Genomic DNA, 121,896 nt, shown 5'->3' with positions numbered 1-121,896 from the left:
TCTACCCACTGGGTCACGTACGTTATTTAATTTAAAATAATTATCATAAGTAACCTTAATACGTATTTAAAACGGATATTTGGGTACTTTACACATGAAAGCACTTACGAATACGCGAAAAAAGGGGACGAAACTCAATTTTCTTATCAATAACGGGGGAGAATGAAAATTGCCACGATATAAGAAATTTCGGGGAAATGACGTCATTTTTCATCTGACCTACACATCATACCACATAATGACTGTGATATTTCACCAAAAAATAATACATCTATTTATTAGTTGAACTCTATAAAACGGGTTAATAACGCTCTATATTTTACGTTTGTATTTAGAAATAAGGCAAGTGGATATCCACTTTTATTTTCGTTCCGCGCGGCTTCACCCGCGTAAATTAGATATTTCACAGACAAATTATTCCACAAAAATAGCCTATGATCCTTCACGTGGTCTACTTCTTATCTGTGCCAAATAACATAAAAATTGCTCCAGTAGTTCGTGGGATAAGCTCTTTTAAATGATTTCCCCCGTTTTTTTTCACATTTTCCTTTATTTCTTCGCTCCTATTAGTCTTAGCGTGATAAAATATTATAGCCTATAGCCTTCCTCGATGATGGGCTATCTAACGCTGGAAGAATTTTTCAAATCGGACCAGTAGTTCCTGAGATTAGCGCGTTCAAACAAATAAACAAACACTTCCGCTTTATAATATTATAGTATAGAAGAACAAGCGTAAAATAGAAGCAGATTTGATACTTTTAGAGTCGATATGTCGCAGCCAACTGGTTAAAATAGCCGTTCAATCAAACAGCTAGCCCTTTGACTGAACAACGCCATTCAATCACACGTCTAGCTTTTTAATTGAATATTTCAGTCACTCAAAACCTTCAACACTTGATTCAAAAGCAGCCGTTTGATTAAATTAGTTTAGCGCTCACCACCCCGGCGCTAGGTGCGTTTTGTTTACAATATGGCGCCTACTAGCCGGTATTTTGTGATTGTATTAAGATATTTTTCGTAAATATACGTTATTAAAGTGACAGAAATTATGGGGGCACATACGAGTGAATAAAAATTTAAATAAATATTCCAGGAGAAGTTACGGGATTATGAAATTCATCACCAAGGTATTTATTACAATTTTTGTGTTCAAAATGAGTTAGAATACAATTTATTCTACTTGTTATCATTACGTTTGTGTAATAATAACACTAAAGTAATGGTCACCTTAGTTAATTTACCTTTACCAGTGTCCAGTTAGCTAAGCGTCTTCCAGCTGTAGTATTGAACGTTGCAGTCAACAAGTCGGCTAAACGACGTATAGCCGTGTGATTGAATGACGTTATTTAGTCAAAGGGCTAGCTGTTTGATTGAACGGCTATATTAATCAGTGGACTGTGACAGATATACGAGTTAGAGACATACACGCACCATATATTATTATTATCACTTAGTTTTGTTACGACATGTATTTTCTAATTTGGGAATATTTTTTTTAGCTATTGCATAGCTCTTATCGTGCGCTTTGAGAGCGCTCCGAATAAAAAAAATCCGTAACGAAAAACACCTAACATTCGTCTAAAGACTTCGGCTCGGTGTGACTCGGAGTTTGCTGCGACGTTTGCAGACTTCGGAACAGTGTTTATGTGCTTGTGACTAGACGTATGCGAATTATGATTGCCTGAGTTGATAAAAAATGCTATGCCTTGCTTTACCGCGGCAGTCCCTGAGTGCCACATCGTATTTTTTAAATATTGTATATTCTGCTTCGAAAAAAGGTCAGGGGATAAAGCAATGCATTTTTCTATCAACCATTTAAAATAATAATTGGAATAGGCACCGCGGGCACTATAACTGAAATATCTCGGTCGGTCGGAAGATTACGCTTTACGGCTGGAAAAACAACGTGTGCCGGGTAGTAGTAAGTTAACATTTAATGTTTTCCTAGCTAATTAAATTTTGACCCGAGCGTATATAAGTCACAGCGAGTAGTAAAATACAGCCGTCAGTGCGCACTAACTTTGACAAATGTCACAAATATTTCAATATGGCGGCAGCTACCCTCGAAATTTTTACACGCAACTTATATTTGTGGTATAATTTTCTAATAATTTCACGTTTCCAAGCGTGCATGTATTTTTGATGTAGCAGAAATTAATAATATGGTTTATGTATATTTCATACAAAACGGAACGTTTATGTATGAAAATGTTTTGTTCTGTGAATTATACATTGGAGTTTTTTCTGGGTTTTTTCTGGCTATTAAAATTCGTTTTCTGATTTTATTTTTATTGTTAGGTAAGGCTTTTTTATGTCGTGATATATAATTTGTTATTATTATTTATTTTATTTTACATAAAAAATATCAACATAGGAACAAACAAAACATAAACAATGAGTAAACAATAAATAATCCCATGGGAACCTTATCTAATTCCGTAATAAGATAACAATTCAAGATCCGTTTTACAAGACTAGCAATTGACGTGGCCGCGTTATATGTCATTATTTAGGTCATACAGAGTAGGATGTATGTAGAGATAGCATATTTAAAGAAAATATTATACAACTACCCTCATAAGAAGAGAACTAAATGTTTAGAGCACAAATATTTTGCGGATAACGTTCATTTTGTTTTCATAAAAAGAAGCCTTTCTTAAAGAGTAGATAAAATACATAGTACGTAGTACATATAATACTTAGCTAAGTGACTCTTGTAGATAAGAAAGAAAGAAGAAAGAAATAAACTTTATTTGGTAAACATTACAAACAATTTAAACTAAAGAATTAAAACATTTCATCACCTTTACCAAATAGGTAAATACAAGGATAAAAACAAGAGTCACTTAGCAAAGTATTAAATATTACTAAATGCCTGAAAGAACTGTGGTAATGCAATATGTACTTATCGGTATTATACAATATACATCATGAAAAAATAAGCCATAAAACGTTAGTTTTATATTATGTAGGTTTTCACTCGCGCATAAATACGCTTATAGTAATTTTCTCCTAATGAAAACCACCCAAATATTTTTCGAGATTAAAACGTAACGGTCACAGTATTGTATTTTGGATGTAAGTTGACATAATAATATTAACTTTAAAATGATAACACAATAAAATATCACGGATAATACTAAAACGATAGATAGTTGTACGTAAATGAAACTTCAATGAATACGCCAGAAATAAAATTAATCTCTCTGAAGTGGTTACTCTGTGTACAAAAGCCTCTAATATAATATTAATGGTTCCGTTATCCTCTTTTTATTGATATGGGTCACCGTAAAGAGAGTGTCAAAGATTAATCCCATAAGTTTAATATTATATGACAATAATGATCGATTCTCCTATTATGTTTTTAGTTGGCACCAAATGTAATATTTAACGGGTAACAATCTTTAAGTAACATCATGTACGTTAACGTTAAACTGGCCCCCTTGAAGTGGGCCATTTAACCACTCTTTTTGCTTCATGGCACCATGTCCATGTTTTTTATTAATATGAGCTTATTATTATTATACTTACCTCAGAATTGGTTTATAGCACGTAAGCCTTTTTTTCTATTTACTTTTCTAAACTCAAAAATATGTTTACTATTTACATCTTTCAAAATTGGTACAGCATTTAAGCGAGATGGTAACAATCAGACACACTTTCCCACTTATAATATTGAAAGTAAAGATAAAATCTTTCGCATATTTGGCATATCTTTTTGTCCCTAATAAATATGAATACGATATCAACTGCACCTGTGACTCATTGTATGGCGTCGGCTTTCTATTGTCTTGCCACAGTCTTCAATATGTGGTAATTGACAGAACAATGTGGTATGTAACATCATTTGCAATTATTCTACCTCTTATAAGACCTTAACGCTAACAACATAAAGACGAGAGTCATAAATCGAAATAACTGTGAAGTCCGAACGAACTGTGAATAACGCCAATTAAAGATGGCTCAGCACTGTATTCGAAATTTAAAATGTTATTCAGAGCGGTTAGCTGAGTTCATTTTGACAGGTTGTCTTTTTTAATTTGCAAACGCGGACTTATGGCTATTTGTGTAATGCGATGTCACTCTATTATTAGTTACTAGATGACGCCCGCAACTCCCTTGCCTCAAAATTCGTTACTATGCAGTAACCGTACATTTTTCCAATATGAAAGTATCCTATATCCTTTCCCAGGAGTCAAAGTATCTCCATACCCAGAAAAATTTGTTTAGCCGTTTGGGCGTGAAGAGGTAACAGACTGAGAGACAGACAGACACAATTTCGATAATATTTGAATGGATGTTACGGATTCTTGACGTTTTTTGCAGTATTTATAAGAGAACTCCTGCCACTTACAATATTAATTTTTCCCTGAATCTTAGTCATCGCGATCGGATCGATTAAGTAATTTCTTTTGTTATAAAATTTAAAGTACATCGGTCCCTAGAACATTAGCTAGTTATGGTGCACGCGAACTTCAATCGTTTTGTTACAAGGTCTCGAGAAATGCTTAAAGTAATAATTGAAAACTGTATTACACAATAATTCCCGTTATTTTAAAAAAGTTAGACGTGAGAGAGCCATGCTTTGGCACGAATGGACCAGCTCGACCGGAGAAATACCACGCGCTCACAGAAAACCGGCGTGAAAAAGCGCTTGTGAGTGAGTTTACCGGAGGCCCAATCCCCTACCCTCTCCTATTTCCTTCCCTACCCTCCCCTAATCCCTTCCCTACCCTCCCCTATTACCTACCCTATTCCTTCTTAAAAGGCCGGCAACGCACCTGCAGCTCTTCTGATGCTGCGAGTGTCCATGGGCGACGGAAGTTGCTTTCCATCAGGTGACCCGTTTGCTCGTTTGCCCCCTTATTTCATTTAAAAAAAATGCGAACAAATGTTCGTACAAACAGATAAATATCTGTTTGTATACTTTCGTAATGATATTTTAAATGGCAACATGTCAATCTATCGCGATCGGTCGTTCTCTTACTCCGTCACCCATTTCTGGATAACATTTGGTATTTGGTATAGAGATATTTTGAATCAGGAATGTTTAATAATGTTGATATGGTTTATTCGGAAAATAAGTGTGGTTTCTGCGTTATTTCGGTGTAAGCTGATGGCAACATATCTATATAATCTATATAATATATATAAAAATGGATTTTCAATTGTGTTAGTAACGCTAAAACTCGAAAACGGCTGAACGGATTGGGCCAATTTTAGTCTTAAAATATTCGTACAAGTCCAGGGAAGGTTTTAAAGTGACACGAAGTTCACCGAGACAGCTAGTCGCTAATAAATAAATCCTACAAGGAGGTTTTATTAAAAAAACAAAATAACACTGATTAAATTCTGACTGCAATTTTTATATTATACTAGATGACGTTTGCAACTCCGTTGCGCTAAAGTTAGTTAATCGCGCGGGAACCGTACATTTTTCCGGGATAAAAAGTATCCTATGTCCTTTGGCGGGACTCAAAGTAAGTACCATACCAAATTTCAGCAAAATCGGTTCAGCAGTTTGGACGTGAAGAGGTAACAGACAGACAGACACAATTTCGCATTTATAATATTAGTATAGAAGTATGGATTTAGCGTTAACTCACAAATAACTAATGATTCCATAGAAAAAATAAAATTATTAAAAAAAAAGCCATTGTCGTTTTTGCTAACACAATAACTTTTAATATGACACGGACCCGACGTCCATCGACGTTTGACTCCCGCGACCCTGCCCGACGAAGTGACTTGTGATTTCATAATGAAAATAATTATTTCATCTGCTCTCCCTTTCCATTTTTAAATGCTAGAGGGAGAAATAATTTTCTTGCTTGATATTATAGTGAGTTCCGAACTTTAGCCCAGTATACTGGCCAGTGTTTGTGACGTCTTGAATCCGATACTGTATTACGTATTAGTATAATCCACGGGTGAGACATGTGTGACACCTCAACAAAATAGTATGCATCAATGCACTAGCGTATACTTTGGAATACGAGTACATTTAACTGCTCTGCTTATCTGACGATTCCCGCGTCAAGAGCATTTATCCAAGTTATTAATATGATAAATGCAAATATCTTTCTGTTGTTTTAGCCGTTTTAGCCGCTGAACCGATTTCGATATAATGAGTAATGACACAGGTAGCTTAAGGATGAAGCCAAACGAGCGTAATTTGTGAGTTGTGAGTCGCAGAATTTCGGCTGGCAGAAATTCTGCTGCATTCAGTTTCATACAAAAGTCCTGTTTGATTCACATGAGCGTAATTTTGTGAGTCATGTTTTGTATGAAAAGACCAAAATTTTGCTACTCAGAACTCACCCTTCTTCTCCAAGGCTTCACCCTAACTGCTGAAATAAACGCTTTGCTACTCAAATAACATATCTTCAACTCATTAAAATAAGTCGTACGGGTTCATCAATAATGAACGTTTTATATAAATAAAACCTGACAAACAATTCTTGTTCGGAATATAATATTATTTGATATTATTATAATCGATATCATATAGGCTTCCATCATTTCATTTGAACGAATTGCCACCGGAAATTGTCTTTTCATATTAAGAATTTCTGTTCTGTTCAAAAGTATCGTATGATACCGAGAATACGATATTAATATAATGCCTGAAATAATATACTATATTAATATATACCATTTTTCGTTCCTCTTGTATTTAAACATATTGTGAAGGAAAATATCTTCACATAAATTATAAAAAGTTGTTTGCAAAATGGTTCAAAACTGATATCAAAATGATAGTAATATTCTTCTATTATACTGTTAAATAAGATTAAGCCCGGCCGCACATTGTCCGAAATTTCTGATCAGAAACAGTTGAACGTCCGCGCTGTCTCTTACATTTTGTACTGAGCCGAGTGAGCTCGAACTCGCCGGAAGGATATTTCGGATAGTGTGCGGGGTGGCGGTCCGGCGAAATTCAACTGTTTCTGATCAGAATTCGGACAATGTGCGGCCGGGCTTTGCGTTACTAAATAATGATTTTTACGGTAAAATCTACCATTTTAAATGCCAATAACCACAAAAATATAAACTTAACCATAACAGAAGCATTGAAGACTTGCACATTATTAAATTTGTATTCTTCTTATAGACATATCTCACTCTATACGTGCGAGAGCCATGCTTCGGCACGAATGGGCCGGCTCGACCGGAGAAATACCACGTTCTCACAGAAAACCGGCGTGAAACAGCGCTTGCGCTGTGTTTCGCCGAGTGAGTGAGTTTACCGGAGGCCCAATCCCCTACCCTATTCCCTCCCTTCCTTACACTCCCCTATTCCCTTCCCTTCCCTTCCCATCCCTATCCTCCCGTATTACACTATTCCCTCCTAAAAGGCCGGCAACGCACCTGCAGCTCTTCTGATGCTGCGTGTGTCCATAGGCGACGGAAGTTGCTTTCCATCAGGTGACCCGTTTGCTCGTTTGCCCCCTAATTTCATAAAAAAAATACATCTAAAAAAATACTTATTACTTATAAATAAACGAACATAATATTATAACGTCCTCCTTTTAGAATTCAGTAAAAAAGGATTTCTTACCTCAATAACCATTTTTTTCACGAACGAAACCGCGAGCACAAGTCAGGTATAACAATATACTTTACTCAGTTTTGTAGTTTATAGTTTTAAGCCCTTCCCAATGGTTCACCCTTGTCCATTTTCCATTATTAAAACTTTTCTTAATTATGACAATAAAAGGCGAGGTCTAAAGAGGGCGACTCCATTATTCGCCTGGCTTTAGAAAAGGCGCCCATTCACGGCACGTTGAGTTTTTTTTTTTTTACTTTTTTGTCATTTATGTGAGCAATAGAAATTGCAATTGAGGAAGATTATGGCATCAAATCATACTACTATTATAAAGACGAAAGTTTGTGAGTGTCAGATTGTTACTTATTTAAGCTTAATCGACTGGATCGGTTTTGATAGAATCTGGCATGGAGTTAGCTGACATCCTAGATTAACAACAAAGCTTACATTTTACTTCGGAAAAATGTCTGAAACCTATGGGAACATCAATGAATTCAATTCAAGAAAAATTATAAAAATTAGCATAAAAAGTATCCTATGTCCTTTCCCGGGACTCAAGGTATCTCCATACCCAGCAAAATCTGTTCAGCGGTTTGGGCGTAAGGGTACAGTCAGACAAACAGACAGATAGACACTCTTTCCCATTTATACTATTAGTATGGATTACTTTTCTAATAACCTCATCAAACACAGTGACACAACCATAGAGTTCGGTACCAAATTTTACAAAATTGATCATCAGGTTACTGAAATATTTTAAGTATATATTTCCTACAATATTTTAATTTTTTTTAATGAAATAAGGGGGCAAACGAGCAAACGGGTCACCTGATGGAAAGCAACTTCCGTCGCTCATGGACACTCGCAGCATCAGAAGAGCTGCAAGTGCGTTGCCGGCCTTTTAAGAGGGAACCGGGTAATAGGGGAGGGTAAGGATGGGAAGGGAAGGGAATAGGGGAGGGTAGGGAAGGGAATAGGGTAGGAGATTGGGCCTCCGGTAAACTCACTCACTCGGCGAAACACAGCGCTAGCGCTGATTCACGTCGGTTTTCTGTGAGCCCGTGGTATTCCTCCGGTCGAGCCGGCCCATTCGTGCCGAAGCATGGCTCTCCCACTTATAAAAAATTCCTACAATATTCAGTTAATTATGATGAAAATAAACCTCTTGAATGGCAATCTCTATTCTATCATAGTAGGAGCTGAAAACAGTAAGGTATTATGGAAGTTAAGGTCCCCATTATAGTCGGAGGAAGATTTTAAAACGGCCATTATATTTTTCTATTAATACATCTCGAAAGTCAGGAGAAAATAGTTTTCTGTGCTGCGATAGCTGAGTGGTTAGTTGGTTTGTGTGGAGTTCGATATAGTATGTAATATTTTAAAGTTCTAAATTAAGATTACGTTTTAATCATTATAATTCTAGATGATACCTGCAACTTTGTGGCGCACCAATTGTTACAACTTTCCTTAAAAATAATTCAAAAACCCGGGACTCAAAATATCTACATTATAAATTCCGACGGCTTAGCGGTTTAATTGTGAGAAGGTAACAGACAGACCGCCGTACTCAGAGACATTTACTTACGATTAACCTTGAATTTAATGAAGAGTTTGACAGATAATGTATGGGGCTTATGGCAAAATTTTGAATTAATTACAATTAAGTAAATAATGTTCCACTCTGAGTGCGGCAGAGATACACTTTCACAATTATAATAATAGGCATGGATTTAATTATTGCTCAATCAATTTACATTTTATTCTGGCTAGATATGAGACGATATATTATGGCGTAAATAAAATAAAAAATAAACATAATAATATGATACCTAATATTAAGTTTATGCCAGAAAATATAAGAATATCTCCTCAACCAAATAGGGGAAAATTCGAAATTTTTACTCCGGTAAAAAATATTATCTCCACTTTGGGAATACGTTAGGACTCGTTTAGAATTACTCGAAATGCAAACTTTGTGAAATCTCGACATTTCAAATTGTATTTTAAATTGAAATGAACGCAGGTTTAAATTAACTATTTTTATGGACTGCTAAAAGGGATTGCTAGAGTAAAATTGCATATGGAGCTTAGAAAGGATTTTCAATTTGGAAAAGTATATACCAAATGTTACTTTTTTTTTATGAAATAAGGGGGCAAACGAGCAAACAGGTCACCTGATGGAAAGCAACTTCCGTCGCCCATGGACACTCGCAGCATCAGAAGAGCTGCAGGTGAGTTGCCGGCCTTTTAAGAGGGAATATGGTAATAGGGGAGGGTAGGGAAGGGAAGGGAATAGGGGAGGGTAGGAAAGGGAATAGGGCAGGGGATTAGGGCTATCATGACCAAGTACCAACGTATGTAAGCTCTTACTTCTGTAAAAATAAGGAATAATAATAATCGTCTTATTTTTTTTAACAGTATATTTATTTATTCTACTGTAGAAAGAAACCTTTTCTATCATGACCATAATGTTAAAGCCCTAAATGTTGTAAAAATAACAAAATATAATAATAATTGTCATATTCTTTTTTATTTTTTAGACGTGGGAGAGCCATGCTTCGGCACGAATGGGCCGGCTCGACCGGAGAAATACCACGTTCTCACAGAAAACCGGCGTGAAACAGCGTTTGCGCTGTGTTTCGCTGAGTGAGTGAGTTTCCCTTACCTACCCTCCCCTATTCCCTTCCCTTCCCATCCCTACCCTCCCCTATTACTGTATTCCCTCTTAAAAGGCCGGCAACGCACCTGCAGCTCTTCTGATGCTGCGAGTGTCCATGGGCGACGGAAGTTGATTTCCATCAGGTGACCCGTTTGCTCGTTTGCCCCCTTATTTCATAAAAAAAAATTGTACAGTTATTTTTATTCAACCGTAGAAAGAAACCTTTTATGTCGCAGAAAACAACCTTTTCTATCAAGTTCACGGTGTATTAGCCCTTACTTTTGTAAAAATAACGAATAATAATTGTCATAACATGTCTCGTATGTAATTTAGAGATACATTTACTTTGTATTAAGAGGGTACAAAAGAAATGGAGGCTGGAGGAATCTTATTATTCTTAATTTTCCGCTATCATCATAATGTTAATGATCTCGTTATGTAAATGTTTATTATGTGAGTGTATTTGTTGGATGTCGCCTGTTACTTCGTACGGAACCACGGTAATTGTACATTTTCTTAGCTATATAATATTGGTCTACTGCACTTCTATGCCAAAAATGAATACTCTTCTTTCTCTTTTTTTAGGGTTCCGTACCCAAAGGGTAAAAACGGGGACCCTATTACTGAGACTTCGATGTCTGTCCGTCTGTCTCTAGGGTGTATCTCAAAAAGAACTATAGCTAGACTTCTGAAATTTTTACAGATTGTGTATATTGTATCTGTTGTCGCTATAACAACAAATACTAGAATCAAAATAAAATTTATATTTAAGGGGGGCTCCCCAATACATCAAGTGTGATTTTTTAGGCTTTTTTTGCTCGATATCAGAAATAGCAACAGGTAGGGACATGAAATTTTCAAAAAGGCCTTAACTATATTATATGTACTTTAATAAAATATAATAATATTAAAATAAAATAAAAATTTAAGGGGTAAGGCTCCCATACAAAAACACAATATTTGGCCTAATTTTGCTATATAATGGTACGGAATCCTTCGTGCGCGAGTCTGACTCCGATTTTTAATACATTATATTTAATCTAGTGTAGTAGATAATATTATGTAAGCAGGGTAATTATGATTTTCCTAAATAAAGGAAGAAGGGTTCTATCGTGGGAGAGCCATGCTTCGGCACGAATGGGCTGGCTCGACCGGAGAAATACCACGTTCTCACAGAAAACCGGCGTGAAACAGCGCTTGCGCTGTGTTTCGCCGAGTGAGTGAGTTTACCGGAGGCCCAATCCCCTACCCTATTCCCTTTCCTACCCTCCCCTATTCCCTTCCCTTCCTATCCCTACCCTCCCCTATTACCCTATTCCCTCTTCAAAGGCAGGCAACGCACCTGCAGCTCTTCTGATGCTGCGAGTGTTCATGGGCGACGGAAGTGGCTTTCCATCAGGTGACCCGTTTGCTCGTTTGCCCCCTTATTTCATAAAAAAAAAACCTTTGTAGCACTATATTGTGTCTATGTATTATCAGAAAAGTTGATTTATAGGCAGACGGCGAGCCTAAGTAGTTTGATCGAGTTATGTCAAATCCAGCCGATAGATCACGACTTACATTTATATAATCCGTAACCAAACCAAATGACGTAAATCTTTGCTATGCCTATGAAACTGCCTATGAATAAATTTCTTCGATGTTAGCCTATATAGGCAGTTTCTTAGCACTCCTAAGTGGGGACAAATTCCAAACAAAAATTCCCCTTATTATTTACAATTATAAAACAGTTTTTCATTCATTTACCAAAGTAACATATTCTAACCGTTTTCGTTTCGGATTGTAATTCTTTATAAAAAGGTCATATATTATGACATTATCTGAGGCTGGTCACCATATGACGTGAAATATGGTCCCTTGGGTGCGGACCGAGATATGGAACACTGTTATATGCCAGTAGCTTGTGATTGTTACTGGCGTGTCGTCATAGACGCATAAATATTTTAGCGGAGTAAGAAATTATATAATACTAGATTGTACCCGCGGCTTCGCTCGCGTTAAGAAGTATTATTATTATAATTAGTTAATATCAAAGCCTCAGCCCGATCGGTTTAAAATCGACAAAGTTTAATACAAAACTCTCATCCCCTATTTTATCCCCTTGTGGGTAGAATTAGTGAAAATTCTTTCTTAGCGGATGCCTACGTCATAATATCTACCTGCATGCCAAATTTCAGCTCGATCCGTCCACTGGTTTGAGCTGTGCGTTGATAGGTCACTATATCAGTCAGTCAGTCAGTCACCTTTGAGTTTTCTGTATTAGATTTTTACATGCCAGCGTTAAATTATGGAATACAAGAATGACGCCTTTTGTCTGGGATAAAATATGTATCCTAATATTATGTTCTTTCCCGGGACACAAATTATCTCCATACCCAGCAAAATTGGTTCAGCGGTTTGGGTATGAAGAAGTAACAGACAGACAAACAGACTGACAGACACACTTTCGCATTTATAATATTAGTATGGATTTTACTAGCAAGTTACTGGCATGTCGTAAGTAACGCAGGAAAATTTCGCGTTTGAGAATGTTATATTGATGCCAAAGTACTAAAATAGATGAATTATAATATTATGTTATAATTATTAATCACCTTTATCATGTTTGTCATATAGGTATATTTTTAATATTTTTGAGATTCATTGGAAAAATGATCGTCTAAAATACGAAAGATGAATGATTTTTTTTAAAATATGAATGAATATCAATTTCAATAAAATTTGCACAATAAATTTTTTAAATAATAAAAAAGAGCATGGAAAAAAAAATATTTCGGTAGCTATATTATTTAACAAAGATGAGAAAAAGCAGTTATTTTAACCAATTTTGGTGAAGGTGGCTGGTTTAATAAAACAGTTCAATACGGCATTTTTAGGCATTTAGGCATTTTTAAAATTGCGATTGACATCCGATTCCGACAGCAGACTAAAGAACAGAGTTTCGAAAGACGAGCATTGCTCGTCGTTTGGGAGCGCGATATGGCACGCGAAGTACATACACATGCGGTATCTATCATGATCTATGTCTGTGAGTGGAAAAATGTAAGCCCGTTATAATAGTAGAGATATCAGAAAAAGGTATTGACTTCTTATCTATATTTAACAAAAATAGCCCTATTTGCTATTTCTCTAGAGGCTGTGAAATTGTGAGATTCTTTAATTAATTTTAGCGATTCTTCATCAATCATTGTTCTAAATAAATTAAATTTCGAAGTATCAATGAACAAAATGATAATGAAAATTGATTTCCAGTACTATAATGGCTCTACAATATTTAGGGACAAACATATTTTTAGATGTTTATTTATAGGTTAGGAATTAATTTAATCCTTAAATTAATTATTATAATCCTTTTTTTATTTCTACAGTGTGCAACAAATGTAATACTACTTTAGGGTGTGTATGGGTATGGAGTGCACTGTGAATGTAGTAGCTATAATTGGTATGGAATGACATTACATTTGTGTATTAACTCACAATTTTTTTGTTGGGTTCAGTCTTGTTTTTTTTTTTTTTTTTTATTAAATAAGGGGGCAAACGAGTCTAAAGAATATGTAATTTTTTGTGGCATATAAAATATGCTTTACAGCGTCCTCATGAGGGTGGGTGTTATGACTTTGTTTTGTTACAACCTGTATAGTCTAAAACCTAAATTTATTTTACGTGGTAGAGCCATGCTTCGGCACGAATGGGCCGGCTCGACCGGAGAAATACCACGGGCTCACATGAATACCGGCTTGAAACAGCGCTTGCGCTGTGTTTCGCCGAGTGAGTGAGTTTACCGGAGGCCCAATTTCCTACCCTTCCCTTCCTTACCTCCCCTAGCCTGTAATCCTATTCCCTCTTAAAAGGCCGGCAACGCACCTGCAGCTCTTCTGATGTTGCGTGTGTCCATGGGCGACGGAAGTTGCTTTCCATCAGGTCACCCGTGTGCTCGTTTGCCCCCTTATTTCATAAAAAAAGAACAAAATCAGTCCACCCATTTTGGATGCTACGATGCTACGGACATACACTCAGACAGATAAACAAATAAATAAATAAAATTTTATTTCAATAGATAACAATTTATTATAGACAGACAGACACGTCAAACTTATAACACCGAGGGGTGTCGGGGGCTAAAAATAAAAATTAAGCATGTAAATTTCACGTAGGTGTAATCTCAGAGAATGTCAGAGAGCTAAGAGATATTATTATTACATAAACACGTTGTGTAATTACTAATTAGACAGCAACGAGATCGCTTTAATATGAGAGTAATAAGACTCCTGTGTCAATGAACCTACTCGTAATAAAAGCTAAGGGCTTTATAAATAAGCCAGTTACGGGTGACCTTAGTTCCCAAACTTATTTTGTCTACCGCCCACTTTGAGAAAAAAATTGTTTGGCGCCCTCTTTGTGTGAAACAAAGGGGGCGCCAAACAATTTTTTTCTTCCTTCCTTTCCTTCTTTGCCTTTTAAATTGAAGCCTCTACACAACGCCCCTATTTTTCTTCTGGGTCCCACACCACCCCCCTTTAGGCCTTCAGCGCCCACAAGGGGACGCCATCGCTCACTTTGGGAAAGGCTGCATTAGACCTATATTATCATCATCGATCGTCATCATCATTTTAGTCATTAAGATTCTCAACGTATTTTCTTCTCCTTCTTTCTTGTCTTCATTGTCTTCTTATCTTCTTTTTCTTATTCTTTTTCTTCCTAATCTTCTTGTTCTTTATTGTATTTACTGTGGCCTTTAGGTGAGATAGGTGAGGGTAGGGAAGGGAAGGGAATAAAGGAGGGTAGGAAAGGGAATAGGGTAGGGGATTGGGCCTCCGGTAAACTCACTCACTCGGCGAAACACAGTTTTCTGTGAGAACGTAGTATTTCTCCGGTCGAGCTGGGCCATTCGTGCCAAAGCATGGCTCTCCCACGTATAAAATGTTCTAGTTTTTTTTCTTCTCATCAGACAGAGAGCGGTCACGCGGTCAAGCGTTTTGCGTTCTATGTGTTGTATTACGCTATATAGAGATACCCACACAGGGGGCGTTCAAAATCAAAATCAAAATCAAAATATTTTTTATTCAGAGTATTTTTTTTACAAAAATATTTCTGAACGTCGATACTAAGGTGCCTACCACCGGTTCGGGAACTAACCCGGCGAGAAGAACCGGCGTAAGAAACTCGCACGGGGCCATCTTTTACTAAAAAGATGGAAAATTACAATTTGAACATATATAGTGCACCAAGGCTTAAATGAATATGTCAATGGGCGCTGCTGGTAAAGAAGAACTGTCAAAAATGACGTTTTTGTATGAAAACAGCGCTAGTTCTGGCCGCGTCAAAATTCCTATTGTGTGACTGACCGCTCGAACGCAGAATGAGAACGTACAACGCCTGAATGCGTGACCGCTCTCTGTCTGACAGGTCCCTAAGCTATAGTTCATCATCAGCCTGCTCAGTGCTGAATAATTTAGGTTTATCTGCATAAAGTTTTTGAATTGAGGGCTGTTTTTAAAGGGGTACGAAGATTTTTGTATGGAGCCTGGCCGACCTACAGTCCGCTAAATGTGTTTTTTCGCGTTCACGAATATTTTTCTCAAAAATGGATGGCTAACATCAATACAAACAAAAAAAATCTTGGGTAAAACCGCGTAAGGTGTCACATTTCGAAGATTTGAGTTGCCAAAGTTGCAATATCTTAAATAGGTAAAACTTTAGCAGCTATCTTCGAAATGTGACTCTTTACGTGGCTTTGTCTAAGATTATTTTTTGTTTGTATTGATGTTAGCTATCCATTTTTGAGAAAAATATTCGTGAACGCGAAAAAACACATTTAGCGGACTGTAGGTCGGCCAGGCTCCATACAAAAATCTTCGTACCCCTTTAAAAACAGCCGTTAGCTATCCATTTTTGAAAAAAATATTTGTGAATGCGAAAAAACACATTTCGAATCGCAAGCGAAAAATCTTCATACCCCTTTCTTAATTTAACCTATGCGAAAAAGGAGGATAGTTTGCCTGCTGAATGTTCCATCGTAGTATCAAACTACAAACAATCAATTCTTATTCCACTATTTTATTGCAATACTAATGTCCGGTTTACAATACTCCAGTCCAGCGCAGATTTTTTAAAATGAAATAAAGGTGGCAAACGAGCAAATGTGTCACCGACACGGACAACTTCCGTCGCCCATGGACACTCGCAGCATCAGAAGAGCTGCAGGTGCGTTGCCGGCCTTTTAAGAAAGAATAGGGTAAAAGGGGAGTGTAGGGAATGGAAAAGGGTAGGGGATTGTGCCTCCGGTAGACTCACTCACTCGGCGAAACACAGCGCAAGCGCTGTTTCACGCCTTTTTTCTGTGAGCCCGTGGAATTTCACCGGTCGAGCCGGCCCAACAAATTGTAACAAATTACAAACAAGTAACAAATTGGATACACTGACAGATTTTAGTGACAAAATAGCGGATTGCCTTTGTCTAACTGTCACTTTGTCTAGTCTTCCATAGAAAGAAACCGCTTCTATGGTGAGTTGGTTACCATGCTAAGCCTGCAGCGCAGGATTGGATTACTGGATGGGAACAATGTAAACCCACTATAAGGCTGGCCACAAACCCACGTTTTCCGTATTCGACTTCCGAATTAGTTTTCCGTTTTCGTAATTCCGTGAGATTAGCGCAAACGTTCGTTTTATCACGCGTGAACGCGCCGGTTTGCATGCGAAACGTACGTGCGAAATTAGTTCCGTACCAGGGAGAAAAACATACGTGTGCGGCAGTTATAGTATTTTCTACTGATCGAATTCGGAATTTCAAATACGGAAAACAAATTCGGAAAACGAGTTCGGAAATCGCATACGGAAAACGTATATGTATGCGGCCCGCCTAATGCAGCAATATTCTTTATACAGTACGTTTCCTATCAAGCTAAAATATAAGCAGATTGCAGGTGTTGTCATAAAACGTCAAACAAAACACTTCGGTTGACGTGTATAGTTCTTGCAATCTACGAGCGCGCGTAGCCTTTATTTGTAGTTGGAAATACGAATAGACATTTTCGTTAGTGTGCGTACCTAACGGAGCAGTCAGTAGCGAGCGAGCCATGTACCCGTGTATAGATATGGTCACCAACACAACTAAGGGCGCCGCGCGCTCATAGATTGCAAGAACTATACGAGAAAACTATTTTACTATCTGATACGACTGAATCTAACAAGGAACTAGTATTTTTAATTAAAATAACGTAATTGGGGTAGAGATTTCTACGTTTCAATAGAATCATAACGTCTAAGTAGAGTCCGATTATAGTTTTTAATGCACACTATTCTTTATATAACCTCTTTTTACCACTTTTTATCAAAACTTAAAACGTGTTGAAACCTTTTTAAGGACTTATTTCTTTACAAACGTACCGCCCTTAAGGACGATCCATCCCTCCGTCAGTGTTCGCATTGGCGCGACCGAGAACGCGCGTGTGCCTAGTGACTATAGGACTGTTACTCGCGGACCATTGCGGAGAAAGTGAGTAAGATGATGTTCCTATTTTTTAATATAATTATTATTTATTTAAGACTGCAACTTTTTATTTAAAAAAAGACAAGGAAAGTTTTTAAGATGTCAATGGCTACTAGTTTAATAATAATATTACATTAATATAATATTAAATAATAGTAGGAGAAAAAGTGTGTCAAGATTCTTAGTTTAGAAATAAATAAGAACGATTGGAAAGTGAGTTTTGTTTAGGCTAAAACTTTTTAGTACAAAAAAAAACAAAAAAGTTTTATGCAAATCACGTTTTATTTTAAAATTAAATTATTCTGTGAAAAAAGAGATAAGAAAAGTTTTTAAGATGTCGTTAGGAATATGAGGTACCCGATTTGATGTTAATTTATTCATAAATAATATTAAGTGCATTGTATAATAAACTTTTTATCGATTAGGAAAGCTTGACGTTACGGTTTTCGTTACCAGCACTTTAATTTTGTCTTAAAGACAATATTTTAATCTATATTTAATTGATTATTATGAAAAAGCCAATAAAATACTCTTTGGTTTTAATTGCTTTAGGATAATAATATAAATTAAGATTTAACATTCCGCAAAAGTAAAGAATTTGCATTTGAAAAAAAAAAACATCAATAGTACTCCCAATAAAAATCTTTATTATCAAAAGTTACACTTCACGAGACATAAAAGATAATAAAAAGAAAAGTTTTCAGATAAACGTCTTTGTTAGGTTTTACAAATAATTATAAAGTTTTATTTGTATGCCATTAAAAGTTTTTGCACGTTCGGCTTAAAGCAAACTTTCGGAACTTATTCTAATTACCAGATTTTTTATTGCCAGCATAAAAAAATAATGAAGGCTGCCATAACGGAACGAAAAATCGTTTATAATTTTATGTAATAAAATTTTTACGCTATATTTAAACAGTATTATTTCCTTTCTTTAATACTTATACTTATTTAAATTTTTACTAAAGAAATATAAAAGGCGCAATGAAAAACGCGAGTGATTAAATAAACTTTTATCAGATAATCTCAGAAACATTGAAAACGTTCAAACTTGAGACCTTGTCTTTATTTTTAAAAAAGCTTATCAAATGTGCCATGGCAAGATTTCGATAAATTTGTTAATGTTGATGATATTAATACACTGATATTGTGTAATATATTGCAGCTTAACTCATTTTTTTTTTTTTTAGTTTATTTGAGTCAACAAACAATAACCAAAGTACATATTTCCAAAAACACATACAGAAAAACTCATGAAACAATTTAATTAATAGATTCCATCAAAGCTATTTTTAGCTATAAAATGTATTACAATACGAACTCTAAAATGTTTATTTCGAAATATCAAAGCAGCATGTGTTACACAGTTCCAAGAAGACGTATTTTCAATTCATCAAAGTATTTGCATATTCTCGGAACCAATTTGCACACAGTTTTTTGCAGAAGCTCGCTTTGTATTCTTTTGCACCAAACGCCAAATCTCAAAAGCTTTATTTAAAAAATAAATTATAATTTATATCAGCCAGCGCGCCAGTCCTTAACATAGCCTGGCGACCCGAAAGAATTTCCGTCTCTTAGCAGTCAAAGTACTGGTACTTATGTCTATTGTGGTTTTGATATCAAAAATACATTTTTATACCATAAAATGAGTGGAACCTACGACCTAAAAGTTAGGCTTTAAGCCACTGGACCATAGAGGCATTAATTATTTGTAGAGTTCTCTATTAGAGCAGCATATATCTTAAAACTCAGCTTGCTTTGTCGTCAAAAACAACATTTTCAGTTGTCGCAACGCAGGAACCGAACTCACGACGACAGGAAAGCTCTAAACCAATATACCAAAGTATACTATCAGAGCCTCTACAGTTAACGTGGTCTACTCTACGTCTGTGACAAGTTTTATCACAATCGGCATAGTAGTTTTGGAGCCTACTCGTATTTGATGCAAGCAAACTCTTCCTCCTTGTAATTTGTTAATATTAGTTATCAGTTTCACATTTATAATAATAGTTATTATTATAAATGTGAAAATGTGTTTGTACGTCCTGTCTGTTGCCTTTTCACACCCAAACCGCTTAACAGATTTTACTGAAATTTCGTATGGAGGTACCTTGAGTCCTGGGAAAGGACATAGGATACTTTTTATCCCGGAAAAAGTACGGTCCCCGCGCAATGAATAAATTTTGGCGTCATCTAGATAATGTAGTGTATATTTCTATTATATTGTATAATAATAATATAATAGCTCCCACACCGGTTTCGGTGAGAGTGGCCGGTTTCATTGAAACCAGGCCAGCTACGCAGGAGTAATTTTATAGTGCCCAAGTGTGTGCGCAGTACACAAGAGCACTCTCTATTCCTTTACTCTCATAACCCAGTGGGACGGAAGACCGACACGACCGGCGAGAGATCAGGCGCAGGAACGACTTTTTACATGCCCATCCGACGCATGGATCATCTTACTTGTCAGACAATCAGGTGATTGGCCTGCATTGTCCTAACCAAACTTGGAAATAACATGTTTCCAACGCGGGAATCGAACCCACAACCTCCGAGTCAAGAGCCGCGCTCTGTACCACTAGACCACGGAGGCGATATTGTATAATAGGCATGATACCTTTTTTTTTCTTATCGGTAATTGAAAGAAACTTAAAAAATAGAAACATCGTTGAAAGAATGACTCTGATAGCTTAAAAATTCACCAAGATATGACAATTCAAATATCTCATAAAAAAGACCTGCCCGAAACGCTCCATACAAAGTGCTACGAAAGTATGACGGCAGTCTTTCGTAGTTTGTACGCATCGGGATACAACTTTGTTCGACAAATATATTAAATATTGCGTTTATGAATGTGGTTTCATAACAAAAGTTGCTTATAATTGCATAAGTAATCGAATTGTATACAAATATTAAGAAATTTAATTAAAAAAAAATCGACTTGAATATCCAACTTTGAAGGCGCATAACAAAAAAAATACAAATGCTATCAAGCTGAAATTTTGGGAACAATTATTTTTTACCGTGATTTCTTTATTTTATTAACCAAATTCGCTAATCTTTGACCTTGTCATCATCCCTATTATATGTACAGCAATACTAAGAGATGAATAATGATAATGATGATTATAAATAGGTATTATTAAATAGATTTGAACCCGCACCCTCAGCCATTAATCTGAGGGAGATATATCGCTACGCCTACAGCGAAACCTGATAACGTTTTTGTACCGCTAAGGCAGTGCTATCTACTAGTCTCAGCTTCCCTTACCACAAGATTGTTATTCCTTGAATATACCTTACGTAAAACTATATTAGTAGAATATTGTTTAGAAATTTCGAATATTAGCAATAGATTTATCCGGTGTTCCGTTCCGTAGGTACGTTGTACTTTTTCAGGATAAAAATTACCCTTAATTTAGAGCTCAAACAATCAAGTTTTAAAATACGTTCAGTGAAGGGAAAAAGGGCCTAGACAAGCGGCGAGTGATTATCGTAAACGCCAACGCCAACGCCACAAAATGTATGGAATTTGACATTAGTATTCGCTAGCGAAGCGATGACTTATGTCACAACATTTTGTTAGCGTTTTGTTAGCGTTTACGATAATCGCTTGCCACTTGTCGACTAGGGTAGTTCCATCAGTGCCAGGAGTTATAATAATAATATACTCAGTTATAAAACAGTTTTAGCTTACAAAAACAAATTTTCATTATGTTATTTTCTATAACGGCCACTGCACATTAGAGACACGACAGTTTTTAGGCAAACTATCGCATGATAAAAAATACTAGACGCGCACATTTGATACATAACGTCTCATATGCTAAGTACTCACATACGGTTTTGCTCGATAGTTTTACTCCAAATCGAGCAATAACCACCGTGTGGACCGCAAAACTGACAGCTCGAAGGCTCGCTTCGAGCCGGCTCGATGGAATTAAATATGTCAAATATGTCAGTTCCTTCGATACGGAGTAAAGCTATCGAGCAAAACCGTATGTGAGTACTTAGCAATAGACAAAGTTGTCTAATGCGTACAAGAACTGCACGGCGACAAGTCTGACTAACGACTGTCGGCTTCCCTTTGAAGTGTATGCGAGCGCGCACGTCAACGACAAAACTGTCTAGTGGTGTACCTAGTCTGACGTATGCGTTGCGTCGTCGTAGACAAAACAGTTTCGTTTTGGTATGCGCCACGTGGTAGACACAACTGTTTCTCTTTAATCGTAAAGCTGACTTGTCAATGTGAAACAAGATTGTCTAAAAACTGTCGTGTCTCTAATGTGCGGTGGCCCTAAAAGAAACACATGTTGGGAGTAAAGATTTTCTAGACTAAACAAGATATTCTAGACTAAATACACACTTGTTACTTGCTAATTTCAAGTGTCATACCTAATATTGTAGGTACACAGAAGTTGAGAGATATAAAGTAATATAATAGACGCTTTTCTAAATAGAAAACTTATTTTTAAAACGTAATAAACAATTATATTACTAATTAATAAGAACAGTTGTATTGTGGATTGATTTATTCATTTTTTTCAATGAAGCATTAAGCAAATATTTAGGAATTTTGTAGTCGAACAATTTTTTTCATTCATGTAATGAAAAAAATTGTTCGACGTGCACTTGTTCGTTGCGCTGAAAATCGTTTAAACTTTTTTACGGGATGAAAACTATATACCCTATGCCCTTACATTTTCCGGGTTACAACTATGCCCTTTCCCTACCAAAAATAAAATTGGTTAAGCGATTTCAGCGTCAAGGTAACAACAGAAAGACAGACAAAATAAACAGTTTCGTATTTATAAAATTAGTAAATTTTATATAAAGTAAAATATATTTTTTTTATTATGAAATAAGGGGGCAAACGAGCAAACGGGTCACCTGATGGAAAGCAACTTCCATCGCCCATGGACACTCGCAGCATCAGAAGAGCTGCAGGTGCGCTGCCGGCCTTTTAAGAGGGAATAGGGTAATAGGGGAGGGTAGGGATGGGAAGGGAAGGGAATAGGGGAGGGTAGGGAAGGGAATAGTGTAGGGGATTGGGCCTCCGGTAAACTCACTCACCCGGTGAAACACAGCGCAAGCGCTGTTTCACGCCGGTTTTCTGTGAGAACGTGGTATTCTGCGGTCGAGCCAGCCCATTCGTGCCGAAGCATGGCTCTCCCACGTATAATTAGATATAAAAAAATAAACCTCTTATAAATCGAGTGCCACACGTATTTTTTGATACCTATATATTAATTAAGCTACCTACAATTAGCTTAATTGTTAGGTATTTTCAATCGCGTCTACAAAACGCTATGTCGCTTGTCAGTCCCTATAGTATTATTAACGACCAAGTCTATATTTAATAAAAATCTAATAGCTCTCTGCCAGTCATAATTAATGATGTCTATTTAGAAGGCCACAATATAAATAGCCTTATTTATTCGCTTTTGACATAATAGAGTGCTGAATTTTTAATAGATTTATGTTGTTATTTTTTAAGGAGGCTAAAATAGGGCTAAGTTCTGTTTTTGTTTTCCATTTTAGGGTTTCGTACCCAAGGTTAAAACGGGACCCTAATACTAAGACTCCGATGTCTGTCCGTCCTTCTGTCTATCTGTCTTCAGGCTGTATATCAGGAACCGCTATTATAGGCTTCTGAAATTTTTACAGATTGTGCATTTCCGTACTCAGATACACGTTCTCACAGAAAACCGGCATGAAACAGCGCAAGCGCTGTTGAATGAGTGAGTTTACCGGAGGCCCAATCCCCTACCCTATTCCCTTCCTTACCCTCCCCTGTTCCCTTCCCTTCCCATCCCTACCCTCCCCTATTATCCTATTCCCTCTTAAAAGGCCGGCAACGCACCTGCAGCACTTCTGATTCTGCGAGTGTCCATGGGCGACGGAAGTTGCTTTCCATCAGGTGACCCGTTTGCTAGTTTGCCCCCTTATTTCATAAAAAAAAATATCTGTTGCCGATATAACAACAATTACTAAAAACAAAATAAAATAAATATTTAAGAGGAGCTCCCATGTAATTGTTTGGCCTTTTTGCTCGTAATCAATTAAAGTAGTAGGTAGGCACTTAAAAATCTCAAAAACAAAACTTTTTGTTTACTGTCTAATGCCGCTATCCCCAAGCCCGCCGGGACTTTTTTTGTGGCCCGCGTTATATTAAACAATTTTGAAATTCACGCCCACCGGCAAAATAACGAAAAGTCAACGTGATAGTCGTTAAATTTTTTCCATTTTAATATTGTTAATTTTGAAGAATGTTATTGAAGTGAACACTTCTTTAGCGGCGTTGAGCACTTTTGTGGGATGGGTAAAAACTGTGAAACTCGCGTCAGATTCTCGTGCTGATCGAAAACCTGTAAGACGGTTGGAGAGTAGTGTTGTAACATCGAAATCGATTAATCGAACAATCGATTGTTTTTTTTCGATTGTCGATATTTTTAATCGATTGTAAGGGTTTCGATTAATTAAAAAAAAACGATTTTTTAAAAATCGATTTTCATAAAAAATGGGTTAAAAATTTAATCGATTGTAAGGGATTTCGATGAATTAAAAAATCGATTTTCATAAAAATGGGTTAAAAAATTTGTAAGGGTTTCGATTAATTAAAACAAATCGATTGAAAAATGGGTTAAAAATTTAATCGATTGTAAGGGTTTCGATTAATTAAAAAAATCGATTTTCTTAAAAAATGAGTTAAAAAAAAAATTATTAACAATCAAGTTTTCACTTCTGCCGGCACTCCCGGAGTGCAACCCGTCTTTTTTTTAAGCCTAAAAAATTTTTATTGCGGCCCGCGACACCAAGACCAAAACATGTTTGTGGCCCGCATGAAAAAAAGATTGGGGACCAATTTATTACACTTCTTTCAGCTTCAAGTCCATCCAAAAAAAATCCCCCGTTTTCAAACTACTTAAGACATTTCCAATTTAAAATTTTATATAATCCGAAGTTTCATTACCAAGGACATAAACTTACGGACGAAATCCCACATCGGCTAATGGAGACAATTTCAATAAAAACTAACGTAGCGCAGTCCGCGAAATATGAAAATGGCGTTTAAAGCGGCTCCTATATTGGAGTTGAGAGTTGTAATGAGCTGGATATTGAGAGCTTGGATTGGATTCTTTCATCATCATCATCATCATCACCATTATCATCACCATCATAATAATATCATCAGTATCATCATCATACAACGATTTCAATAATAAGTTGAGATGTCTATACAGGGTGTAACAAAACTAAGTGATAATACTTAAGGGTGTCTATGGATTATATAGAGTTTGCGGTGAAAGTAGCAGCGCTGAAACAGTAACTTCTTTTTCCACCTTTATATGGAAAAATTCATAACGCGGGAAAGCTTGCTTATATAAATAGCAAAAAAAATTGCTAGTCCAGCGCTCTAATCATATAAGGGACACATACAGACGCTGAGGGTGAAGCCAAACGAGCGTTATTTGTGAGTAGTGAGTCGCAGAATTTCGGTCGCGTAAATATCTTTTCATACAAATCATGATTCATAAAATTACGCTCGTGTGAATCAAACAGGACTATTGTATGAAACTAAGTGCAGCAGAATTTCTGCCAGCCGAAATTCTGCGACTCACAACTCACAAATTACGCTCGTTTGGCTTCACCCTAAAGTAACCACTAAGTTGTGTAACACGTATTTTCCGTACCATGACAAACCATGAGTGGAGTTAAAAACTCCCGTTTCGTTATTAGGATTATAGTTACATTTTAAGGTATTATTTTACGGAATATTTCAAATATTGGATTTTTAAGCGACCGAGTGAATGTGCCTTTTGGCCGTTACACCGCGATCACAAGCAATACTAAGTATATTATAACGATTTATTTAAATAGCGACACGGTCCTCGCTGTCATTTTAATTAGAATGGGATAAGACGACGTGCACGCCTAGTTATAAACTAGGCGTGCACGTCGTCTTATCCCATTGTATGTATATTATTATGTGTATTTAATAAAGAAATTGAAAGAAAGAAATAATCTACTAACTTGATTGTTATCTCGCGGTGTAGCCGCCAAAACGCGCGGTTCGGCATCCAGTCTCAAGCGTATGCCAATCTTTAAAAAAATTACAAGATTTTTACAATTTAAACACGTCCCTTTAAAAATAAACTGACATCTGCAAGAATTTCAAAGTGCCTGATATAAAGCAATTAATTAACCCTAAATTAATATTAATGAGAGTTAACCCTCAGCTGTCGAGGTCATTGCTCCGAGCTTTTTGACTAATAAACTAAAAAACTAATAACGCTAATTAAAAACGGTTATTTATCATGTGATAAATTAAGTGTTGTTAATTATTAAAGTACGATGTGTATTATCATAATGACTTTGTTTTCACGCGTGTTACGATAAATGGGACTAGATTTTAAATCCTCTTTATGTAAGCTACCTAAAATGTTTTAATGAATTAACAAAATATCTATAATAATGGTATGTGCCTGAAAGACTTATGTTAGGGCCTTATCACACTGGCGATTAGCGAGCGATTTGAAAGCGACGCGATTGCGCTGCGCAGTCGCGTCACTTTCAAATCGCTCGCTAATCGCCAGACAGAGTGTGATAAGGCACTTATGGGTACCAGACAACGGAAATATATAATTTTAGACTTTTATTATATTATAATGATACACATTACACATATATATTACACAAGCATGACCTAGGAACATAGGAAACTTCTTGTTCCGTCGCGTCGGCGGGATTGGAACCCGCTACCCTTGGCTTCAGCGCTGACCACAGGCTCAACCACTGAGTCACAGAGGTCGTCTACGATAGTCCGCACTTAAATAACTATTTTATTTAAGTGCGGATTTTATATTAGGTATATTTATTTCCTCTGGCTATCCAGGTGTAATGTTACCTCTTCAGGCCTAAACCACTGAACCGATTTTGCTGAAATTTGTTATGGAGATACTTTGAGTCCCGGGAAAGGACATAGGATACTCTTTGTCCCGGAAAATGTACGGTTCCCGCGCGATAAACGAGTTTTGGCGCAACCTAGTTGCGAGCATCATCTAGTTTAATAACTAATATGTATATTATAGTAATTAATATGTTTACGTGTATAAATGTTTGCAATGGTCAAAGCCATAATTGTTTTAAATTTGATGTCATTCCACAAAACTGCTACTCCAGCACATTTAAACTAAGCATTCGTCTCAACAATAAATATCTCTGAGAACTCCTACGGGAGGAATAATTTACTTAATTTTAATAAACAGTTCTCTTTTGAGCGCTAAATTATTTGAATTTGTAAACTATTTAATTATCTTTTTGATATTTCGCATATTCTGGTGTAACATTTATATAGTGTTTGTATGTTTTTAAACTTTTTTAATTTATTAACGTCATTTGTTTGTTAGGTATTATTTTTATTTTTGACCGAATATCATGCCAGCTGCCATTCAATTTCGGCAGAAGAATCTTTCTGGCCACGTTTCTTGCCTTGATTTGTCATGTATAATATTATATTATTATGTTCTAATTCTAACCGATACTAATGAAATACTAAAAAAAAACTTTTAGATTTAAATTTGAAATATAGACAAAGTATGTTGGTACACGTGACATTGTCTGGAAAACAAAGCATATTTTAAGTCAATTAACTTCATAAATCAAAACAAAACGAAAGCCATGGAACAAAGATCATTTGTCTAAATTACCAGAATATAATATTAGAAACAAAGGCAGCCACTAATAAGTTTTTCGACGGACATATTAATTTCGTTGTCGTATTTTATTTTACAAAAAAATCAGCCATTAGTCAATATGTCGACCTTACTCATTGGACTAAAACTAGGCTGACAAGTAATCTAGCATAAATCAAATAAATAAATGCTAAGGCAAACATAAATCAGAGTTTCCCAAACTTTTACAGATCAAGGCCCCGCGGTTTCACGCAAATGTCAAATGTCGCCATATCCAAAAGTTATGCACAATTTTAGCGGCTTATCCGTATTCAACTTCAACCTTTAGATTTTTGCCATCTATATTTTATTCAGATGTTATATCTTTACATACTCCTTCTCTCATGTTTACCTACGTAGATTCTATGTTAATTTTATAATAAGAACGATTTGTAAACAAACAAACAAATAAACTTCGAAACTACTAGTTCACTTTTGATTAAGTTTGGCTTGGATGTAAACAGGAAAACAGGGACCAAAACATCATCTTGTCAAAACTCCAACTCAATATTTAACTCAATTATTGAATGTTAGTGCCTTATCACACTGGCGATTAGCGAGCGATTTAAAAGCGACGTGACTGCGCAGCGCACACACACACACAGCGTCGTCGCGGCGTGGCGTGGACGCCATTTTGTACACTCGTCTACACAGATTGTTATTATAATATATAGTAGACTCGTCTAGGAAGTGACGTCAGAATCCATTTTGCTGCTGAGTGTCCAAAACGCCGAAGGCAAGCTGCGTGCACGCCGCGCAATCGCGGCGTCATCGCGGCGTGTGCGCTGCGCAGTCGCGTCGCTTTCAAATCGCTCGCTAATCGCCAGTATGATAAGGCCCTTACTGGCATCGATTTAAAATCGAATTGTCTCGATATCCTAAACTGATTTAAGTATTTCTTCCACAAAATTTACGTTCTTTCGAGAAAGCGCCTGACGTTAGTTTGATTTGAAACTATCAAAATCTTAATATTTTAATCACACTTACTTTATTGTTTCTAAAAACTAAGAGTGGGTTGCATCAGAGGCGTGGTTAAAGTTAAAGTTATGGTTATAGTTAAGGCTAACTTTAACTTTAACCTTAACTTTGACCACAGAATTTGACAGTTGACAGCTGGTCCGACAAGGCTTGAAAAGAAACGTGGGCGGGAGCGCTGCTGGTAAAGGAGAACTGTCAAAATTTGCGTTTTTGTATGATGACAGCGTTAGTTACTTTTTTCGCCACGTGCATCTAAAGCCTTGTCGAGCTCAAGGTTATGGTTAAATATGGCGTCCATTTTTTACTTTAACCAAAGATTTGACATTTTGCATTGTAGTTATTGTTAAAGTTAAAGTTACAGTTATAGTTAAAGTTATTTGGTGCAACCCAACCTAAGTATTTACCAGAATTGAGTGACACTAAATAAAAAGTTAAGCTTTGAAACTACTCGAACAAAATGCACATTCATTTTGTAAATATACTTTATTTTATATACTTACCAGCAATTTCCAAGCTTTTATGCTAAGACCTAAAGACCTCAGCGTCATTCGCGGCAGTTTGGAAGCCACTGTCCCGAGTAATTTGATATTTTAATTGTTCGCTTTCAGTGGAACGGCGCTAATTAAATCTAAGACGTTCTTATTATGAAATATTATACACGAAACTTTCTTTTCAATATTAAAGGTATTCCAATATTCAATAGAAATTAGAATATTAAATTGTATACTCAACAAGATGACACCCGCAACACCGTTGCACCAAAATTCGTTTATCGCGGGGAACCGTACATTTTTCCGAGATGAAAAGTATCCTATGTCCTTTCCCGGGACTCAAAGTACTATCAGAGAAGTTGATTCCTAGGCAGATGGCGGACGTAAGTAATTTGGTCGCATTACGTCAAACCCATCCGATCGATCACAGCTAATATTGAATTGACATAAGCCGACCAAATGACATTGGTCCGTCAACTGCCTAGGAATCAATTTCCTCGATGGTATCTTCATGCCTTTCAGTAAAATCGGTTCAGCGATTTGGGCGTGAACAGGTAACAGTCAAGCAGACAGACAGACAGACTTTCGCATTTTTATAATACTCGTATTAGTATGGATAATACTTGCACACTTTTTTGTAAAATATTTTGGTGTTTGGTTTATAATAATCTGCAAGGTTTTTTGACGTGGGAGAGCCATGCTTCGGCACGAATGGGCCGACTCGACCGGAGAGATACCACGTCCACACAGAAAACCGGCGTGAAACAGCGCTTCCGCTGTGTTTCGCGAGTAAGTGAGTTTACCGGAGGCCCAATCCCCTACCCTTTTCCTTTCCCTACCCTCCCCTATTTCCTCCCATACCCTCCCCTATTCCCTTCCCTACCCTCCCCTATTACCCCTTAGAAGGCCGGAAACGCACCTGCAGCTCTTCTGATGCTGCGAGTGTCCATGAGCGACGGAAGTTGCTTTCCATCAGGTGACCCGTTTGCTCGTTTGCCCCCTTATTTCATAAAAAAAATAAAAAAAATAAGGATGTGTCAAAGATATTATGTACAAACGTTGCCATATTGTAAAGTGTCATTGAGCGTTTATTATCATAGACATAATATAATGCTATATATTATGTCTATGTTTATTATAGTATCATTGAGCATCAGTTGTTTGACAATGACGCCATCTTGTCGATGTCATCCATAATAATTTGCATTCGACCAAAATGAAAACTTCCTCCATTGCCATTGATAGCATTTCTTTCACAATCGGAGGCTTGAGTTTATAATTTTGAGTATGACAATCATAATAATATTCTGATTGATGTCAAATACCTGGCTTGGCTATCGTAATAGGCTACTCGTAGCGCATAGGCTATAGTGTTTCGTGGTCATTGCTACATGATTTGTATGAAAGTTACGTTTCCATACCATCGTATTTCGATGGTATTTTTGATCCTAATAAACGAGGACATAAAACAATTTAACTTTTCGTTGGTTTAGCTTGGGTCGCATTTTATGTCTTCATAAAGGTGACTTTCCGATCCGCAGCAAGCGACCGCGACCGAAAGAAATTCAAACAAAATGCATATTTATAACATATAGGTACATATAGGTACTTATGTGGTAGAGTCATGCTTCGGCACGAATGGGCCGGCTCGACCGGAGAAATACCACGGGCTCACAGAAAACCGGCGTGAAACAGCGTTTGCGCTGTGTTTCGCCCAGTGAGTTAGTTTACCGGAGGCCTAATTCCCTACCCTTCCCTATTCCCTTCCTTACCTCCTCTACCCTGTAATCCTATTACCCTGTAACCCTCTTTAAAGGCCGGCAACGCACGTGCAGCTGTTCTGATGTTGCGTGTGTCCATGGGCGACGGAAGTTGTTTTCTATCAGGTGAGCCGTTTGCTCGTTTGCCCCCTTATTTCATAAAAAAATATATATAGGCTACACGTTTCATTTTTCACTACAAAGTACATCATAAAGATCGCGGCAAAGATTGGAAAGCCACCATAGAACAAGTTCACTTTTCGTCGGGTTAGCTTGGGTCGCATTTTATGCCTTCAGGTGTTCATTGACATAACGGCTTCCATGTGGTTTGTGATTTACACATTAATCTCTCACGACCAATTAAATATTTCACACACCATTTATTTTGTTAGGGTCATAATTGTTACTACATAGGGTAACAATTATTATAATCCGTCCCATACCGTATTTTTGGGTTCACTAAATACATAAGATGTTTCCGGATATAATACAATCTATGTGGAATTGTATGAATAATACTAATAGGTCTTCAAGACCTATGAGATTGCCGTATTGCAGTACAGACCTTTTCAAACAAAGGTAAAGACCTAATATTATTATCCTTAAAATTGTGCATCGATATTATTATTTTTAGCAATACCCCGCGAAATAATAATATCATCCTCCAAATAAAATTGTTAATAACAAAGTCGGAAGCATGAAGGTTCAGTTTCTCCTTTCCAGGAACGAAAGTAGTTGCTCTTATAGGTCACTCCCTTTACTCTCATAACTCAGTGGGACGGACGACCGACACGACTGGTGAGAGATCAGGCGTAAGACCAACTTTTTATATGCCCATCCGACTTCTTTTCTGTTCACAAAAAGGTGATCAGCCTGCATTGTCCGAAATGATATTGGAAAAAAACATGTTTCCGAAGTGAATCAAACCCACAATCTGCGAGTCAAGGGCCGATCTAAACCACTGGACTGAGCCGTTTTCTTCCTAGTAAAGGTTAGGTCCTTCCCACCCAAAAAGTTTGAAAACCTGCAATTTTTGTCCCTTTAAGAAGTGACCTTTTTGACGGACCCCAAAGAAAAATAATTAAATATTTTTTTGTCTTTGAATAAATTGTCTCCATGCTGGAATCTGATGACATTTCTAAAAACAATTTATGTATAGTTCGTAGCCCTAGGGGTCAGCGGAATAAACTTTGAGGATGCCTGGCCTTAACGATTAATATTATACAAAAATTCAGTACATGAACGATACGGACAGTCAAAATGAAATTCCCAAATACAATCAGCGCTGGGGATGTCCATAATTTTGCCTTGCAAATTAAACCAAATTCAAGATGGAAATCTTGATCGCCTAACGGATTTTAATTCTATGATATTTGAATGAAGTTTGTTTTTTATGTTTGTTGAGTTTTTTTAGCCCAGGTTTATTAGTCAAGAAGTTGAAATGTCAAAATTAGAAATGGTTATGAGAATACGTAGGGGAATACCCTTCTCTTGCTTCTTTTTCTGCTCGATGGGTGTTTACTGTTTAACCATGGTTTAACATTTAAATTGCTTTATTTATATCAATTATTTTAATTCAAACTACAAAACTTAGAATAAAAATACAAGTACTTACCAAGGTTTTAAAGATTAAAAAAATTATCGGTCGGTTCCTTTCACGCGACGACTAATCTGACACGACATGCGAGAAACCGATTATAGTGATGTACAAGTCTGTTTGACTGTATTATTATTAATAGTTAAACTAGACATTGCTCCGATATTTGTTAAAACGCTGGAACCGTAAGTTCAAGATATCTTAGGGCCTGTTTCACCACTTCCTGATAAGTGCCGGATAGATCCACCACTTAACTTGACAGATAGAGTAGAATCTTTAGAATCTGTACTTTACTGTATCTATATGTCATAATATCTATCTGTTAAATAAGTCGTGGATAGCCCATCCGGCACTTTATCAGAAAGTGGTGAAACAGGCCCTGAATATAACTAGATGCTCAGTGACTTTGTAAATTTGTATTACTTAACTTTTCTGAACTTCCACAAATATTTCAAGACTATAAATTTGACAAATCAGTTCAGTCGTTCTTGAGTTATAGCTAAACTAACAAATTTTAATTAATTTTTAATAAAAGAGGGTGTAACAAAACTAAGTGATAATACTTTAGGGTGTGTACGTGTTCCTTGTAGAGAGTTCAGTGTGAAAGTAGCAGCGCTGAAAGACCAATTTTTTCACTTTTGTATTGGCAAGAGCCCCAGTGTCGCAAGTTACCCCATACAAAAGTGAAAAAAAAAAATTTGGCCTTTCAGTGCTGCTACTTTCACAGTGAGCTCTCTGCAAGGAATACGTACACACTCTAAGGCATTACTCTTTCTTTTGTTACATTCTGTATAGAAATATGCAGTTGGTACATCAATTTAAGCGTGAAGTTTCTTACTTCTCGAAAAACTACTAAATTATTTGGATTTTGATAAAATTTGTGATAGTAGCTTTGGACTTAAATTACTTAGGGCCTGTTTCACCACTTTCTGATAAGGCTATCCACCAATTAACTTGACAGATCAAGTATGGAGAACCTGTCAAAAAAGTCTTGAATAGGCACTTTATCAGAAAGTGGTGAAACAGGTCCTTAAACTAAATAAGCCGAAAAGGACAAAGCTATAACAGTTCCTCTGGCATACTTTCCTGGGTGGACTTTACGTAGGTGAACCCACAAGCATAATATGCTAGTACAAAACAATATAACGTAGACGTCTACAAACATCCATTACGGCCACAGCGAGCAAAATTTATATTTTTCATACAAAAATATATTCCTGATAAACCTGCGCTTTTGTACCGTGTAATTTCCAGAACAGACTTTTATTAGGTTAGGTAAACTAAATAGGTTTGAACAAACTTAAAATTTTCCACAAATATTGCGGTATTGAAAATTGAGGTTAATTTGAGGGTTATAAATATACTTTTCTGCATAGACAGTTTATAAATAACTTGTTAATTATAAACAAACTCTGTTAAAATGTAGGGTATAAGGCTCGATTTTTCGTACATCCGAACGATCCGAAGTTGTATATGTGAATAAAAGCGCGACCGCGCCGCTGTTACATACATTAGACGTGGGAGAGCCATGCTTCGGCACGAATGGGCCGGCTCGATCGCAGAAATACCACGTTCTCACAGAAAACCGGCGTGAACTCACTCGGCGAAACACGGCGCTTGCGCTCTGTTTCGCCGAGTGAGTGAGTTTACCGGAGGCCCAATCCCCTACCATAGTAAAAGGACGGGAAGTAAGTTATCTTCATATATTATTTTGTTGTGTGCCGTACGTGGCGACACATTGATACCATGGCGCACAAATACAAGCCGCGCGCGGTGCCTTTGTATATGAAGATATCTTACTTCCCCTTCTTTTACTATGCCCCTTCCCTATTCCCTTCCTTACTCTCCCCTATTCCCTTCCCTTTCCATCCCTACCCTCCCCTATTACCCTATTCCCTCTCAAAAGGCCGGCAACGCACCTGCAGCTCTTCTGATACTGCGAGTGTCCATGGGAAACGGAAGTTGCTTTCCATCAGGCGACCCCTTTGCTCGTTTGCCCCCTTACATGTAATTCCTGCAGCCTAGCAAAAATAACAACTTTATTGCGCTGAAATTATCGCACGGGTAACTTTCCTGGAATAAAAGCTGTCCTATGCGCTCCCGAGAATTAAGCGTCCAGACGGGTTAAGCGTAAAGACAGGCAAACATACAAACACAGTTTTGTGTTTATAATAGTTTAAATACGGATGAGATTCTTTATTCCATCTCATGGTTTAGACTAGCCAAGAAATCCGCTTTGAAATCTTTTGCAGACGACTCCAACCCCTCCTTCACTAAGGTTAGTAAATGGTGGATAGGTCATCCAGCCCGATTTCTAATTGTTGCTTGGACATCGAATAATCGATAATTCGATTGTACATTTTCAAATCGTACCTGAAAGTTCGTTAAAAAGCGAATTCGTCCGTGATTAAATAACCGCACTCGATTGAGTTTCGGCAAATTGCAGTGTAAAAACTCGATGCACAATCGGTTCATTAGGTGTTCCGATGTACTCGCCCGAATCGGTTATAATTGAGGAATCGATTTAACGAGTGGGCCTTTCCGATCGAATTATCGATAAATATTTTGCGGTTGTCACGCAACTATTTGAACGGTATATTGACTTTAATATTTACTAGCTATTCGACCGAGCTTTGCTCGGTATTCGATAAAACACGAATAAAATGACATTTTCTAAAAATGATTCCTAGCTAGATCGATTTATCGCCCCCTATATACTAAATTTCATGAAAATCGTTGGAGCCGATTCCGAGATTCCAATTATATATATATATTTACAAGAATTGCTCGTTTAAAGATATAAGATTTAGATGTTTATTTAATCAATATTTATAGAGATGCCATGAAAAATCAATAATCGGCCAAGTGCGAGTCGGACTCGCGCACGAAGGGTTCCGTATCGTTATAGAGCAAAAATAAACGAAAAATTGAGTTTTTTGTATAGGAGCCCCCCTAAATTTTTATTTTATTTTAATATTATTATTAATTAGTGAAGTAGACACATAATTAGGGCTTTTGTGAAAATATCAACCGCCTATACCTGTTTCCATTATTGATAACGAGCAAAAAAGGCCAAAAAATCGTGTTTATTGTATGGTAGCTCCCCTTAAATTTAAATTTTATTTTGTTTTTAGTATTTGTTGTCATAGCGGCTACAGATATACACAATCTATGAACATTTCAGAAGTCTAGCTATAGCGGTTCTTGAGATACAGCCTGGAGACAGACGGACAGACATCGAAGTCTTAGTAATAGGGTTTTTTTTACTCTTTGGGTACGGAACCCTAAAAATAACAATGTTGGCGTTGCGTTCGTTGACGCATTCAATTATTGAATGCGCCAAACCGAAAGTTGAATGAAAGAAGATGACGAAAATTTAAGACGAAAGCGTAGTGTGGATATAGCTAATGTTATCTAAGTATACTTATAGTTATTAGTTTTATTTTAGCTAAATACATGTGGTCAAAATTAGATGACATTAGCTATGTAACACGTGGGAGAGCCATGCTTCGGCACGAATGGGCGGGTCGACCGAAGAAATATGACGTTCTCACAGAAAACCGGCGTGAAACAGCGCTTGCGCTGTTTCGCCGAGTGAGTGAGTTTACCGGAGGCCCAATCCCCTACCCTATTCCCTTCCCTACCCTCCTCTATTACCCTATTCCCTCTTAAAAGGCCGGCAACGCACCTGCAGCTCTTCTGATGCTGCGAGTGTCCATGAGCGACGGAAGTTGCTTTACATCAGGTGACCCGTTTGCTCGTTTGCCACCTTATTTCATAAAAAAAAGAATTTTGAGAGACCGTTGTTTTGCATATCTCGTCCGCAGCCTAGTGCATAGTGGGAAGGCCGTTGGTTCCCACTCGAGAGGGTGCAGGTTCGATCCCGGATGGAGGCATCTATCATTAATTGTTATGAGACATTCTCAGATCTCAAGTAAAGTGAAGGAAAACATCATGATTCATGAGGGAACCAGCATATAGTTTGTCCCAGACGTATTGACCTGTTCAAGTGTTCATTCCTCTGGAATAGGCCAGCTATGTTGCGAGAACGCCGTATGTGCTTGGGTAACCATACAGACATCATTAAAATGATCCTTTTAAATCTGTTTATACGCTGGAAATGTGTTAAATTATTTCGTCAAATCAACAATTTTATGGATTTAGCAAAAATTGCTGTTCAAGCGAGTATACAGTGTGTAACAAAAATAAGTGATAATACTTTAGGGTGTGTACGTGTTCGTTGTAGAGAGTTCACTGTGAAAGTAGCAGCGCTGAAAGACCAAAAAATTTTTTCACTTTTGTATGGGGAAACTCGTGACGCTCGGGCCATTGCCCATACAAAAGTGAAAAAAAAAATTTCGTCTTTCAGAGCTGCTACTTTAACAGTGAACTTTCTACAAGGAACACGTACACACCCTAAAGTATTATCACTTATTTTTGTTACACTCTGTCTATAGTATGTGGTATTTGGTCTGATTATGTTATAAATTATAATAGTTATTTATATAGCACGGAAATGGTCCTCCACACAAACCAATCACGCCACGATATCGATGAACTCATATTATAGTGTTCAGCGCTGGGAAGTAAATTAATACTTCAAAGTAATTAAATCGACAGTGCTAAGTGCCCTATGACGGCAAATGAAAATTGAAATTCATCAAAACTGGCCCCTTAGACAAAGTATCTTTCGTTAAAAACGATGACGAAATTCGTTATCAAAATGTAGGCGGTTTGACATAAGTCATCGCTAAATGACATTTTTTTTATGAAATAAGGGGGCAAACGGGTCACCTGATGGAAAGCAACTTCCGTCGCCCATGGACACTCGCAGCATCAGAATAGCTGCAGGTTCATTGCCGGCCTTTTAAGAGGGAATAGGGTAATAGGGGAGGGTAGGGATGAGAAGGGAAGGGGAGGGTAGGGAAGGGAATAGGGTAGGGGATTGGGCCTCCGGTTAACTCACTCACTCGGCGAAACACAGCGCAAGCGCTGTTTCACGACTGTTGTCTGTGAGAACGTGGTATTTCTCCGGTCAAGCCGGCCCATTCGTGCCGAAGCATGGCTCTCCCACGTCAAAACATTTCGCTTGCGAAGACTAATGTCAAATTCCATACATTTTGATAACGAATTTCGTCATCGGTTTTAACGAAAGGGACTTTGTCTGAGGGGCCAGTTTACGGAATGTGTTGTATGTAAGTGGAATGTGTTGTAATTTTTCAATCAGCGTCTTCAATTTGCCCATACACATGTTAAAAAAGTTACTTTAGCAGTGCTGCTACTTTCACAGTGAACTCTATACAATGGTCCCATACGCACCCTAAAGTATTACCACTCAGTTTTGTTACACTCTGTATAGAGGCTTAACCCTTCTTGACCAGTATAAATGAGTCATTAAAATTATGGAGTTCATTTTATTGCGTGCTAAGAACGTTTTTGTACGTTCCGATGGCAATGCCTTGGTTCACGCGGCTTTATTTGTTATAATAATTTAGATTTTAGAGAAATACCCGCAAAACGGTCATAATATTTAATACTGCGACACAAAGGTATGGTCAAACGTTTTAAATTAAAACACTGACAGTACTTTTAATCAGGGATCGGAAACCGGTTTATGTTTCAAACCGGTTTGGGTTCAATGACCGAAACCGATTGGATTCCGGTTTTAGGTTTAGGTTACCGGTTAAAACCGTTTCAATCGAATGAAACCGGTTCTCTGTAAAACCGGTTTGGTAGAACGAAATTAACCGGTTAATTAGAAAGGTAAGTGTCATATTATAATCTATTTTGTTATTCGCATCGTAATTTTTGTCCACGCTCTGTGTCTAAGCTTTGTCTACATAATTATCTTTACTAGAGATCGCCCTATGGTCGAAATTCGACCTACGTTTCAACGACATTAGGAGTAGTCCTACTTATATTTTGTAAAAAATATTAACTTTATCATTTTTTTTCAACTCTTGTCTCTGGGACTTAGCTGATCTCAGACTGGCCGTGTAAGCATTGTCTAATAGTATCTTAGATTCAATATAAAAATTATAATCAATTTTCAATTTGTCAAGTTGTTTTATTTGTTAAAAAAATGTATGATAAGAGCATAATTTCAAAATAATATTAGCTCGATGCATTCCTTCACCATATAAACTATAACTGTGCATTTTTCAACATTTTTCGTAAAAAGGGTTACAAAGTTTTTCGTTCGCGTATTAATATTATGATATTATTATTATCTTTAGGGTGTATATCTTTACCTGTAAGTACCTTAAAAAAAGTAAAACTCAACCCTTATAAGATCAGTTTATCACGGTACTTAATGGTGCCTGATCTAAATAAATAAATAAATAATTAAATGAGTCGTTCCCGATTCGTCCTACGTGATTACGCCGCATTTAGAACAAGCCGGGAATTTTTTAAATTTGGGTCAATTCAGACCGCAACGCGACGCATAGATGCATTTCTTAATTTGTATTGATTTGACAGATTTAAATTGCGTGAGGCGTCATGCAAATCTGTCAATTGACAAATAGAATCCTAGATTTGTTTTTGTTGTGTTGACTCCTAATCAATAATGTGTGTTGTTGTGTTCTTCAATTTCACGCAATAATAACTAATGTGTATCGGAGGTAAGTGATCATTTTTAGGGTTCCATACCCAAAGGGTAAAAACGGGAGTCGGGACCCTATTACTGAGACTTCGATGTCTGTCCGTCTGTCTGTCCATCTGTCTGTCCGTCTGTCTGACTGTCTCCAGGCTGTCACTCAATAACCGCTATAGCTAGACTTCTGAAATTTTCACAGATTGTGTATTTCTATTGCCGCTATAGCAACAAATACTAAAAACAAAAAAATAATTATATTTAAGGAGGGTACCCCATACAACAAACGTTTTTTTTTTTTTTTGCCTTTTTTGCTCGTAATCAATAATGGTAACAGCTAGTAACTTGAAATTTACATAAATGCCTTAATTATATTATGTGTACTTCAATAATTAATAATAATATTTAAATAAAATAAAAAATTAAGTGGGTCTCTCATATAAAAAAAATTGGCATATTTTTCTTCTTTAACGGTACGGAACCCTACGTGCGCGAGTCCGACTCGCACTTGGCCGATTATTTCTATAAAATAAATTCACAGGTTTTATTATAAAACATCTTAGGTGTACCTTATAATTGTGAACTTATAGTTCATAATACAGTTTGAAAATATTAGAATTGCCAGTAGGTAACTCAATATTACAATTATTGAAGTATGAGTAATACTCTTCATACATTATTTTTTCTTATTTTCAATAATATTACAATTTTTTTACAAAAATAATCCTATGTTACATTAAGTAATTGCTGTGGTTACAATTTATATCAAAATATATTATTTTACATTTTTTATATAATAAATCAAATATTAAAATTTAAAAATGCCTGAAATCAGTGTAGTTACATTCGTTAAAACTATTTATAAAATTATAACCTTATGTAATGTTTTACGAGACTTTAACAGTTATTAACGTTAGTTTAAATACTTTAATTATCTCAGGTCATTCGTCCCATTGGGACCAAAATTTTTGGGGACTAATAGCCCAACTACTCGTTATTAAATGGCAGCAATGATCCGACTGGGGCATAAATTTAAGGAAATTATTTGGAATACAAACAATTATTTCTAACAATAATTACATCATCTATTATGGAGTCTTGCAAACGCATTCTTAAATTGTTGAGTACGACGACCTCTCGACGCTGACACTTGTTGGTGGAATAGCTAAACCAACTTTTGTCAGATTATATAAATATGGTTAAATATGGACTACACCCTTCCACTAAACATTTGGACTTTTTTGTGTTTTCGTCAAATGCAAACATCGAATATATTTTGTTTTCCTTTTTTCTTCCCATAATTATTGATAATTTACAAAAAGAAGAAGACTTGCAGCGAAGGACGAACGAAGTAATAGTAAACAAACCCCGCGCATGCGAGAAACGAGATAGAGAAGAAAGGTGCGCTTGCGACGAGATGAGAGATAGCGCGGAGCGGCAACAGCGCGGCGATGCAGAGGTGCGAGCCGCACGCCGCTCAAACCGGTTTATTTCGGTTTGTGAGAGCTTAAAAATTTTGTTCTATCAATTTACCGGTTTTATGGAGGAACGAAATTATATCGGTTTATCGAACGAAATTAACAGGTTTTGCAAAACCGGTTCCGATCCCTGCTTTTAATTGCTGAGCTACAGTGCTTTATTTACAGGTTAAAGCAGGGGTTCTCAAAGTGTGCGCCGCAGCGCCCTGGTGGCGTGGAAAGCCAAGAGGGATGCCGTGAGTCAATCCTCCATCATTATCCGAAACCACAAATATTATTTAAAAAAAATGTATAGCGCGTAGATGATTAAATATTTGTTCATTATTATTTAGCTGCTTACACTAACTTTGATTACTAAAGGTATTTATTTATGTATCTTTTTCTAATAGTTTGGTAGAGTAGGGCACCGTGACAAAATGTAGTGACATGTTAGTGCGCCGCAGGCTGAAAAAGATTGGGAACCCCTGGGTTAAAGGAAGAAAAAAAAGGTCTACCTGAATCTCATGGCTTTTGATGGGAGATTTTCACTTATAATACCACAAGAGCTTCAAAATTATCGGGTATTTCCCGATAGGTTCGTTGCAAACAAATGAAGGATTATTTTTCCGTCCCAAATGTCGGCCAATAGAATTAGAATTTGTTTTTTATATATAGCAACTACCAGAGAAAATTTTCAAAAAATTATCAGTATAATACCATGTAGGTTGTACCACGTGACGTCGAATGGTGCAATTCTATTGGTCGATATTTGGGTCGGAAAAATAATCAAAAATATTTTTAATTATAGGATATTTTTTACATTTGCAATGTATCACACACAGAATCAGCCGCTATAAGAAAAAAAAAGTATCAAAACGATTTGCTCCAATCTCCCCAGTATTGGTACCGTCAATTTCCTTTTTCCATTTTTTGCCATCAGATTCTGGTAGACCTAATAGTACCAATACTACTTTTAGATCTCACATTTTTAAATAACAGAAACCGTTATAGGTATCCAATAAAGCAAAGAAATGGATTTTAATACTTGTTCAATGTTCATACTGTAATTATTATTTTGTTCCAATATATACATATCGATTTTGCATAGAACTTGGCACTCATTTAGATATCCATTCTTGTTGCGGCGAAGCCCACAGCCAAATATAATTTTTGGATTGAACTTGGCTCTCCTTTTTTACATTTATGTTTTTGGTGGGATATAAAAGACACTTGTGGCGTCTTGTGATAATGTGTTAATTCGTCACACACGTGCCGAACAAATTAGATGTTTAATATATAGAAACGCACCAAATGTTGCGCACAACTGCCATGATTTATACCACTTTGCCTTTCGTGACTTACGTACTAATCCGACTTCAAATTGATGTTTGTTTGGGGCGGGCTTTTTGTCATAACTTTCAAGTAATTGTTTTAAAACTTACGTATTCACTTTTTAAGTGGGTCGTAGTAGTCAGTTCAAAACTTTACTTTTCAAACTATGTAATTAAGCAATAAGCATGTTTGTATAGCTAGCTAAGCTGTTGCTAGCTATTTGATTCCAATTATATATATAAAATTTTTCTTCATACATTATCGCTCCACCCTAATATATATATATATATATATATATATATATATATATATATATATATATATATATATATATATATATATATATATATATATATATATATATATACATATATATATATATATATATATATATATATATATATATGTCTGGTCAACGTTTCGAAAACGTATGTAAAAATGTATATCAAGGTTTGGATGAAAACTGTTCCATTAATGGCCATCATAAAGTTCAAACTACGAATCAAAAAGAATCAAAAAATATAACGAATCTCCTTCATTTTGGAAGTCGGTTGAAATGTAGTACACTAGACTACACAGTAGAGCATTAATACAAGATATGAATGCAACGAGTAAATACGATAGGTAAGAGTTACTTTGTCGTACACAACTTTGCGCCGACCAACTTTAACAAAATTAGCGTTCTAGTATAGAGTGCAGAATGTGAAAGATCCGGCATGGGGAAAATGTAGATACAACGCAATACTCACTAGATTTTTCCCGTAAATTCGTTCGATCTGAACCTTCCATTTCAAATATTAAAAACTATTTCCTGAGACCTTTTCGCCCGAGACACTAGAGTATTTCGGTCACAAAAAAATAATCAAATGCATGGTTCGTATATATGTATAAAATTATATAAGTACGGTTTATAAATTGTAATATTATGGCTATGGGCTACTGGAACAAAAAAATCGTTTCTGGTCGGATTTTACGTATTTTTTGACTACATTATGAATACTGAAAGCCATTTATCAGTAAAAAATGCGAAAATCACATGACTTTAAAGTATTTTCTCTATAATTAATTAAAAAAAAATAAGACTATTGTTAAGAACACCTAGACGTGACCAAAATTTTTTCGCAAGTTCACCTTTGATATTTTTGGCCATATCTGAGCATTACCCACATCTATAGTTTCAGTTAGAGTGCATACAATAGCCGCCGGAGTGGCCAAAGTTGGTTCATTTGTATTCAAATTCATATTTTTGGAGAAAGTTTAAAAAATTTACCTAATTTAAACATTTTAGACCCAAATAAAACTTTATTTTACTTGAGTAAAATAGTTTAGAAACGCATTTATAAAAGTAGTGATATTTGTTTTTTTTCAGTTATTTATTATCCAAAATTGTGACATAGACGGCCGAGTGTGAATTTTGTCACTTCTCCCCTTCAGGACGTTGTATTTTTTGTTTTGTCAGAAAGTCACACAACACACTCAATCGATTGGACAAAGATAAAGACTTCGGTAAAGACAAAATCAAATCAAAAATATTTTTATTCGGAGTAATTTTTTTACAAAAATTTTACCAAACGTCGATGCATTTGTATGCATTGTTATACACACACTACAATATTGAGGTGCCGCATTCGGGAATCTGTGTTTTCTATAGAGCGCGGTATCTAGTCGAGCGCGCGCGCGAGACCAATCGTTTATCTAAGGGTAGAACTAAACATTTTAAACTGTCCACCTTTACTCTATTATACTGCGTAATTACGAATTGATGGTAAACATAATCAAAATTCCATGTTTTTAATTGCCAAAGCGGGCTGTAACGTTAGGGTGCAGTTTGACGACCTCTACAACAGTGGAATTTATGAGTACAACTATGGGCTAGAGTCACCACATTATACGAAAAACGGGAGACATGAGCAGGACAGCAGACAGCTTTGCAACAGGCGTTTGATAGCACAATATCTGCTGTCTCATGCCTGTTGATTCCATCCTGCGGTCTTTAAGTACCATCAGAGAAATCCATACTAATATTATAAATGCAAATGTGCATGTCTATCTGTCTATCTGTACCTTTTCACGCCCAAACCGCTGAACCGATTTAGCTGAAATTTGATATGGAGATACTTTGAGTCCCGGGAAAGGACATACGATACTTTTAAATCCCCGAAAAATGTGCGGCTCACGCGCGATAAACTAATTTGGCGCAACGGAGTTGCGGGCGTCATCTAGTTAATTAATAGATATAATATTATTTAGACCTTTATTTTTTATGAAATAAGGGGGCAAACGAGCAAACGGGTCACCTGATGGAAAGCAACTGTGTACGTGGGAGAGCCATGCTTCGGCACGAATGGGCCGGCTCGACCGGAGAAATACCACGTCCTCACAGAAAACCGGCGTGAAGCAGCGCTTGCGCTGTGTTTCGCCGAGTGAGTGAGTTTACCGGAGCCCCAATCCCCTACCCTATTCCCTTCCCTTCCCTACCCTCTCATATTTCCCTATTCCCTATTAAAAGGCCGGCAACGCACCTGCAGCTCTTCTGATGCTGCGAGTGTCTATGGGCGACGGAAGTTGCTTTCCATCAGGTGACCCGTTTGCTCGTTTGCCCCCTTATATCATACAAAAAAAAAAAAAAACTTCCGTCGGCCATGGACACTCACAGCATCAGAAGAGCTGCAGGTGCGTTGCCGGCCTTTTAGAGGGAATAGGGTAATAGGGGAGGGTAGGGATGGGGAGGGAAGGGAATAAGGGAGGGTAGGAAAGGGAATAAGGTAGGGGATTGGGCGGAGGCCCAATCCCCTACCTTATTCCCTTTCCTTTCCTTAAGTGAGTTTACCGGAGGGTAAACTCACTCACTCGGCGAAACACAGCGCAAGTGCTGTTTGACGCCAGTTTTCTGTGAGAACGTGGTATTTCTCCGGTCGAGCCGGCCCATTCCTGCCGAAGCATGGCTCTCCCACGTATTGAAAATTATATTGACCTTCGTCAATATAATTTTCAAGTTAAACCTGTAAAGTATTTAAGGTGTATTGTATATTTAAAGCAGTGTTTTTCAACCTGAAGGTCAACCCTGGGGTCCTACCAGGGTAGTCGCATCATAAAAAAGGTTGAAAAACACTGATTTAAAGTGATGTAGCATTAAAAAGGAACAGTCATAAGTGTCCGGCAGCGAAAGACGAGATTCCTAAAGTTATCCGGAAGAAATAAAATTAAAAATCGAGGCTTATACTTTAACGAAAGTTAGGTAGATCATCACCACTTCATCTACTATTTTCTTCTGATTAATTTCGTTGCGGGTCCCAAGACAGCTTTAGCATGTCCCTCGGGCTCCCTGAGATCATATCAAGGGGTTTTCGTGGTTGGATACCGCTGTCGATCCTGGCGACACAGGAGATACAGTGGTGGGAAAGAGTGGTGGGCCAAAGCCCGTTTAAAAAAAATATCACCACTTCATACCTCCTTAAGGTGGGGATTAATCTCAATCCAAAACGATAACTTTGCACACAACCAAAGACCAAGCGTATACGCATCGCAATAAGATTCATTTTAGCTTAGCATAAAACTGTAGTCACTCGAGCGGATCTTCTCTATTTTTCATGTTTTTTTTTAAATATATTTGGAAATAAACATTAAGAAACAAAATTGTTCGGTTAAAGAATTTTTAATATAGATTTACTAACAATTTATTCAAATAAAATGTATAATTATCCTAGTTAATACTTATATTTCGATGAAATAGATTTTTATCGGAGGTGAGTTTGTAAATTAATTACAGCCAAAGTATTAAGTTTTATTAAAATGTTTATGGTTTAAGGTATTTTAAATATCGTGCTTTATACCTCATATTTTTTAAAACTTCGTTATTATATTATTGGAACTAGGTAAACCGGAAGTTGAAAATGATAATTTGATTATTTATATTATAACCTTTTAAGATACGAGTAAGATGAATAATAATAATTTGGCTACATAAACCAGTTCCAGTTAACTTTGGTCCCACATAAACAAGAAACATAGTCACTCTACAGGCGACATATTTATATGTCCGGTGATAATTAAGGGAATTACGGCCCGGGGGCGGCGAAATAAATATTTATTCTGTTTACGAGCCCCAGCTTTTTACATTAACTGAACTTTAGTGCATAGAGTTTGGTGTTCTAACTCTAGTTTAGAGTTGTGAAACACCGGTGCAACAACACAACGGGGTGAAAAATTCCACTGTTAGAGCTTAAACTTTATTATCATACAAAAGTAACGTGTTACCTGTTGTAATATACAGAGTGTAACAAAACAATGTTATAAATTACTAGCTGTCCCGGCAAACGTTTCTTTCCATATAAAGTATTTCGCCCGTATTATTTTATTGAAGTGACTAAATAAGTATGTCACCATGGCAACGTCCATCGCTATCCCGTCGCACAAACAATAGTCGCCGTCAGTCTCGAGTTGTAATAATTTACTATTATTTATTCAACAAATGCACTTATCAATATAAAAAGTACCCAGTAGCCGATTCTCAGACCCACTGAATATGCATATAAAATTTAGTTAAAATCAGTAAAGCCATTTCGGAGGAGTACGCGGCCTAACATTGTGACACGAGAATTATATATAATATAAGATAATACATTAGGATGTGTAAGTGACGAAGAGTTCACTGTGAAAGTGGCAACGCTGATAGAGCACATTTTTGTGATTTGTATGGGCAAGCGCCTTATCGTTATGGATTTGCCCGTACAAATAGGGTTTACACGTGGGAGAGCCATGCTTCGGCACGAATTGGCCGGCTCGACCGGAGAAATACCACGTTCTCACAGAAAACCGACGTGAAACAGCGCTTGCGCTGTGTTTCGTCGAGTGAGTGAGTTTACCGGAGGCCCAATCTCCTACCCTATTCCCTTCCCTACCCTCTCCCTTCCCTTCCCATCCTTACCCTCCCTAATTACCCTATTCCCTCTTAAAAGGCCGGCAACGCACCTGCAGCTCTTCTAATGCTGCGAGTGTCCATGGGCGACGGAAGTTGCTTTCCATCAGGTCACCCGTTTGTTCGTTTTTTATTTCATAAAAAAAGAACAATAGTTAAAAAACTTTTCAGCTTTAATTTCAAAAGTACAAACTTGTGTTGGAAGACGTAATACTACCAAAGGGAAGAATTTTTTTTTAATTATTTAATTAAATAACCTGTATATAACCATAAAGTTAATATACCTAGCGGAATAGAGCAACAATCTCGAGCTGTCAAAATTGGTTTCATCTGTGTGTAAAAATATGTGTACGTATACACTTACACAAGCATGATTGAACATGATTTCTATGAGATTAAATTGTCAACGTGCGGCACGTGCCGACTGGACGTCAAAAAAAGAGTACTGCTGCTATCACACGTCTCTTTTTACCACGCAGTGTTACTGATAGTGACATCTCTCTTGCTCAGGCCTTTGTTTCTCTATTCAGCTAGGTATATTAACTTTATGTTTATAACCCGCTTGGGCTGTATGTATGTAACGGAATTTTTAAACATGATTTTCACCTATCTCCAGTAGTATAATTAATTCGAAACTTTGCATACGTATTAAAAACTTAATGACAACGCAATAATTCGTTAATTTTTTTGAAAAAAATATATCTATTATTGTTTTTGAGTGAAGAAGTGGCAAATATACATAACATAATATAATGAGTAATTTAACTTCTGCAGTGTCTTTAAGCCCAAAAGCCGCTGCTAATCATTATTTTTAACTACCATCAACTTATGAATCCCCATCTACTTCTCTCAAAAACATTTTTCCATCCCACGCTGACGGAAAATTATTTAAAATAATAATAGTATTAAAGATAAAACCGACTTTAAAAGTGTACGTAATTGAGAATGAAAATGCCCTATCTCAAAAACTACTTAACCGATTTTGATGAAACTTGCAGCATTCCCTAAGATGAACAATACCTAGTACAACAAAAAAAGAATTACTTAAATCTGACTTGTAGTTCCGGAGATATGCGAACACAAACATAAAAACATTCATACATACATACACTTTTGAAATTTAGCACATTTGTTCAGACACTGAAATAGACTAACATATACAAAAACTAGGCAGTTCGAAATATTACATACATACGCGTCGAATTGAAAACCTCCTTTTTTTGAAGTCAGTTAAAAATAGAAATAGAAGGATATTTCTTGGGAATAAGCATGAATTCCATTATAATGCGAGTAGTGAGTATCTAAGCGACTTAAATGATACAATTACTTCTAATTGGGCGACAGGATGTAACGGGGATGCCTTCATCTTATTAATTAACTCAAATTAATAGATTCGGTTCGAGTGATTAATTCATTAAGTCGTGTTCAAAGCAGTTTAAGTGTAGGTAAGGTAAGGAATATACAGCGTGTTACAAAACAAATTGATATTAGTTTAGGGAGTGTACAATCCCTTATACAGGATACCTATAACAAAACTGAGTGATAATACTTTAGGGTATGTGTGTTCCTTGTAGAGAGTTCACTATGAAAGTGGTAGCGCTGAAAGACCTTTTTTTTTCACTTTTGTATGGACAACGCCCCGGCGCCGGCGCAGCGTCACGAGTTTCCCCATAAAAAATTGGTATTTCAGCACTGCTACTTTCACAGTGAACTCTTTATAAGGAATACGTACACACGCTAAAGTATTGTCACTTAGTTTTGTTATACTTTGTATAACAGAGTTCAGTTAAAGTTGTAGCACCGAAAGAGTATTTTTTAAACTTTTGTATAATTATGCAAAATAACGATGGGACGCTTGCCCATATTATGAACCTCACAAAAATTGCTCTGCCAGCGCAGCAGCTACTTTCACAGTGAACTCTATATTTAAGGGACACATACACAGTACACACCCTACGTATTTTCGGTTTGTTTTCTGATGACGAGACATTTAACAATTATCAAGATCATTTTGTAAAAATCGGAGTTTCCCAATTAGTTTTTTCATCTTTCGACTATACATAAGCAAAATATCAAGCCTAAAATTCCATTAATTGATGCTACCACACCTAATCCACGAATTTCCTATATCAAACATTCATGTAACAAAATTATGTATACGAAATCACAATTTTCCGTCTATTTTTTGCTTTTCCAAGCCGTAACGGTGGAAAAGGCTAATTGTATGGGACTCCAGAGCTGCATGAAAATGTCATTGTTGCTAAAGCCTTTTAACTTGTCGCTAAATTGGGTTAAAAAAACCTTGACTGTCTAGATTTTAACACTATGTGACTGGAAGCGAAAATATGTTTTGTGTTTCAAAAAGTGACAGTTCGATTTCGGACGAGGCAAAAAAAAAAATATCGTTCTGTGGGCCAGTGGTTTAGAGCGTGGGTCGGAGGTCGTGGGTTCGATTCTGCTGTACCAGTCGTGACTGGCGTCGGATTTAATCACAATTCACAGTTCGTTCAGTAGTTATGCGTAAAGAAGTGACAAAACACTCAGATCAGATAACCCGTTTGCTCGTTTGCCCCCTTACTTGATATAAAAATACTTCCGCTTCTACGCGATTAAAATATTATTATCCGTGTACTAGCCCACAAAAAATACATATTGAGTTATGAATGCAATTATGTTCATTAGATGATTTAGAACAAGACTGCATTCAAAATTTAACAACAAAAAAAATTGTGGGTTAGGACACTATTAATGCTAAAGAGTCCGGGTGCCATTGCAATTATCATACAAACGTAATACCAAGATCATTTCCGATACGAGAATATTTACCATATTATTTGAGTTATTATTCAGCATAAGATAGTAATTACCTAATACCTAGGTTCCTGTACAAATATTCATTGCAAAATGTTTACATACCAAAAATATGAACGATAACAATATCTACATACTAAATTGTAATCGTTTAAAATATTTTTTTGTATGTCAATATTTTGCAATGAATCTTTGTACAGGAACCTAGGTAATTACTATCATTAGCTGAATAATAACTCAAATATGGTAAAATTAAATATTCTCGCATGGGAAATGATCTTGGTATTACGTTTGTATGAGAATTACGATGGCATCCGGACTCTTAACAGCGACCAATTCAAGTTAATGTGTCATATTATACTCGATCTATTAAATGTCTTATCGATTATACTTTTACAGAAATAATGACAGGCTATGTTAGATAATTGGGTTGTTATGTTATAAAGTATTCTATTGATGATGATCCCCAATGATATATTTTATTTCCAAGCTATCGCAACAACACTATGTAATTAATCAATAATTTAAAAGGTATTACCGTTCTAAAACTATTTTATTCTATATCTTTGATCCATTAATGAAATTGGTCAAGTTCAAGGCGACGCCTTAATAATTTGGCTGTAGCGATATCGATTTTTCTCAGCAATGACTAAAGCTAAGAAATTAAAGTTTGTTGTCAGTATTCATCATATCTTTGTCTTTGAATTAGCCTAGCACGATTGGTCAACTTTTATAACACAGAATAATTAATTAAAAATACCTCTGTAAAAAAGGGATTCCTATTTTGCCAACAGAGGAGAGTTATTTAAGCTTCCAAAATTTGTACATATATTGGTTCAAGCATACACTTTAATTTGCCCATAGCTTATATGAAACGTATTTATGGTTTTTAAATTACGCGACAAAAACCATTTTGTCGCTACGCCCTTTCCATTTTTTGCTGTTCCATTGCAATCGAAAACACACCAAACACGGTTTTTTACTTTAACGCGGCGTCACCTTAATGTTAGTTTGACCAAATTACGCAGGTCCACCTATGAATTAATAGTTAGGGAGGGGAAGAGGGGATTTCGGGACAAGCTCAAAAGTGCCAGATTAAGCTTGTATAGGCTTCCGACATGTGTCTAGTTATCGTGGTATAGAAATCAGATTTCTCACGTAGTGGGTTAAAAAAAGTTATTTTCGAATATTGAAATGTCATCGGATATGTCAGATTAAGATAGGGGATGTTTAGTATACCCTACGAATAATAAAAACTAAGGAAACGTAACTCTCATACAAAAACCGTTTTGAATTTGGTTCTTTTTCGCACACTAAAATATGATAATAGCTATGAAATACTAACGTTCAAATTTAGGAAATAAAGCCTTTGACAATAATTGTCACTTGTATAAAAACATGTAGTGTGTGTTATAATTCTCGGTAATTGCATATTGTAAAATCAGCTATATTTGTAGCGCGGCGAGTTAACTCCTGCGAGAGTTAGTCGTCTGCCCTTCGCCTACCTAACTTGTCGTGCGAATAAAGTGATTCAGCGCATCCAGTATTTAAGTTGAAGACCTCAGCCTTTGTACACTAAAAACACAAAATTGTGTACCGAATACATGCATTAAGTATGCATGTATTCGGTTCCCATTTTGTAGACTCGCGGACAAAATTTTAACACATTTACTCTTCCTTAGTTTTTATTATTCGTAGAGTATATCCTAAAACAGCTGAAATATAAACCACTGACGATTCAAAGGTTAGGTAAGCCTGTAGGCGCTCGCCTGTAATCGTTCCAGCCGTTTAGACGTAAAAAGTAACAAACTTACGAAGTCACAAAAGGATCATGGGCATTATACCAAATATTGCTCAACAGAGATAAAATATATTATACCATTAGATAACTCTTAGTGAGTAGGTAAAAAAGTTATAAGGCGCGAGCCCCTAGCAACTGTACTTTTTGAAATAATGTACAGTCAACGTACAAGGCCGGCGTTACCGACGTAGTTTTTGTCGTCTATGTGGTAAGATTTATTTGCGCTTAGAAAGGTTACGATTGTCTTGTCTTAGACAGTACACCTAAGATTTACGCTCACAGTTATAGTAGTTTAACCCCTCCCTCATACTGTTCACCCTTGGTCGGCGGAGCAGGTAACGATGACAGAACAGAAAATATAAATAGAAGATACGAGTAAGTGTAGACATAATACTGTATAAGTGCTACATAAATTCAACTTAAAATCAGGGACAAGAGCATTATTAAAAAAAAAAAACGTTTGATGTGTAGGGGAGAGGGGGATAGGGGAGTATCATATAAGGGTTCCTTGTTGACTACGGGACCCTAAAAATAATCATGCTATAATATAACGTGATGTTATCAGTATGAAATGTACGAGCGCTGATGTCACTCTCACTCACATCAAAATTTCAAACGGCCATAATTCAACAGTCTTAGCAGCTAGTTTACCCCACGTCTCAGTACCTTCATGTAGTGACGCGGGCGACATGGTGCCGAGAGGATGAGTGCGTACATACCATATTCGGTGAGTTATTACGCCGAGTGAGTCCCAGGGACTCATACTAGTGAATTTACGATTATTTTATTTTTACATACGTAATGATTATTTTTACATTAAAGTTTTGAAATGTTGATTTTTCACCGTTATTATAATTGAATTATGTATGCTTCATTTATATGTTGTACAATTGTAAAATGGCTCTAAAAACATGACTTTATCAATCTAAGAGAACACGGAGCAGATTCCATTCTGGAAGCCTGGCTTCAATTCCTGAAGATGTGAACCACCCTGAAACAAGTTAGCTAGGAGGGAAAGTATAACTATTTAACTATTTATGCCACTACAAAAAAAGATGAAAAACTGCTCATCTGTGCACAAAATGTCTGAAGCCGATATGTTTTACATGCTCAAAAAAGATATGCCGCCGTATCCTTTAGATAGTGGTAGGAACCCACTGCACGTTTTTTTTTCTTTGTATAGAAGCATACATTAAAGTTTATTTTATTTTGTTTTGTGTACCTTTATTGGTTTAAAAACGGTAAGTTCTTTTTATTTTTTAGAATATTTGCTAGTTTAGAGAAACCTTAATAATATCATGGTTTTAAAAGACTGTTAAGTGCCTTTCCTTTAATTTTCAAGTGGATCTCAGAAGTTTGGTTAGTTTTGTTATTTATTCTTATAGTAGTTAGAAAGTTAAGTACTTTAGAAGATTACTGAACAAAATGTTGATGAAATTTGTTTTATTTCATAAAAACATACATTTAAAATATGTGAGTCCCAGGGACTCATAGAAGGTATTTACGTTAGTAAATTTCACCTAGTGAATTGAGGGTTAACATGGCTTTACTCAAAAAGTACAAAGATAATAGTATCTTGACAAGCGCCCTATTGGTCATTAATGTAAATGGGTATACCTTCCTAAAAATATACAATCCATTCCTGTTGAGCCATATACCAGAGCCCATACATTTTTGCCCATCATCATTTCGCCTTTATAATATTTGTGTGAATTTCTTGGCATTCGAGTAGAAAGTAGTGCGTTTTCTTAGCTCCCAATATGTTTGTTTGTACAATTTTAATTTTAATTGTACATTTAATTAATCCACTTAGGGTGGTTTTACACGCGAGTGGCGCACGCAACTTTTTACCCCGCAATTTGTCATGCGGCACATGTCAGCTACGTTTCGCGTTAAGTATTTTTTACTTGACTGGTTCTCTGTATTTACATGGTCAAAGCGTGAATGCTTTTTGATGGAAAACATGTAAACGGTTCGCGGTAGATTAACAAAGTAATTTTTTGCACATGTGCTTTGTATATTTTGCACATGACACGTCACAACTCACAGCATGTAAAAGCGTCTCCATATTTAGAATAAAGTGTAATAAAAGGTGAAAATGTATAATAATTAAACTACAGATATAATATTGTGTATACAAGGTGTAACAAAACTAAGTGATAATACTTCAGGGTGTGTACGTGTTCCTTGTAGAGAGTTCACTGTGAAAGTAGCAGATCTGAAAGACCAAATAATTTTTTTTTCACTTTTGTATGGGGAAACTCGTGATGCTGGAGCGCTTGTCCATACAAAAGTGAAAAAAAAGGTCTTTCATCGCTGCTACTTTCACAGTTAACTCTCTACAAGGAACACGTACACACCCTAAAGTATTATCACTTACTTTTGTTACACTCTATATAACTCGACGACGTCCACAACTTTGTTCTACCGAAATTTCCGGAACAATAACACTCCTCTTTTTGTTGGGGGTTAAAAACAATCCTTTATCCTTCACCGGGTCTCAAAGTATCTGCTTATGAAATGTTATCAATATCGGTTCAGTGGTTTAAGCGTGAAGGTAACAGACATAATTATAGACAGAAACGCATTTATAATATTTTTAAAGAAACATGGTAATATAATAATATTGTAAGTGCCGTTTTACACGGAGCAAGTAACTGGCGTCAGTGCACAGGCAAGACAGCGCTGGCCTGCAACTGCCATCGTGGAAATCGATTTCGAAGACAGTACAGGGGGGTGTGCCAAAATCTTTTCGTTTTCGCTTCGTTATAGAATCGCCGATGAAAATGTATGGAATTGACATAAGCGTTGGTTAGTATGACGTTGACGTTCGACTCGTCTTATGTCAATTCTATTCATTTATACGTGGGAGAGCCATGCTTCGGCACGAATGGGCCGCTCGACCGGAGAAATACCACGTTCTCACAGAAAACCGGCGTAAAACAGCGCTTGCGCTGTGTTTCGCCGAGTGAGTGAGTTTACCGGAGGCCCAATTCCCTTTCCTATCCTCCCCTATTCCCTTCCCATCCCTACCCTCCCTTATTACTCTATTCCTTCTTAAAAGGCCGGCAACGCAGCTGCAGCTCTTCTGATGCTGCGAGTGTCCATGGGCGACGGAAGTTGCTTTCCATCAGGTGACCCGTTTGCTCGTTCCCCTTATTTCATAAAAAAAAAACATTTTGACCGGCGATTCTATAACGAAGCGAAAATGAAAAAGTTTCGGCTAAATGGCCAGTACTGTCGGACAGCGCTGTCTTCAATATTCCCGCTTCATATTTTTCGGCGCAAATCCGCTCCCCCCGCCAGCCGCGCCTGCGCTACTGTCCCCGTGTAAACGCTGAAGCAGGCCTGTCCCACTCGCGCGGTTAGGTATCGAGCTGTAAGTACCCCTTTAAAGGGGCAGATCACAAGCGAGCGGTGACGCGCGCGCAAGATTTTTTCGTCGCATATATCTACGTACTGATTTAACCGCTGTGACCTGCTGTGACAGAATCGTTATTAATCTGATAAATATGAACAATTGAAAAAAGTCAAAGAAATATTTCAATAAAGTAATTTAAGACTTTAAAATACAAAAAAAGATAAAAAAAATACGCAAACATAGCAAATAAACCAATTTGTTACAAATAAACCGCATACTACACATAAATAAACACAAGTTACTATGTTTAAGTAGTAAAAATTTCCTGACCAGCTCCTACACTATAATCGAATATAAAACTATCATAAAATATACGTTGGGTTACTAAAATTTGATTATTACTATAAAAAAGTTTGCTATTAGTAGTTATAGTAATTAAAAGTAGATTATTTTATTTCTAAAAGGTGACAATCTTGATTTCGTCAGAAAGAGTACCTCTTACGCGATAGAAAGGGAGCGCACATGTAGGCAAATATAATTGTAGGCACCTAACACTGCGCGGTCGGAATTTGAACTTTATAGTATCGCAGCATGAGTTGTTATTTTTTAAACGGGTTTCACGAGTTGGAAATCTGTTGGTACTAGGTACTAATATATATTCTGTGGCTGAAGTCAGTCGCTGTCGTTGACCGTACGGTGACCACACTGCATCGCTCCGCGTCACGATATTGAAAAAACTGAGCAACGCCGAAAACATACAGTTCGTACAACTTTACAGGGAACATGAATGCCTGTGAGATCATGGGAGTCATCTATCCATTTCCTTACCCAAATTCGTTTCTGTTTAGACAAATCTTATTCTAACATGTCAATTAGTTTTTGCATCATCATTCATAACAAAGTTTATTTTTCTTAACCGATTATTAATTTTCGTTTTTTGCAGTTGGTATTCATTTTTCCGCACTGACTATGAACGTATGTGTGCACCAAAAAATATCCTCGACTACTGGCCGCGTGTAAACGATATGCGACAGTTTTTGGCGCCAGCACTTTTTCGGCACTGGCGACTGACGCCAAACTATTGACTGTAATATGGCTGTTTTAGACGAGGTAAGTAACTGTACTTACCTCGTCTAAAACAGCCATATTACAGTCAATAATTTTATCGTGATAGGTCAAAGTTGACAGACCATTATTACCAAAGCACGTGTCCAAAATGTTACGAATTGTAAATTTCCAAGAAACTGATATGAGATTTAAAATGATGATAACCGTATTTCAGATTGTACAGGCAAATCGCTTGCTCAAATATTTCATAATTAATTGGCCAGTAACGTATTATTTAGTTTCTTATTTTAATAATTATTAGTGTGTAACAAAACAAAGTGATGACTGATGATATATTAGAATGTTATTATATAGAGTTCACTGTGAAAGTAGCCGTGCTGAAAGAGAATATTTGTCAACTATTGTATGGACAAAATTATGACACCGCGTCATATCTGCAAATCCCAAAAAAAATCCCAAACTTGCTACTTTTACACGGAACTCTATATAAGGAACACATTACATAATGTAAAGTATTCTCACTAATTTATTTCCTTACACTCTATATAAGATGTTAGTGTGAACACCGTTATCCTTGAAACAATCAAATAAGCCCGTAAAAATGAACAACTTTTTCTATGAGAACAATGCTGGGAACTCAATAAAATCCGTCTTCATACCCATGCAAATTGCCAATCCGATATGAACACGGTATTTTTTTTTTTGAGTTCCCAGCATTCTTCTCATAGAAAAAGTTGATTTTGACCCATTTGATGGTTTCAAGGAAAACGGTGTTTACACAAACATAGTGTATAATCTATATATTAATACGCAAGCGAAAAACTTTGTATCCCTTTTGTCGAAAAATGCGGAAACGTAGATGAATGAAATTTTGCACAGTTATAGTTTATATGGTGAAGGAGTGCATCGAGCTAATATTATTTTGAAATTATGCCTTTATCGTACATTTTTTTAACAAATAAAACATTACACACACTACAATACGCACACTCAAGAATAATATTATGAGCACAAACCAGGTACTGTTTGTCGCTTAGTAAAAATAAAAAATCAAAATATTTATTTCTAAATAGGTTAACAAACTTAACACTTTTAGAACGTCTACATGAAGCCTCCGCCAATAATATTTTTGATGGTACAGCATCATCTTGTAGTTTTAATCTGCCCAACGTCCTATTAAAACACCACTCTTCAAAATAATATACCCTTTATTTGTTCATGCTAATATTTTCTGCACCTATAATATTTATCCACTCTTTTCTTTTTGCTTCATCATTAGGTAATCTAAAAGTAGAAATAAACACATAATATACATTCTAAAAGTGATGAAATTAGGTAAAAAACTTTAAATAAAATTATCGATAAAGGCAATCTCTATTGTTCATACAATATTACTACCACGTATTTTATACGGAAAACATCAAAAATATAGGGAACCAAGCGGTGAAATTAATATAACCTTTTGTAATAGATCATTTTAAGAAAACACAGTCGTCTGAATTAAAAAATCTGGTGTGTTTTTTTTTTTTTATGAAATAAGGGGGCAAACGTACAAACGGGTTACCTGATGGAAAGCAACTTCCGTCGCCCATGGACACTCGCAGCATCAGAAGAGCTGCATGTGCGTTGCCGGCCTTTTAAGAGGGAATAATTAATTACCAATGACTATTTACCTATTAAAACACAATTTAGTTTACCTAATAAATCGCGGGTAACACCGCGGGGCACAGCTAGTTTATATATATTTTGTGTCTTAGTGCAAGCCGCAAGGATGAAGACCACACTTTTCTAGGCCATAACTTCATACATTGTGCTTTTCAGTGAAACAATGTTTACGAGGGTTAAGTAAAGAAAACATATTATTATTCTACGAAACTCAGACGTTGTCCCGCTTCTTAAACTTTAAATGTATGCGTACATGCTTTCGTATTGAATTTTTTACTTATTTTAAGGTGCTAAGGATCATTTTTGCTTGGCATTTTCTTAAGCGTGCTCGCAAGTTTCGAATTTTCAAGTTAGCTCTTAAGTTTATTAATAAAGTTGGATTTGTCATTTCATATTCTAATGGCATTACTTTAGGTACATAAACACGTTTGGAGGAATTGTGAAAAGGATTAATAATTAAGCTAAGTGCAAATTGCGTGCTTTGAAAGTAGACAGAAGTCCATCTACTGCATATAATAACCCCCTTACTAATAAACGCTGTATAAGCTTTGAATAGTTATACAGTGTTTTGTGTTCTTCAATCCAATTAAAAATGTCACTTGTGTGACAGGACACTGTATAACTATTCAAAGCTTATACAACGTTTATTAGTAAGGGGGTAACTGTATAGGGATTTATATTATGCGTCCTCCCAAACGCGCGGTTTGGCCGCGAGCGAAGCCGCGGGCAGAAGCTCGTGAATTATAAAATCGAAAGTTTTGGGTTAGTCGCCCCCTTAAGTGCCCAAGTGGCCAAGGACCTCAAGACAAATGTAACATAATTATCACGTTCCTGTGATAGCTAATGTCGGCCTGGATAACTCCCTTGTGTGCGAATCGCCGACTCAACTTTAGAAATGCTCGATTGAGTTAGACAATCGTAGAAATCTAGAATTAATGTTCAAGTCATTATTTTAATGATAATTTACTAGAGCCCTAGCGTAAGACTATGCAAAGAGTAACATACTTAACTTATATTATGTATTTTATATTTTCTTTGACTCATCCCATGCTATGGTACCACGGTTTCTATTAAATGTTTCACTTGTATTTTAATAGCAAATAAAACAGTAAATATTGTTTGCGATCTCATTGTGATGAAAACCTTTGTCACGATGGAAACGTAATTTTTTGGGATAAAAACTATCTGATGTTCATTCCCGGAATCTAAAGTATCATACCAAACTCCATTCAGCTTAGTGGTTTTAGCATCAAGAGATAACAAATAGAAATACGTTCTAATATTGGAATGTAATATCCATACCTGCATACGGATTCTAATACAATCAAATTGCATTGATATCATTAATTCCAATAATTCCAGGTACTCTCTATATATATATGCTATAATATAGTGTATTTGTTAATACTCTAAGCCCACATAACATGAATTCAGTAAGATTTAATTAACAGAAATACAGCTTAGAGTTTTTTTATAATATAATATCATAGGCTTAGAGTAATGAATTCTACTGTACTGTACGTAACTTACATCTTTGTTCTCTAGTGAAAATGTGTTCGTTGTACGTCAAATACAACTTTTCTTGACAAATAATAATCTTGTATTCAAATAAGTTTCAGTAAAGAGAAAACCCTTTTTAAAATAAGCCTTTTGTTACAGGTAAATGTGAGCAAAATGGATTTCAAATATCTTATCCTGATGATCGCATTCGCGACTGTCGAGATTAATCTAACGGAAAGCCGGCAGAACGAAAAACGAAGATGGAAGACAGATAAATCGCTGTACTCCTCGCACTACGTCAACATCTGTGATATACAGGACAGAGTATCCAAAGTGCACTGCTATTGCGAGAGCATAAAGCTGAAGTCAGCCACGAAGGCCGATTGCTGGGTGTTTAATGGTGGAATAGCAGAGGACGACCCGTTCTGGTCAAATTTTTACTCCCAACCCAAGATAGAACGACTCACATTCAACGTTAGAGCAGACGGTGGTCTCACTTACGTTCCCTCAAAAGTTATAGTGAGGCTCGAACGCTTGCAGCACATAAGCATACAGTACGCTAACATATTCAGTATCCCGTCCTTCGCTTTCACGAATTCCACGACGTTGCGCGAAATAAATCTGCCGAAAAACAAAATAACGAAGCTGGACAAGATGGCGTTCGCGCACATGATAATGCTAGCCAACGTGAGCTTATCAGAAAATCAGATATCTGAACTCAATCAAGACGTTTTTTACGTTCTCCCCAACCTCCAGAGGCTGTATTTATCCAAGAACATAATTAGCGTCCTCCACGACGGATGTTTTCAACACTTGAACAATCTGATCAAGTTGGATTTGAGCAGCAATCTGTTATCGGTTATCGTCCGGGAGAATTTTCAAGGTTTATCCAATTTAATCACCTTGGACATGAGAAACAACAAACTTATGATGATCGGGGACCTCGCTTTTGCGGAACTTTGGAGCCTCCAGGAATTGTATTTAGATGGTAATGAAATAGAATTCATTTCGGAGAGGGGACTCGGCGGGTTGAGTCCGCTGAGAAAACTTTCTTTGGCCGACAATAACTTGGCCGTGTTGGACGAGGGGGTCCTGAATGACGTACAAAAGTTGAACATCCTGGATCTGAGGAACAACAATTTGGAGACGCTAAAACAGGAGGCCTTGCGGGCCGTCGCCGAGAATATGAAATCGAGCTATGCATCAATTTCGCTCGACGGTGAGTCACTTCAATACTTATTTAAATGAAAAACTTGTTTGTCCCTAAGACTTCGAAGTATATTTAATTGAATTTGTCGGGAGTTCGGGATGAGATAAAGATGAAAGTGTGGATAACTATTTTATAAAAAGTCTTCATCCATTTGAATATTTCCGAGTAAAATTATAGGTAAAATAAAGTCGCTTTTAATATTAATATTTAAAAGCCAACTGGAAGCTTTGTGAGTGATTTCCCGAGCAAATTTAATTTAAATTTCAGATGGACCCTGTCTTTAATTAATTTTGTGTTGGTTTAGAAAAGTTGCCTATTGTGCTGACTAAGATTAATCACTGTATGATAACAAGTGATCGTCGTGATTGCAAATATTTCTAGACAGATGAGTTATAGATGGTTTATATTAAAATTAAAATGTTAAACTTCAAATTGGCACCTTATACTTAGGTTCAATATTTTGTACAACAAAAAACTGACTTACAAAATTGAAAATATTATATTAGTAACATAATACCTCTTTACTCCGCGTATAAAAGGAACCTAGGGGTTGAGAAGAAAAATTTAGTCCGTCAGAAATATTTTGAACCAAAATAATATTCACCAAGCGCATACGCTTTGCAAAATTCAATTCCATGATCATTTACATTACATTTTACTTTATATTCTACTAATGCATACAACATAAATTCTATTACTCCACTAACACAAAACAGAACCAATAATAATTTGTGAAATTATTACCAGATACGACGAAATTAATAATACAATTGTTAGTATTAACAAAACAGTTTCTGCTCTCGACGTTATTTACAATAACGCTATTCATACAAGCTTGCAGTTAATTACTCCACAAGAATAACTGTAAGAGTTTATGTAGACAAATGAAAGGATCTAGGGCAGGATTTTTCTAAACAATAATGCGTAAGTTTATTATGAAATCGCTGGACGTTGTGGAAAAAAGAAAGGTGCTTTAGGTATGTGCTAATAATGAATCATAGAGACCTTTTTCTACAGAGACCTTTAAAATTATTACTTAAGAGGATACACCAGGGGATAGAGAAATGAAAAAAAAGTACGTGTAATATCTATAGCTGTCTCCCTTACCTCAAGCCTATACCGCAGAATGCGGTAGAGACGACTGCAGAAAGTCAACGATTCGTTTGATTCCTTCTCCAAAACTTAACCAATTTAAGTACTTTTTTTATTAAACATTACAGAAAGGCTTGAGCTGTGTTCCTACGTTTTATTTTTTTTTGTATAATCTAGCCAAATCTGTTTTCTGGATGTTTGACACAGCGGAAAATCTGGCATTTTTTTTGGATTTTTGAACGTTCATATCTTATTTAATAATTAAATTATGAAAAAAAAAGAAAACATAGGGACATTGTATTAGTGGCCGTTGATATTCAGGAAAAAAAATTATAACTCTACTAGCATTATCCAGGGAGGAAACAGGGGACAATGTTTGTATGGAAAAAAGGGCGGTGTGGACTCCTCTTAAGTATCTGAAAATGGTAAAAAACCATAATTTTCCGTCTCTGAGACTTTCAATCCTAAAAAAAAATTGATATGTCAGTGACTAATATAGCATTCAATAGCTGATACAGGCGCGATCAATTCCTTTGCAATATTAACGAACATTTACGAAAAAAGCCTTATTTATTTCGGCGTTGAACCACTAGGGTATTATTATAGGGTATGCCAGTTTAATTCGTATTTCCCACCGGCTTCGAAAAGGTCGATTCTCCGTGGAAATTAGTACATCCAGACCCATCAAAGTGACACTTCTCCGGACTTTATTGATACGTATTTACTGCTCGAAGGCAATAAATATCTAAATCAAATATTTATAGCATTGTATAAACATTACAGCGTCTAAAAAGGCCGGGAATCGCGTACAAAGGAATTCGGCTCCTATTAGTAGATTTTAGAGCGTATATTTGATTGGGTGGTTGAATTGTATGAATTGTTACAATACCTGTATTCGCGCTGGTCTATGAATCAGGGGCTGAAATATAGTGGTTTGCAGCGGCGCGACATTTTAATGGGCAGCATATTTCGTGGTCGGGAGATTATATTTGCAACAAAACAGCGGCTTACTTTGTTTGATTTTATGAATGAAGTTTCATTTCAGTGATGTAATGTTATTATTCTAATTAAACTTTTTATTAGCTCCGGTTTTAACTGCGCCATCAGAGTAATTATTTTAGTGAAGTATTCATTGCAGTTTATTCGTATTAATTATTAATGTATGTATGAACTATTTTAATGAAATGAAAGAAGTTTTTGTATTTGTGTGTCAAAGTCAAACGAGTCTAAGAGAAAATATTACAATTTCTGTAAACGTCAAAGGAGTTTACTTTATTCAATTTTCTTTATGTTCTGGACACTTCGAAACAATCGCAGCTGCAAAATTACTAGAATCCCGAAGTAGCTATTCTCGACAAAAGAATTCTTGTTTAAAACGAATAATAATATGTAGAGTGTAGACGTTTTCGCTAGCCGTATCTGTAGCAATTGCTTTGTTTCCAGGTAACAAGTTGTCATGCGACTGTCGACTCTCCTGGCTCCACAAACTTCGGAACGAAACAAGAAGCAAGCGCGTCAAAGCCTCGCTCGACCGACTCAACTGCATCATGGATAACAAACTGAAAACCAACTTGGGAGAAATCAAAACGCAAATCAAGGTCACCAAAGTCAAAAGCGATAAAGTATACGACGATGACGACGAATTCGAAGAAGATTATGACGATACGATGCACGACCAGGAGACTGGTAATAAAATTGAGTTTAGACGTAAATTACTAGAGATTCCGACTGGGATGCTGCCGTGTGCGAGCAAATTGAGCTACGAAGCCTCATACTCCCCGCCCACACAGGATGAGGTGAAATATTATAAGACTTCGGGCGGAACTCGTGTCGTATCCACCGCTTTATTTCTTATCGCAATCTTAAATTCTTTGTAGAGCTGACTGATAGGTAAAATCCGCCTTGTTACGAGTATTCTATAGAATTTATATATTAAAAAGGTTTCTTTCAATCTTTTGATAAGACTAGTGATGACTTGTTTATAGGTTTTATTCTTTGATGTGTGATTAACCCATAAATCCCCAAGCGGCAGCCGACTGCCGCATAACAATTGAATATCTATTGTTTCTGCGATGCCCACGATGGAGGTGTTAAGACGAAAACGCATGTATTTTGCCAGGTTATCTTAAAGTTATGAGTGACCTATGTCACACGTTATAAAATTAATATAATTACGTGTTACAGTATAATATATCAATTCCTCATTAGTAATTTAAGTAGTATAATTTCTGGTAGCCATTTGTATTTCAACTCAGCTGAGAACCATTGACCTCACGAATGCGGCCACTTGTAAGATGTAGATTTGTCACGTTCTTCTTTATGTCATTGTAACATTGCCTTTGCCGGTTCCGATTCTAGAAAAAGCTGAAAAAATCGTCGTAGAAGTTTCCGACTTGTAAAGAAAATTTCCATGCAGTGAGGACGTAATAATATTATTTATGGGTTCGCGTTTTTATTGAATTATAAAGTAATCTTAACTACTTTTAAGGCCTCACTATACAGGGAGGACGACGCAGGCCGATTTGAACGAGTCCGTTATGTACATCCATGGTGTTTGCACGAGTCTGGTCAGATCGGCCTATGGTCAGTCCAACCGGTTCATCCGCCTCGCCGTGTATAGGGTGGAGGTATTTGTTTGATTTGAGGAAATTGTTTAGTTACATTGTGATTTAAATAATTTTGATTATTTTAATGAAATACATTAAGTTCTTGAAGTATACTATTTGGGCCCAAAATTAAAAATCTATTGTAAATAAAATTAAAGAAATATTATACTACTGTATGAAAGCTTATAAATAGTTTAAAGTCGATAAACGTCAAGCAAACATAAAAAGTAATAAACCGTTTCAAAGTTCTGTACAAAGTTATGTTTAAAGTTACACAGAAGAGTTATAGGGCCTGTTTTACCACATCCTGATCTGTCAAGTTAAGTGGTGGATAGCCTATCCAGCACTTAACAGGAAATGGTGAAACAGGCCCTTAGATTTAAAACGATTTAGATTAAATAAATATTATTTAAAATATTTACGGTAATATTAGTGTAAATATAAAAATATTGTAAAATAGTTTGGTTTCATATCGTCGAAGAAGTTAAGAGCTTAAAATGTAAGGTTAGTAAGTAAGATTAAGGGCCTGTTTCACCACTTCCTGATAAGTGCCGGATAGGCTATCCACTACTCAACTTGACAGATAGAGGAAGATCGCAGACGGCATACTTTTTGTGTGATCGAGTCTGATGCAGATTGTATGTGCCCCGCAGACTCGATCACACAAAAAGTGTGCCGTCTGCGATCTCCCTTAGTATGGAGAATCTGTCAAAATAGTTGTGGATAGCCTATTCGGCACTTTATCAGGAAGTGGTGAAACAGGCCCTAAGTGATGCATAAACTTAAAAATATCCATAGTACCGTATTCATAGATTGTTTATCAATTCAAAATCGAAAAATAATGCTTTCCTGTGAATTTGAAAGGAATTAAAATATAATATTTTTAAATCTATTGCTTTTTCAATTACTGAAATATTTTATACTTCTGATGTTGCATTTTTGTTACTTAATTAAGAACAGTGTCATTTTTAAAAAAAGAAGAGAATTATTGATATTGAAATATATTATTATTTCATTTTCATAATTAACTACTTTCCACTTTTTCCGAGAACTTTTGCAAAATAATTTCAGAATTATGCCTTTATTTAAGAGTCCTGTTTAACTGGAAACTAAATGTATAAAAAACTAAAGATAAAAACCACGTCTTGATGCAAACCGATATATTCTCCTAATAATTCACAATTTTTCTGACAACATCAAAATATCTTACAAAGTCAAATATAGATTTTTAAACATAACCAGCCAGAGTTATACAAGTCCGTATACGAAATTTTGCCGATTTCGCTGATTGACAGACGTGATTTGACAGTTAAAATACAGTATTTCTATAAGTTTTAATGCACAACATGTAAGATCATTTCAATTATAATCTAATGTTGGAGGTAGATTTTTGTTTTTTTTTAAGTATTTTTAAATAATCCAACTCAAACCCTCGACAGTTTTGTGATTTTTGCTGTAAAAGGTTTAGAATATTACCTGTTTATGGATTGTATTGACGTCTTAACGGTATGAAAAAAATACAATGTACTGTTGAGAAAGTTGTCTATACAATGTTAGAATTACTTTTTACCACTTTAATATGAAATAGTTGAGTAAAAAAATATGTAACTCGGCAAAATTTTAGAGAAAATGGGCAAAGAATTGCTGTTAATTTCGGCAACTTGGAGCTGTAATTCATAAAAAGAAAACGACAGAAATAATCCATAGATAAAATTCGATCCAATTCGAGAAAAAAGAAAAAAAAGAAAAGCAAATTGTGCCAAAAAACACAATTCAAAACAACCTAAATCTCACATTAGCCTTGCGGCGAGTAATATAATGTGAGATTTAGGTTGTTTTGAATCGTGTTTTTTGGCACAATTTGTCTTTTTTTTTCTTGGCAAAATTTCGTATATGGACTCTTAAGTAGTGAAATTTTGTTCATTATTATTAATTATTATAATATTCATTACATTATTAAAACCAAAGATTAAAATTTTATTTAAAAAATTTAACATAAAATTTAAAATAAATTATTTATTTTATTTAAGTTTGCGATTTACATTTAGTTCATATATCTATATCGTCATATCTTGTAAAATAAGAGTTATGTGTGAAATAAATTGATACTTTTCATATAAATTAGTTGTTTTAGTTTTTCACCCCCGTCAAATTAGTACGGATTGTGCGAACTAGACATATGAATTGCAAGAAGAGTAACCATTTTGCGATTTAAAAAAAATGAATCATATCATGATTCATAATATGATTCTCCAAAGCGATCATTTTAGCCCTCCTGATCCCAGGATGATTAATCAAATTTGTCCTTAAGGACATAGGTGGATGAAGTGAGTAACTATAAACATTTTACAACATAAGAGCAATCACTAATTTCTTCCCTTATACTTTGAACAAACCTTGTAATCTTACCCTCTTCATCATCTTGCTATTGAATCCGCATTTTTTGATTTCAAATAATTTTCCCGGTCCTAAAGCCTTCATTTGCATAAAAAGCAAATTGTTAGTTACCCACGTCATACTGTCCTACGGTCACCCATCAAGTGACGCTCCGACGTCACGTCGCTTAACCCAATCATTCGGTTAAGATGTTCGCTAGCGGCATATAAATTTATTCATTATAGATTCAAGTGATTATGGTAATATCAATGGAGGCTTCAACGGTGCTGAATTCTGATTAATTGCCCTTAAGGTGGTGGTTTCATGTTTTCTGCGTTTTATGCTTTTTACACAAGTTTATTACGAGTGTATTTTAATTTTTACACAAGTTTTACAATTACTATCAGAGAAGTTGATCCCTAGGCAGATGGCGAACCTAGGTAATTTGGTCGCGTTATGTCAAACCCATCAGACCAAATGACGTAGATCCGTCAACTGCCCAGGAATCAATTTCCTCGATGGTACTTATTGTGTCTTTTAACAAAAGTTAACAAAAGTATTTTTGTCTTTTATACAAGTTTTACCCAGGTTAGTTTGTCTTCTTCGTCATGAGTAATAAATGTTTGAATTTTAATACAATATGTTTGATATTTCATATTTTACACTAGTTGTTTGCATTTATAAATAACATTAACTTTTATAATATAAGGCCGACCGATTAGCCAAAGATGCTATTAATTTAGAAGAAATTCAAAATTTATTACCTCATTATTCGGAAATCTTAATTAAATATAAAAGACATGTTTATGAATTATGGAAAGAGTATTTTAATGAAAGATAGCAGTACAAAGGCATTTGGTACAAAAGTATACAAAGCGAGCCTCCTCATATACCTTGGTTCCAGAGGTCAGGCTTGAGTCGGAGCCAGATTGTTGCTGCACACCGACTACGTTCAGGACACATACCCTTAAATAAGTTTGCACATCTAATGCGTAAAGCTGATTCTCCTGATTGTGAAATGTGTGGAAAGCCAGAAGATGTGTAACACGTTTTGATGGAATGTGTCCGATACACTCATAAAAGAAATGAGTTATTTAACTTAATTAAAGTGCCTCTAATGAATATGGGTATATTTAATGTTATATTGGCTGAACCGGATTCTGATTATGCAAAATTATTGTACACCTTTATTATAAGAAGTTAGTGTTAAGTTGATTTATTAACAAGATGGGATTGACATAGCCACTATGTGTGCTAAAATCCCTTAATAAAAAGAGATAAAAAAAAAAACTTTTACAAAAGTGTTTAAGCTTCTGCCTATTTACACAAGTTTGGCAGAAGTAGTAAGTGACAATTTTTTTTTAATGAAATAAGGGGGCAAACGAGCAAACGGGTCACCTGATGGAAAGCAACTTCCGTCGCCCATGGACACTCGCAGCATCAGAAGAGCTGCATGTGCGTTGCCAGCCTTTTAAGAGGGAATAGGGTAATAGGGGAGGGTAGGGATGGGAAGGGAAGGGAAGGGAATAGGGGAGGGTAGGGAAGGGAATAGGGTAGGGGATCGGACCTCCAGTAAACTCACTCACTCGGCGAAACAAAACGTAAGCGCTGTTTCACGCCGGTTTTCTGTGAGAACGTGGTATTTCTCCGGTCGAGCCGGCCCATTCGTGCCGAAGCATGGCTCTCCCACGTATAAAATGATTTGAGTTCGGTATCATTGACTTCACAAAAAGAATCATTTTCAGATACCGCTTAAAATATTTCCACTAGAGTGTAATTTTACCATAATAATAAGTATTTTCTTCCTACTCCTGCTATTTCTTCTGATTAATTTCGTTGCGGGTCCCAAGACTGTTTCGCATGTTCCTCGGGCTCCCCGAGTTCATATCAAAGGGTTTTCGTGGTTGGATACCGCTGTCGATCCTGGCGACACGGGAGATACAGTGGTGGGAATGTGTAGTGGGCCAAAGCCCATTTAAAAAAAAAGTATTTTCTTCAATTCGTACTAATTTTAAAAAATCGCAAGAGTATCTGATAAGTGCCTATTTCAACCTGTATTTTCATCACTGAACTGAATCGAATGATATAAAGGTAGGTACGAGATATTACAAATCCCAGGAAAACATATACTTAGGATACACTTTTTCCAGGAAAAATGTTATCATCTAGCTCCTCTCTAGCTCCTAGCCCTCAATATTTGGCTATTTTGTAAACGGATTTTATTAAAATATCCATTCCAAATTCACCTCAATAAGTATAATATACTTAAGTGGATGAGCATTGAACAGTTACGGTAAATTACTTGCAAATTATTACTTCGCTACAACAACAGGGTTGTTTACATAACAAAATGCCTGGCTAATTTATTTGATCGAAAAGGCCTTTCTAAGCGATTTTATTACGGCACAATTTGCCTTAAGAAGTACGTAGTATGTACTATGTACGTAAGTCCTATATTCTTCAAATATTGTTTTGAAAAGATAAAGATATAATTTTATATTAAGTAACATTATTTTATGCACACTACTGGAGTCTGGACCAGTATAAAAATAACTGTACCTTTTTACCGAGCAAACGGGTCACGTCATGCTTAAACTAAGAAATTAAAGTTCATTGTCAGTATTCATCATGTCGTTATCTTTGAATTACCCATAGCTTAACACGATTGGTCAACTTTTATAACACAGAATAATTAATCAAAAAGTCCTCTATTCATAATTATATAGATTATTTATATATAGATAGATTTATACGTGGGAGAGCCATGCTTCGGCACGAATGGGCCGGCTCGACCGGATAAATACCACGTTCTCACAGAAAACCGGCGTCAAACAGCGCTTGCGCTGTGTTTCGCCGAGTGAGTGAGTTTACCGGAGGCCCAATCCCCTAACCCCTACCCTATTCCCTTCCCTACCCTCAACTTTTCCCTTCCCTTTCCTTCCCTACCCTCCCCTATTACCCTATTCCCTCGTTTGCCCCCTTATTTCATAAAAAAAAAAAAAAAAATATACAGGGATTCTAATTTTGCCAACAGAGGAGAGCGATTTAAGCTTCCAAAATTTGTACATAGGTTAGTTCAAGAATACACTTTAATTTGCCCATAGGTTAATATGAAATATATTTATGGTTTTTAAATTACGCGGCAAAAACAATTTTGTCGCTTACACCGTTTCCATTTCTTGTTTGAGAGGCCGGGCCGGCCTCTCATAGAAAACCAGCGATCTAAAACGTATCTAACTTTTATAATATTGCAGTTACCTAAGTCAAACCACACACACATAATCTCAGAATTAAGCAATAATTTCCTCGTTACCTCCAAAACCCTAATAGGTAATAACCGAACCAAAATCACAGTAGAGGTCCCAACTCCCGCTTAAGCTGAAATCCCTAAAGCGATCACTCCGGAATCGGCAAATGATGGAATATCGAACGTGTGTAACACCCTTTATGTTGGCTAGCGAGAGTCCCGAGGGGGCTTAAACAGTAAGTATGATCTGGTGCGTTTTACTCGTGAAAATAGACAAATTCTAGTTGAATTCTATGAAACATGTGTCTATGAAATCTTAAAAAATATACATCTTTCATATATTTTAATTAAAGTATAAATAATACTGAGTATTTTGTGAACATTTCAAGTACCTACTAAATATTTAATTTATTTTGTTTTTAGTATTTGTTGTTATAGCGGCAAGAGATAAACATAATCTGTAAAAAAATCTGAAATCTAGCTATAGCGGTTCTTGAGATACAGACTGGAGACAGACAGACGGACAGACGGACATCGAAGTCTTAGTAATAGGGTCCCGTTTTTTAACCTTTTGGGTACGGAACTCTAAAAAGCACAATTGCCACAAGTTTTAAGGAATCCAGAAATATATGTATATATACAGGATGTAACAAAAATAAGTGATAATACTTAGGGTGTGTACGTGTTCCTTGTAGAGAGTTCACTGTGAAAGTAGCAGCGCTGAAAGACCAAAATTTTTTTTCACTTTTGTATGGGCAAAGGCCAGAGCGCCACGAGTTTCCCCATACAAAAGTGAAAAAAAATTTTGGTCTTTCAGCGCTGCTACTTTCACAGTGAACTCTCTACAAGGAACACGTACACACTCAAAAGTATTATCACTTATTTTTGTTACACACTGTATATTATGGATAGTTAGCCCGCAATTTCGGTGAATCTCACGGACCGGTTACCTTCCGTTTCTTCTCTAAGTTTATGCCAGAAGTCAGTGATGTAGCTGCTGCTAGAACGGAAAATCGTAACGGACAGGAATTAAAATTATGCAAATTTCCCAATCAAAGCATTCCCTTTTGCAACAGATGGTATTCCATTTTGTAACAAAAGTGGGAAATTAAACCGGGAACGGTATTCCTACGGGGATTCCCCGAAAGTATTTTATATAACATAGCTTAGATTTTTCGCATGAAACGAGGAATAGTTAAATAAAATCCAAACATTATACGTGGGAGAGCCATGCTTCGGCACGAATGGGCCGGCTCGACCGGATAAATACCACGTTCTCACAGAAAACCGGCGTGAAACAGCGCTTGCGCTGTGTTTCGCCGAGTGAGTGAGTTTACCGGAGGCCCAATCCCCTACCCTATTCCCTTCCCTTCCCTACCCTCTCCTATTCCCTCTTCAAAGGCCGGCAACGCACATGCAGCTCTTCAGATGCTGCGAGTGTCCATGGGCGACGGAAGTTGCTTTCCATCAGGTGACCCGTTTGCTCGTTTGCCCCCTTATTTCATAAAAAAAAAAAAAAACAGGATCTCTACGAAATATATAAAAAATTAGACAACGCCCGTAACGCCGTTGCGCCAAAATTCGTTTATCATGCGGGAACCGTACATTTTGCGTGATAAAAAGTATCCTATGTCCTCCCAGGAGTCAAAGTGTCTCCATAAGCAGCAAAATCGGTTCAGCGGTTTGGTCATGAAGACGTTACAGACGGGCAGACAAACAGACACACCTTCGCCTTTATAAAGCTAGTATAGATTATTGGTCTTTGAGAATCCTTTCTCTTGTAAGTTACTACATAAATTTAGAGTTATGTACCTATATGTCGTAGGATGATTTGACATATCGGATTATCGCGAAAATTCTAGGGACTTCGCGAAAACACGGATAATTAGATAATGCTGTTTATATTTTTCAATTTTTCTAAAAAAAGTTAGGTTTTTTGCGAAAGCGCGAGTTGCCTTAGTAACATTGCACATTCTTAACGCCGATTGGCTTGATTTTTGCTTACTGGCCAATTATTATTCTGATTGGTTACTATCTTTTTCTATACTTATGTATCTTTGAGGTATTACACCATATAATCATAAAGGGTAAGAAATGACAATGCCTCTTCATAGGAACTTTACTTTTTATTTAACCTTTTTCTTATCTCAGCCATAACCTCAGAATTAGTTTCTGGATCTGTTGAACTTTCAGCACTAATTTCACGTCTTATATCAGTCATTTGTATTTACAGACACACTTTTAGATAACTTTTCGCACTATTTTTCAAGTCCAACTGCAATTTGAAACACGTTAACAATATCAACAAGTGCTAACTTTTTTTTTTAGCGAAACACAGCGCAAGCGCTGTTTCACGCCGGTTTTCCGTGAGAGCGTGGTATTTCTCCGGTCGAGCCGGCCCATTCGTGCCGAAGCATGGCTCTCCCACGTAAAAAAAAAAAAAAGCTTTTACCCACTTAGAATTCTACAGTGCAAAAACCCTGAGAAAACAAGGAACTCCCCATAATATAAATTATCAATATCTATCCAATAGTTCCCCCAACTATAACTTCGCCCGCATACCGAATTCAGGCCACTTCATTACGTGGTTTGAATATCGCCGAAATTACGAACTTCTCTACAAAATTAAATATCTATGCTCATGTCATATTCATTTAGTAGCAGCTACGAATAATAAAAACTAAGGAATCGTAACTCCCATACTATTACCGTTTTAAATTTGGTTCCTTTTGATCTGTCATGTAACGCCAGCCTAGTACCGCTCAAGGTCACCTATATAATATTGCAAATGTATTGAAATGTGTACCTAAGGTACACTTTTTTGACAAGTATGTTTTTTGACGGAGTTACTTTTCCTTAGTTTTTATTATTCGTAGAGTAGCAAGTATTTAGATTTTAGAATATTTGGGATGTAAAAGTGTCATAAATGAAAGAAAACGTAAAACTAAATTATCGTATCATCATACCTTATGCGATAAGATATTATAATACTAGATATCGCCCGCAACTCCATTGCGCCAAAATTCGTTTATCGCGCGGAACCGTACATTTTTCCGGGATAAAAACTATATTATGTCCTTTCTCGGGACTCAAAGTATCTCCATGCCAAATTTCAGCAAAATCGGTTCATCGGTTTGAGCGCGTAGACTGAAAAGGTAACAGACATACAGACAGACAGACAGACAGACAGACACACTTTCGCATTTATAATATTAGTATGGATTGAATGGACTGAAGTTCTTGGTGGAAATTCATGTTCCATTCAATAATTATTATAGAGGTAAGTACAATTTTCTTGCGCTTATTTCACTTTATTATGTTAGATTTCTTACTTATTTTTTTTAGTTTCATCATCAGGTGGACACCTGATGATGATTTTATCGAAACCGGACGTGTAAAATAATAACTTTGTAAGAAATCTAACTTAATAAAGTGGAAGTGCAGGAAAAGTGTATAATTATCTATTGAATTGACTATTCGAAACATAGGTCTAATAAAAAAACATCCAACATGCGTTTTAGAACAATGTTTGCTGGTTCAGCTAGTAGTAATAATACTATTGATACTCAGTAATACAGAATTTGTAAAAAGAAACGTATTTTTGGGTCCTTCTTCAAATGTATGTCACATTCCTCCAACAGCCAAAGTTGACAAAAATAGAAAATAATAATTGAACATTTTACTTCATAGTTCCATTGAAAAACGTTAATTTATTTTGATCACCATAAAATTTTACCTACACTGTCGGCCATTTTATTACGTTCAATGTTCATTTTATACGTTTTAAACTTTTATTTTTCAGGCCAAAGCCACTTAATTTAGCTACTGCCAATACGTATGGGTGTTTACACAAATATTCCCGACGCGACGCTCGCACGCGGAATTTACAATATTTTTATTCGTGTAAATTGTCCATTTTGCGCGTACGTATTCCGGTACTTATGAGGGCGACTAACCCAAAAAATCAAACATCGACCTCCTTTCTTCACACTCACTCCTGTCTTTCATATGCCAGGTGAAAAAGGACGACGCGGATTCATCGCCAAATTAGTTTTTTGTCAATAACTCGATCAATATACAATATTTAAAAAATCCGCTGTGTCGGTTTCTCAATGATAGAATTTTATACAATGAGTTAAAATATTAACTTAGTTCAATGAACGGTTATGGCAATAAATGAAAATTTCGTGAAAATTAGATGCATCTTTGTGATTTTTTTCTATCGAGAAAATTTTAAAGATATCGTGGTTTTGCTTAGATCCAATACTTGAAAATATAATGTAGTATCTAATTTTAGAAAATGAAACAATTCGGGGAAAATAAAAAAAAATTTAAACTTGAAAATAATTTCAAGTTTTAAAATGAATTATAAAATCGAAAATTTTGGGTTAGTCGCCTCTTTACCGATTTTAGAGTCTTATTAACTCATAATTTGAAAGCTACAAAATTATAATAAAAATACAGCAATCATCTTCATCATATTACGAACGTTCCTTTCTCCGTTAATAACTTCCTATTTTTGTTTACTATACTCATGAAATCGGCTTCCAAAGTACTACTAAATTCAAGCATACATTCAGTATCTCCCTAGTATTTACAAATTACGGTTATTTTAAACACACGCCAATAGATCGACAATTTCATTAATTACATAATATTTGCCGTTCGAATTTTTTAGGTCAATTTTGAACTAAGATAAGTAAAGAAATAGGATTTTGGTGCGATCTCGGCAACGCGCAACGCGGCAAATGTATGATCAAGGTCATTTGTTCGGGAGATAAAACAGTTTTTCATTGGTTACTGTTTAGAATATAGGTAGCCAATCAGAGGTAAATAATACAATCTATATATTAATACGTGAGCCAAAAACTTTGTATCCCTTTTGACGAAAAATGGGGAAACGTAGGTGAATGAAATTTTGCACAGTTATAGTTTATATGGTGAAGGAGTGCATCGAGCTAATATTATTTTTAAATTATGCTTTTATCATATATTTTTTTAACAAATAAAACATTACACACACTACAACACACACACTAGGAAAAATGACAGCTTTTTGAGTGACAAGCCTATACATATGAATCTTTTATTTATGGTTGAAGTCTGTTGACAACAAGTTGACAAATTGAACATGGATTATAGTTTTTTTTATTGAATCTTAGATACTAGAAGACAATGCTTACACGGCCAGTCTGAGATCAGCTGAGTCCCAGAGACAAGAGTTGAAAAAAATATGATAAAGTCAATATTTTTTTACAAAATATAGGTAGTAGTCCTAATGTCGTTGAAACTAAGGTCGAATTTCGACCACTGGGTGATCTCTAGTATATTTAATTCTTCGTGTTATAAATGTTTTTTTTTTTGTTTTGTTTAACCTTTTGCACTAGTTTCGGTAACAGTTATCGTGTTGGTAATTCGTCCCACTGCGTTATAAGAGTAATGGAAGAGATTGCTCTAATAACCCAATGACCGATACGATTGGCAAAAAAACTATTTTTATGGACATCCGACGCATGGATCATATTTCTAGTCAGACAATGAGGTGATCAGCCTGCATTGTCAACACTGGACCAAGGAGGCGTCTTTATTGTATGGCATTTTCTACAATGACTGAAAATAAACATCACTCAGTGTGAACGCGCTCTTACTACAAATAAAAGTATTGTGATACAGTGTATACTTTTAACTGGTACGATCAAACATGGTAACATAGCTTTATTAATGTCTATTGAAATACGTATATTGGTTATATCAATAAAATACTATTATAATTGACTTTTGTCAATATTTGTTGGAATATCTAATAATAGTTCATAATAGTGTCAATCTTAATATATATATTTCTTGTGTGCGTGTGTATGTGACTGAACTCCTCCTAAACGACTGGACCAATTTTGATGAAATTTTTTGTGTGTGTTCGTGGAGATTCGAGAATGGTTTAGATTTACAGTTTGGTCTACTGGAAAATGTTTTTTCAATTAATTTCTTATTTATAAGGAGTTGTTGATTTTGGAATGTTTTACATTAGATCCGGCGGACGGCGCTATCATCGCATTCAATATTATTCTATTTCAATTTTAGTTTGGCTGACAGATGGTGCTACGATTAATTTGAAAAAAATTTTGTTATTCAATTCATGTGCTGATTAAAATATTAAATAAATAACACATAGGCTACAATTTTAACCGACTTTCAAAATGGGGGAGGTGTTATGTTCGTTTTCTTATATTCAACGATTACTCCGCCGTTTGTTAACCGATTTTCAAAATTTTTCTTTTGGTATATAGGGTATCATCCCAATTTGGTATTATATTCAGAAAAGTGGTGATCTGATGAAGGATCCATAAGTAATCGAGGGAACTCCTCAAAACTTATAGGGAAACATATGGTGACTTCGGTTTCGTGAGAAGTATTCTAAGCATATGCTACCAACAAGTAAAATTTTGCACCGAGATATACCTGGTATACCGTGGTTCGGAAGGTGCTGAGAGAATTCCTGATTCTTTATAGATACAAGTTTGGGAGTTTCGGCGTTGTTTTAAGAACAGAAAGCATATGCTACTATGCAAATTACATTCTTCATCATCATCATCATCACTACCATATTATACCATTTCATAGTCTTTTAGATCGAGACTCGAGTTTGTCAAGCGATAATTTAAAAAAAATCAATATCTACCTAATATTATAAACCTGAAGAGTATGTTTGCTTGAACGCGTCAATCTCAGAAACTACAGGTCCGATTTAAAAACTTATCTCAGTGTTAGATAGATCATTTATCGAGTAAGACTCATCATTTATCGAGAAGGTTATATTATATTATTACTCTAAGACTAATACGACAGAAGAAACTCAGGAAAATGTGGGAAAAACGGGGGATATATTTTTTATGGGAAAATGTACCTACGGATTCTGTTAAAATTCTAATTTACGCGGGCGAAGCCGCGCGGGACATCTAGTAAACTTATAAAAATATTGTTTGACTTTGAACCTTCAGCGTTTTTCCCTTTTATTCATTGTTCAATTAAGAACATTAGTGGGCGCACATTTAAGTGCGCACACTAACATTAGTGTTGTTCATTAAATTAATTTGTAATTTTGTAATAAATGTTCGATTAAGAACATTCTTAATCGAACATTATTTATACTTTTCTGCACTTTTTCTACTTTTATTGTATTGGTGTACCTAGTGCAGGTAATTTTAATATTTTAAATAATTTTTTTAAAAATTTAAAATTACCTGCTGCACTACACCTGATGATGATTTTATCAAAACCGGTCGTGTGAAACATAATTGTAAATTAATAAAAGTGGAAAAAGTGCATGAAAAGTGTATATTATTACAGTAAGACTGAGATACTTTCGCATTTATAATATTAGTATAGACTAGTATAGATTAAAGTGGCTCGCTCGCTAAGATTCACGAAAATTGGTCGAGCCGTTTCAGAGGAGTTCAATTACGCACACCGGGACACGAGAATTTTATAATTAGATGTCCCTATTTTCATTTTCTCTATTCTCAAAATTATCACGGCTTATTATGGGGATAAAATATTAAAATACCTCTTAATACCGTCATCAGAGTTACAATATAAATAACAAACAGTAGACTATCTTCAAACTTAACCAATGAAACCGGTTGGACCACTAAGAATTTTATATTGTACATAATACATTGGCATTATATTGTAACGCATCGATACCAACGCTATGAATTTTTAAATGATCCATTCGTAATTGAACTATACTTGCTAAGCCAGAATTTACACATTACATAGACAGACTTCTTGCCGGCAGAGTTAAGCTGCCTTTTCAAATTCGAATGGCAATTTGAAATGCATCGTAACGTTGAAATGTGAATTCACCCTAAACATGATTTCAAATAGCTTGAATCACTTAAAACTAAGCATCAAGTCGCAAGCGCATGAAAGTTGTCTCTGTGTTGAAAGATTTTTCAAGGTCACGGCCGAGTTACTTTACTGTATTTACACTGTGACCGAGGGGCGTTTAGTCGCGGACGATTATACAGGGTGGGACAATTTGAGCATTATACAGGGTGAGGACAGATGGTCGAAACATTAGCGCTAACACCACGCTGTAGCGACGTTTATTAACAATTCTTGTGACAAATTTTTATATTGGTCCGTTTCAATATTCAAATATTAAACAAAGAAATTATGACCTAACATAGTACTATTTTTGGACAATTTTAGTACCATATTTTGTTGAGATAAGGTTGTTTCATAAATCACTAGATGCCCGGTGAACTTCGTATCATTTTCTCCTAACATAAGCCCTGGGCTTCTACGAATATTTTAAGACTAAAATTAGTGAAATCGATTAAGCAGTTCTCGAGTTTAAGCAAGACTAATAAAATTGAAAATTCATTTTTATTTATATGGATTACATAATATTATAGATCAAGCAAAGTATTGCTTGTGAGTAAGTGAAACTAATTTTGTAATTGTTTTAACTATTTGCCTTTTTTTTGTAAACATGACAAAAAAACTAGGCCTTTACATCCGTTGTGGATGATTTATACATTATTTTTCAGAGCGAAGTAACTCCTCAAATACGTAGTGCCTAGGACAAGATTTTTTAAATGTCCGTATGGTTGCCCAAGCGCATACGGCATTCTCGCATCATAGTCGGCCTAGTCCAGAGGAAAGAACTAGTCAATACGTCTGGGACCTCACGATGTTTTCCTTCACCGTAAGAGCGTCCGTATTATGTACTTGAGATCAGAAAAATTCTCAACAGCTATGTCCACACAATGCAATTTTATCTTCAATTTTCGTCATCTTCTTTTTATTCAACTTTCGTTTGGCATATTCAATAATTGAATGCGTCAAAATCCACCCGCGTTAAAAGAAAAGTGTCATAGCGAGCGCTACGATTTCAACGCGCGTCACGGGCATGCGTCACGGGCATGCCTCACGTTCGCTGTTGACTGCGCTATAACGCATGCCCTTTATGAACAAAAAAAGGCACAGTGTGGACAAAGCTATTGGTACACGCCTCCAACCGGGTTCGAACCGGCACCCTCTAGGAGTGCGAACCGAAGGTCTACCCATTAGGCCACGGACGCTCAACCACGACAGATATTAAAAACATGACACTCGTAGAAAAACTTTATAACCTTGTTCGTCTTGTAGACAGATATTAGCCTCAAGTTTTTAGCATAGACTGTTACATAATATTATTAAACTTTTCTCTTTATTATGTAGGTAGAAAATTCGTCTCAATACCTAAATCATTCCTGAAAATAGATGTTTTAATAAGCTTAAAACGAAGTACATCAAATTAAACACGAATTTATGTAAATCAGTGTAGAACTTAAAGTCAGGTGTAAATAGGAGTTAATAGTATGTAAACACATTTACACCTCCGGATTATAGAGAGGATCAGTGCAGACGGGCTACAAAAAATCGCTACCGGATTCGCTACACGTTATTTAGACAAAAATAGTTGTATGTCTGTTAGGTGAAAATACATATTGCAAAGATTTTTCTAATATGACTGTCTGAAATCAAAAACTTCAAATCTTTTTATATAATATTCCTGCAACGAAATAAAGCACCTTCAGTGTTTTCATTTCTGTGCTAGGTAACATGTGAGTTTTGCTCGTTAGTTTTACTCCAAATCTCGTTATTGCTCGATCGAGTAAAACCGTATGTGAGTACTTAGCATTATGTACTACATCATATCTTTATTAAAAGGAAAGCGTTTACGGAATTGAAATAATATATTACTAGATGACGCCCGCAGCTCCGTTGCGCCAAAATTCGTTTATCGCATGGGAGCCGTAAATTTTTTCGCGATAAAAAGTGTCCTATGTCTTTTCCGGGGACTCAAACTATCTCCATACCAAATTTCACCAAAATCGCTTTAACGGTTTAAGCGTAAAGAAGTAACAGACAGACAGACACACTTTTGTATTTATAATATTTTAAGTATGGATGCAGCGTCGGCGATTAGTCGCGTATATACGCGACTAATCGCCGTTACGTTAATAGTCGTCCGTTTACACGAACCTAAGCTTAACGACTAGAGGTTGTGTTGATAGGATCTGTTTGCCAACTAATAAAATGTATTTTAGGTTAATCCTTTACGGTTTTAAACCTAAATTAACTTTAAAATGTTAGATTTATTTTTAGAAACAACTATCATACATTAACGGCCGTTCCCAATATTTGATCTATCTCTGGTTTTGCCCTACTAGAGATAGGAATAGCTCAGATTAGACATTAGAGACATATATTTTATGTCAATTATGAGCTATTCCTATCTGTAGTAGGGCAAAACCAGAGATAGATCAAATATTGGGAACGGCCGTAAGTCGCATGTCATTACATCGTCTTTTTGATACTGCTTTGAATGAACAAAAGATCTTTTGAAGTTTAAAATTATTCTTTACTTTTTCTCATTCTAGTCTCCTTCCTATTCCAACATATAAAATATGCCTTCATGCCATAATTATTATATTAATAAATAGTTATACCACGTTACACTGTACAATAAGTAAAATAATTTCAATGTAAATAATAAGTAAAATAATTGAAAAGTAACAGAATGTTGGCGCGGAGAACGCGAAATATCTTCAGTTTTTTAAATTGGTGCGAATGACTTAGCAGACTTCTGAAACTCGTTTTCTCTCTGTTAATATTATTATTCTTGTTTCTATTTACACAGACTAGTTCTTTGACTATTTATTACTAGTAAGTATTTTTTAACCGACTTCCAAAAAGGAGGAGGTTATACGTTCGGCTGTGGAGATTTTTTTTTTTAATGTTCAACGGTTAACGGTCCGCCGTTTGAGGACCGACTTTCGAAATTTTTGTTTTGTTTTTATTTAGGTTTTTATTTATAAAATTTGGGACCATCTTATGGCCTGTTCGCCCATATCCTTTTTTTGTTATCTATAATATAAGTTTTCGCGTCAAGGATAATTTAAATACATACTTTACATAACTAGTATTTAGAAGTTTTGAAAAACAGAACTGTGTACATTTTTTTGTCCGTCTTTTCATCCGTCTGTCTGTCAATGCCGTTTTGGGAACGAGCAGAGATATCGATTTAAAAATTGTTTGCGAATCCAGACGTCTAAACATGAAAGATGTAAAATCAATGTAAAATCACATATAAGTCAATGAAAATAATAATCGGCCAAGTGCGAGTCGGACTCCCGCCCGAAGGGTTCCGTACCATTATAGAGCAAAATTAGGCCAAATTTTGTGTTTTTTGTATGGGAGCCCCTCTTAATTTTTTATTATTTATATTAATAATATTATCAAATATTAAAGTACATATAAAACTAAGGATTGTGCGAAAAATTCAAGTACCTACCTATTGCTATTATTGATATAGAGCAAAAAAGGCCAAAAAATCACGTTTGTTGTATGGGAGCCTCCCTTAAATATTAATTTTAAATTTTGTTTTTAGTATTTGTTATTATAACGGCAACATAATATTTTCACAGATTGTGTATATATTATATGTATACACAATCTGTGAAAATTTCAACTCTCTAGCTATTACCGTTCTTGAGTTACAGCCTGGAGACATACAGACGGACAGACGGACAGACAACGAAGTCTTAGTAATAGGGTCCCGTTTTTACCCTTTGGGTACGGAACCCTAAAGAAAAATACCGAAAAGATGTTTTTGGTTACAAAATAGCTTATTATTTAGGCTATCAATTTTTTTTGTTATTATACGCAAACTGAGAAAATCTGGCTTGCATTTGGCCATTCTTGTACGTTTACCTACCACAGATCCAGGTAGTTAAACTAACTTTATATTCTGTCTGTCTGTCTGTTACCTCTTCACGCCCAAATCCCTGAACCGATCTTGGAAAAGGACAAAGGATACTTTTGTATTCCGGCAAAATGGACGGTTCCTGCGTCATAAACGAATTTTGGCGCTGCGGAGTTGCGGGCGTTATCTTGCATATTAATACGCCTCCGTGGTCTAGTGGTACAGAGCGCGGCTCTTGACTCGGAGGTCGTGGGTTCGATTCCCGCGTTGGAAACATGTTATTTCCAAGTTTGGTTAGGACAATGCAGGCTGATCACCTGATTGTCTGACAAGTAAGATGATCCATGCGTCGGATGGGCATGTAAAAAGTCGGTCCTGCGCCTGATCTCTCGCCGGTCGTGTCGGTCTGCCGTCCCACTGGGTTATGAGAGTAAGGAACAGAGAGTGCTCTTGTGTGCTGCGCACACACTTGGGCACTATACAATTACTCCTGCGTAGCTGGCCTGGTTTCAATGAAACCGGCCACCGTCACCGAAACCGGTGTGGGAGCTATATTAATATTAAGAGCGGGCTGCCAAATTTTGCTGTTTTTTCTAATAAGTATTACGATCCCGGAAGACGATTGACTCAAATGAAATTGACATTTATTTAATCATTGTATATTTATCTGATATTTGCCTAACGGAAAACACGATTCACTTATTTTGACTTGATAGTTATATTATACGAAATTATGAATCTTTCTGGGCTTTTCAACAAATATCTGTTACACTTGTTGAGATACTATCATTAAATAACTTGCACTACAACAATCTATTAGTACTGTATTTAATTTTTAAGTAATTATCAAAAACATTTTTGGGACTTACGACCTTTACTTTCGAGCTATAATGCGGGAACCGTTATTACGCGTTAATGTTCACTATTAGCTGCAGTGCAAAGCACAATGCTCGATGGCACGATTCATGGAATCATAATATCATGATTGGAGGATAGCGGGGTGTGTGGGCGGGGCAAGCATGCTTTGATATTTCTGACAGCAGACTCTTAAAGTACATCCTCTTATTAATTTTTACGTTTATAGCTTACGGGTTAATAAGCCATATTCTCGGCTAACACGTTAAAGAGTTTGCCAGTAAAAATAGCCGTCGTCCGAGGCAAAAACTGTAATTAATACAGGCTGTTAGACAAAGGCTTTAGGCTTCGATGACGTTGAAGAGCAGACTTATTCATAAAATTATGTAGAGAAATCGATGGATCGGCTTGCGAGATGTTTTCGAAAAGATAAAGAAAACGCCCTTCTCTTCGACACGTTGTAGAAAAGAGAAAGAAATGTCGCTTTCAACTTCCCATAGATAAAATAAACTTATACAGATCTACAAGGATTATTTTGACACCTGCATGACATTGTAATTTATAGCCGTCTACACACTAAAGCCGAAAGGCCTCATTTTGAAGCTTGCCGGCGGCACACCGAAGCCGCCGGTCCGGCGGCATAACTCGCCGGGCAAGGCCGGGCCTAAACAAACTTGCCGGCGGCTTGCGCTCATTCAGTTTCAGAAGCCACCGGGTTTGCCTGCCGGCATTAAGGTGTCACCGCGTTAAAGTAAAAAATCGTTTTGGATATATTTTAGTTCGCTTGTTTTCTATGAGAGGCCGAAGAAATGGAACAGCAAAAAATGGAAAGGGCGTAAGCGACAAAATGGTTTTTGTCGCGTAATTTAAAAACCATAAATATATTTCATATAAGCTATGGGCATATTATAGTGTATGCTTGAATTAATCTATGTACAAATTGTAGAAGCTTAACAGCCGTTCCCTATACTTAATCTATATCTGGTTTTGCCCTACTAGAGATAGGAATAGCTCACAATTGACATAAAATTATGTCTAATGTGAGCTATTCCTATCTCTAGTAGGGCAAAACCAGAGATAGATCAAATATTGGGAACGGCCGTTAGTCACTCTCCTCTGTTGGCAAAATCAGAATCTTTTTGATTAATTATTATGTGTTATAAAAGTTGACCAATCGTGTTATGACTTATGCTACGAGTTATTCAAAGATAAGGACATGATGAATACTGACAATGAACTGACAAAAGGTCGGAAACGCACCTGCAGCTCTTCTGATGTCCGTGGGCGACGGCAGTTGCTATCCATCAGGTGACCCGTTTGCTCGTTTGCCCCCTTTTATTAAAAAAAATGTTGCTCACTCATTTCTTTATTGTAAGGAAACCGTACATTTCTTCGCAGTCAAAATCACCCCCTACAAGTGCCCATGACGAAAAGTATTGCTATTCCAAATTTCATTCAAATCGGTTCAGTGGCTTAGGCAAGAAGATAGATAGATACTTCAAAATATGGATTGGTAAATTGTTTTCGAAATAGTTCCATAGCTTTGTGTCACAATTTCAATAGAAACCGAATACAAGACATTCAGTATTGGAGAAGCACAATGAAATCGTCACCAGGTCAGATATTTACAATGGGCCAGGCCTTGATAAATATCTAGAATCTAGGCCAGCCTTTGATGCACTAGGTATGAATCCGTTTTGGTCCCAATCGCCTAAATTAGTTTGCCGAGACTCAGAAACGGGTACGAAGAGAAATCGTATGATTGTACCCTTAGTATAGTTAGTTTCTTAGGGCTGATTTTTCAGTCTTCAGATTTTTACCACTGCACTGGAATAAATTTGGCGTTTCGACAGATTGTATATGAAAAAAATGTCAAAGTGTCATATTATTTATCTGACCTCCATTAAACAAGTACACTGGACTTATGATACCCTTTGAAATGACAGCTATTTTTTGTGCGTATTTGAAGCGGAATCAGCGCCCCCTATGCGGGGGAAGAGAACTAAATCTGACGTAAAAATGACGTTTGAAAGTAGCCATATTGGCGCTGATAGCAGTAGTGAGAGTACTTGGAATTTGGAACTAATACTAGTGACAACCAATAACGATTAAGCGGCCATTTGCAATTTACGTCAGATTTAGTTCTTTTCCCCCGCATTGGGGGCGCTGATTCCGCTTCAAATAGGCACAAAAAGCGGGTGGGTATCATAATTCATAAGTCCAGCGTATTTGTATAATGGAGGTCAGTGATTTTTTAGGTAAAAGTTATCTCTGACGATTGAAAAATCAGCCCTTAGTAATAAAACATAGTTCAAACACAGACAATAATAATTATTCTTAAAGTTTTACAGACTGTGTTACAAAATTAAATGATAATTTTGTTTTATGGGTGTGTATGTGTTCCTTACATACAGTTCACTGTGAAAGTAGCAGCGCTGAAAGAACATTTTTTTTGTGATTTGTATGGGCATGCGCTCTAATGCAGCGTCATGAATTTGTCCATAAAAAAGTAAAAAAAAAGTTATTCTTTCAGCTACTACTTTCACAGTAAACTTAGCTAGAGGGGATTCATACACATCCTAAAGTACACTTGTTGCATTCTGCATAACATGTAAAGTTTAAAGTACTGTCAGAGAAGTTGATTCCTTCAGCAGATGGGGGACCTACGTAGTTTGGTCGGGTTACGTCAAACACAGCCTACAGATCACAATTATTAACATGGAATTGACATAATCCGACCAAATGAAGTTGGTCTGTCAACTGCCTAGGAATCAATTTCCTCGATGGTACATTTGTTACATTTTGTATATGTCGTAGGATTATTTGATAAATCGAATTATCGCGAAAATTCTAGGGATTTCGCGAAAACACGGATAATTAGATATTGCTGTTTATATTTTTCAATTTTACAAAAAAAAGTTAGGTTTTTTGGGAAAACGCGAGTTGCCTTAGTAACATTGCACATTCTTAACGCTGGTTGGCTTGATTTTTGCTTACTGGTCAACTCTTATTCTGATTGGTTACTTATCTTTTTTTATGTATCTTTGAGGTATTACACCATAGAATTATAAAGGGTAAGAAATGACAATGCCTCTTCATAGGAACTTTACTTTTTATTTAACCTTTTTCTCATATCAACCATAAACTCAGAATTAGTTTCTTCTGTTGAATTTTCAGCACTAATTTCAGTTGTATCAGTCATTTTGTATTTACACACACACTTTTAGATAACTTTTGGCACTAACTATTTATCAAGTCCAATTGCAATTTCAAAGATATTAAAATTTAAATATTAAAAACTGCTAACTCGCTTACAAAAACAACCACAAACAAAACAATGCGTGATAATGAATTGACATTTAAAACGTCAAGTCTTCAACCAATTAGGGAAGATGTTGTTGTGGGACGCTTAAACCGACCAATCAGTGATTTTTTCGATAATAACTAACGATTCGTTTCGCAATCTTACTAAGGCGACTCGCTGTTTCGCGAAAACACTACTTTTTGTCAGTAAGGTTGAAAAATGTAATCACCATTGTCTAATTATCCGTGTTTTCGTGAAGGCCCTAGAATTTTCGCGTTAATTCGATTTATCAAATTATCCTACGACATATATACATGTTTGTCATGGTCTGCTAAGCTACTTTTCTAACGTAGGTACTTATCAGTATCAGACGAGCACAAATAATTGTTAACAATGGGGGTTGTATTTAATTTGTAAAAAGTTTTCGTAGAAGTATAAGGGCTGTTGTAAGGGTATAAAACTTATTGAGGTATAAGTACCCATGCTTATCTATTCAAAAATAAGTTTCGACAAATCATTTTACCAAAATTTTCACTTTTCCCTGTGAACCGATTTCGATATAAGGTAAGATACTTTGAGTTCCGGAAAATTTAATCACAGAAAAATTAAGTTCTTACGTCATAATAGTATATGTATAATAATATATAACTTTGTATTACCTGTCTTGGATTATATCTTTGAATCACTACCTTTTATTTGGGTCACAACAAAAATACATAATTTGAAAATGATCCATTGAAATGATGAAGTGCTTGATCAATGGAAGATCATTGTTTGCGAAGAACAACCGTCACCACTCGACCTACTGGCAGCTCGAGAGCTTGCGTTGTTTAAAGGGCATTAAAGAGAGCGCATTATGAGGAATTTTATAAAGGTATAAAAGACAGAGTACTTAGTCAAAACGCATTCGCTAGCTTAGATAGTGTACCATTGGTACATTATCGTTGAAGGAGTAAATTAAACACAGAATACGTTATCACTGAACACTCTACTCCCGGCCGCGGCTGGTAAGCAAGTGGTCGACAGCTCTCACTCTGGCGACCATCTTGTCACAGCCTCAACCTGATTGGTAGTAAGGCGGCCATCTTTATTTATCAATACACTACAGATAGCAAAGTTAGATGTCAAAAATGTAAAGGTATTCATAATATCTATGGATATCTATGGACGTTTCACACCACGTCAGTCTGGCCCCGTGGTAAGTACCTGAAGGACTTGTGTTATGGGTACAAAAGACAACGGAAATATATTTAATACTTTTACACTACGCATATATTTAAGATTTTTATTATATTATGATACACATATTTAATACACATCCATGACCCAGGAACTTTGAAAACTTTTTGTTCCGTCGGCGGGATTCGAACCTGCGACCACCGGCTACCAACAGCCCACCAACTGAGCCACAGAGGTCGTATAATGCTTTGGTTAGTAATTTCATGAGAATACCATTTTGCATTTTGATAGAAGTAGTAACGGAAGATATAGGATAAAAGAATCGGGGTACATATTATCTATAATCTAACTGAAGCTACTTTTTAATACGCGCGAACGCGCGGTTTGGCCGCTAGTCGCTACACCACAAGATCATAAACAAAATATGTATGTAACGATTTATGTCATGTACTACAATCTCGCGGTGCAGCGGCCAGCGACCAAACCACGCGTTCGGGCGGACGCATCACGCATACGAGCCTAATGGCCATAACCTCACCGGGACGCCATGATGGCGACGTGGCGAGCGACGCCAACTTGTACTATTGAGATGTATGACGGGTAACTCACCTGGCGACCGACTGGCAACGTTGCCAAGTAACCAGCGTTGCGAGAGTCGACCGCTCCGCATGCAGTGATTGGTGACGTTGCCAGTTATTTGCACGTTTTTGTATGCTCCGTCACTCAATCAGTCGCTGATTTTAGTGATATTATCCTCAGATAATTGAACATTTTTACAGGGCAATTTGTTAAATCTTCATAGAATTGAAGGAAAACATCGCATGCGGCGACGTAGGGACGCCAGACGTAGCCATGGTAACGTCGCTGGCCACGTCGCCATGGCATCCCGGTGAGGTATTGGCCCTCACGGTTTCCGCGGGTTTTCGCAGAAATCCTATTCGAATTTTGCAATGGGCATTGTCCAAAAAAAATCACATGTACTTTTTATATTTTTTTTCGTTAAAATAGGGTATTTTAAGAATATGAATTAAATAATTTTGAAATTCATTGGCTAGTTTTTTCTCAATAAATTTTTAAAGTTTCGCTCTGAAGTCATCATCGGCCGCCAATTGACCTCTGCATATGTTTTAAATTTCCTTTCAATCTTATTTATAATGGCTGGTTCGTCAAATGAAAGTTCTCATTGTGTGAAAGCTGATAAGAGAAGCTTAAAAAAAGTTCGAAACGCAATGTTGGTCGAATTTATTGCTAATTTAACGCCATTGAAGGTCAAACAAAGGTTAAACGTATTTGTTCAAAAATATAAGTAACTAATGGGTATTTTTTTCGTTTATATACAGAAAAACGATCACTGACCTTATCCTCGAAATGTTTTTGTAATGAGCAAAATTAAAAAAAAAATGGACAATCCCCATTAAAGTATTTTGCTAATACTCCTTACTAAAATGGCGTCGTAATAAAACATTGCTATTACCGCTCACGCGACTTTATAGAATAACCACTAATAATGCAAATGTACCATAATGCAGTACAATTAAGCAGTTACACGATTTTCTTGTAAAATGGTACAATAAATTAGAAAAATGCAATTTGCCGGAATAAGGCTGTTGTAGTGAAAAAATTAAATAATTGTAGTCGTTGAAATAATATTCTCAAGGTGAAATTGAAATTACCGAGTTCTGTATCCGGTAATTTAGATTTTTATTGTACAGAATAGAGCTTTTACGCAACTTACAAGCTGTCTTATCTATCTTTATTGACTTAAAGCTCACGATTCTTGTAAATAGCTTCGATATATTTTTTTTACAACCAGCGCCAGGACAGAAAAAATAATTTAAAGCACGTATTTTTAGGCAGCGTATTTATTGTATAGTTTTTTAATAAAAACATAACACCTTATCATTAGGTGTCATTTAAAATGTTTGTGACATAAATTGATTTAAATATACGAATGAATTATGTAAATTACAATAAAGGGTAAAATGGTGCTGCAATTTGACAGCAGCCGGTTGTCAAATTGCAGCACCATTTTATACCACAGCAGCAGGAGGGAGTTTAGTCCGTAGGTTACTGGGTAACACCAAAGTAAAGTCGGACATATCCTTATGGGCCGGCCCATAAGGAATCCATGAGGATTCTCCCGCCCTCCCCGTGGAAAAAAAGACATAAATTGATTTTAAAGCTAGGAATAGATAAAAAAAAGATGAAGTTGTGGTTAAGTTGTGGGCCTGCAACTTCAATTCGCTGAAATTAGTTTGATACAGTCTGATCTCGTTGACTCATTGTACGTTAACAGCAAATCTTATCAAAATCGATTCAGCGTTCTAGTGCGAATAGGTAAGAGAACACTGCTGTATAAAAGTCTACAGACAGACGCCCAGACAGACGGACATACGTCTTATGCATTTATAATTTAACTAGACGTTCCGCGTGGATTCGCCCGCATAAATTAGGAATTTTACGGAAACCGTACATTTTCCCGCAAAAAATAGCCTATGTCCCTTCACTTGGTCTACTCTACATCTGTGCCAAATAACTCAAAAATTTAACCAGTAGTTCGCGAGATAAGCGGCTTCAAATAATTTTACCGGTTTTTTTCCACATTTTCCTCTGTTTCTTCACTACTATTTGTCTAAGGGTCTGTTTCACCACTTCCTGATAAGGCTATCTACCAATTAACTTGACAGATCAAGTATGGAGAATCTGTCAAAAACGTTGTGAATAGCCTTTTAGGCAAGTGCCTAATAGGCTATTCACTTTCTGATAAAGTTATCAGAAAGTAGTGAAACAGGACCTTAGAGTGATAATTTATAGCTTATAGCATCTCGATAAATGACTCTATCACTGGAAGATTTTCAGACCATAATAAAATTCATAAATCGGACCAGTACTTCCTGAGATTAAACAAACGTTCGCGTTCAAACAAACAAACTCTTCCGCTTTATAATATAACGAGCTTTTGCCCGCGGCTTCGCTCGCGTTAAGAAGTATTATTATATACAAACTTTCATCCCCTATTTGAACCCCTTGGGGTTGGAATTTATCAAAATCCTTTCTTAGCGGATGCCTACGTCATAACATCTACCTGCATGCCAAATTTCAGCCCGATCCGTCCAGTGGCTTGGGCTGTGCGTTGATAGATCACTATGTCAATCAGTCAGTCAACTTTGAGTTTTATATATATAGATAATTAGTATTTAATATAGCGCTTCATCGCATGTACAGTGTGCATTTAAAGAATAAATTCTAGAAAGTTTCTGTCTTGGTTCGCCAGGTTGTATAAATCCACGTTTTATTCCTGTTATAATGTATTGTGCGGACATAATCAATTCTATTACCGCCATTGTTGGGCTTAGCTACAATGGCTTGCCATTGTGCCGAGCTTACAGAAATTGATGCGGTATCAGCCGTCTAAAACTGGCCAGTCAATGCAACGCCTAGGCTGTTGAATATAGCTGGAATGCTATGAAATGTGTGAATGACACTCGTAACTAGACAAATTACAATAACCTCTAGTCTGTCATTTGCTGCCCGGCGGTCTGTCAAATGGTCAAATCCCACCCCTGTCTGTCAAATTAGTACATAAGATGGATGAATGTCGTGTTTATTTAATCAAATTAGGTGTTTTTTATGGTTTGCATTGACGGTGCATCTATTTAACCAAATGACCGGTCAGCACTCCAAAAACGCACGTAAAATGAACTTACGTCTGTTTGGATGAAATGGCTGGCTTTGATTGCGAGAAAATAAAAAAAATATTTTGTCAATAATTAAGCGATTTTAGTGTCAAGAGGTTATATTATTATGCTAACTGACAGACACATAAAAATACATATTAGTGTACATTTTTTTATATTTGGTTACAGAGGTTAAGGGCTCCCGCACACAGGCCACTGGCCACAACCACAAAACGCCGCTACCGGCATATTTCCTGTAGTTTTCATAATTTTTTAGACGCCGGTGGCCGCCACACGGTACAACGATTCACGTCTTTACGACCAAGACTAGCTTAAAACGACGTTTGTGGCTGTCGCGTGTGGGCCGTGTGCGGCGACACGTGGGCGATACTAAGGACCAACCTACACGTACCACAACTACACGATAACCACACCACGTGGTCGGGCGTATATTTCGTATTGTAAATGAACTGGACTATTCACATGTACCACATTTTGCAGTCGTCGTTGACCACTGTGTGATACCGACCACATCGCAACCACAACGTTGCGTCGATGCAATGACAGTGCGCGTACACCGCCCGCGCTTTCCCCCCCCCCCCCCCGTTTCATTGAATTTCGTACGTAACCACATCGCATCTACTGGCGACAACATAACCACGTCGACATTTTGTCGGTACCACAACGCAACTACAAAAAGCTGCAGCGACACCATTCACACGTAACCACTGCTTGACGGCATTTTGTCGTTGTGACGTGGTGTGGTTGTGGTACGTGTGGTTTGGCCCTAACAGCCGTAGCCTAGTAAAACGCGAGCCGCAGGTTCCTATGAACTAAATCGTTTTTCATATTCAAATCAAGGAGAGCTACGTATGAACATCGATGAAAATGTTTTTGGGATATCCAATACGTAGCGCCTCAAGGTGCTGCATATTTCATACCTTCCACTCAATTCGTAGCCAACTGTTTATTTACGTAATGCAGACATTTATATCAAAACGGTATACTCAGACGGATCTTATAGTAAGGGTCGAAACACATAACAGCGGCAAAGTCAGTCCAAATTCATATAAAAAGTATTTGGACAATTTCTGCGTTGCGGTTCCACAACGTGGTTACGTGTTTCGGTCCTAACTTGGGGCTAAATAAGTCTATCGCAGTAGACACATTGGGCCAATTTTCGTCGTATTTTAAACGAATTATTCAGAGATTTTTAAGGGTTGAGACATAATAAAATAAATAATAAATATACTTAATTATATTATTAACAACTAGCTGTCCCGGTGAACTTCGTGTCACTTTAAAACCTTCCCTGGACTTCTACGAATATTTTAAGACTAAAACCAACCCAATCCGTCCAGCTGTTTTCGAGTTTTAGCGCGACTAACACATTTGAAAATCCATTTTTATGTATTATATAGATATATCAGATGAATTTAATACTCATATTTTATACCTGTGCGACAAAACAACGAGTATCGACTATCGAGACAGTATTTAAAAATCATAATAATCTTATTAAATATTACTGTTATCGACTATAAAGTGACCATACGGTAATTTATTTAGAAAACTTGGCATATATAAGTAGGATTAGATAAAACATTTAGCACCCTCCGTCAAAAGTCACTATAATCCCGCTTAAATCAGTCTCAAATCTCACCCATAAAAACCCCAACTTGATAAATTTAAATGTTTATGGGTGCCATAAAATTGTATAATATGAATATTTTATTGCTTTTTTATCCGATGGTTAGTATAAATCTTATTGACAAAATATAAAATGTATGAGATTAAGTAAAATAGGAGCTGTTGCGATTTTAATATTTTTATTCTACTGAGAATTATGAATCTAAGGATGTTTTATGTTATAGAGATTAAAAAATTAACTGACTATTCAATTATTATTATGATTTATGATAGTAATACGAGTAAAACGCAAAACTTCATGACTAAAACGCGTAGCTTTGTCGTTGCGTTTTCACAACGTTAAGCAACGGATCAATTTAGCATTGCTCTAACCTAGTAAGTTTGTACTAATATTTTAAATTGCATTCAGTCTAATTACACTACTAAAACAGTTCTATTGAATAATTCAAAGCAAAGTTCTGCAGCCGAATTTCATACGAAACTTTACCTTTGTGTTTAGAAATGACATAATACGAAATTAGGTAATAACTAATAATAATTAGAACAAGCTAATAAGCCTAATAGGGTTAGTTCACACGAAGCGAAGTGAGACGCAACGACACGAATATCAGTGACTGTTAGGGTCAATTCAGACCGCAACGCGACGCGTAGATGCATTTCTAAAATTAAATTTATACTGAACTAGATGACGCCCGAAACTCCGTTAACTGCCAAAACTCGTTTATCGCGCGGGAACCGTACATTTTTCCGGGACAAAAAGTATCCTATGCCCTTTCCCGGGACTCAAAGTATCTCCATGCCAAATTTCAGCAACATTGGTTCAGCGGTTTGAGCATGAAGAGGTAACAGACAGGCAGACAGACACACTTTCACATTTATAATATTAGTATGGATTGACAGTTTTCAATCGCGTGAAACGTCTTGCAAATATTCTGTCAAATCCATACAATGCATCTACGCGTCACGTTGCGGTCTGAGTTGACCCTTAGCTGCATCGCGACCAGTTGTGAGACACACATAGGTTACGAAGCCTTTTATACAAATATTTATATTAATATTCGTTGAAAACGGTTCCGTGTATTACTTTGTTATACAGTAAGCATTTTTGTATAACATAGTTAAACAAGAGCATCCGTGGCCTAATGGGTAGACCTTCGGTTCGCACTCCTAGAGGGTGCAGGTTCGAACCCGGGTGGAGGCGTGTACCTATGAGACATTTTCTGATCTCAAGTACATAATACGGACGCTCGTACGGTGAAGGAAAACATCGTGAGGAAACCCGCACATAGTTGGTCCCAGACGTATTGACTAGTTCTTTCCTCTGGACTAGGCCGACTACGATGCGAGAATGCCGTATGCGCTTGGGCAACCATACGGACATTTAAAAATCTTGTCCCAGGCACTACAGTATTTGAGGAGTGGTTACTTCGCTCTGAAAATGCTGTATAAATCATCCACAACGGATGTAAAGGCCTAGTTTAGTTAAACACAATATAATAAAAAGTTTGCTAACCAAACTGCGCACAACAAAATATTTCTGAGATCGACATCCGCGCCAGACCGAGCATACCACCTCGCTCGGTCGGAATTTTGTTTTTTGGGACGATATCCCACCAAATTTTTAAATAGTAGTAGGTGAATCGGTGGTGGTAATATTTTACCGGGTATTTTTACTGTTCCGTAGCCAAATGGCAAAAAACGGAACCCTTATAGATTCGTCTGCTTGTCTGTCTGTCCGTCCGTATGTCACAGACACTTTTTTCCGAAACTATAAGAGCTGTACTATTGAGACTTGGTAAGTAGATTAGTCTGTGAACCGCATTAAGATTTTGATACAAAAATGGAAAAAATATTAAAAACATTTTAGGGGTCCCCATAGGTACAACTGAAACAAAAAAAAAAAAAATCATCTTAGCAATCTATGGTAAGTATCTATGGTAAGTCTTCAAAAATCATATTGAGGTTTCTAATATCATTTTTTTCTAACCTGAATAGTTTGCGAGAGAGACACTTCCAAAGTGGTAAAATTGGTGTCCCCCTCTAACTTCTAAAGTAATGATAAGTCTAAAAAAATATATGATGTACATTACAATAAAAACTACCAACGAAAATTGGTTTGAACCTTAAATTAACTTTCATTAAATCAACTGAAACATAAAAATAAATCAAAAACCTTTTAATTTCATAAAAAATAAACCTTATTGTTGCTGCGGAACCCTTCATGGGCGAGTCCAACTCGCACTTGGCCAGTTTTTTAATAATTCGCGCCGGTAAAAAGTAGTTCTAATAACCTAAGTGACCTGAGTCCTTACAGTTTTTTTTTTCAGTCCAAGTGAAATACTTGTTAACTCCGGGCAGCCTCGCAGAAAATGGAATTAGTGTGGAGCAAGAGACCGTGTTTTCCATCCCACGGGTAATCGGCAGACTGTATCAAACATCATCATCACCAACAGTATGACTTTTTGACGACCCCTGTGGCACAGTGGATGAGCCCGTTGGTAGCTCAAGCCGGGGGCGCGGGTTCGAATCACGCCGACAGAATGAAAAGTTTTCAATGTTTCTGAGTCTCGGATGTGTATTAAATATAATATGTGTTATAATATTATAATAAAATTCTTAAATATATGTATTTTTATTTCTGTTGTCCGGTACCCGTAAACGAGTCCTTTCAGGAACCTATCACGGAGCCAGACTGACGTAGTGTGAAGTGTCCATAGTTACTATTATTATTATGATTTATGACAGAGAGCTTTGACTAAGGGTACGGTCAGATAAACGTAGTACGTAGACAATACTACGTTGTACCTACCATCGGGGAAATTGATTCCTAGGCAGTTGACAGACCAACGTCATTTGGTCGGATCATGTCAATTCAATGTTAATTAGGATCTGTCGGCTGGGTTTGACATAATCTGTCAAACAATTCCGTAAATTAACATTTAATCATTAACTAGCTATTTGACCGAGCTTTGCTCGGTATTCGATAAAACACGAATAAAATGACATTTTCTAATAATGATTTCTAGCTAGATCGATTTATTGCCCTCGAAACCCCCTATATACTCATGAAAATTGTTGGAGCCGATTCCGAGATTCCAATTATATATATCGTTAAAAGATATAAGATTATATTAATGTCTTTATGTGGTGGGTAGGCGAAATCATTGTTATTGACATATTTTTGTAAGTGTAAAAGTGTTAAAATGTTTATTCTACTACTTATTAAAATCTACTATAATAATAATAATACTCCCCACACCGGTTTCGGTGACGGTGGCCGGTTTCATTGAAACCAGACCAGGTACGCAGGAGTAATTTTATAGTGCCCAAGTGTGTGCGCAGTACACAAGAGCACTCTCTATTCCTTTACTCTCATAACCCAGTGGGACGGAAGACCGACACGACTGGCGAGAGATCAGGCGCAGGACCGACTTTTTACATGCCCATCCGACGCATGGATCATCTTACTTGTCAGACAATCAGGTGATCAGCCTGCATTGTGCTAACCAAACTTGGAAATAACATGTTTCCAACGCGGGATTCGAACCCACGATCTCCGGAGTCGAGAGCGAAAATCTACTATAATTAGTGTCTAAACACATTATGCCGAAGTTCCGGAACTATGCGGAAGTTCCGCATGATTTCGTCAGCAATGTCAAACGCATACAATATTTCGGCTTGGAGTGTCATCGGTAATTTAAAATATACTGCAGGCGGAATCAAGCCCAACTTCCGCTGCGAAAATTCGGCATATTGTGCTTAGACAGTAGACACTTAAATATAGTATAATATATCAGGGGTTCCCAAACTGTACGCCGCGGTGCCCTGGTGCGTCGTGGAAAGGCAAGAGGGGCGCCGTGAGTCGGTCCTCCATCATTATCCGAAACCATAAATATTTTAAAATAAAATTATAATATTAATTATACAAAGCAGCATTATTATTTACCTGCTTAATCTGACTATAATCATTAAATGTGTTTAATTATGTATATTTTTGAAATAGCTATGTCGAGTAGGGCGCCGTGACAAAATTTAGGTTTAGGCTTAAAGATATTTATTCTCATTATGACTTACAATATGTCACTTACATGAGAACAAAAAATTATAACAATAAAATATGTTGCGTTCGTCAGTTAGCAACTAAATAATATTTACTCAGTGTTTAATTTAACATTTATAATTGATAAAATAAGAGAGTTCAATTCTACCCTTTCCAAACGGTTGAAAAAGATTGGGAACCCCTAGTATATATCATCAAATAGTCTATAACCTTTCAAATCATTTCAAGATTAGAAAGGCATTTGAAAAATCAAATGGAAAAGTAGGAGCTAATAAAATGAAAAGTCCCATTAGTTTCGCTATTTCCAAGAGTAATTTCTAACTGATCGGCGCTTATTTCCGTCGGCCAACCCAGCTAATTGAATAAGTTCGCTTTGCGTTTTATCGTTTTAACATTTGAACTGCATGTCCATGGTAAAACAGAAACTTATAATTGCAACTGTTGCTCTTTCGATTATATTTTATTCATAAACGTTAGCAAATTCTATATTATTTAGACGACTTTGCAACTCATTCATTGCTGAACCGATTTTGTTGGAGTGTGCTTATCGGATAGGTCAGTCGTCCAATATCCATTTTTCTTAAAAACAAACAATTCTAAACAATGCTATAGAAGCTAAAATCTCTGAAACATCAAAGTCTTATACCACCTCGCTCGGTTGGAAGATCTTTCATTACCCTTAAGCTACTACGTATATACAGCAAAACAGAGTTTACCGTGTCAGCTTGTATACTATTATTAATTCACCGCAAGCTAATAAAGTATTTGTCAACTCAGCCTCAGACAATATGGGCTACTGGCTACATGTTACATTCAACATTTGGTTGCGGTAGACACCTTATGAAAGTAACATGTCTGACCGCAGGCTAGAGCGCTGTCAACTCACGTGAAATCCTCCGTGTCTTGCGCCGACAAGAATACGTGCGAGAGATAGGGTTGCCACAACCAAAATACCAATCTTTATAATAGATTATAATTATTATGTACATTTTATTATTATACAATATATACTCAAATCCCATACATTTCGCTGTTCATATATGGCTCCAAATTGCAGTTATAAACGTATTGGCTAGGGCAACAAAATTTTTATGAAAGAACTGAAGAGAACTGTAACGCCTTGGCATGCATTTCGTGGAAACATTTTTGGACTCAGTTACATTTCTATAATATTATTTCAATGGTTGCCACATGAATACGGATACTACCAATGTCAATAAGAGACAAAAGATAGGAAAAGACATTTAAAAACTTGTTGGTCAGTGGTCACGTCAACTGAATGATACTTACCAAAAAGTTGACCGTTTTACTTAAATGTTATCTATATTTAATTCGCAGTGGTTGCCAGCCCTACGAGTTATATTATTGAGTTGGAATTCATTTTGATATATTTTAAGATTTTTCAAATTTGGAACAGTTAGCCTGACATCGCGGGCTGCAAATTAGTCAATAGCTTTGTCCACACTGTGCCTTTTTTGTTCATCAAGAGCATGCGTTATAGCGCAGTCAACATCGCACGTGAGGCATGCCCGCGACGCTATGACACTTTTCTTTCCAACGCGAGTGGATTTTGACGCATTCAATTATTGAATATGCCGAACGAAAGTTGAATAAAAAGATGATGACGAAAATTGAAGACGAAATTGCATTGTGTGGACATAGCTAATAGGGTGTGGGAATGAGAGTTGAGGCCATAAAGGAAGATCTTCCGACCGAGCGAGGTGTTATGCTCGGTCAGGCCAGAGCCCACGTGATACATTTCAGCTATCGTATATATACCGAGTCGGTATATAGACGACAGCTGAAATGTATCACTTCAGAAATGTATTCTGAGCGCGTCGGTATTACCGACGCGCTCAGAAAACTTCGATAGCGCGATGCAGGAATTTTAGGCCAATTGTGGGTCCCACAAGGGAATATCACGCAAAGTTCGGAGCAGAGGGCACTACTAGAACAGACAGTGTAATAATCCGACCAAAATCCGACATGTTGGACTCATCATAACATCAGAAAACTGACACAACATTGTTTACTGTCTATGCTGATGCTGTCTCTACCTTGAAAACATATCAGTAATATCTTATATTTAATGTGTATCTTTACTTTTTTTTAAGTTTACTTTAATGAGACAATTAAAAATTTCATCGTATTGATTTTATATTTGATTATATATTTGACATTAGACAGCTCTGCATAAAAAAAAAAAAAACTTGTCAATATCCATTAGAATGAACTCTCTCACAATAAAAGAAGACCTATATTGATAGATTCTAGACCTATCTAAATCTAGATGCAATCTGAGAGTCTAAAAAGACCTGAATAATTTTCGCATTGGCGCCTCGCAGCGCCCGACAGATAGTCAGGAAAAAAGTTATTTATATCACCAATACTTTCCGACTGAACAGTTCACAGGCGCCTTCAGTGCCTTTAAATCAGTTTCGGAAATCTCTGCATAAGTGCAAAACTTGGGACCTACATTTCTTGTGTTTATAAAATAGTGTTCAACCGTATGGAATTATATTATGAGAATTTTAAGTTTTTCCATACTATCTATAAAAGCTGAAGAATTTGTTCCTTTGTTTGAACGCTCTAAATTTCAGAACTACTAGTTTGAATTGAAAAATTATTTTTGTGTTAGAGAGTCCATTTGTTGAGGAAGTGTTAAGGCTATATAACATCACGTTGCAACCAATTTGAGCGAAGAATCAATGGAAAATGTGAGAGAAACGTATGCGTTAACACGGACGAAGTTGCGGGCAACAGCTAGTACTATGGTGCGCTTATACGGGCAACTAAAATTGCTCAAATCCAGTCAATTCTCGTCAACTTTGACGTCACGACTACATCAAGCAATTTGCGGCAACAAGCAGCAATATTGCGCAATACAATATTAAGTGATGTGGCCATCGAATATTTGAGCGATATCAAATAAATTGCTCCATATATTTTTTTAATGAAATAAGGGGACAAACGAGCAAACGGGTCACCTGATGGAAAGCAACTTCCGTCGGCCATGGACACTCGCAGCATCAAAAGAGTTGCAGGTACGTTGCCGGCCTTTAAAGAGGGAATAGGGTAATAGGGGAGGGTAGGGATGGGAAGGGAATAGGGGAGGGTAGGGAAGGAAATAGGTTAGGGGATTGGGCCTCCGGTAAACTCACTCACTCGGCGAAACACAGCGCAAGCGCTGTTTCACGCCGGTTTTCTGTGAGAGCGTGGTATTTCTCCGGTCGCGCCGGCCCATTCGTGCAGAAGCATGGCTCTCCCACGTATAATATATATTATATTGCTCCACTAATTGCTCCAGGTTGTTCCATTCGTGTCGCCGAACAATTAAATTATTGCCGTAATTATTGCCCATGTAAGCACTTCTTAGATAAGTCTCTTTAGTGTCTAAACTCACTATGGCGAAGTTCCGTGGCAGAAATTCCGTATGATTACGTCAGCAATGTCAAACGCGTACAATATGACGCGACGGAATTTCGGCATGGCGTGTCATCGGTAATTTAAAATACATTGCATGCGGAATCATGCGGAAATTCCGCCGCGGACCTTCGGCATAGTGTGTTTAGACACTTACTCATCAACGTCATCATCATCATCACTTGTTTCTTGCCCTATAGTAATCAAGTAAGTATGTTTTGTATAGCACGTATACCTCAAATCAGAAGTTTTTTTTTTTATTTTTTTTTTATTATAAAATTGTGGCCGTCTATGGACTGTTCGTCCATATCCTTTTTTTGTTATTTTATTATTTAGATTTTTCGCACCAAGGATATTTGAAATAATATTATGAATTTTAATTAATTATAGTAGTAGATTAGTAATAGTAGAATAGACTTTAATATATTATACATATAATAAATAAATATATAAGAAACAAATCAGAAGTTTGTATGAGCAAACTATCCCAAACGGCAGTTTCTCTCCATGGGCTTACTAGTACCATACAGCATTTACCTTAAATGTAGACAAAATTGACCCTTAATTCGTCGACATAAAGGTCCCTATAGAGGCAAAATAACTTTGAATATACTAGTTGGACTGATCGAGGAGAAATAAAAGGAATTTACGTTACAACCCAGTGCTTACAAGTTTCTTATGTTCCGTGTACTGTGAAATCACTGTTGTGCTGGGAAACTGGTCAATAAATGAATTTCACAAGACTACTAAGCCAGTAAAACATAGATCTATGTTGGGAGTGATAACAAAGGAATTGATCAATATTTACGTTTAACGCGCGGGGACCGTTCCTTTTTCTGGGACAAAATTATCCTTTGTCCTTTTACCAGATCTCATAGTATCTCCATATCAAATTTAAGAAAAATCGGTTCAGTGGTCTGGGCGTAAGGAAGTAACAGACAGACAAACTTTCGTATATAATATAATCTTTCTTATCAGACAATTTTATTTATTTTATTTGGTTACAAAAATATAAGCTGAATACCTCTTATATTCAGCTTGTATTTTTGTAACCAAATTCGATTTGGTTACAAAAATACAAAAATTATGTTGAAAGCCAGTCTCTAAGGCAGTTTCTAAGAGACATGAACTCGTCTCGTTTCATGTCTTGGATCATAGATCTCTCCTCAATTTTAGGAGAGTTAAGGCGAAGCCAAACGAGCATAATTTGTGAGTTATGAGTCGCAGAATTTCGGTTCGGCAGAATTCTGCTGCATTCAGTTTCATACAAAAGTCCTGTTTTTTTCACACGAGCGTAATTTTGTGAGTCATGATTTCTATAAAAAGATATTTACGCGGCAGAAATTCTGCGACTCACAACTCACAAATTATGCTCGTTTGGCTTCGCCTTAACTCTCCTAAAATTGAGGAGGGATCCATAGATCCCTCCTCTTGTATCATAATACAAGACACGAAACGAGGCGAATTAATGTCTCTTACTAACTGTCTTAGTTTGGCTTCACCCTTAGGTTGCTGGAATTCACTTGGCCAACTGCTACTATAATGATATAATTTTAACACTGAACATAGTTGTTTTTAACGAAAAATTTTCAGCGCATACAGAGCAACGCATGCCTCAAATAATGACCCAAATTTCACGAATTAAAATTTCAACATCTCGAAAATATATTCGCGTACGGAAAATACATTGGACTGTGAAATACAGTGGCAGCTACTTGTTTAATTCATTATTAGCGATTAACGGACAAATGAGAATAAAATGAGATTATTTCGCGAAATAAAATGCCTACGGTCAAATAAGGGTCACTTAAATGTTACAACTTTTCTTCCTAAGGGCTGTGATCTGGTACGTATAATCAGACCTTAAGGATATGGTTGATTTAGTAAGATGTAGAAAAAAATATCCTGATGAGATAGTTTTTATGTCCTATTTAACAGACAAACAGACACACTTTTTTATATTATTAATAAGGATTTGTATTGTTTTACTATCGTTGTGATTTAGATTATGTTTTTTGAAGTGAAAACTTCTTTAGCGGCGTTGAGCACTTTTGTGGGATGGGTAAAAACTGAAACTCGCGTCAGATTCTCGGGCTGATCGAAAAACCGTAAGACGGTTGGAGAGTAGTGTTGTAACATCGAAATCGATTCATCGAACCATCGATTGTTTTTTTTCGATTGTCGATATTTATTAATCGATTGTAAGGGTTTCGAATAGTTAAAAAAAACGATTTTTTAAAAATCGATTTTCATAAAAAATGGGTTAAAAAAATAATGCACGACGTTAATAATCAAGTTTTCACTTCTGCCGGCACTCCCGGAGTGCAACCCGTCTTTTTTTTTTAATAATCACGATGTTAATCAGTAATGTAGACCATTATGATGTTTTAATTAGCAAACATAATGTAATTACTAACCAAGGCTATCAACCGTTAACAATCATCTAAGCACGTCTAATCGCAGAATATCGCATACAACTCGATTTAATCTATAGTCCAGGGGTTCCCAATCCTTTTCAGCCTGCGGTGCAGTTACACGTAAAATATTTTATCATGGCGCCCTACTCTGCCTAGCAATTAGAAAAATATACATAAATAAATACATTTAATGATTATAGTTAGGTTAAGCAGGTAAATAGTAAGTAATAAACAAATATTTAATCATCTACCTGCTTTACATAATTAATTTTATAATTTAATAATATTTGTGGTTTTTGATAATCATGGTGAATGACTCACGGCGCCCCTCATGCCTCTCACACACTTTGGGAACCCCTGCTATAGTCAATTACTAGACGTTTCAATTATCAACGCATATGCATTGCGCTGGGAATTCTTGTGCCCAAAGCTCCGAGAATCGAGATGCACAATTAAGCACAGTTTACCTGTGCATTTGTCTATCGCATACATAAACTAGTGATTAATTATGAATATCTGTGCGCGTTTTTTTATGACTCCTCGTGGTCCAGTGGTTTATAGCGTGACTCGGTGGTTGTGGGTTCGATTCTCGCTTTGAAACAAGTTATTTCTAAGTTCGGCTAAGACAATGCCGGCTGATAAGCTGATTGTCTGATAAGTAAGATGTTCCATGCGTCGGACGGGAATGTAAAATGTCGGTCCCTCACCAGTCGTATCGGTCTTCCATCCCACTGGGTTATTAAAGTAAAAGGAATAGAGAGTGCTCTTGTGTACTGCGCACACACTTGGACACTATAAAATTACTGCTGCGTAACTGGCCTCGTTTCAATGAAACCGACGACCGTCACCGAAACCGGTGTGGGAGTATTACATAATATGTATTATTATGTTACTACGTTATACTTAGGAATATAATACTATTGTAATATGATTAAAATAGTAGAAGCTCCTTGCTCCTAATTATGATTTAATACGTTTGGACCGCGGCTGTACGTCGAAAGCTCTCTAGAATATGCTTAGTGCTAACGATGCTTGTTCAATGTTCATCTATACTAATAATTATTATAAAGCGGAAGAGTTTGTTTGTTAGAACGCGCTAATCTCAGGAACTACTGGTCCGTTTTGAAAAATCCGAGTTTTGGCGCATCAGAGTTCCCTTCAATATAATAAAAACATCCCAAGATACATCTGAAATCTTTTTCCTTTTGGACGTTACATGTAGAGAAAACACAATTTTATATTTGTATAACCTTTGTACTGTTCTGAGGTTCCACGATTGACCTCTCCTTTATTTCCCGGTTGATTGGCTGTGGTCCTTTTGTTACCGTTTGGTAAGGCAAGTCGATGTTTAAATATTTTCTTTTCCTTTCCGAATTGTTTGTTTTTGTGATTCTTAAGATAAACGTAAAGAGTCAAAGAAGATTGGTGAATAAAGTTATTTACTCCAGCCAAGTTTCCAACTTGGTATAATAATATTTAGAGTTGTGATCAAATAACAAAATTTGACTGTGTAAGTAAACTTTAACAGTGAAATTTTTATGGACTGCTTGGCTTAAAATATATATTAGTATGCTAGTGCTTGGATTAGAATATTTCCTAGAACTACGTGTGAGAGAGTTTGCTATTAACCCATCAACTCCCAAGCGGAACCCGGGTGCCGTATAACAATTGAATATCTATTGTGTCTGTGATTCCCACGATCGATTATTAAGCGGTGGCTAATAAGAGCTACAGCTTTCTTTTCACGGTTGCCAATGGACCAATACGAATAATCTTAAACGTGTGTGCAATCTCATATACAAAATTCTCTTGTCACAGTGTTTGTGTATGAACGGCTCAACCGATTTTAATGAAATTTTATGTGTTCATTTGAGGCCTGAGCATAGCTTTTTATTTACCTTTTATATTGATACTAGAAACAATTTATATAGCAAAACAGCGTTTGCCGGGTCAGCTAGTATTATTCTATAATGAAGTTGATCTGTCGAAATGATATTATAGTGACAATCTTGGCTTTCCATCGTAACCTAACCAGATGCTAAAGCCGGTATAAATAGTCAGTACTCAGGATGCATCTCGGTCTCAATTTTGGTCTAAATTTTGACAGCCAACCAATCACAAAGCCTGAACCGTGTCTTGAGACCGAGATGCATCTTGAGTACTGACTATTTATACTGGCCTAAGACTAAGTCTACGTGACTGAGCGGCTCGGCCGTTACACCGCGAGATCATGGCAATTGTATAACGATTCATTTAAAGCACCACTATTTTATTAGACGTTTGAGCGTCAAGATTTAGGGCCTACTTACTGCAATTAAAAACAACTTTATTAATTTGTATTGGTAATTACTTTATTTTAAATAAAATAATTTATATAAACATGTCAGTCAATTATCACATAAATTCATTCAAAGAAGTGTTTTTATTCTTTGAATGAATTTATGTGATAATTGACTGACATGTTTATATAAATTATTTTATTTAATATTCTAACGACATTTTTGTTACAATGTTTGATTTGACATCAAAACTGAATGTGTACTTTGACTTATTATTATTATTCCTTTAAATATTATATAACTCAAATGACTTCTTTTCTAATTGCAATTTGACATGATATTCTTAATCATTTATTCTTTTGATATATTTAATTTATTATATGGTTGTCCTCAATTAATGTAATTAATGTTTATCTAAAAATGTAAAATAGTTGTATAAGCTCTAAAATATATTTTGCATGCTTCAATTAAGCAGAATGTTTGCTACTGGACCTATATCTTTAAGATCTGTTTTGCTAAACAACATTCTATGCAAATAAACGATTATTATTATTAAGGTTGATAATTGATATTATTATTGTTTCAAATTCACAAGTTGTCGCATGCTCCATGTTCAGACAGCCTCTTGGCTTCTTTTAAATGCCAGAGTTGAGAGGCCGCTCTCGCATTCACAAGTGGTAGCTAATGGTACCAACATTTTCAGATCTCTGTCTGCAATGATAGGGTATTCTGATGCTGTTTGTCTCCAAAATACACAGAGTTTTTTTTCTGCCAATTTATCTATTGTAGGTACTAACCTCTGTTACCCCTACAGAATAGCTATTTTACCCCCGCGGGGGTAATTACCCCAAGATTCGGAACCACTGATCTAGGCTTATGTCATGACATTTAAACTTATAAAAGGAGGTCACGAGGAATCTCGTGTGAATTATGGTCCCGTATGTTCTTAGTTCTCAAGGTGAGGTTGGGATGTGAGTCGTTAATAATGCACGTCTCTACCAACTTTCTCCGCCGTGATTTATTCGACCTAATGTTTTTATTAGGGTTCCGTTTTTAGGCAGCTCGGGCAGTGCTAAAAAGGTTTTACGATATACTGGAAGGAGGGTCTGACTGATGCTGCCGCCTAGTCAAATTTTTAAGAGCGAAGTAACCACTCCTCAAATACTTTTGTGCCTAGGATAAGATTTTAAATTTATGTATGGTTGCTCAAGCACATACGGCATTCTGGCATTGCATTCGGCCTAGTCCAGAGCAGGGCCAGAATGAGCAGGTCAATACGTCTGGGACCAACCATGTGTGGATTTCCTCAATGTTTTCACCGAGCGTCTGATTTGAAGGGGGTTAAGGTAGGAGGCACGAGATTTCGGGTAGTCAAAAAAAATAAAATATAAGTAGTAAGTACATCAAGATTTTGGGGAAAATGTCCCCTGTGAGTCCCCTTGGAGCCGCATAATATGCTGCCTCCTACGGCTGCCTCCCAAATACTATATCCCGCAACCTGGGGCCCTATTATGAGCTCTTAAATCCATTCACTTTACGTCCTTATACAGTCAGATAAGGACGTAAAGAGAATGGATTTAAGAGCTCATGATAGAGGCCCTGGGCACTTTTGTGGTACACTTTACGGAAAAACTATCACGCCTATTGATTTGTGCTTTAACATAGTAATTATTATTTATATGTAGATGTGTTATCATCGGTCAGTCAAGGTTTGATTACTATTAAAATATAAAATAAATCCTTGAAGATTAAAAACGTCGGGAGCCCTCACAAAGCTCGGCTTTTAGCCAGTATAATTGCAAGACTACTTAGGATCACAACTGACGAAGTGACGAGTGAAATTGAAGATATGAGTGGACAAAGTGGGTAATTAAGATTTTGAGGCTTTTCCAGGGGAATGATTTAAAATAAGAAAGTAACAGTAATTATTAAAATTATAATATTATACGTTATTAGCAACAACAAGAAAGTTACAAGGTTTGTTCACACACAGAAAAAATAGTAATTGGTCCTATGTTGTAAAATGTTATAAATAATTATGATAATATACGTCCCTCTCCAGATACTAATGTCTTCAATTATTTTATCAAAGTGCGTTTGCCCGTGCCTTTTCACCTTAAGCGGGCCCATAGACGAGCAATTTTATTGCGCAATTTCACGTATTGGGTAATATTATTGACCGTCTAGGGTTGATATTGAACATTGCGTGCCTTCAATCTAATTGTCAAATCTGTGCAATAAAATTGAGGCGTGAAATTGAAATACAATTAATCGTCCAGAGGCCGGCTAAATAATTCAATAGATTTTAATTTTTATACTTTTCAATCTTAGGCCTAATTTCACCAACGTCTGTTAGTGTTAACAGCTTGTTAAATTGTCGTGTCTTCTCTTTCATTCATATGAAAAACGAAAGAGCTAACTTTGACAGTCGTTGGTGAAATTGGGCCTAAATCTGTTAAGTTAAGAACTCATTTAGCGATACTTGCCATTATCCACTACAAACAATGTTTTGTACAAAATATTGGCCATAAGTTATAATAAGTTTAATTTATTTAATTCTACATATAACTTCATACATATAACTTCATAAGTCATAACTCATACCTCACGTATACAGGGTGTAACAAAACTAAGCGATAATACTTTAGGGTGCGTGTGGGTCGCCAATATAGAATTCACAATGAAAGTAGCAGCTCTGCAAGAGTAACTTTTTTTAAACTTTTGTATGAGAAAATTCATGACATGAATTTTCTCATACAAAAGTTTAAAAAAAGTTACTCTTGTCGCTCGGGCAAGCGCCCGCTCGCACGCCCATACAAATAAAAAAATGCTATTTCAGCGCTGTTACTTTCACAGTGATCTCTATAATATAGGGGACACTGACACACTCTAAAGTATTAGAAATTAGTTTTGTTCCACCTTGTATTGTTTGTGAGTAGCGAATGTCTGAACTGAGCCTAAATCTTGCCAAAGTATATTTTACTCCTACCCTCTCAAGTATACGGAACCCGTTTATAATTGAACAAGTAAAGTTGTAAAATCGAGAGGTTAAGCTTGATAATCCCTGTTTAAGATTCGTATGTAACAACAAACTATGTAAAGAGCTCGGGTGACCTTGAGTATTGATAAATCAGGACAAGTGTTTTTTGGAAAGATTCTTGGTTTAAACAAAGATTTTGTTTCTCAAATTTTACTTTAAGAGCAAAATAAATAAATTACAGAATAATAAAGAAAATGTGTAAAATGTGAAAATGGAGCAGACAAGTGTCAGAGTGGCCACGCTTAGGCAAAAGTAGTGTAGGACGTCCCGCAGCACGGTGGACCAACGATTTGAAGAAAGTGGCTGGCAGCGGATGGAAGAGGGCTGCCCAAGATCGGGATGGTTGGCGCTCATTGGGGGAGGCCTACGTTCAGCAGTGGACGGCAATAGGCTGATGGATGGTAATGAATAAAGAAAATGTAATTAACCAAATAACATAAAGGATTGTTTATGTGACAAAGGCTACCACCTACATACAGACCATTTATTTTGTTAAGTATTCACAGCTTTTTTGACAGATTCTCCATACTTGATCTGTCAAGTTAAATATGTATATAAAACAGCTATTCACAGCTTTTTTGACAGATTCTCCATACTTGATCTGTCAAGTTAATTGGTGGATAGCCTTATCAGGAAGTGGTGAAACAGGCCCTAAATCATTATTATAGTCGCTAATGGCCTTGGCTGTTATAAAACGACTTAAAATAAAAAATAATAAAATTATATGGTACTTACGAACATTAAGGTAAGTATTTAATTTTTATTTTTAGTTTTATCTTATTCTGGGTATGTATATTTAAAACGTTTTAACGACTCCCTTGACCTTAAAAAAACGAATGCTTGCGTAGTCAATTATAAAACTTCACAAGTATTTTTAGACCCAACTCTGAAGGCGAGTTGTAATTAGGTGTCGAAATCAGTGAAACTGATGTAACGTTTAACTTGAAGTTATTTAAAAAAAAAAAAAAAAAAAGGTGTCGAAATCAGTGAAACTGATGTAACGTTTAACTTGAAGTTATTTAACATTTTTTACCCAACAATCCACACTTATTGTAAATTCCTACTAATATTCCTATCCTACTAATATTAGAAATGCGAAAGTGTGTCTGCCTTTCTCTTACTTCTTCACGCCCAAACCTCTGAACCGATTTTGTTATAATTTGCTATGGATATACTCTAAGTCCCGGGAAAGTACATAGAACCCTTTTTGTTCCGGGGAAATGTACGGTTCTTGCGCTACAAACGAATTTTCGCGTAACGGAGGAGAGAATAAAGCATCACTCAATTTCACTTTCCCCAAAACATTTTAATATCATCATGAAATCACAAAAAAAGGTACAAATAATAAAAATACGTGTAGCATTTGGAAACTGCCGCGGTAAAGCTATCGCATAGCATTTGTTATCAATTTACACAATCATAATTCGGATACGTCTAGTCTGACGCACACAAACACCGTGCTGAAATCTGAAAACGCCGCACCGCTTTGCTGGTCGGAGTCGGGGGTGTTAGGTTTTTTCGTTATAGAATTTCTTGATTCGATCGCCGCGATAAATGGTACACGAAAGCTTAAAAAACATAATATTTTCAAATACTTAGTCTATTTGTTTTTTTTTGTAAAACAACAAATATTATCAAAACATCATCATATAAAATATGACTTGAAAGGTTTTTTAGAACTAAATCAAGCGTTAGATTGCATCGTAATACAAAGTGACTGAAAGCTGGAGAGACTTTATTTCGGCTGGCAATCTTCTAAAAGCCTTAACTGGTCCGAGTTTAGGGCTCAGCCGCGTTGATATGTTCGAAAGTATTTATTGTAATATACTAAGTTTTTTATGTATCCGATTTTTTATTTATTTTGATTTAATGAAAAAAACCTTGAGAGGTGTCAAGGGACACCCGAGTGGAATGAAGTTATTTCTTATGATCAAAGAACCTGTATACATAATTACATTCACACTTAAATAATTCGCCATCTATTGAAACCCAGGAAAACTAACAACGCGTTACTGTTTATTTTCAAACTAGCTGTGCCCCGCGGTGTTACCCGCGAGTTATTAGGTAAACTAAATAGTGTATTAAGAGCTAAAATAGTTATTGGCAATTAGCGACAAAATGAATTGAGTTTGATCATAGGAAACATCAATTTTTGATGACTGAGGGATGGAAGTTGATAAACATGTCATATGCTAACCGACTTCCAAAACGAAGGAGATAAAAATATATATTATTTTATGTTCAGATGTGATTTCTTTATGATTTATGAATAACTTCGCTGTCTGTGAAAGATTTTCCGGGCGAAAGCCTATTAATCAAATGACACTCGAAATTCGTATGTTTAGTTTAGGTTAGAATAAATTCTCACTGTTATAATTAATTACTTCATTTGTTTATTAAAAGGATAATTAAAACTCAGTACTAACGACGCGATACATTTTCGGGGGGGGGGGGGGGGGGGGGGGGCAGCGCAGCGCAGGGGCGCAGCCCCCCCAAGCAAGAGACAGGGCGAAACCTATTAATCAATTTAAAAAATGAACATAGCACCTCCTCCATTCCGGAAGTCGGTTAAAAATGTAGACCATGTGTTAATCCAGGATATCAGCTAACGGCTTGTAAATTTTTGTCGAAATCGGCTTATAAACAGCGGAGTAATCGTTGAACAAAAAAAATCAAATGAAAATGATCATAACATCTCCTCTATTTCGAAAGTCGGTTAAAAATGTAGCCTATGTGTTAATCCAGGATGTGTTTCGCCGTGTGAGTTTACCGGAGGCCTAATCCCCTACCTTTTTCCCTTCCCTACCCTCCCCTATTCCCTCTTAAAAGGCCGGCAACGCACCTGCAGCTCTTCTGATGCTTTGAGTGTCCATGGGCGACGGAAGTTGCTTTCCATCAGGTGACCCGTTTGCTCGTTTGCCCCCTTATTTCATTTAAAAAAAATAAGATTTTCTGTAGTATAAGCTCTTATAGTGCGAATCATTAATTTTTTTAACCTATATTCAGCAACGGCAAAATAGGACTGTCCCACCAAAATCCTGGTCACCGCAAGGGTTATGACGGGTTAGCATAAATCCAACTAATTCGGGTACAAGTGACCGGATCACGGGGACAATGGCTCACAAATTGTTATGCCCCTAACGGAAGGGTTAACTGCTCAAATCGTGGAATTATTTACAAGGCCTCGGCACAAATGTGTCGGCCTCAGCGTCCAATATATGAGCGTGAGGTTATCAAGGAAATTCAATAGTACTAATGGAGGTAGTAGTTGTTATCAGGTGATCCGCCTGCTTATTTCAGTCTAATAAGCAGGCAGGTAAAAGCGAAGATACATAGCTTCATACTATAAGTATAAAATTAGGTGCCTCGTTATTTTGAATATATAAAAATATAAAAAAGCCTTTATTAATTCCTTAAAAGATTAATAAATAATAATAATAATAATATCTATGGACGCTTCACACCACGTCAGTCTGGCCCCGTGCTAAGTACCTAAAGGACTTGTGTTACAGGTACCAGACAACGGAAATATATTTAATACTTTTATACTATACATATATTTAAGATTTTTATTATATCATACACATTTAATACACATCCAGACCCGGGAACTTTGAAAACTCTTTGTTCCGTCGGCGGGATTCGAACCCGCGACCTCCGGCTTGAGCTACCGACGCGCTCACCACTGAGCCACAGAGGTTGTCAAAGATTACATTACATTACATCTGCGTACATTATTATGATAGCTTGCATAACATCACAGATATTTTATTAAGTAATATACTTATATAAGTATAGATATTATGATTACTTTATAAAAATATTACTTAATATATTAGTACAGTATTGTTTAAATTATTCGCATCTAAAATCTTAGTTTTTATTCCTTATGTCATTATTACAACAATATTTATAATATTTATATTTTTTTATAGACAATATTTACATTTCTAAAGTTTTTTATTTTTTTTTATTTTTAATAATTTATATTTTCATTTATTTACATTTATGCAATATACTACTATTATAATATTTTCAATTGCTTATTAATATTTGGTAATATTTGGTATTGGTTATTTTGAATATACTATCTCATATAATTATTTTGTCGGGCTATATAAACTGAGAAAATGTTAGTCATGCTTCTGCTTCTCTATTACTGAGAGAACTTACTCAATGCAGAGACAAATTTTATACGCGTGTAATGTGATTTTGTTGGCCATCTATTGTATAATATCTCGAGCAAAAAAGTGGCACGGCCGCATGAAAACACAATGTATCTTACAATTTATACATAATTATTATATTATTAGATTGTTTAGTTTATTGCGCTCCATGCGATTGATGCAGACCCGTAGTGCTGTGTGATACTGTATAGTGTTATACTAAACAATCTAATCATGCGATGTCCAAGTTGATCTAAATATATATTCAAAACGTAAAAGATTTTTAATATTAATATGATAATAACTTACGGAATAACTTGAAACAGAAGGCCGACTTGGTATTGCATGGATCTCATACATTTTCACGGCTTAAAAACTGAGTTGCGAGACTTGGTTTTTTTACAGGATATTTTTGATGGGATACTTAATGTACTAAATAACACTATTAACCTATTAATATACAAAAACTCAGCTGGTTAGGGTGCCGTTTTGATAGGGATTTTTCGAGGACTTGTTGATGAGAGGAAATTGTTGTTCGTCTTATCAAAATAAAACCATTCACGTTAAATTATCTCGATAGTATTCAAGTCAAAATAATGTTCAGTGAACCTGTACCATATAACCATATTTTACTAAAAAAATCCTTACAAAATTGCAAGGAGCGGCCGTGTTACTTTTTAACCGTTCTCATGGCACTAATAACCGATTTTAAACGTTTCGATTGAAATTTCCATTCGAAAACATCGCTTTAAATGCTCATAAAAATAGCGGACAAGGTAGAATTATTAAGAAGTGTAAGGGTCGTTGTACACTTAACTACAAACATACTAGATGACGCCCGGAACTCACACCGTACTATATTTTTACTAGATAAAAAGAATCCTTTGTCCCTTCCCCGGACTCAAAGCATCTCCGTACCTTTGAGCAAAATCAGATCAGTGGTTTGGGCGTGAAGTGGTAACAGAGAGACAGACAGACAGGCAGAGAGACATACACTCTTTCGCATTTATAATATTTTATTTATGCCTCCGTGGTCTAGTGGTATAGAGCGCGGCTCTTGACTCGGAGGTCGTGGGTTCGATTCCCGCGTTGGAAACATGTTATTTCCAAGTTTGGTTAGGACAATGAAGGCTGATCACCTGACTGTCTGACAAGTAAGATGATTCATGCGTCGGATGGGCATGTAAAAAGTCGGTCCTGCGCCTGATCTCTCGCCAATCGCGTCGGTCTTCCGTCCCACTGGGTTACGAGAGTAAAGGAATAGACAGTGCTCTTGTTTACTGCGCACACTATTGGGCACTATAAAATTACTCCCGCATAGCTGGCCTGGTTTCAATGAAACCGGCCACCGTCACCGAAACCGGTGTGGGAGCTATTATTATTATTATTTTATTTTTAAGCAATTACGAGCGATTAAATAATAATAATTAATGATTACCGTAGGCTTTGCGTAACTTAAGCATAATGTAGTTTTTTTAGTTTTGTGATTTACTATATTTTAAAACGTCAGCAACAAATTGAATCGGAAGTATATAACCACCTTAACAACGGCTAGGAAATTACAAGAAGCACGCCTTTACAGTTAACTGCAAGATGTTATTAGCTAATGCCTCGGTGGCGTTTAGGAAAATGGTTATGCACTAATGCACTAATATTAGATACAGTTTACGTGAAAAAGCTAGCCCTTTGATGGGCAGCTTAGTGTTCATGCAAAAAGGATTGTACCATCGAGAAAATTGATTCCTAGGCAGTTGACGGACCTACGGCAGTTGGTCAGATCATGTCAATTCAATGTTAATTGAGATCTGTCGGCTGGGTTTGACGTAACGCGGCCAAATTACTTAAGTCCGCCATCTGTCTAGGAATCAACTTCTCCGATAGTACAATCTAAATTAATGTGAAATTGTTTGTTACCTCTACATCTACAGGGTGTAACAAAAATAAGTGATAATACTTTAGGGCGTGTACGTGTTCATTGTAGAGAGTTCACTGTAAAAGTAGCAACGCTGAAAGACGAAAAATTTTTTTCACTTTTGTATGGGCAAGGGCTCGAGCGTCACGAGTTTCCCCATACAAAAGTGAAAAAAAAAATGAAAGAAGATGAAAGAAGAGATTAGGGAATGGTAGGGAAGGGAATAGGGTGGGGGTTGGGCCTCCGGTAAACTCACTCACTAGGCGAAACACAGCGCAAGCGCTGTTTCACGCCGGTTTTCTGTTAGCCCGGGGTATTTCTCCGGTCGAGCTGGCCCATTCGTGCGGAAAAATCACATCCCGTGATCGTGTGGAAAATAAGTTTTATAGATTTTTTACTGTATCTCATTCACATTTTAATTATTTTATTAATTAGTCTTTATTGAATACAAAAATAAATGGAAATATAAATATAATTATTAGAAGCTACGCGTGTTAGATAAGCCTCAACTCTTTCAGGCTGACTAAATCCGCGCGTTGTTTCGGGAACGTAATTTATTCACCTTCTGAAGATCGAAGCGACGTTCGGAAAATAAGAATCAGACCCTTAGCTAGTGAGTCTTAATAAATGAGCACAAAAATAATTCAATGAATATAATATGTAAGAGGATATCTTTTTTCCAGCACCATAATTAGTTTTCTTTGAAAATATTATATTTACGAGCGTATGCTCAATTTGTATCATAATTAACTACTAAAAGATGTAATTAATATGTTACAAATGAGATATTTTGTATTCAACATAATTAGTTTACCTGTAATTAATATCAAAATTTGTAAGCATCATTTATTATGAATGGTCTGTCCATAATTATACACACAGTGTTATTTTTCAGAGGGCGTAGTATTTTATAATTCATTTTTAGGGTTCCGTGCCCAAAAGGTAAAAACGGGACCCTGTACGAGTCCGTCTGCCTCAAAATCAAAATTGTTTTATTTCTGAATAAATTTAAAATAAATGTTTTCAGAATGTCCTACATTATGCCTACCACCGGTTCGGGAACTAACCCGGCGAGAAGAACCGGCGTAAGAAACTCGCCTCGCCTCGCCGTCTGTCTCCAGGCTGTAACTCAAGAACGGTAACGGTAGCTCTAGAGAGTTAAAATTTCCACAGATTATGAATATCTGTTGCCGCTATAACAACAAATACTAAAAACCAAATAAAATTAATATTTAAGGGGGGCTCCCATACAACAAACGTGATTTTTTTTGGCCTTTTTTGCTCTATATTAATAATGGCAACAGGTAATTGAATTTTTCACAAAGTCCTTAGTTAAATGTGTACTTTAAAATTTAATAATAATATTTTAATAAAATAAATATTTAAGGGGGACTACCATACAAAAAACACAGTTTTTGGCCTAATTTTGCTCAATAATGGTACGGAACCCTTCGTGCGCGAGTCCGACTCGCACTTGGCTGATTATTATAATTGATGATAAGCCACGAATTGATTTTATTAAACAAAGAGGGTTTATAAAGATTAAATTTAGAATAAATTTCACTCAGATATTATAGAGTGTACCACAAGGAAAGAAATGCATTCCTTTTTATCCCAGAATAATAATTATTTTATTACCGCAAACAACAACACACATAATTTCGTTTTTAGTTACAATGAAAGCTCTCTATATTACATTGTAACTGAAATACTCGATAGATAAATCCGCAAAGCTCGAAAGCTTTTAGATTTGTCGTCTATTCGCCGAATTCAAAAAAGCTCCGCATTGACGATAATAACACTCAGACAAAATCATAAAGCTCCGAGCTTACGCCGTAGCTTTGTAACACACACCCGAACTTATAAGCTCTAGGATTTTAGTTGGCAGTTCAAAAGCAAATGGTCGGTACGTATGTTGGTAAATTAGGAGTCCTTACTTACCTAAACTAAAGCCGCGAATTAATTCTCTGTCTCTTTTCCTCTGATATATTAGCATAATTAACTCGTATACCTGTCTCGCTCCACTTCTGGTGCTGCACAGATATGTAATGTGGTAAGTATATAGCTATGTCCATACTATGCAATTTCATCTTCAATTTTCGTCATCATCTTTTTATTCAACTTTCGTTTGGCATCTATATTATTATAATATTAATACGTGAGAGAATAACTTTGTAACCCTTTTTACGAAAAATGGGGAAACGTAGGTGCATGAAATTTCGCACAGTTATAGTTTATATGGAGAAGGAGTGCATCGAGCTAATATTATTTTAAAATTATGCTTTTATCATATATATTTTTAACAAATAAAACGTTACACACACTACGATAAATACTACTACTAGGAAAAATGACAGATTTTTGAGTGACAAGCCTATACATACGAATTATACTCTTTTATTTATGGTTGATTATTGTTTTTTTTTTTATTTAATTTTAGATACTATTAGACAATGTTTAAACGGCCAGTCTGAGATCAGCTGAGTCCCAGAGACAAGAATTGAAAAAAAACTATGATGAAGTCAATATTTTTAACAAAATATAGGTAGTAGTCCTTATGTTGTTGCAAGTAAGGTCGAATTTCGTCCATTGGGCGATCTCTAGTATTCAATAATTGAATGCGTCAAAATCCACCCGCGTTGGAAAGAAAAGTGTCATGCGTCGCGGGCATGCCTCACGTGCGATGTTGCCTGCGATAACGCATCCCCTTGATGAACAAAAAAGGCACAGTGTGGACAAAGCTATATTGTTATCGCTTTTTTTAACCTCCAAAAAGAGGAGTGTGGACCGATTTTAATCTAGTTTTTTTGGGTTTGAGAGACTAAATAATCGAGAGTGTTCTTTGCTATAGTTAATCATCGTCAGCCCGCTCAGTGCTTTAAAATGTTTGTTCATCTACTTAATTTTTTTTTTAAATCGGGGGTTGTTTTTGAATTTCTTGATTTATTAACGTATGTTCGAACAGTCAATATATTAGGTTTAGGTAAATCAAGAAATTAAAAAACAACCCCTGATTTAAAAGAAAATAACTGGATGGAAAGCAACTTCCGTCGCCCATGGACACTCGCAGCGTCAGAAGAGCTGCAGGTGCGTTGCCGGCCTTTTAAGAGGGAAAAGGATAATAGGGGAGGGTAGGGAAGGGAAGGGAATAGGGGAGGGTAGGGAAGAGAATAGGGTAGGGGATCGGGCCTTCGGTAAACTCACTCACTCGGTGAAACACAGCGCAAGCGCTGTTTCACGCCGGTTTTCTGTGAGAACGTGGTATTTCTCCAGTCGAGCCGGCCTATTCGTGACGAAGCATAGGTCTCCCATGTCTAAAATTATAATTGTAATGATTTATTAAAAATTCTAATGATTTATTAACGTAGCCTGTATGCTTCGAACGATCAATATATTTGGTTTAGGTATATTCGACATTATTTCAAGGAAATAAGTTGTTAAAGTAGAATAGGAGATGCCCTTATTAACAGCCACTTGCACTATAGCAACATACGATATGATAGCGTCAGTCTTTTCCAGCTGTTTTAACGCTTTTCTGGTATGGAGAAAAAATAGTTTAAGTGACATCAGCGTAATCACATGACGCTGATGCACATGACGTAAGGAGTTTGACAAAAAAAAAGCGTAGGCGTAGATACGCGACGCTTACGCGTAATTCTTACAAAATGATGACTTCAGCTGAAAAATAACACTGAGATATTAAAGCACTGAACAAAAGCTATAATTATTTCGTTACAAGATTGGAAATGATTATTTATAACACAAGCATAATTCATTTAGAAACAAGTTACCTCTTTGTCTTATAAAATTTTCCCGAAGAACATTTCAACACTATAATTATAAAGAGAACCTTGTAAAGTAAATTATGTTCCTGAAATATAACGGCTCTATTTAATATTGTTTACTGTGACAATATGCCTTCAGGCTGTTAAATTAAGAATTATTTCACTCAATGTTTCTTGTGATAAAATGTCTGTTTTGCTTAAAATAGTTTAAGGGGGCGACTAACCCTAAAGTGTCGATTTTATAATTCATTTATAATATACTTGAAAGTAATCCCCGAATTGTTTCATTTTCTAAAACTAGATACTACATTATATTTCTGAGAATTCGATGTGAGCAAAAACACGATATCTTAAAACTTTCTCGATAGAAAAAAATCACAAATATGCATCTAATTTTCACGAATTTTTCATTTATTGCCATAGCCGTGCATTGAACCAAGTTAATATTTTAACACATTGTATAAAATTCTATCATTGAAAGATCGACCTAGCGGATTTTTAAAATGTTTTCTATTTATCGAGTTATTGAGAAAAAACTAATTTGGCGATGAATCCGCGTCGTCCTTTTTCACCTGGCATATGAAAGACGGGCGTGAGTGTGAAGAGAGAAGGACGATGTTTGATTTTTTGGGTTAGTCGCCGTCTTAACTGAAACAATTACGAAACAAGGCTATTTATGTAGATTTAAAATAACCATCCATACTAACATTAATAATTCAAAAGCGTCTTTCTGTCTGTCACCTGAACACACCCAAACCACTGAACCGATTTTGGCACCCCTTTAGGCAAATTTTTTGGGTCCTTGGTTTTGGCGCCCCTAAAGATGACGATTTGGCGCCCTTAGAGGATGGCGCAATGTGTGCAATGCACGCGGCATTGCATACATTGCACATATTATGGTAGCGGGGGCCCTGCATGGAGATACTTTGACTCGTGTCGGGAAAGGCCATTGGATACTTTTTATAATAAAATTTGCGCGGTAAATGAATTTCAGTGCAACTAAGTAGCGCGCAATCTAGTAGATTATCTAAATATATAAAAATGGATTTTCAATTGTGTTAGTAACGCTAAAACTCGAAAACGGTTGAACGGATAGGGCTAATTTTAGTCTTAAAATATTCGTAGAAGTCCAGGGAAGGTTTTAAAGTGACACGAAATTCACCGGGACAGCTAGTATTATATAAAATTTTTGTGTCACAATGTTAGTTACCGTACTCCTCCGAAACGGCTTTACTGATTTTTACCAAATTTTATATGCATATTCAGTAGGACTGAGAATTGGCTCCTGATAAGAAATACTGGCTACCTTTTATATTCATAATTGCATTTGTTGAATAAATAATAGTAAATTATTACAACTCGAGAGTCGAGATTGACGGCGACCATTGTTTGTGCGACGGGATAGCGATGGACGTTGTCATGGTGCCATACTTATTTAGTCACTTCAATATAATAATACGGGCGAAATTATGACAAAACAACGTTTGCCGAGGCAGCTAGTAGATTATAAATCTTCAAATACTTTTTTATTTACAAAAACAACTTACTCCCTGTTGATAGTAAGTCATATTTCATTTTGTTTTCCTGCCCATGAATAATGCCCCAATAAAAGTTGGAAGTCATCAAAACTTTTGTCTCAGCATAAACAACTGAGAATCGATAACTCGTTAAAAAACTACGGCGGCTCACTCGAGCAAAACTCGCCGAGACTAGTTTGACGTATCTCAAACATAATAGCGAGTTCACGAAAAAGCGGAAACCATACATTTTGCTGCGTTAACACACATCCTAATTTTATATAATGTATCCTAATCTAAAAGTCCTGTCCCGAGCCTTGAAGTTCTTCCATTCCATAAATTTCATAATTTGCGCCTTAATTAGTTTATCACGTAAGAACCGTACATTTTTCTAGGATAAAAAGTATTCTATGTTCTTTCCCGGACTCAAAGTATCTACATACCTAGCAAAATCGAGATCAATACGAGAAGTAAAAGGAATAGAGAGTGCTCTTCTGTACTGCGCACACACTTGGGCACTATAAAATTACTTGTGCGTAACTGGCCTGGTTTCAATGAAACCGGCCACCGTCACCGAAACCGGTGTAGGAGTTAGTAATATGGATTATCGCTAGTATAAATCTAGTTTCACTTCAAACTTACAATGAGCCCGCTTCGCACCTAGATAGTATCGAGAAACTTCGTGAAGAAAATTGAAAAACTAGTCGAGCTTCGCATTAGCTCGGCTCGGCAACTTGTCGTTAATCAGCCGTTTAAACGGGGATTAAACTGTAGTTGGATGCTTAACTTTGATCCAACGTTACGTATTACCCGATTGGTGTTGCCGTGTCTAAGAATTTTCCCCAAATTCCAGGATATATTAATATTAAAAATATATACAACAAAATTTTTGTAATAACGTATTTTTCCTTTAAAAACACAACTATTCATTTTAAAATCCGACTGCCTAATATCAGTAATTCATGAATACCATATAAACTTTTTGAAACTAATTGTATTTGTGTCGTTTGGGCACCACGTTGTGCTATTATAAATTAAATTCTTGTGATTTAAAACTTTAATAGAATAATTATATATTTTTCAGGCAAGAGCACAAACTTTGCATGAAACACTATCGCTATGTTTTTTTTTTTTAATGAAATAAGGGAGCAAACGAGCAAACGGGTCACCTGATGGAAAGCAACTTCCGTCGCCCATGGACACTCGCAGCATCAGGTGCGTTGCCGTTCTTTTATATGTATAAATAGAATAGGGCAGGAATTGGGCCTCCGGTAAACTCACTCACTCGGCGAAACACAGCGCAAGTGCTGTTTCACGCCGGTTTTCTGTGAGAACGTGGTATTTTTCCGGTCGAGCCGGCCCATTCTTGCCGAAGCATGGCTCTCCCACGTATAACATGTTTTAAAGACTTTCTTCATTACCTAGCAACCCCTACTAGCTACGTAGTATTAAGGCTAGGTCACTATTACAGTTCAATAACTTTTTTAATATTGAATGATTTATGTCCAAACTTTACGTAGGTCTAGTCGTTAAGAGAATTCAGCTTTGTGACGTCACATTTTGGGACTTTTTCTACCAAGGATAGAGTTTTTAATTGATTTTAGAAGCCTAGAGTTTTAAATATTTTTAGAAAATAAAAAACAGGTGTGGCAACCGGGGACTGCCGCGGTAAAGCTATTGCATAGCATTTTTATCATTGTTTTGCCGGTCGGAGTGGGGGAGTTAGGATTTTTCGTTGGGGAAAATCTTGATTCGGTAACCGCGCGCAAAGCCTGCGATAAAAGCTATGAATTAGATTATATAATAATTAACATATAATAATGAACTATTTAACAAAACTCCAGCACCACTTTCAGAAGCTGAAAATTGTTCTTAGGGTTTTCTTAGGTTTGTTCTTCGTACCCAAGGGTAAAAACGGGACCCTATTACTGAGACTTCGATGTCTGTCCGTCTGTCTCCAGGCTGTAACTCAAGAACCGCTATAGATAGACTTCTCAAATTTTCATAAATTGTGTATTTCTGTTGCCGCTATAACAACAAATACTAAAAACGTAATAAAATTAATATTTAAGGGGGCTCCCATACAATAAACTTTTTTTTTTTTTAATTTTTCGCTTGTAATCAATTGATTACGAGCCAAAAAACAGCTACGCACTTGAAATTTTCACATAATCCTTAATTATATTTGTACTTTGATAATTAATAATAAAATTTGAATTAAGTAAATATTTAAGCCCCCATACAAGAACCACCATTTTTAGCCTACTTAAAATATTTAGTCCATACACTTCATATACTTATTAATACTTCACAACTTCAAAAGCGCTTATTTTTCGTTCATAATGTGTCAGATGAAACTATAAGCACATCAAAGTCCTAAACCATCTCATTACTCGTAACAAGCGGAACTCTGAACAGCGCGGGAATAAAGTTTACCGGATAATAAAGGTGCGCGAACACAATGCAATTTCGAAAGCGAGCTTCTTACACCGCGCCAGGTAGCAGCCGTCACCGCAGACTAGAATTTCAAAACAATGTATGCTACGATATCATCGGCAAATAAATATAAATTAGAAGTTAGCATTTTGAAAAATTTTTAGTTTATAGAATACTTACTTGACATGATTTTGTAATATTTTGCACTTAAATATTAAAACGATTTGCAAAATTTTTAAACGCATGGTAGCGTGAACAAATAATAAATGTGAGTGTATATTAATTGTACTTTTAATAATTGTATGTCTTATTTATTTCTGAGCATTATTATCAATTTAAGTTTTACAGTAGAAAGAGACATAATATTATTCTAAGTCGGGACGTCACGCTGACCGGAAACTAGATACAAATCAAAATGATTTTTTAAATACAATTAAGAGGGTGACTAACCCCAAAAATCAAACATCGTCTTTCTCTCTTCACACTCACGCCCGTCTTTCATATGCCAGGTGAAAAAGAACGACGCGTATTCATCGCCAAATTAGTTTTTTCTCAATAACTCGATAAATATACATTTCAAAAATCCGCTAGGTCGATCTCTCAATGATGAATTTTATACAATGTGTTAAAATATTAACTTACTTCAATGCACGGTTATGGCAATAAATGAAAAATTCGTGAAAATTAGATGCATCTTTGTGATTTTTTTTCTATCTAGAAAATTTTAAGATATCGTGTTTTTGCTCAGATCAAATTCTCGGAAATATAATGTAGTATCTAATTTTAGAAAATGAAACAATTCGGGGCTTATTTTCAAGTATAAAAATGAATTATAAAACCGATACTTTAGGGTTAGTCGCCCCCTTAAGAGATACGCTAACAAATACATTATAATTTTATTGTAACAAAATTTTAAATTATTTTACACACATCCACTATATAATTATTGATACGACCATACAGTTCATTATTTTTGTCCTTTCGCCCCGAGTGTGCGCGCAGTCTAAATTAGAAGTTATTTTCCGTCCCGTCGCCCGTCGACGTGACACTTAAATCTCTGAAAATAATTAAACGCTATCGACATATTCCGACTGGCCTGTAAAGTTTTTAAAAATTCATAAACTTCGGCCATATTTATA

The 121,896-nt window shown here is 36.3% G+C and overlaps 1 protein-coding gene and 2 long non-coding RNA genes across 3 annotated transcripts; 2 read left to right on the top strand and 1 right to left on the bottom strand.

The window, feature by feature from the left end:
• Positions 1–791: 791 nt before the first annotated feature.
• On the top strand, positions 792–12,221 carry LOC121734743. Its single transcript, XR_006036781.1, has 3 exons — positions 792–1,027; positions 8,946–8,950; positions 12,211–12,221. It is a non-coding gene; the product is annotated as an uncharacterized LOC121734743 (long non-coding RNA).
• Positions 12,222–17,652: 5,431 nt separating this feature from the next.
• On the top strand, positions 17,653–63,084 carry LOC121734877 (connectin-like). Its single transcript, XM_042125513.1, has 3 exons — positions 17,653–17,706; positions 58,928–59,987; positions 62,514–63,084. The coding sequence occupies exons 2-3, from the start codon at positions 58,943–58,945 to the stop codon at positions 62,945–62,947; spliced, it is 1,479 nt and encodes a 492-aa protein (XP_041981447.1). The 5' UTR covers positions 17,653–17,706; positions 58,928–58,942; the 3' UTR covers positions 62,948–63,084.
• Positions 63,085–86,138: 23,054 nt separating this feature from the next.
• On the bottom strand, positions 86,139–96,706 carry LOC121734878. The gene is made up of 3 exons (XR_006036795.1): positions 96,696–96,706; positions 92,688–92,695; positions 86,139–86,207 (listed from the first exon to the last, which is right to left on the bottom strand). It is a non-coding gene; the product is annotated as an uncharacterized LOC121734878 (long non-coding RNA).
• Positions 96,707–121,896: the final 25,190 nt, after the last annotated feature.

Source organism: Aricia agestis, chromosome 16 (assembly GCF_905147365.1).
Source record: "Aricia agestis chromosome 16, ilAriAges1.1, whole genome shotgun sequence".
Lineage (NCBI taxonomy): Eukaryota > Metazoa > Arthropoda > Insecta > Lepidoptera > Lycaenidae > Aricia > Aricia agestis.
This window is presented reverse-complemented; position numbering and strand designations above follow the sequence as displayed.

Bases quoted from the DNA above. Each gene is read 5' to 3' on its own strand.
- LOC121734877 (XM_042125513.1), top strand. From the start codon at position 58,943: ATGGATTTCAAATATCTTATCCTGATGATCGCATTCGCGACTGTCGAG. The intron at 59,988-62,513 runs GTGAGTCACTTC...CTTTGTTTCCAG, and splicing joins TGCATCAATTTCGCTCGACG to GTAACAAGTTGTCATGCGAC.